This window comes from Strongylocentrotus purpuratus, unplaced genomic scaffold, assembly GCF_000002235.5.
Source record: "Strongylocentrotus purpuratus isolate Spur 01 unplaced genomic scaffold, Spur_5.0 spur5_contig_815, whole genome shotgun sequence".
Taxonomy (NCBI): domain Eukaryota; kingdom Metazoa; phylum Echinodermata; class Echinoidea; order Camarodonta; family Strongylocentrotidae; genus Strongylocentrotus; species Strongylocentrotus purpuratus.
The window spans coordinates 58,029-160,951 of NW_022145519.1; the positions used below are offsets into that span (position 1 = coordinate 58,029).

At 37.2% G+C, this 102,923-nt stretch overlaps 1 protein-coding gene across 1 annotated transcript; it reads left to right on the top strand.

Annotated features, from left to right (window-relative positions):
- Nucleotides 1–16,220: 16,220 nt before the first annotated feature.
- LOC753954 (protein sidekick-2) lies at nucleotides 16,221–97,014 on the top strand. Its single transcript, XM_030978966.1, has 37 exons — nucleotides 16,221–16,509; nucleotides 28,673–28,753; nucleotides 30,643–30,843; nucleotides 32,803–32,914; nucleotides 34,938–35,116; nucleotides 60,495–60,652; nucleotides 61,281–61,401; nucleotides 61,910–62,026; nucleotides 64,476–64,646; nucleotides 65,081–65,356; nucleotides 66,520–66,654; nucleotides 67,276–67,443; nucleotides 67,935–68,005; nucleotides 68,250–68,481; nucleotides 68,998–69,113; nucleotides 70,061–70,256; nucleotides 70,937–71,035; nucleotides 71,763–71,954; nucleotides 72,369–72,674; nucleotides 73,631–73,701; nucleotides 74,457–74,688; nucleotides 75,232–75,347; nucleotides 75,899–76,079; nucleotides 76,742–77,032; nucleotides 77,759–77,951; nucleotides 79,119–79,222; nucleotides 79,910–80,209; nucleotides 81,898–82,013; nucleotides 82,336–82,534; nucleotides 84,011–84,148; nucleotides 85,150–85,311; nucleotides 86,007–86,135; nucleotides 86,924–87,091; nucleotides 90,108–90,245; nucleotides 91,456–91,618; nucleotides 95,374–95,530; nucleotides 96,072–97,014. The coding sequence occupies exons 1-37, from the start codon at nucleotides 16,335–16,337 to the stop codon at nucleotides 96,342–96,344; spliced, it is 6,237 nt and encodes a 2,078-aa protein (XP_030834826.1). The 5' UTR covers nucleotides 16,221–16,334; the 3' UTR covers nucleotides 96,345–97,014.
- The last annotated feature ends 5,909 nt before the right edge of the window (nucleotides 97,015–102,923 follow it).

The window sequence follows — 102,923 nt, forward strand, 5'->3', positions numbered from 1 at the left end:
TACATAATCATTATGATACAATGTATGTTCTCTTTTATATTGATATAAAAAGTCTATAATATTTTAGAGCTGACCTTTCAGATATATAATTATAATATAATCATAATTAGTTATGATTGAAATATTTCTTGTTAGTCAAAATAATATATTCAATTCATATTTATGAATTTAAAAGAAATTATCCTTGCCCAATTCCTACACTTTTTGTCTTTTAGAGATAATTTCGGGAATGCCCCTAAAAAATAATATGCTAATCCTTGGTCTGTCAATAAAGTGACATTGTACCTTTAAAAAGAATTACACTGCATGTAAACTTGTCAAAGTAATGATGGTATAAAGAGTCCCACCCAACTTATATTTTTTTTCTATTTTTGAGTAGGGTGGATCTATTCAGTGAGACAAAATGAATTAAAAAGTTGGCCTGTTATACGAGTGAGCCCTACAAGAGATTAATTTAAACGCACCCAGATATGTCAAACAATTAATACTCTTCAAGGAATTGTTTACCTGAAACTGAGTAAGGATTAGGGTGTTGTGTTTTGGGGACAAGATTGAATGCACTTGTAAGTGGCATGGATATTGTTACTTTGGATCGCAAGTTAGGACAAGTTGGGAAGAACTCTTCAGTACATTATGTGTCTCCGTTCCAATACTACATTGTTGTACTTCTAGCATTGGGCATAATACATGTAGCTTTACTTTGTGTCTTATCTATTATGTCACTGAAATTTTGATATTTTGAGAATGGAAATTTGAATCTATTTTGACTCTTAATAAAATATATCGGTCGTTCAATACTTCTTCATGGGGAAAATTATGTGACTGAATTGCAGCATGATTTCTAACGGGTAAATTTAGGTACAAGATGCTTTTATTAACATTTTGAAGTGACAGATTACTGTAGTCCTTCGGAAAATTGAATTCAGAAAATCATCCTTGAGAGATTATCTGGAAAAGCACGCTGTCGTCAACGGTTAACTTATTTTACTTACAAGATCGAGCATATGATCTCTATTTACTGGGTGCAAGCCAATTTTTTTTTTACAAATTGGTAACAGCTTGTTTTGAAACTTTATTTTTAATTCATTAGAGTACACTCATACCCTTTTGTTAAATCATAGAAGCAGAAGAAGCCCCTCCCCCCTACCCATGGTACAGTACATGGCAGGGAAAAAAATAATATTCATTTTTCAGGGGGCTACTTTTCAAGCTTGCCTGCATAAAAATAACTCTAAAATTTGTTTTGCGTTGGACTCTATGCAAATTTACGGGGGCTCTTTTCTGATTTTCGGAGGCAAATTTGCCCTGAGCCCCCGTGTATTTTTTTCAATGGTACATGGACATGTCTGCTTAGGGAGACAACATCAATGAATTCAAATCATAACAATTAATTATTGCCCCAATTACCCTCTCATGATTTTACCCTTTGTTTCACAAGACAGTGAGAGATCTACTGTAGGGCGAATCTAATCTGGGTAATTGCAACCAATCTAGAAACAAGACACCTTATCATTGACCTGAGTACCTCCGAGCTGGGGGGATTTCAACAAACTATTTCATTTCCTAAGGCCATGTTCATGTGGGACCACTTGTGATTAAAAAATTTGAAGTTTGCAAAACCTGGAAGATATACACAACAGGCCAATGATGAGGGTTCACACGACACTGAAATAACGAGTGTTTAATGTTTTAAACTACAATCTGGGCAAGCAGTCATTTTAACTTCAAGCTGGCGTAACCTACATGTACAAGTTAATTGCGTTTGTACATAAATTCAAAAGACGACCCCCTCTGCTTGTACATGTAGTTGTTGTGCTAACTTTAAGATCGCTCTTTGTTTACAACTTTGAGTCAAGTTTGATTTTTGTAATCACAAGTGCATTCACACTCTCTCCAACCTAAAGATATTTTCAAAGTTTAAAACCACGACCCGAAGTTAAAATTAACAGACTGTCGCGTGAACATAACATATTTCATTTTTCTGGGCTTGTCTTTAATAGGAGCAGGGGGATTTGGATACCATATTAATTTAATCCCTTGCAAAGCCCCTTGGGAGACGGCTGAATTAGTTCCAAAGCTTCTCTTTCCATGCACTTGCAATCTGTGATATTTCCCTTCTTTGGATTGAAATTAATATGACTTTGGGGGATTTGAGATGTATGATTCATACCCCAAGAATGTGCATCATAGTCTAATTTCTGGAGAATGTTCCGAAAGTGACAATTTTTTTTAACAGAAGAGGAGGGGGGGGGGGGGGGCGGTTCTCATTCATGTAGATACCGGTATCTTGTTTTTATTTTGTACTTTTTACTTTTGTGTGTGTACATTTTATTTGGCTGAATTTATAGACCTTTATACCCTAAAGTATGTACATTATTATTAAAGCCCCTCAGAGAGTACTTAAGCAGTAGGTCCTCTGGTTGCTTACTTTATTAGCATACACATGCCTTCTTCAATCTAGTTAGGTAAAAACAAACCATCAAACATTTAATATTTAGCTATTACAATGAGAATGACAAATTTAAAGAGGATAATATAGTTACATTGTATACCAGCACAATTTACATGTACACTGTACATATATGAAGCTTATGCTTTTGCCCTGCCACAATAAAAAAGATTTCTGTTTTTCCATTGATATAGACTTTAAAAAATGTGTAACTGTTAACAACTTCAAAATCAGTCCTCACACTAAACAAAACTTATGGATGGTGACAAATGTTTACACTGAATGTCAGAAGTTTTAATCTCTTCCTGTAGATGTGTAACTGTAAACCAGTTGGTGGAAGTAATAGTTTCCTGTATTGCTCTAACCATGGACCTACTACGTTCTCCTCTTTTAGTTTGGTTTCATTTTTGCTGATAGATTCCGGCTCAATCAGTGGCCGCCCACGTCAAATAGAATTTTTTACAAAAGAAATATACTGTATGCTGCCAATCAGAAATTGTTTATCATGTATTTGAGCTGAATAGAAGTTTACATTTTTAACAGTAAGGTCTAGATGGTAATGTTTGTAACATGTATCTTTGGCAAAGTTGTATTACCAGTATCCTTTCGTAAATTACAAGCATTGTAATGTAGGGCTATAAGTATAATAGTATAGAGTATATGTCCTATCTTTTTAGTACACAATTCATTATCTTTCACTAATAACTTAAAAATGATCTCAACCCTCTTTTCCAGATATTTTGGCTTTTTTTTTTTTTGTATAGTGAAATAAATGGTTTCCCCCACCATGGTTATGATAATCTGTGTGGGTTGTGCATGTCAATCATGTAAAAAAAAACAATTTGGGATCTTGCTCAATCTTAGCTGCAGATGTCTGTTTCTCTTTTGTTCTCAGCAATCAAGATACAATGTAGGTAACATGAGTGCAAACAATAGTTGCGAAGAACTCTCTTATAGTTCGACAACATCAGTTTGTTCCTTTAATTAATTTTGCTCCAACACAATTGTTATGATATCAAACAACTTATTAAAGAGTGTCTTAAAGTGTGATCATCGGATGTGCTATTCAAGTTTACTAGCTTTCCTGTCCATCTGCTAGTCAGAAGGACATTAGATTGTATTCTTTTACACAGAGTTTAATGCCCTTCTAGCTCCAAGCAGTCTCAGCAAGCGGTTTGATTTATTTTCCATGAGAATTGGGTAGTTCTTATATAAAGTTGTTATTATCGAGTGAAAGCACACTTTCAAGCGTAGACTAGACAATGACCCAGCGGCGACCTCCCTTCTCGTCTCCATTCAATCTTACTTTAGTAAATGTCAAAATATTTGGATGATCAAATTGGAAGAAATATGAGAGTGGGCCCAACGGTGGCTGTCGATCGATGTTCCCATAGCAACAAGACCTCATAAACCTCGACGCAATCCCTTTGTACTATCCACCATCATACTTTTAGGCGGATTTGGCAGGATTTGGTAAAGAATTTCTTTGTTGGGTCTCCATGGGAAGCTGCGTCGTCCCCATGGAGACGATGATGGCACCAGAAAAATATGGCATTGGTTCATCTTTTTTGGTCAGTGCTGGATCGAGTTCCAGAGGAGCCAGACCTTTGTCGCAGCTAGCTTCGGCAGACAAATCCGACACAGATTTGTCAACCTTGTTCCGTAAAGAAGAAAGGACATTGTTGCTTACAATCATAAATTCCTGAGTGTTGTTCAGTGCAAAAGGAAAAGGTTAAATATCAAAGATTTATTTGTCTGGATTCAGCCAACTGGATATAATAAACAGATTTTATTGCTGTACTTATTTCATTTGCATGATAGGGATCTGCGGCGGCGCATTGCTGCATACAATGCAGTCTTACTTACAGAATCAACACAAAGGCAATACTCAATACAGTCACAAAACAGAACATGTTTGCATATTTCCAATGCCATTCATCTTTTATTTAGACAGTTGTCACCCACACAATTTTGACTCAACCCACCCATTCTCTTCTGTTCTCATTTGTTCTCAATTTTCCATATTCTGAGGATTGATTTATAAAGTGTGGTATACACACAACAATTGTTATCACACTTACATGTAATTCATAATGTCCAAAATTTGAACAGGGAGATCTTTACTTCTGCAAAATTAATGTCCTTTGACCAGAAAGAAAATATAATTTGGCTTTACATAGATTACATGTAGGATCTAAATTCTATGTTTCGTACAAAGAATATCAGGGAGTACATCATCATCATCATCATCATCTATGGTGAACCGTGAAAAATGACATTTAAATACCATATGTGAATTGGTTTCCCAAATTCTATGAAATCAACAACAATAATTGAAAAAATTATCAACAAGGATGCCTAAAAAAAGATTGTGGGCCAAGGCTGTCAGTTATGTCCGGAAGTAGTGGTTTGTTTAATTTTATGATTATGTTTATGTCATGTATGCAAACAAGAAACAGGAAGATAATTTCCTCCTAACTGTTTAATGAATTAGACATTAATCAATATTTTGACTCTAAAATAAATTGGCATCACTCTGCACTTTTTCTATCAATTTGGGTCCTGAGTACCATTTTTTTTTTTTTTTTTTTTTTTTTTTTTTTTGGGGGGGGGGGGGGGTAACACAGGTGATATTAAATATTTTAAAAAAATTGGTGTTCAAAGTAAAGAAATTTAGGAGCTCCAAATCCTTGTGGAGAGATTTGTGAAATATTGAAGGAGAAGAAACGTCCTTTCTACAATTTGAAAGTATGGGCCTATACATGTACAGTATATACTGAACTGTTGTCATTTTTCATGAAGAATCAGGGAAATTAAAAATAGAATAAATGGCATCAAAGAGAGGAGCCCTGCTTGAGACCATTGTGTAGTCCTATATGTCATGTATAATTTAGTGTTAAACACATTTTTTATGACTGATCTTATGTGACCGAACCAGCTTCAATCCTGTGGTAGGCCTAACATTTACCTTTGTTGGCTAACAGGAACATGCAGGTCTGTTGGCCTGAGACTGAGTCATGTTGGATATCTGTCCAGTGAAGGTCGTAATACTAAAAGTATGACACCTTCACTTAACAATTTATACTTCATACAGTAGATTAGCCTTTTTAAATGTAGGGTCGCTTAATAGAGGAGGGGAAGTATTGAAAATCTCATAGAGCTCAATGCCAAAGCCAGGCTATATAGAACATGCAGCATGTCCTAAAGTTTCCCAAATGATACACAATTTGCTGCTTGTAAGTATTGGCTTGCATGATGATGATGTATATACAATAGAGCTACTCCCGCCACTCATCCTCTCCAAGCGCTATAGTTCTCCTTAGAACTATAAGCTAAGAAAGAAAGATAATTCCAACAGTCTTTTTAAAGACTACACCAGCAGTCCTTTTCAGGACTACAAACCCTCAAGAAAGATTACCGAGACTTCTTTTTCAGGACTCCTCAATCCTCCCTCTCTCTCACATGGTGCACCCGCAAGCCTACTGTATAACACACAGTTTGGTTATGACTATGGGCGCGTTCATGCTTGATTTTGACGGCCAGAATCAGGCATCTGTTACGCGTTTAGTTTAAAACACGGTTGCGTCTTAGCTCACTTTTGTAGAATCACCGAAAAAACGGCGATCACGATCGCCGATCGTAAACTCACAAAAAGATGCGTTTACAATTTGTAAACGCGTTTAAATGGGGTCAACGCACTGACCTCTAGTGGGTCTACGTAGCATGCACAGTGAAGGTTTGCGAATCCAGCTGGAAGACCAATTAAGGCCACACACTGAGAATTGCCTGGGGGAGCCAGAGAAGTAAGCATGAACACTACATCGTGGAACTGCGATCACGATGAGCGTTTACGATGAGCGTTTCAGATCGCTCATTCTGCCTTCAAAATTTAAGCATGAACGCAGCCTATGAGAGATAATGAGATGGTACAAAGAGAATCCTTTGTATATGAAGCTTTGTATCATATTCTAAATGATCACCAAATGACAAACACGTACACCCAGGCACCGCTGATGAGATCAGTGTCCCAGTGAAGTTCCTTGATACCCCCTCTTATCAATAGAGCATTAGGCCTAATGGTTTCAATTGATACCCCTTGAATGTCAATGGTACTTTTGTTGCATCAGTACAGACCATTGTTTGGATTTATCCTGGGTAGTATACATGTACCTGACACTAATCATCTGCTTTATATTATGAAACATGATATCTGTCTAGTCTGCGTGCTCCATGTACTATGTGAGATTGTCTATTGAGTTTGAGTCTTGGTAAAAGTGAAAAAAATACATGGGGGCTCGGGGCGAAATAGCCCCCGAAATGCCCCAAAGAGCCCCTGTAAATTTGCATAGAGTTCAATGCAAAACAAATTTTAGAGTGTTATTTTCATGCAGGCAAGCTTTAAAAGTAGCCCCCCCCCCCCCCCCAATTTTTTTTTTTCTTTTTTTTTTCTTTTTTTTTTCCTGAGCTCTCAATATTTAAAGTTAATAATAAAACAAACGATTCATGCTTTGTTAAAACCTAAAACATTTGTAAAATAGTTATTTCATAGTTACTGTTTGGAAGGTGTCTTGGCAACAGGACTTGAGAGTAGTGCTTAAAATAGACTTGCTACATGTATCTGCCAGGTTTCCTCAAGGCAATCGAGCACCGAAGTGAGACAACTTGGCCAGTATGACGTCACTGTCAAGGCTGTCAAGGTTACTGGTCCCAAACAATTTTGTGCTAAACAATAGCGTGGGGACACAAGCGTTTAACACTGAATTCGCCCTGCTCCGGCCCGATGCTTGAATGATTTTGCGGTGAACCTCGTGCGCAGGCTCTGTTGTTTGAAACCATGCAGTAACCCGGACGACAAGCGAATATGACGTTAGCACTTTGGAGATTGTTGATGTCTGAATTTCGAGGATGGCTACATGTAGGTTGGTTTTGGAGTCTCCTGTGTGTCCTCTGATGGCTAAAATGTCAAAGTTTGGACATGCAGAGACATCCACAAGTCAGGCAGGCAAAGTTTTGAGTCTGTGCTAGTGCTACTGATGTACGTGCCTCTTGGCTTTCTTACTGCTCAATTGACATCTTTAGCTTGGCGCATCTTGGATTCGAAGCTTGCTGCTCCCTTTCTTTAACTTTTAAGGCTTGTCTCCATGTTCCCAAGACTGGGAATTGATGCTGCCTGAAGTCACTCAGACTTCTTTTCAGAGTGTGCTCTATAGGTACTGGTAGGAAGCCTGTGCGTGTCCAACCATGACATTGTCTAACTACATAATTAACAAGTTTGGCTCCATACATGGTATCGCCTTGGAGATAGATGTATTCATACAATTTATGTCTTCAATAATTTTGTCTATTAAATTCTACTGCCTACGATATTGTTCTACTTTTCTTTACTAACTTCACTTATGCACTTTGAATATTTTATGTCACCCTCTCTCAAATTCAAACTAAAGTCATGAACAAAAAAACTCTAAAATTATGTATACTCTATAACCCTACCCTTTGTACAAAGTGAAAATTGCCTTTGAAAAATAATTCTGTCCGTTAAATTCTACTGCTTATGATAGTGTGTTGCTTTGTCTTTCTATTAGCTTCATTTATGCACCATTAATGATATTTTATATCTGTCTTCCTTCTCAAGATCAATTTAATATCTTCAACAACAAATCTATAAACTCTAGCATACAGTATACCCTCTTCTTTCTTTGAACACAGCATAAAAGTTATGTTCTGCTTAAAAGTGCTTTTTCTCATTTTGCTGTTGTGAAAGGCACAATTTCTCGCAGCCATTTTAATGAACTTTTGTGGTTTATAACAGAGCTTTTTTCTTTGGTTTTCTTGAGCTACATACACGTAGCTTAATTTGGTGCAACTCAATTATCAAACTCATTGTAACATCGTTATCCAAAGGAACCTTAATGTAATTATGGTCGTGAGCCTAAAATCCAGCTTATTAAGGAAATACAAAGGCCCATAGAGCATGTACATGTACATGTATACAGTATTAAAACTGTGAACAGTTTAGTCAGAAACTTATACACCCTGTGGAAGATATTGTTCTGTTGAGGCGCAGAAGGGTGTTAACTTCTATGTAAAAAGATTCGACAATAATGCCCTTCTGGCTCTCAGCACACAATAAAGGCCTGGATATGGGGGCCTACTGTATTGATTAATATTTTGTGTCACGTACAAATATAGCAACATGCACATGTACGTGCATGTAGCTGTCTTTAACACCTTCCCTACATTTATCTATCGATACGATCTTACGCAATGTGCGTCATAAATCCATAAAGCCTCACACCTTCATTCAAGTTTTATCTGCATGATATGGAACTAAATGCATGCGACCAAACTGATTGATTTTTCATGAGTATGTTAAAAGCATACCTACATTCACATACTAATCATTGGTAATATATGCAGAGAGGTTATTTGCCTGATGTCTGATTTCATTTGTACATTACATTCATTTGAATTGGAAAGTAAATACACAGTACAGCAAATACTTCAGTACCTCTATGGGCAATTCGTGCTCCTCTAGACATCGGAGCAAAGGGCACCAAAGCCCGAACATGATCCCCAAGACGACGGCTTGAAACGTCTTAGGGGGTCAAATTTCAATTGCGTGTTGTGAAATCGGGTTCGTAAGACCTCCTGATCCACAACATTGGGCCAGGTGCATGAAATATTTGCATAGCCCGTCGTGATTTCTTCTAAATCTATCTCATTTGATTCCATTTGAAGGCAATCACGTTTTGGGGCAATTGTAGCAATCATTCAAATTATACAATAAAACACAATATATAACTAAATGATTTTAAGTGGTCTAGGTTTAAGTTATACCTTTATTCTTGATGAACATGTTAGTGCCATTTTTCAAGTAGTTGTCTATCAAGCGTAAGATCACTGTAGGGATGATGGTAAGTTGCTTATTTTTTTATATTTTGTCTGTAAAATGAATTTATTGATAAATATATGCATATACATGTAAGATGCTCATTGATGTTCCCTTATTAGTTCTCTTCTTAACATCTTCTTTACGCAATCCTCATCATCACCACAGTATATTCACATGATATTTCAAATTAGGATTACAAATATCATTTCAAATTCCCATCCTCCCCTACCATCCCATCATCATTAGGAATACGCACGGTTCCTCTTCATTATCCTCACTTGCCTCCAGCCAGTCTCCTGTGAATACACCTGCAGGTGTCAAGTAAAGAAGATTATCTCAGGGTTCGATGTAGTGTACCTAACCTATACCACTCCCACATGTAGGTGAGAGGATAGATGTGACACCGGTGTGTGATGTTATCCCACTTTTTACACCAGACGTTGAACTGAACATGTTGGATAAATCGAGACTTATTGGATATCTCGTTCTGGTTTTAGAAACTGAGATTTTGCTTGATATGTAGAGGTTTTAATGAAATCTCTCTCTGTGTGTCTAACTCAATGAGTACCAGTAGTTCTTAACAGCTACGTGTACATGTCACAATAGAAACTTCTTTCTCATGTCAGTCTAGATTTGGTGGGGTTTTTTAGGGGGGGGGGGTGGAGGAGAGTTGCTAGAGGGCTTTTGGATTTACTTTATTAGAAAGATTTTGTCTCTTTCATATTTGATTGAAATTGTAGACAAGAGCTCTTAAAAACAAAAATATTACTTAGAGTTTTTCAAAGAGCTATCAAGAGCTAGATCTCTAAACTCTCGTTATAATTTTCCACTGATTTTCTTAGACATTTTCTCACCCGTCCATCCCTTTCTTTACAGAGTTCTACATGTAGAATCCCTCATTTTCTTCATCTTCTTTTATATTCCACCCTCCTGATCACCATCTTCTCCATCTTCTCTCTACACCCCATTCTCATCATCCTGCCTTTCTACATTATCCTACCTTCTTGAACCACGTAGACTCCTAATTGCAAACCTAGAAAAGAACCTGTCACTCTGTGTTTGCAGTGAATAAATGCACTTGTCAGGAAAAGGAAGTTCCAAATTGGCTGTTTTACCCCCTTGTCCAAAGTAGTCCAATGCCGAGGAGCTTGAGATGCTCTTTTCCATCACCTTCCTCCCTTATTCTCACCTCATCCTTCCTCATCCTTCTTCGTCTGTCCTTCTCCTTTCTCATTATCACCATCTTCTTTCCTTTCTTCTCCCCTCTCCTGCTCCCCTGCTCCCCTTCCTCTATCTTCACACTTTCCATTAGTCTCTGATATTCACACCTGGAGGGGTAAAAGAAAGCAGGTCATTTTGGGGCTGGGTGTAGGTAGTTCGGCTACCAGGGGGTGGGAGGGAGGGCATCACACATGCGGTGTCATCCCCTCGCCCAGGAAGAGGGGTGCGCGGGGGTATCGTTGGCACTATCATCTTGCCGATATTACACCCGGTTGTGGGTTTGTTTAGGGAGAGCTTGATGAAAGTGCAAACTGCAGCCCACTATGGCTTGTAATTACAGAGAGCAGTCGATACCTCTCCTCGGGCATGTTTCCAATATCGGCCGGCTGTCTAATCAAAGCCTCTCGTTCTGTCAATCAATTCATCCCTCAGCTTGCCAAATGTACATATACAGTGAACATCCAAGTTGCAGAGTTAATTAGTAATCAGGGACATGATTTAATTACATTATGCTTGTTTCTATCTCTTTTGATTGAATGTTATGTTAATCAAAAATGTACAGAAGATCCAAAAAGTTCTTCATTTACCGGTACATTGTGATAATCTATTTATCACAATTGTTTTGTCTCACTGATGAAGTGAAGCTCAAGGGTGATACAGGAAGAGATTTTTGTTTTGTTTTTTTATGAAGATTCCGTTGTCATTATATCAAGAAAGATTTCTAATTAAAATTGAAAAAACTTTTATTCAAACTAATACATTATGACGAAGTGAATCACAAAGGAAACTAAATAAAAAGCTTTCTCCGGTAAAAAAGACCCGCTAACTCTTTTAGTCTTTATGAACAAAAGTTTGTTGAATCAATGTGTGAAACACATGTGATTTTGTATACATGTATGCAATCCTCATGTTGTATCATGTAATATTTCTACATATTTTAGTTGATAGCAAATTCTTTTTTTTTTAAACAAACCTGATTGGTCATGAAATGAATGGGTAACTAATTAATGCCTTCTTGTGAATTACATAAATGTACATTTGTACCAAAGCATATCATATAAGGTCCCAGTACATCAGCCAATTAGCCAAGTTACATGTAATCGACATTCCAATTAATTAATCAAAAGTGCACTGACTACATTTGTACGTAGGTACATAACTTTGGAAACATCATTACATCCCCCACAATGATATATCAAAAGTATCTGGGATTATACAGCCATGCAGCTAGTGCCGTGCTGGTTTAATTGACGATCAGATCAAACGAGCTGGGAAAGAGAGACGTGGTCTGATCTCTGGCCTGGCGGACCTCTTAAAGCCGCTACGGTGATGGTGATTGAGCGAGGCATGATGGCTCATTATTAAGACTGATGTGGGATCGATGGCTTGAACAGATCTGGCGTGCGAGAAAAAGAAATCTGATTCATGCCACAGTCAGTCGGACAACTCGATACAACACAACTACAAATGCAGAATTTATTTTTATTTTTGCATCCAGTGGCGCCCCAAAGTACATTTGAATACTTTCTAATCATGAAAATAAAATCTAGTAAATTCTAGCAAATCTCATAATGTCCATTTGGTCCAACTAGGACTTTATGGGTTAAAGTGGAGCCCAAAGTACATTTTAATACTTTCTAAATTCTAATCATCAAAACAAAATTTAGTAAATTTTAGCTAATCTCATATGTACATTTAGTCCAACTACAGTAGGACTTTATGGGTTAAAAATGAATGGTAGATCCTAACCAATCTCGATTGCATCCAGGATATCTGTCAATTTGACTGATGAAATGGGTCAAATAATTGGTAAACATGTTCAGTGAAAATTTTAACTTGATCCATCATTTAGACTAAAACCCTGGCACCGGAACGGCAATCTTTGGTTTTGATCAATTAATGCTTTCCTTGTAGTCTGTTTGGAGCCAGAAGAGCATCAACTCATACCATTTTACACATAATTAACACCCCCTTTTGGTTCAAAATAGATAGTATGATGTGATTGACTTCCATCACCAAAAGTACAATGTACTCCAAATTTGATTTCCTTACATGTCCACTTCCTGAAACGTTGAAGTGAAGATAATTGACAAATTTTGCATCACATCGGCTGACATTTCGATTCATTTCAAATCAGTGACCTACATGTAGGCCTATATTACAGCCTTTCCATGTTATATAAATTCTATGAAATTGAAAGCAATAAGTGGATATTTTTAAACGACGCATCAGTACGATGACGGAGTGGCTTGCCAGCTTAGGGATAGGATGAACGAGAAGGAAGAGAGAGAGACAGAGAGAAAGAGAAAGAGAAAGAGAAAGAGAAAGAGAAAGAGAAAGAGAGAGAGAGAGAAAGAGAAAGAGAAAGAGAAAAAGAAAGAGAAAAATAAAGAGAAAGAGAGAGAGAGAGAGAGAGAGAGAGAGGGGGGGGGGGAGGGGAAGGGGGGCGAGAAAGGGGGAGGCAGGGGGCGAGAAAGGGAATGCAAGATGTGATATCTCTGGTCCAATGATGTTGAAAGATGGCAGTGCAGAGGAGCTTGTTTTGATATGTGGAAATATGATTGATGACTTGACCGTGGATGTGAGAGGTCTGGATTTGTGTGATGCAAGTTCACGGCAGCTTTAATTCAGCTGGTACAAAATTGTACAGAGGAGCATGTATATGCATATATGTGCAAGGCTTGGTGGATTGATGTATACCAGCATCTGTGTGACAGGGGAGATGATAGGGGCAATACTTTGCACCATGCCCTCAAAATAGGATTAAAGGGAAAAGGGGGAAAGTAGGTCAAAGCCCCTTCCCCCCCCCAAAAAAAAACACAAAAAAAAACAACCAATCAATTACCTGAAATCAAAATAAGAATACAAAATTAAATGAATAAATAAATAAATTAATAGATAACAGTAGGAAAAAAGTCTTTATAAGGGACCCTCCCCCTCCCCTTAATTTTCAATTCACAACTATAATAAGCAAGGTGAGTGATGAAAGAAAGACTTTTAAGGAGAGCTTTGTTTAAGTCATTTTGGGGTGAAGCTGGTCTTCCTCAAACAAATCTTTCTTAGCCGTTTCCATCTCGATAAGTATTGCAGAATGTATTATTCAGTCCAATATTTGTATCGAAAATGAACTAACATTGATCAGAATGAGGAATACTCTGTGAGGATGATAATCAGAAGTGTCAGCACTCGATCAGCAGGTGAAATGTGTAACACTTCCCAGGTCTTCCCATCGCACGAGAGGTTATTGATTCTGCTGAGACAATGATCAATAGGGGAAAACGAATTAAGTACGCCTATTTGGCTATTAGTACCCTAGCCCAAAGACAACCAAATAAAAGAAAGAAAACCCAAAGTAATTTGATCCCAGGTTGCCGACGGTCTTATTGTTTCAGTTGATTAACCAATGGCCAGTTAATGCTATTGCTAACCGTTTCGAAATCATTGTGATGGATCAAATTGTCTGTGAAAGGACGCGAGGTGCGTTTAATTACGCATCTTAGTTTATTGGCCACTACAGGGAAGCGTCGTAAGCACGTGTCACGGCGGCTTCACTCCAATTAGCTGGAGGTTGTCGAGGGGAGCAGAGCGTCACGGTTTGTTAAAAAACAGAAGATATCCCCCGAAGTGTTCCCTTCACACACGTACTAAGTAGCCTGTACCGCATGCTGTAATGAGTGAAGATTGAATTTTATTTGAAGCGCCACGGTCAGATTTCTAGCTGTGTAAAGCAATTACACAGGAGATAAAATGGTGCACAAATTGACTCTGGTTGAGTTTGATAAGTGAAGGCTTATTGCTTGCCCATCGGGAGATGCATGCATGCGGTGAACAGTTGAACATCGGTTAGATGGAATGTACTGTATATGAAATACAGTAACTAGCAAGGGGATGCAAGTACAAGATGGGAGGGGGGAGGGGAGTGGGAGGGGAGGGGCAGAGAGCTAACAATCTTGATTTATCACAATTGTTGTTGTTGTTGTCATTTGGTTTGAGAATCTTTCCATCTCTCCTACATTCACATTGTAGATTATTTAAGCCACTCTTCGGAGGCTGTTAAGCTGAAGACACGAGGTTGTGCTTCAAGTGGCCTCTTTGGTGTTTTTCACCTGCAAACTTAACTAATTTAAATTATTTACCAATATTTACTCCCCTGAAATAAACAAACAAAACAAACAAAATAAACCAATTGATTCTTGTAGATGATGAAAATGCACAGTCTAAAAATTTGTTTGGTTCAAAGATTATTTATGCCGCTCTTCGGAGGCTGTTATTAAAGCTGAAGACAAAAAGGTGTTTACCGTATACGTTATAGTGACATCTTCAGTATTTTTTACCTGCAAAATTAATTGATTTAAGTTATTTACTCCCCTAGAATAAACAAACAAAAACAATTGATTCTTTTAGATGATGACAATTAACAGTTTTAAACTTTGTTTGGTTTAATTGACATAAGTACAATGTATAGCTAGTATCATGAAGTACCAGCTTCTTTAAGTGATACACTTAGAGACTTCGGTTGAAAGCACTTTACATGTATAAACACTGTTTTATTATTGCTTTTATTATTATTACCCATTGGTGACTTATATAATATTGGTCACGAAAGGGCAGTACCTGAACTTGTGAAATATGATATACTCATCAATCAATTAATCAGTCATAATTAATCATCATGCCTAATTGTACATGTACATGTACATGTGATAATGCAGTTGATACGTGTGTGCAGAATCAATTCCTCACACATGTGCATTTGGAAACAAAAATAAAAAATGAATGATATCTGTTTAGAGCCTTAAGGGCATTATCAGTGTGAAGAAGAAAAAAAATCTGTTGATACCATTCTACTTCTGTCTCTGAATAAACATTGTTATGTGCAACTGTAAAGTGGCTCTAGATGAATAATCTCTCTTCTATTATACAATAAAGAAATCAATCATATCATCTCATCTGTTTGGAGCTGTACATGTTCATGTAGGAGAGTGTTAACCTTATCATATTACACACACTTAACACCATTCTGGCTCCAGACATATGATAGTGACATGTTTTTTACACAATTCATGGACACGTTTAGTTCATCCATGCTCGGAATGAATGGATTCACTGTTTTCCGCCAGATGTTCCCATGTTATCTGCATATGTGGGTCGATGATTTTTGTGTGGTTTCAGTTTAAATGCCAAAACACTCAATTTGATGCGAAGCGAGAGTTAAAGGCACGGTAGGATTTTGGATAATCATTAATTAGAATAGGATTATTCACATTGTCATTTGGTGAATTAATGCTCTTGAAGTTCAGGTTCATATTCCAAATTCTGAAAATGAGCTAATACGAGTCATGTTGATACATTGTCAGTTTGGAACAACAAGGGTGTTTGTGATCCATAAATACTTTAACACAGAATTAACGGCCTTGTACCTCCAGAGACTCAATATGTTTGAAATGCTGAATATTGTTGTTAGTTCAACAGCTCATGTCTTTGTTGCCTGTCTGCTTTATTTTACTCTAGACTGGTAGAACTGTAGAAATAATCTCTAGTGAATATATGAACATGTGTGTATTTTTGTTCATAATTTTTTTCTATGAAGTACCAATACTTTATGAAGTGATATGTATATCCGTGAAGTTTGGTTTGAAATTTAACCATACCCCTCTTATCCTCTCTTCATCTTCAGATGCCTTAGAGCAGCCATTCTTCACCACCAATCCAATCGGCACCACAGTCATCAACTCCAACCGGCACACCATCTCATGCCGGGCCACGGGGACCATGCCCATCGACTACGGCTGGGAGATCAACGACACCGCGATCTACGCACCGGAGTGGTCGTCGAACTCCTACACCTTCACAACGATTGGGAAGAGCAACATCGGGGTGTACAGATGTGTGGCAAGCAATGTTGTGGGTACTGTTATCAGTAGAGGGGCAGAGATTCATGTTGCTTGTAAGTTTGCTCTCTTCAAATGTTTTTTCATAATTTTTTAAAAAGCAGTATGAAAAGAATAAGTATTGTATTTGTATTTATTAACATTTATTTCCTTCTCAACAGTACAATATGAAACACAATGTACAGTATGAGTCAAAATAAACTATACGATTTAACGCGTTTAACGTTAACGGTATAAATAACGCGTTACTAACGGGTCGGTTCTGTAGTTGCCGTTAAATGTCCCCTTGCCGTTAAATGTCTCCTTGCCGTTAAATGTCCCCTTGCCGTTAAATGTCCCCTTGCCGTTAAATGTCCCATACCCGTTAGGAAGTTCATTAACGGGTATGGAATTTTTCGAGTGCGCCAGGAATGTCCCAAACATTACAGTTGAAAGCAAACAGGGTCTGGTAAATTTCGCAGAGACGTACGTCTCTTTACAAGAAGCTACAACAAGTCGGCAATATCAAAGAATATTTAGAGAGCAGTGTATAGCAGCGTGGGAAACTTGCTCACAACGTGGTCGAATACAATCACGAAGAACGATCTTTTTAACTCAGCGATTTTCCTGTGAATTCACTATTTTTAAACACAAAAATTCAGAAATGTCCATCCAAATGATATATGTCAATTTTAATGACTTACAATTGCTTCATTCCCGAGATATATCCCTCAAAACCTGGTTAATTTTTCAGCGGAAATGCCTCCAATATCTGTCTTTTTACGTCACACTTTTTTACCCGCACAGTATACAGTAGCTAGTGGGACGCTATTTCCGCATAGCGACTGCTTTAGAGAAGGGGAGGAGCTAGCCGAGCGTAATAGGCAAATTGACGTGGGCGGTGTAGACCGTCAGCGCTAGGGCCTCGCTGTTGTTGGTGTTGTTATAATTGTTGTTGTTGCATTTTGCAGTTATAGTTTGACATGTTTTTTTTTTTGTTGCCCTGCATGCTTTTCAGTCGCATTTCGAGCATCGCTCGTGTTTTCAATTTAGCTTGCTGGTGTTCATTTTATCTTGTTTCTTTGACACTCGATTATTATGATGATATTCAGTCTCAAAAATAATTAATGCTATTTCGAGTTCTTTCCTTGTTTTTCACAACGGATTTTCTGAAAAATGACTGGTGTTTGTAGGCTCTACTACTTTTTTAAGCATGCTTTGTTCTGATTTAAAATCCCGTTTTGTTTTTAACTAATAAAACTATGCATACATGAGGTATGAATTGATACTAGTACCGGTAGTCTACTTCCACAATGATCTATGGCCCTTTATAAGCCACATGTTTGTGTTTCGTTTTTAATTTCTCTTATCTGTAAAATATGTATATATATATATATATATATACGAGGGTGTTTATGGCTTTATTGTCTTGCAATCAATACGTAAGTTTTTTTCACAAGCTACCGGTAGCATATAATTAATCATTATCCTGAGACACTACTGCTACCCCAATCCCCCCGCCCGTCCAATCATACGTAAGTTTTTCCACAAGTTACCTCTTGCAGACAATTAATCATTATCCTCCCCCTGCACCAAGACACTACCTGCCACTCCAACCAAGAAACGTCAAGCCACGATTCCTAGGGGTGTGATAACCAAGGCTAAGACCCCTCACTGACTCAATCAAGCCAATATTTACGACTACGATTAGTAGTGAATGTATTTTTATGACAAATACTTCGAGAACAATATCAATTACCTACCTGTTTCCACCAAGTTCTGTATTAATTTTACAGTCTATGCCCTCTTCACCTTTGGTTCCTCACCAGAATCGCACACCATCCTCGTCATCCTTTAGTCTTCATTTGGATGTACAGTTTGTACATTATATCCCATATACAATACCAATATAATGATATGCATGCAATTATGAATACTTTGCTATCAATGTAGCAATATCCAATACAAACTATTAGTCCTGAAAAGCAGTTGTATGTTACGGAGATCAATATTTTTTCTAGCTCATGAATATGTGATAGTTGGCATATTGGCCGCGATGATGATAAAGAAAAGCGATGGTGATGATAATAGAGCTGGGCCAAGTAGCACAAATAGTTGCAATCGATTGTAAGTAAAGACGCTTTATTTTAATATCTTTTTTGTAAGCGTTTCATTCAACAAATCAGATTTGCGCATTTAAAAATAATGATGATGTTGATACTAACATGATGATGAAGTGATGGCAGATGATGATGTGATGGGCTGATGATGAAGTGACGCAGTATACATTTATTCAGGTAAGTGAATCATTTCTTCAAAGACAATGTGGATTCAAGCGACATCATTAGAAGGAACATGCATAACAATTCAACCACTTCCTTGCCCTGGTCAGGGCATGGGTCAGGTAGGTGGGCAGTAATTTGGGTACTACACCTTTAATCTCTCGATAATCTATCTCGAATCACCAATGTCTCCTTTCTTATCTTCCTCTCTCTCTCTATGGATGTTTGTCCCCCCCCCCATTTTTTTTTTGTTATCTCTCTCTCTCTCTCTAATCGTGGACCTACACTGATCTACAAATATGTTTCATTTATTAAATGTTAATTGTGATCAAGTTATGATAAAACATTGGCAATTCTCGGTTTCGTGTTTTCTGGGACGCACTGTATAGGCTGATTGTCTATCTAAAATGAGGCGTCATGTCAATCAACACCAAAGTTCCAAAACACCGCGTATATTCATGTATTTAACTTTGTTACGCGCCTTTGTTCTGAGAGCGCCACTCGGGACATACTTGTGGGGGGGGGGGGGGGAATGTCATAATAAATCTGTGATTATTTTATGTCGTTGTTAAAGAGCTATGCCATGTGTATTGGAACATACGGACCATTTAAATTGGAATTAAGAAATATTTTAACTTCTCATATATATTTACAAAAGGATAACATTATAATTTCACCACCTCATCTTTCAACATCCATCATCTCTTGCATCCTTTTTCTCTCCAATTCCTCTCTCCCACTCTCTAATGATCTATGACCTTCTCTCTTTTGTTTTAGATGCACACTCGCCCCAATTTCAATGAAATTCCGAAAAATAGATATTATAAAAGTTAGGTTTTATTATTTATAAATTATTGAGAATTTTTTAATAAAAAATAAAAAATAAAAAAAAATAAAAAATCATTTATAAGAGATGCAATAACAAAATTAGTTGGTGCAGATGAAGTAGGTGATGGAAAAGAGAGAAGAAAAAAAAAATCGATTTCAAGAAAAAAAGAAATCGGGCGACGTAAAGATGGAAGGTAATTTATAGGAAATGGGAAAAAATAATTACAATGATGTATTGAATAAAAATAAATCAACAAAAGGGAAAAGTAAAAATAAAAAAAAACACTAGGTAAGCAAACTTACATCCCTATCTTCACTTTAAGGTACATGCAATGTAAATTCCAATTTTAATTTCTATATTAATTTTGTCACAACACCGATTTTTGTGCTGTAAATTTACAGACTACGATCGTCATCCCAGCTGACCGTAAACCAAGGACCTTTCGTAAACCTAGCTAGATGTATATATATATATATGTATCTACTTGGCCCCGAGCCCTGCAAAAAAAAAAAAAAAAAAAAAAAAAAAAAAAAAAAATCAAAAATAAGGAGGTAACCACAAATGTTGCCTATTTTCTTTTTTTGCTTCCCCCCCCCTATCCCGGCGACACTGCTTTCCTCTATTTTCATCATCTCTCATACTGTATATCCTCTCTCCCTTTCTATCTAAATGTATCATTTCATCAGTCCCCTCTATTTTCCCTATGAAATGAAAATGTAAAGACAAGCAGTTGTACGCATATGGGTCATTCCATCGGGTTGGGTCTTTTCAGCATTTTCACGTGTTTGAATGTTTAGAAGCTATTTACTCAAATTTGAATGTATTTTTAGAAAAATAAAAGTATGTTATATTGAAGAGTAATGTAGTACAGAATAAATAAACATGAAAACAGAAACTTCTTCATCATATTTTTTTTTTTGTGAGAGTTTTACTACCGATGTCTCAGCGATTTTGAGGGTGAAAGTTGTGACATGAAAACATGTCATTTTCATGAACTAATTTCTGGAAAAAAGTTCATCATAAAAAGTGGAGTACAGACTGTGACAAAGTTTCAGATCAGAAAATAAATGAGCAAGTAAAAAAAGATGTCCTTGTAACGTTGGTTTTTTGGTGTGTCTGTTTTTTCATTTTAAATGAAAGTGTGAGAAGGAATACACACAATTCCAGTGGAATCTATTGAAGAATGGGTGTTAAAAACAGGATATAACAATAAACAAATTATTCAACAACTCTGAATTTTGAACCTTCATGTCACAATTTATGACCCAACCCGATGGAATGACCCATATACAATTTCAAATTATGTTCCTGTATGTATATTCGTATCGATAGCCGTCGGAATATATTCCAACACTATTAATGCTTGAATGGAGAGCTACGGTCAAGGCTTAATAGCAAACTTCCTGTCACATACAAAAGAAGCTTACTCTGAATGTGGCCTGCTATTGACACTCGGCGGGGGCAAAGGGCGTTGTCCTAGCTACAAGGCCTAATGTCTATTGTTCAGGGGGATCCTATGTTCAAGGGGATCCCCCTTGAACAATAGGTATTACGTAAGGATCTAAGCCACTGGCTATAGGGAGCAGTAGCAGGCCGAGAATGAATAGAATAAGTGAAAGGCCAACTGTATTTGTGTTACTTTTAGCATAGACGTAATTACGTCTATGCTTTTAGATAGCGGTACAGTGCCCCCCCCCCCACATTTTCAAGTACCTCAAAAGGGCCCCCTTTTCCATAGAAAAGTGCCCCTTCCCCTTTAATAACTACCCCTTTTTAACTCGGATAAGCGCTCCTTGTATTTTCACAAATGCTCCTTTTTCTATTGATAACTATACCTCCATTAAAAAAAAGAGAAAGAGTAGCAAGCTGAGAATGAATAGAATGAATGGCAAACTGTTTTTGTGTTACGTTTAGCTAGCGGTACAGTGCCCCCCCCCCCGTTTTTCAAGTACCCACAAAGTGCCCCTTTTACTTTGACAAGTACCCTCTTTCCTTTGTTGTAGAAGTGACCCTTCCCCTTTTAATAACTACCCCCTTTTAACTCGGACAAGCGCACCTTATAATTTCATAAATGCTACCTCAATTTAAAAAAAAAAAAAACACTTCCCTTCTCGTAAATGCCCCTTTTCATCTCTGGTAAATGCCCCTTTTCAGGTACGAGAAGTTACTCATTTTTACTTCAGATAAGGGCCCCCTTCACCTCCGGAAAATGCCCCCATCAAAATCTGATTGGTGCCCCTTTTCTTTCAACTAATGCCCATTTCCCATTATCGTAAGTGCTTTTTCATTCCTGATGAGTGCCGCCTTTTGTAGTTTTAAGAGCCCAATTTTCACCTCTTTAATTATAACATTTATCGCAAAACTTCTTAAAAAGATGATTTCAAAGTTGTATCACATCTTATTTGGGTTATGAACTTGTATTAATATGGACAAATATGGCTGTTGTGTCAGAGAAAATGACGCGCATGCTGTGAGATTTTCAGGAAAGGAATGAATATGAGAAAAGTTGAAAGGACGGGAGAGAGAGGGAGAGGAAGAGATGAGGGGAGACGGGGTATATAGAGAGAAAGAAGAGAGAGAGAGAGATGGGGAGGGAGAGAGATGGGGAGGGAGAGTGAAAGAAGGAGGGAAGATAGTGAAGAAATAAAGGGGGCGGAGTAGAGAGAGACTGGAAGAAAAACAAAAGATCGCTACTATATTCACCCCTAAACTTGATTTACTAGTATGTGCTCGCGCTCGCGTGGCCCTATAGCTGTCACATTCCACCAGCCTTCAACCACCAAGTCCCCAGAGAAACAAATTTATCTCTTATCTTGCTGACATACGTATATCTGTCAACGACTAGATTCTAATCTCAATTTCTTGCTGAGAGACTTGATGCATGGACCTACTACAAACCATGCTTGATGACAGAGAAAGTGCATTTTACGCAATGTAAGAGTACACAGGCAGGGAGGAAGTTTCCATTGATTTAGGTTTCCACCCTAGGACCAGGGACTTGGAAGACTGCTAGGACCATAGAGATATATACTTAATATATATCTCTATGGCTAGGACCTACTTCTTGGAGCCTTGGTAACTTTTATGTACTTTAATATACCATGTAGGGACTTCCATGCTAAAAATAGCTATGCTAAGCTGAAAGCATGTTTTTTTTAATCACCGTATTTAAATAAATAAACAAACAAACAAAACTGGCTCACTGCTATGCAATATCAAGAGCACGTTCGAAGCTCCCGGTAATTCAGATTGTATTGCACAGAGATGGTTCTCCAGCCACGTAATGATTTAATTAGAAGATAAAAAGGCATTCTCCTCGTGGCCATCTTTTTCCCTTTATTATTTCATATATCATGTCTTCCTCTTTCCAACATTTACTACCTAGTCTCACGGATCAATCTACGATACAGGTTGGTAGAAAGTGATGAGGCACTTTATACACAAAATGATGTGCCTGATGTTGGCAAGTGCATAAAGTAAGTACTTGGTCATCCTACTAAACAATTTTATCAATCAAGTAATTCAAGTATGTCAATTGTCGGATCGCGTTATTACCAAATGACGAATTGAAGAATCGGAAGGAATTAAATTGAATTCCAAGAACCGAAAATACGTCTCTTCTGAGGACTCGATGAGGTCAGGTGCATTTACTGTAAGGGGTGGGGGGGGGGGGTGTAATACAAAGTAGTCATTTCTTTAGGAAATCAATAGTGAAAAACAAAATATCTTAAATATTAAAATAATGTTGGAAAGACTGAATTAGTAACGAGTTGCAAAGAAAAACTAGACACCAAGTCCTGAGAACAGTCCAAATCCTTTCCCATACACCCCAAAACTGAACTACCGCTTTAAGATATGTTAATGGGGAACGAAACATGATTTTATAAGAATGAAAATGTAGAAAGCGAGTAATACAAATTAGTTATTTCTTAAGAAAATCAATAATGAAAAACAACAAAAGATTTTAAAATAAAGTCGGAAAGACTAGATAGTAAAGAGTTTCAAAGAAAAAATTAAACGCCAACAAGTCATAGTGAAACATAAGTGGTGTTCAAAATATTACTCTAATGCAGGGCAAGAAAAAAAAACGCTGTCAAACTAAAACGTGGAATGTTTGAAAACTGTTAAATTAGTATTATAAACGACGTTGTTAGTACCAAAAATAGCAACCAATAACAAAATAATAAACATAAATCAACAACATGCATATTTCTGTAAAAATAAATTCATGCAACCGTTCCTGAAGGCATGTTTTCTGTGCCATGTCCTGGATGCAAAAGATAAAAAAGACACACTACAAATTAAATATTTAAAGGCATGGAGAAAATAGAGGTGTTTCTCGTCATTGGCAGCAGGGGGCTACTAATTATTATGTACTGCAAAAGTGAACAAAAGAGCTAGGCCATTGTTCATGATTGACATGCGATGGTAGCAGAGACGCTGCTCAGATACATGCGTTGCATTGTTCTCCTATATGGGATTATAAATGTGTGGCAAGGGGAACAAATTTATAAAGCAGTAGCTATCCGGATAAATTGGATCCCTATCTTTTATACTTTTCATCGCGTTTTTCTTCCTCTTTGTCCTGCTATGAAATTGGCAGAAAATGAGATTTTGCTTCTGATGTTCACCTTGCGAGACCGAAGACCTGTAAAAACTCAACAATTTTGAGCTAACAGTGGGCATAATTGGCATCGAATAAAATGGCTTTGATTTAGGGCGAGCAACCGTTCAATGATGAATCGGGATGAGTACAATGCTTTTTCACGTGTCTTACGTTTGCAAAATCTCGCGCTCATGATGACATAATTGCTTCATTATTTTGACCTTATTGATGGAATAGTACCTGGATTTGAAGTCAGTTATCGTCCGTCTATATGAATTATCAGCTTAATTTAAGATAAGTTTGACATTATTTTGTCGAATTTTTTTTTTTAAATTCCATGCTCGTATTTTGAGTTGATAAGTATTTCAAATACTATAGGCATCATTTTCTTGAAGCGCATATCCAGACTTCGGTAAATTTTAGAAGATAATTACAATGTTTCAGAAATTCAGATTGATATGGCATTCTATCGTAAATCACTTTGAATATAATTTTATGCGTGCTTGTTTTTTTAGATGATAATTACGATGCATGACTCAAACCCCCTTAGAAAGTAGGGACATCACATTTACAGGGTTGTTCGTAATCCCTTATAAGGGATTACCTGCTAATCGCCTTAATCCTATCATAGCCCCTATTCAGGATCTGACAGTTATATTCATGAGCCAAGGGCCAGGGAGTGATCTTCACAGTGTAGTGCACGTGTAGTTCTGTGATATTGGCATTCATTTTTTTCAATCATTTTTGTCATTGCGTAGGCTTACTTTATGTCATAAAAGTCTGTAAAATCAGCAATATTTATTTGTTTTCACTTATTTCTCTCCCGCGATCTATATCTTTTTTTTTCCTTCTCAAGCGCCGATGAGATTGGCATTCATTTTCTTCAAACATTTCTGTCGTTGCGTAGGCTTACTCTTTGTCATGAAAGCCTGGAAGATCAGCGATATTTATTTGTTTTCGCTTACCGTTATTTCTCTCCCGCGATCTATATCTTTTTGTTTTCCTTCTCAAGCGCCGATGAGATTGGCATTCATTTTCTTCAAACATTTTCTGTCACTGCGTAGGCTTACTCTTTGCCATGAAAGCCTGTATACATCGGCGATATATAATTGATTCGCTTCTCTCCCCTTCGATCTATCTCTCTTTTATTTTTCTCAAGCGCCTGGTGATAACCTTGATATTGGTATTCATTATCTTCAATCAATTTTTTTATTTTCCGTCGACTTACTTTTTGTCGTAAAAGCCTGTAACATCAGCGATATATAATTGATTTCGCTTCTCTCTTCTCTGCGATCTATTTTGTCAAGCGCCTGGTGATATTGGCATTCATTTTCTTCAATCATTGTTTTCGTTCCGTCGACTTACTTTTTGTCGTAAAAGCCTGTAACATCAGCGATGTATAATTGATTTAGCTTCTCCCTCCCCTTCGAGCTATCTCTCTTGTATTTTGTCAATGTCCTGGTGATATTGGAATTAATTTTCTTCATTCATTTCTTTCGTCCCGTCGACTTACTTTTTGTCATAAAAGCCAGTAACATCAGCGATATTTAGTATAATTGAATTCACTTCTCTCTTCCCTGCGATCTATCTCTCTTTTATTTTGCCAAGCGCCTGGTGATATTGGAATTCATTTTCTTCATTCATTTCTTTCATTCCGTAGGCTTTCTCTTTGTCATGCAAGCCTGTAAGATTAGCGATATTTATATGTTTTCGCTTATTTCTCTCCTGCGATCTATATCTTTCTTTTTCCTTCTCAAGCGCCGATGATATTGGCATTCATTTTCTTCATACATTTCTTTCGTTCCGTCGACTTACTCTTTGCCATAAAAGCCTGTAACATCGGCGATATATAATTGATTCGCTTCTCTCCCCTTCGATCTATCTCTCTTTTATTTTCTCAAGCGCCTGGTGTTAACCGTGATATTGGTATTCATTTTCTTCAATCATTTTTTTTCGTTCCGTCGACTTACTTTTTGTCGTAAAAGCCTGTAACATCAGCGATATATAATTGATTTCGCTTCTCTCTTCTCTGCGATCTATTTTGTCAAGCGCCTGGTGATATTGGCATTCATTTTCTTCAATCATTTTGGTCGTTCCGTCGAAAGCCTGTAACATCAGCGATGTATAATTGATTTAGCTTCTCCCTCCCCTGCGATCTATCTCTCTTTTACTTTGTCAAGCGCCGGGGTGATATTGGCATTCATTTGCTTCAATAATTTGTTTCGTTCCGTTTACTAACTTGTCATAAAAGCCTGTAACATCAGCGATATTTAATTGAATTCGCTTCTGTCTCCCGCAACCCATTTATTGTTTTATTTTCTCAAGCGTCGATGATATTGGCATTCATTTTCTTCAATCATTTCTGTCGGTGCGTAGGCTTACTTTTTGTCATGAAAGCCTGTAACATCATCAATATTTGATTGTTTTCGCTTCTTTCTCTCCCGCGATTTAATGTCTCTTTCATTTTTTCAAGTGCCAGTGATATTGGTTTTCATTTTCTTCATTCATTTCTTTCGGTCTGTCGGCTTACTTTTTGTTATAAAAGCCTGTAACATCAGCGATATTCTATTGTTTCCGCTTCTCTCCCGCGATCTATATCTCTTTCAATTTATAGTACAAGTTCTAGTACACACACTGAGACAAACGCAGTTAATCTGGCACACTCGTGATTAAAGGTATTCTAGTCAAGGTGATTACGTAATAGATAATTGTCCCTCGCTAGTTAAGAGGATTAGAGATAATTAGATTTACTTGGAGAAGAGGTAAAGGAATGACATGTGAAAGTGATGTCCTGAAGCCCGAGTAAGCAGGGACTTAATAGGATAAAGGTAGACTCGACGTTTGGGGCATGGTTTCAGACATTTTAGGCATCAATTTCTCGAAGCGCATATCGTTAATTCGTTCGCTACTAAATTTTGAGAAGATAATTAGGATGTTTCAGATTAGTTTGGCTTTGTTTTATCGTAAATACTTTTGAATATACTCGTATCTTGAGATGATAATTAGGTTGTTTCAGATATTTTAGGCATCATTTTCTTGAAGTGCATATTGTTCCTTCGTTCAGTCAATTCGTCGCTGTTTTCACGAAGTGACGGTAGTGAAAAAAAATTGCTTTCACTTTGCGTTACGATTTTCCTCACTACCGTCACTTCGTGAAAACAAGGACTAATTTTAGAAGATAATTACGATGTTACAGATATTTTAGGCATCATTTTCTCGAAGCACATATCGTAACTTCATTCCCTAATTTTGAGACGATAATAAGGATGTTTCAAATTAGTTTGGCATTGTTTTATCGTATTTAATTTTGTATATACTCGTGCTCGTATTTTGAGATGATAAGTACGATGTTTCAGATATTTTAGGCATCATTTTCTTGAAGCGCATATATCGTTCCTTCTTTCGGTCAATTTTAGAAGATAATTACGATGTTTCAGATAGTTTAGGCATCATTTTCTCGAAGCACATATCGTAACTTCATTCGCTAATTTTGAGACGATAATAAGGATGTTTCAGATTAGTTTGGCATTGTTTTATCGTAAATAATTTTGAACATACTCGTGCTCGTATTTTGAGATGATAATTACGATGTTTCAGATATTTTAGGCATTATTTTCGTGAAGCGCATATATCGTTCCTTCGTTCGGTCAATTTTAGAACATCATCTAACAAAACTAACAAAACTAACAAAACTAACAAAACTAACGGGTAACGCTAACGTCTAACGGGTAACGCCTACAAACGTTAAATATATAATTAACGTATTGCAAACGTTACACGCGTTAGGGGGGGTAGTTTATTTTGACTCATACTGTATGTAACAATTATTTCAACATAGAGTATACAGTAAATAATTCAGATACGGAAGGAGGCGAAAACCCGGAAAGCATCGCTTGAGTTGGGAATGCCCATAATAAATTAACACAGTTACCGAAAGAACATTATAAATATTATTATGAAAATTACATTTTATATTAACAGAAAGTTGATACTAAGTACTAAGTAGTAATACATTTAATGGGAGTTGGGGGGGGGGGGGGAGGGCACATGTACATGTAAATTAGGTATGGGCAAATTTTGGTTTGGTGGACAGATGCCCTCTGATTATACCATAGCAATCTCATATTCATGAATCTTTATGCTCATCTGTAAATGTGCATAAATATAATCCTACCCGTATTGGTATGCTATTAAAACATTCTCACAGCACAGTAGCCTAACAGGTTTTAACTTTGAATTTGGCTTGTTTGTTAATTTATGCACATGAGACATGACAATCAACATATGTATATGCTTAGCTTTCTTTGAAAACACAACACACAATAATCTTTCACTCATAACCACACAACGATGATATGGTTTTGCACATATCTAGCGTGTCGTTTACTTGTAAATAGCTATACAAATGAATTCTTTGTAATCACCAATGCGTTATAAGCAATTAACTTTTATGTGTGGTATTTCCATGTATATTATGGACATTTTTCACCATCAGTATGTTCTCTTTTCATCTATTCTTCCAGATTTTGAAGCATACGGCGGTGCCCCACAGACGACAATGGTCAGTGCGGGCGATGCAAAGATACTGACCTGCCCTCCCTATGGTAAGATTCCATTTCAAAGAGTGTCTAGCTCATACATGTATGTTGAGAGGTTCCCTGAAAAATGAAAAAACCCCACTACATTCACCAATACAACAAGGCTTATTCTTCAAAGACAATTTCTCCCCCCCCCCCCCCCCCCCCCCCCAGCAAACCCATTTCCATCAAACCACTGTTACCACTCCTTCTGTTTATGATTTTGATCTTTTTTGTGAGCAAGAGATGAAATTATTCTTGAAAGCATAACCCCTTATCATTGTAATTGAACAATCCAGTCTGTGGATTATGTCATTCTTTTTAGACAAGCAGAGCACATATCCCCTGGCTATTCATTATAAAAAAGAAACGACCTTCAACAAACGCATCGTTTCAATATTCAATATTGGATAATGAATCTGCTTTGTGCAAACAATAAAACTGATGGTTTTCCACATCCTCTTCTAATTAAACTCTATCTAAATATTGTGAGTAGATAATTCCTCTTCATTTTCCGGTTCCCCGAGTATCTCTTTAAATGTCACCATTGTGTAAATACGTTGTGGGTAAACAGTGAGCGTCTGCATCTATTGAGCGTGAATCATTCCCGAACCGTAGAATGCCTGCGTTTGTTCTTTCGGTCTCGTCCGGACTTTGAACCCTGTCTTTGCTTACTTGTTTACAAGATTTTGTTCGAGACTAGCCTAAGCCCAAAACATATTTTGATAATATGACCATGAGCTCAGTGAAGGATTGCAATAAAATGAGATATCATAGCAAAAATTTAAGAAAATATGCAACTTTGCTATTTCACAATGGGTGTTTTGATCTAAAATTGAACACAATAGGAATTTTAATGTATTTTGTATTTTGGAAGCTCTTATCATCACCATTGTTTGAAGTCATAAACATTTGATGTAGACTAGTCTGTCTCTATTCAAATATGTATTCATTTGTTCTCTGCTATGTATCCTTGGGCGGGCATTGCAATAGAATGCAAATGAAGAGAAAGAACTTTTCACAGGTTTGTGTGGGGAATAATCTCTAAATGGAAGACAAATACTCAATTTCTGTCTCGTCTGAGTCAGCGGGGTGGGTCATTGTTTGAGTTTGTTTGGCAGAATAACGGATGATTCCAAGTGGAATTCATGGAATTATAGTTGAATCGTGATAAAGCACAGCGGATGTAGGATGTGTCTTACAGACGTTAAACATTGTAGAAATGATATCAAGTAACTCACAATATTGATGTCCTTCTGAGTATAAATCATTTCAAATTAATAATCATTATACACTGTACATTTAGTCTATTGAATAGAATTTGCTTCATATATATTTCTTGATAATTCCAAGTTATAATGAATATAAATGATGATGCTTTCCAGCTTTTGGTGTGTCAGATAAAAGTAGCCCCAATTATTTTACATTTTTTTCCTCTCCTGTTTCATACTCTTGTTCATATTCATGCTTTGTAATGATCTTCACTTCAAATGCTTCATTCTCATTTTTCTTGTAGCTGTCATACTGTATATTCTCCTATCACTGTTTCCTATTCTCCTTCCCATTTTCTCATTACTCACCGGGTTAGTTATGCTTATATGAAAATATATAAATCTATCCCTCTCTGGTATATTATTGCCACTTTTCCCAATTGAGCACACAACATAGATATTGACACACTTTTATATTTGAAGAAAGAGAGATACTGTTTGATTTCACTTTGTACAAATATGGTTCAATGAAATTAGGGATCTTTTACTTTTGGGTCTTTTGAGTACATCACCATCCAAAAGAGTCAATTAAGGATGAAACACACTTTTTTTGTGGTAATGTAAGCAGGCCCAACAGTCGACTTTCATGCATGTCGAAGAAGAGAACTAATAGCTTTTTGTTGCTTTTAAATTTCAACATTGCAGACAGTTACCCAATCCCGACCGTAACCTGGCAGTTTAACGGGACCGACATCATATTGGGTCCAGACCAGCTGGTGACCGCAGACCAGCGACTGGTACTACTCCAAGCCACCAGCCAGCGCCAGGGCTCGTACACCTGTAACGCCAACAACAACGTCTATGGATACACGCAGACCAGCCCTAGTGTGATGCTAACTGTTCAAGGTGGGTACATGTTATCAGTTGACAACAAGAAGGCTGTTCACTTGTATAGTTTTACTTTAAATACATATATATCTATATATATCTGTAAAGCGCTTTGAGAGGGCCTTCGGTCCTGAAAAGCACTATATAAGAACTAGCTATTATTGTTGTTATTATCATGTAGACAAATGTCCTTTTGGCTCTTAACCTTAAGGAAGCCAGAGCATTTGTCATGGAATTTGCCATGAGGAAAATTGGACCGTTAAAAAGATGTTCCCATTACAAACAGCAACTCCAGAAAACCCTGTAACACATTATTTCAAAACTTGCCTTACAGCTAGAATTCAATGCTGCCTTAATTTGAACTACACGTGCTTAGTAATACAAAGACCAGGGGGGGGTGTTTCACAAAGATCCTAAGTTGAATTTATCTCTAAGTTGGACTTAACAATTATGGAAAGCCGTTAGCATCTTTGAAAATATTTTGGAAAAGTTATTTTAAAAAGGCATAAAATGTTGATTCAAATCATTCATATTTTCTATTATCAAGGAGATTTCATGTTCTGGAAGTGGAATTAATGAAAAGTCTAACAAATTTGAATTTTTGTTTTTTTAAATATATTTCATTTGATGGCTACAAATGGCTCTCCATAATCTTTAAGTTCATTGAGAGTTAATTTCAACTGAGCATCTTTGTGAAACACCCCCCAGGTCTCTAAATAGTATCTGAATAGCATAAATGTGTCATCATATAACTGCTTACATTACATTATCATTCTTTGATATTGTCATGCATCTCTCCAAGAGGGAGAGTGACCATTTTGAGAGGATATCGTTGCCAGGAACCATGTTTCTCCCAGGATATCCTTAGAAAGAAACCAAATCAGTTCCACATGGCGTAGGAGTATCTATCATGTTCAGAGATTATGTGTAGATCGAGTGCAGCGATTAGTAAGAGTGCAAAGCCCTACGTATGCTCTGAGATGAAATCCCGGGGTTTGGAGCTACAAGGGCGTTGGATCATATATATTTTTTACACAAAGTTAATACCTTTCTGTAGAGTGCAGCGATTAGTAAGAATGCAAAGCCCTACGTATGCTCTGAGATGATATCCTGGGGTTCGGAGCCAGAAGGACGTTGGATCATATATATATCTCTAACACAGAGTTAAATGCCTTTCTGTGGTTCAACATGTGATATTGCAGTGATTAGTAAGAGTGCAAAGCCCTATACGTATGCTCTGAGATGAAATCCTCTGTTTGGAGCCAGAAGGGTGCTGGATCATGTATATTGTTAATACAGAGTTTAATGTCTTTCTGTTGCTCAACATGTGATATTGGGGTGACACTGTCTGCCTGTCTATCAAACTTATTGGCACTTGTGAGGCTTCTCTCCTCGCGCAACAATTAATCCTCCTCTTCGCAGACCGGATTATTGCAATGTATCTGCCCCCATGGTTGAACTATTTCCCAGTCATCGTAAATGGAACATGTACCTTGCATGCTCGCATACATTTAAAACTAGAATTTCATAAAGTCCTAATCATCAAAGTGGTATAAGGTTTAAAGAAAGTCAAAGATGGGAAATAAAATGAGTGATGCTACTGGATATGCTAGATAAAAGTGGTACTTTGTGGCAAAACCCAAGCTATAATGCTTCCAGTTTGATAAACACAATTTTATGTCATGTGTTTTTCTCTATCCTATTTTATACAAAAAACAATTGATGCTAACATATAAGCAAACAAGAATTGGTACTTATGAGCAAAACAAACCTGAACATAACCTTTTAAATTTGTTAAACACTTTCATACTTTTTCATTCATTCTCTCTTTCATTCTAAGAAAATTGACATCGATATATGTACCAACAAACAAATTCAAAGTAATTATTGGCACAGCAAAGCAGAACAAAATTGTTCAAATTAAATTTTGTAAACATGCTTCTACTGTTTTTCATCCATTCTCTATATCATTCTCAGGTACCTTCACGCCCCCTGCATTCATCGCACCCACTCTCGTCCTCCCACCCAGCAGTACAGTCGTCAGGCCGGGACAGTCCTTTGTACAGATGGAATGCATCATCAGTGCCCAGTAAGTGTGTGAATGCATGTTACTCTTAAAGGGGAGATATTACTCTTAAAGGGGAGATATTACTCTTAAAGGGGAGATGTTACTCTTAAAGTGGGGGTATTGCTCTCAAAGGGGAAATATTACTCTTAAAGGGGAGATATTACTCTTAAAGGTAAAGACCAGTATTGGAAACTCCCCAATTTCAAAAAATGAAATGGAAGCTCTTATTACCAATCATGTGAAAGAATATGTTTTGAATATAACATGATGATAAAAATTTTGATGGGAAACCGCCTTCTAATTGATATATTTGGTAAATTAGTGTATCTCTCGCCTGTTGAGAGATAGGAAATGCATGTGTCGCGCACGTGTGTGTAGTCCCGTATACATCTTTCTGTGTACAGTGCTTCTAACTGTATGAAGACTTGGCCAAATTTCTTATCATTTTGATGATTCCAGAACCTTGCAGTACATCTATGCTAGATGATCCACCTTTTCTGATCGATTTCACAACGTTTCTTTCACAATGCAATCGCATGACCATAACTGGTCTTTAGCTTTAAAGGGGAGATATATTACTCTTAAAGGGGAGATATTACTCTTAATATATGTTAAATCAATTACAACTTAAAAATGTGTAACTTTTCCTATCATGTATCAGAAATTTATCCAACTATCAGTGATCTATACTTAAGCATCATTGGATTCGTTCTAACGTTGGGATGGACTTTCCCTTTAAGCTTTCCACATCAGTACTGTAGCGTGGGAGATGATTGATTCTTGCATAAAGAATTGAAAATTGAAATTGAGGCAATTTCCATTATATACAGTAGTCAATAGTCATGGTGATTTGGAGGAGGAGCGGCATTTAAATTGGGTGTTCCTTGCAGTGAGCATCGCACTGCATCCATCATAGATTCATTGTATTAAATTGGAAGCACTTTTCTCAAGGAATTCATTCAGGGATGATGGCCAGGCCGGCATATCAATATGAAATTTGAAATTATTTCCATTAGCATATCGTCTCTTTTAGTTTACTGATGTGTTTACCAATCCCCTAGAAATCTCTTATTAGGCCTGTCATCATCAGACTGAAGTTACAAAATAAATTGGTCAAGAAAATATCCCAAGAAATCTTTGTGTTTTTTCCAAAATAGCCCGCTATATGGGAAATAGTAGGCTAATTTGCACCCGTCCCGAGCTATATGTAGTTTATGATGAGCGTATCGGACTGGTGAAAATGCAATTTTGAGCTTCGGGAAAATATCACGAATCTGAAAGTGCCGGGATCTTTTGCAACTTTGGTCTGATGAAGACAGGCCTATTGAGTTGAGAGCCAGAAGGGCATTGACTCTGTATTAAATGAAATGAGTTAGTGCCCATCTGTCTCTGAACAGATCAAATCTTCTTTGACTTTCCCTTCATTATACGTGTACTTGTTTTCTGTCAGGTCCTGTTACAAATGACATCATTAAAATAGTTGATTTTTTTTCACATTATTGGCTGTACCAGGCCTAATAATTACCCAATTTAAAATTGGTATTGCGTCTGTATTAAATGAAATGATTTAGCGCCCACCTGGCTCTGAGAAGATAAAATCTTTTTTGACTTTCCCTGTCAGTATACATGTGCTTGTTTTCTGTCAGGGCTGGTTACTCTGTCTGCTATTTCTGGCTGTATACTCTGTACAATTCCAATATTTCATTTTTTTTTTAATTTAAATTTTTTAATTTCCAACAAAATACAATGCATTTTAACGAATACAATGTAAAATGCATACAAAACATAGTTACATTTGTAATTTGTAAACAAATCTTAACAGTAATTTATACATTTGAGGAAGACAAAACTTAAATTATAAATTCAACTGCATTCATATTTTGAGGAAATGGAGAGGTCCACTAAAAAGCAGAGCTTGTAAATTGTGGACCCCTCGGATAATAATGAGTGTGAAAAGAGTATAGAGAACATAAACAACCAATCTTTTGATGTAATTTGTGATCCTAAAAAACACTTTCCCCATTTGTCCCATCTTTCTTCACAGTCCTTTGAGCTCTCTCCAGATCTCCTGGCAGAAGGACGGAGAGGGGTTGGACGCCACGGGGGCCATCTTGAAGATCTTTAACCCCACCGAGGCCAACGCGGGTACCTACAGGTGCATCGGTGACCTGGCGGGCTCGGGGATGCCAGCCGTTGAGGCATCAGCAAACCTCACCATGTACAGTAAGTCACAAAATGCATTTTTATTATCAAAAGGAATCACATATTTCAGAGATTGCCTGCAGAAGTTTTTAGAATTTATTATATGTTTTCTCCTTTTTGTTTTGTGTTTGTCCGTTTTCTCAGTTATTGTATCGTACATTTCACCCTCTTCTGCTAGGAGTGAAAGAGTTTTGTGTGTGTATTTTTGTTTGTTTGTCTGTATGTATCTAATTGGCATGTATGAGTGCTAGTAATTACAGTTGTAATTGATATCCGAGAAAAGCAAATTAGTCCAAACGTGCCATCTCTTAAGCCGAATGAGGTCATCACACTACATTATTCGGGATCACTTATGTTCTGCAACGGTAGAAATAGAAATCAAATTTATATCTTTAACTTATGATATTTCCGGAGAGACTTACAATATATCCAGGGATAGACTAGATTGATGAAGATAACGACCTATAGCGTAGCGACACTGTTGGTTTTTCTTCATGCTAGACAAACAAATCATATTCCTCTCCGTGAGGAACATCCCTCTCAGGGTGTAAACAAATCCATTTGCGTAGCAGTCCTGTCCCCATAGCTCAAAATGTTTCGTCTGGCGATGTACGTCCCCACCCTAGGCACTCGAAAGGTTCTATTGCTTGAAAGAAGAGAATACGGTAAGTTAGGTCAGCATGATAATGATGAGGGGAAGTTTGCAGAAACTATTCAGAAAGATATTTCTCCTTTCCTCATTTTATCTACATCTTTCAAGGTGAAATGTACATTGTAGGTCTCATAGTTTTGTAGGGAGATGATTCCTTTGGGAGATTTTCAGTACAATTTTAACAATTGCAATGGTAGGAATATGAAGTCACAAATATTCCTTCTAACATTTTTCTCTAATTTAATACCCCCAACGAATTGAATTTATTCCTTTAAATTAAAAGCAAATGCAGAAATGATCTAAATTAGTTTTCAATAATTTCGTCCCTGATCCTAATGTACGTTGAATAGTCTTAAATGGCAGTGGGAACGAGCCATAAACATTGAGACAGGAATCTGGCAGACCTTGTCGAGCAAGACATGTGTGCAGAGACTGTTGACATGTTTTAGCCTGCACAGATTACACCGCGCTAATGATGGCTGTCACAGTACCTGAACGGGATACTTGGTCACCAGTCCACCACTGAATGTGAGTGGAGGAGGCATTGGTAGGAAGAATGTTGGATGAGGAAGAGAGGAAGGGAAGGGTAATGGAAATTGGAGGGTTGACTGGAATAGAGGAAAGTGGGATGGATGGGTGGAGGGAGGGAAGGAGGGAGAAAGAAAGAAAGAAATATAGAGAGCTGGACAGAATGAAATACATATAAGGCTTAGACTAGCCATGGGTATGCCAAAAGATACAGAGAGAGACAGAGAGATGGAGAGAAGGGCAAATGGGGGAGGGGGGGGAGAATACAAAGGAGGGATATAATTGAGAAGGTGCCAAAGCAGGGGATGGGAGTGGTTGCCAGAAACAGATTCAAGAAAATAAAAAAAAATGAAAAATACAACACTGGTCCATAAAACAAACAAAATGTTCATGTTTAAAAAGTGTGATATGTACAATTTTAAATCACTTCTGATACAAATACATTTCTACATTTCCTTTGCAGGATACAATCTCATTCAGGTACTCAAGAATTTACTAGCAATTAGTGAAACGTAAAACTTATAGGTTAACCATAAATACCAAGCTGATTCTTGTCAGGGCAGTCCCCTTTGATATCAAATTTAATATAAAAGGATTTCACTCAATTAAATGAGATTTTCGATATGGCTCTCTCGAAACAGCTGTTGGAGCAGTGATTTACACCTTACTTAGTCCAAACTGGTGACTCACGCTTCAAAAAGTAGCATTCGGGGTAAAACCCTGGCAGTTTGTATATTTTCACGATTAGTCAGATTTGTACCACACCGCCACTGCTAAAAGCAGGACAGTCTGTTTATGTAACATAATCCCGATGTATACGCAGGTCCATTTGTCAGATTGAATCGGAATCTCTTTAAAAGGCCATGCGTGAAATTGAGTAGGTAGAGCAGGAGAAATTGTCTTGGGCTTGAACTTCAATCAAGTGGGTGTTTCCAATTACTTGAAATTAGACCGGAAAAGTTATTTTTATCAAAGTTTTGTAAATAGAAGCGGCTCTTGTTTCTAGAGATATGATCTTTTAAAAACTTGTGATAAATAGTACAATGCCTGCGATTATACCATACTTGTGTAGACAAATTTATTGAAAATTGAACAAATAATATTTAATTGTAGAGAATGAAAAACAAACCTCATTTTAAGATGGGAGAGGGAGAGGTTTATGAGTTTCTCCATTCACCTAAAAATAGCCCTTCACTTCAAATTATGCTATTTCCTAGTCTTGTGCCTTTTACAATAAAGCTGATGAAATATTTTACAATTATTCTAAAGAGTATTAAAGTATTATTGAGTCATACATGCAGATAAAAAAAAATCATAGAATATATGATGCCAAACAAGCGAATAAATTTCACTTTTTGTATCCAAATTCATACTAGGGTCATAAAGAAATTTTGTTCCTGAAGAAATATAATTTGATGCTGTATAGACATAATTAAATAATAAATGTAGGTAAAGGAATTTACAACAGAGAATTGTAAATTGTAAGGTTAGTGTCTCTTTGAATGATACTCTGAAGGAAACAATAAGGTAGCAAAGAAAAATACCTAAGATTGTTCTGAATTACAAAGTTAAACTAAATTGTTCATGTTTACTGGAAATGTACTCTGCTGTTTAAGAAACAAGAAATTTTGCCCTGGGTAATAGCTGTTTGATTAATTTGGTAAAAAAATGGTTTAAAAAACATGAAACCATCCGATAAGCTGTTTAAATCTAATTTGAGTTTACAGAATACTGATAGTATGAGAGTATAGGTCAAAGGTCAGCAATAAGATTGCATGACATCCTGTTCATGTGCACAGCATCGATAAACTCTAGCCCCCAGAGCGACACGCGGAAGATTTTCATCGGCAAAAACATCCCTCTTTATGTTATATCCCTATGGAGACAGGTGTAGTCCCACAAACATACTTTGGGGTTAGGAAAACACAGTTCCGCGAGTGTGATGGCGTGCCGACCAACGCTCTTGTCCACACCCTGGCGATAACAGGTCTGTTTGGGAGGGGCTGTTCGAAATGGGAGCCTAATACGAGGTGGTTGCCAGAGTATTAGGTTCTGTTTTCATTCGGGGGAGAAGGGTAGTTTTTAATCATGTCCCCTCGAAAAGAAAGAAAGAAGTTGAGAAGAGAAAGAAACTCATGAAAAAGAGGAAGCAATTTGTAAGGAAGGGGGCGGGAGAGGGAAGGAGTGGGCAGATAGAAGGAAAGTTTTAATTATCATGGAAGAGTACAAGAAGATATTTGATACCTTCAGAGTTGTGACGATATCGATTTTGTTTGGACAGTGCACTGCCATCGGGAAGCAAACGTTGTGGAAGATATTGCCTTTGGATTTAGGAAAGAGCTAGTAATTCTCTATCATTACAGAGACGAAGACTTGCCAATGAATTGTCTAATACAATTTGATAGGTCATGTGAAGTTGGGTAGAGAACTTGAGTTCTATCCACAAGCGCTTGTCAAGCTTTGTTCTTAGGAGCTCCAAGGAGAAGTTGAAACTGTGAAATGCACTTTTTGAAAAAATCATACAGAGTATTTGAATTAAGGGTAAGGAAAGAAAAACGACTAATGATAATTATGAAGAATGAAGCTCGTTTATCATGAGATAGTAAAGGAAGAACATTATTCATGGATGCACAGTGATTATGATTGATTAAAATGATGATAATTAGGTCTACCATGACACCTCCCCATAACAGATTTGTTTCCATAGGACAAGGATCATTTTCCTACCTGAATGTCTGTCGTTTTTAATTAAAAACTTATCATCTTGCTATTTCCAATAAAAAAAAATGTAATTATGTTCATTTTTTATTCAAATTTACATCTGTACAAAGTGCCAAGGTTAATATTTCATCTGCCCATGCAGGACATGACAGGATTAAAGTTTTAGGTGTGCATTTTATGATACCACTTTATCAAACCCAAACAACGAAACACACTCTTGTGTCTATGGGCGATTGTTTATATCTTTGAATTACCCCAAAGGCATTTCACTTTCGCTTCTGTTCATCTTCAACGGCTCGCTGATTCCAGAGTACATCACTCTGGAGAGCAGAAACCTGCTGTTTACGGCATTAAAATATCAACGCACAGGCCCACATTCACGGCTCAGGGCATATGCATCCATATCTGCAAGCACATACCCGACCTGGCAAATGATTACTAAACCGTATGTGTACCCAAATGGAATGTCCCGCTGGTGAAATTGACTTTTGCCACTTAATCGCTCTTTCAGGCTTTTCGCGGGGGTAATTTTAGTTGTGGGGGTCTCCTTTTGCGCAAGTGCTTTTACAAGATTTTGCACAACAAATTTGTAAGGGTATGCATGATACGGACCAATAATGTATCGCTCTTCGTCATGTTAATTGTGTAGGCTTATGAATGGTGCGTCTGTGTGACCAGCATGTGTTTAAGTCATTTTCTTGTATTTTCTTGTTATTGTCATTTGTCACTGATATATATGTTTTTAATGATATTGTTGCTTTGCATGTTAGTCTCTCCTATAGTCCTCATTTTCTTTGTCAGTTTGTGTATTCAAACTTCACACGAGCTGTGATATCTTTTTCTTTCTCCATTTCCGAGTATTGTTCAGCGTCTCTTCAGAAGAAAACAAAAATTAAACATATATTCCCAATTGCACAGCACTATGGCATTTTCACTTTATAATACCCATTAATTTTCTTATGCCAAACCTTATATGTATTTCTTGCCAATGTATGAAATAATGTTTTGTCACCTTTTTTATTTAGAATTTAGATCTTATAGTGCTATGTGTATCAAATCCATTTTTATAGTTGCTTGTTATTAATTATCATGCTTATCATTAGGATAGATATATTATGCATTTCTAGATGAGTACAACCTTCCCATTTTAACCAGGCAAAATCTCCCAACTCCTTTACCCCATCCTTCCCAGTTTATGCATCTTGCCCTTTTCTTCTGCTACAAACAAGTACACCTTATCATCCGATAGCAAATTGTTCCTTACCTAGCTTTGAAATATATAGGCTTCCTAGATTAGTATGCATACAATTTTGTAATAGAATATATTACAAATGTATACGTTATGACATAAATTATTCATGATTTTTGCATGTTTATTATATATTCACCCATGTATTCCCTTTTCTTTTTGCATATATATTCCCTTCCTTGCTTGTACCATTTAGACCCAGGTTGGTGACTGTTGTTTGGAATTCTAGCTTGATGTGATGGCTGTTTTTATTTGTGTTTTCAATGTTTTATTTTTGTTATTGTCGTTTTTGAGAAGATGCTTGGATATCTGTCATCAATGTTTTCTTTTTGTGGAAAATAGAGCTGTAGAAGTTGTAGAGTGCTGTGTTTGCTGTGACCTTTTTTTAAAATTGTTATTTTATTCAGAGAGAATTGTTAGCAATATGTATTTGTATTATTTAGGGGAATAAGCTTGGGATTCTTGGTTGGACTATTGAGATAAATGAATATTTTGTTCCAACTTTGAAGCAAATTGAATGTAAATGATCAAGCAACTACATTCGGTCGCTCTTAACATCGTGATCGAAAGAATGCTGTAGATGAAAACAGTAATTTATTTCTAGAATATAAACTCCTAAATGTATGACCATTTCATGCTCTAGCGACATCTCATAATAGAAATCATTATGGAAATTGTACCTTCTTGATGATGTAATTTCCTTGTAGATTCCCACAAGATAAAGTGGCTCCTCCCAAACATGTATCTTCTCTCGGAAGCTGCTACATGATTGCTTCTGTAAAGAAATGAAGTGATATTTATAGGCAGTTGTGGTTTCTCTTCACAATCTCTTCTTGATAGGTAACTGCATTATTTTAGATTTTAATAACTTCCGAGAGGACCGAGAGAGAAACCATTATAACTTCATTTCCTTTTGTCTCGGTGTGGAGTTTCCTTTATCGGTTTACCATCATATTCTAAAGATTTCTAAGTGTAATTGAAGTGGGTTTTTAATTGGAGTTTGGATGAGGTGTATTTGCAGTGATAGTCGTAAGGGGTTGGAATTTGTTTTCTTTTTGTTTTTTCACAGATTGATGTTGTGGATTGAAAACACTTTTTGTTGTTGTTGTTAGAATTATAGATAAAAATCTTCACTGGTCGGGAGAGAACTTATAATTTGTTTGACGATATGATCATCAATAATAAGCGAGTTCACGGTTGCAGTCTGAGCATGAGCAGATCAAGGTCATTGCAGAACAAATTGTGAAATACACGGAGACGAAATACTGGATACGTGCTCATGAAAGTTATGTAATCGTTATTCATTCTTGCACATTCAGTGCAATCCATGATACACAGGTGGAAGTATTCTTTCAAAGGGGAAAACAAAGGCTATGTTATATAGCACCTTCATCGCTGTAGGAATATTTATTTCACAATGTACAAAGTGGGACCTCTTCATGTTTTGAAGATCTGTGGATATTCGGGGTCATTGCAGTAATGTGCTAACCGTGAACTGGTCTATTAGTTGAACACTTTAAAAGCTTTTGTTAATGAAGAGAGAAAAAAAAAAGGAATATTGTTTTTATCTTCACTCTTCAGAAGATTTGATTAATGATTTTTATTTCACTCGAAAAATTGGTAGGCAGCTGTTATTTCAAAATTTTCAAAATTCATCCTATTTGCCTACATGAATAATAGCTTGCATGATTTTTCATTGACTATCCTGCTGTAGATTCTGCTCTCTGTTTCAGTATTGTAGGAGTACATTTGCTCTTTAGAAGAAAGATAATTTAATCTCTAAAGATGCTTAATTAAATCTATGAGCAGTTGGTGATTACTTTTTATCTGCTTTTAAGTGTAACAGATTTTCTCAATTTACCTTTTATTTTCCTTCATTTCCAGTGCAGTGTGTAGGCGTAATTGAATCAGTTTATCGCTTGTAATAGCGATACTTTTTCCCCACCCAACTTTCAATTTCTAATCTTATTTTTACTGCTCCAAGTGGTTTGAGGAAGTTGATGACTCATAAACTGCTTAATGGTGTTTTTGATATGTTTATATGAAATGAATCTTCTTTCCTTTTCACTTTTTAATATTTTATATAGATTATATGTGATATATATTTCATTTATTTCCATATTTCTCATGTTACATATATATATATACATTTCAAATAAAGTACAAGTTTTTTTTTCAATGATACATACTAAATAACATAAAGATGAGTGGTCAATATAGAGTACTGATTTAACTGAGAGAAATATGATGGGACCTACAGTACATAAAAGCAAGCTGGTAAAGCTGTAGGCCCCAGTGAAATAGTTTGTGGTAATGAATGGAGGACGGATATAAATAGTGACCAGTCTAAATGAATCAAAAAATAAAAAGGCTTACACGGATTAAATTTAGTATACCAGTAATTTTTTGTTTCAAAACAGTTAACATAGCTACTCCCAGTTTGATTGAACTAAAAACGTCACTTATAAAAGACAGGTCTCAAGTGTGCTTGGTTTTCTATTTCTGAAGATCGGGAAGTGATGATGACGTAGTTTTCATTCACGTGTCATTACCTTGTTGAATGTGATCTCATGACGCCCATGGTTTTTACTACATCACTACTGACGCAAATTCACGGATGATCCCAAATGTGGGATCAGATTGCGGTCTGGGCCTACATGTACCGTGCAAGTTGCATGAAACTTTGATGACAGTTTTCTTGTAACATCCATGTCTGTTGATGCCTGCATCATCGTAACCGTTGAAAAACTGTTTCATCGATGAGGGGGGGGGGGTCTCTATTTGCGTTACACAGATAAACAGTTTTGTATCTGGCTGAAATGAATATACTTCTGTAATGTGAATATGTGATGATGCATACCGGTAATTATAGATACAGTGAAATCATAAACCAACAGGAATTTATCAGAATGCTTTCTTTTTCGTGTTGGCATTTCAAAACTTTGTTATCTGTGATGATGTGAGGATCCCGTTTTCATTGATTTCATCTAGATTGAAGATAAATTCTAAATAAAGAAACAAAACATAATCTTCTGTCTAAAAACATGGATTTTCTTCTTTATTACAATCGTCACTAAATCATTCACCTGAACATCATGCACAGCCCAATTCCAGATGCTATTTTCCAATACCATGGTGATAGTCATGTCTTGGAAGAAAGGAAGTTAGAATTACGTACAATATGTACGCATCGTTTGCATAAAGAGGCAGTCTGCCAAACCAACAGGCAGGCAGACAGTAAGGCCATGTGTTGAACACATAATAGGATGACATTTTGGCAGACATACAGGCAAAGTCAGACAGAAAGATTGTCATGGACCTGCAGATAAAGAGCAAGAGAGAGAGAGAGAGGGAGAGAAGGAAAGAGAAAGATGCAGACATTTCGAGACACTATGTATTTCACTAGCAATCAAAACAAAATGCTAGTACTTAATAATTACTTTTGTTGTTCTTTAATGTTTTTTTTTCTTTGTTGATCATGTTCTTTTAGTGCAGGAATTGTAAAAGGAACATTCCTAAATTTTCAACAACAAAAAGACAAGCATGTTAAGGCCTTGCTCGTGTTTTATTGTGATCGGTTTACTTTAAATTCTTAACCCTTTGGGAGGATTAGCCAAAATGCGTTACGTCTAAAAAGATTACAAGTAATTGTATTACTTTATATCATACTTAATTTCTATTTAGTAAAATGAAGGGGTGTATTCCTTGTGTCACAGCTCAAATGACGGAATTCAAAACTATTCACGCCCTATTTAGCGACAGTTTGGTTACCCAGGCTGGTACATGAAATTGGCTTCATGTGAAAGTTCACAGGGTATGAAAGGTTGGGCATTTTATGGCAAATGTTAAAAAAAATGAAGTGTTTGTTATCGGATGACTCGTAATAAATCATTCCTAAGCATATGTGACAGAGAAACACGAGATAAAACAAGGTATTTCATGACTTGCCCCAATATATTGAAATTCAAACTTTCCCTAAAGACTACTCCCTGTGTAAATTTTTTAAAATTGAAAGTTCATGGATATATATCACTGATGGTGATGAATTTTGAAATGTTTCTGTATCACATTACAAAATCTTTGGTAGGTCACTATTGTGTGATGAAAATAGTAAATTAGATATCAGTGCAATACTGGCATGGCCGGAGGTTATGGGGTAGGTGCCCCCATTCCAAAACAAAAAGGGGGGTTGCCAGAAAAACAAACTCAGAACTGCCCTTCCCAATTGAAAATAAAAGATGTTTTATTCATTGGAGCTATTTAGAGATTCTCCTCTTACAAATTATATTTCCATGTTCGGGTATTATTTTGTTTCTACTCAAACTCTGTTGGACCTTCCCTGACTTAAATCACACATTATTCCCTTGTACCTTTTCCTCACTTGTGCCTCAGCCTCTCCCCCATTTTCAAATCTCATCTACTTGGCTGCACACCTATTTTCTGTCAATTTGTTTTCTTCCAGACAGACTGACCCTAAAGCAGGATGAAAATATGCTTTCCTAAAGATATGTTATGCTCTACCTGTCTGTGGAGTTAGGAAGGTCAGAAAGTCAAGTGCTGCAATAGCTTTTGCAGCCAGCTAGGTGGGATCGAGAACGATATTGTTCATCCCATGGAAGATTAAAGTTGACAACATCTGGTAGGACCTAAGAAGGTGAAAGGCAGGTTAATCTTAAAGGGAAAGTCCACCCTGATATTAATTTGGTTTTGATAGAAGCAACAAATGAGAGGAACCTGTTTGGGAATGTTTGCATGAAATCTGATTTAAAAAAAGAAGCTTTTTGCAGCCAGCTAGGTGGGATTGAGAACGATATTGTTTATCCCATGGAACTTGGAAGATTAAAGTTGACAACATCTGGTGGTAGGACCTAAGAAGGTGAAAGGCAGGTTAATCTTAAAGGGGAAGTCAGCCCTGGTATTATAAAGTGGGTTTTAATAGAAGCACAAAATGAGAGGAACCAGTCAGTGAAGTTTTTAGTAAATTCTGTTAAACATAAAAAAAAGTTAGGAATGTTTAAAGTTGCGATCAATCATACTCAAATTGGCAACACTGACATATCTTATGTAAGGCAGGTTAATTTTTTCCAAGTAGCTCCTGTCATGTAAAGTAATATAGAGGTCTATTCCATTATATATATATATAGAGACATAATTATATTCAGATGTACAGTGCATGAAATTTCCCATTGTTGACAAAAACATAGCTTTCACATAAGACCTTTTTGCAGGCAGCTAACAAAATCATATTACCTTACATACATAAATCAGCAGAATCATTTCATCTCTGGTTTTACAAATGGAAGTTTTTGAATATTTGTTTTTGGCATTATATATACTTCTCTACTTGCAGAAACCAGCAATTTTGATTCCTTTTTAAGTCGGAATGGTACTTCCTGAATTATTCATATTTTCTCCAGGCCTAGGTTTTTACGCTAATCAATTATGCTGCAAAGATAAAGTGAATATAATAGCAGACTGCAGTCATTACAATGTCTCAGTACTTCCAAGGCACCATGCTTACAAGACTTTGTTTTAATTACTAGTCTCAAAAATCAAATCATAGTGCGATGTCTTCAGGCTGCACTTCAGTCCATTTAGAAACATCTGTTCATGCCGGAAGGCCACAAAATATCTTCTCTCTTCCCTGCAAGTTCTTAAACAGCAAATTTTCCTTAATAATGGGATTAAACAATCCTTTAGGCTAGTCTGATTAACTAATCCATAATGCAAAATAAATCTTTTTACTACTGCAGGGTAAACAACTATGCACAAATGAAAGAAATGACTATCACTGACCAGTGTTATATAAAAGAAATATGCATCTTTTGATCTAGAAATCGGCCTTATAATTTGATAATTAGTATCTATTCTTAGATTGTCTTTTCTGTCCTGCAGACCATGCAGAGTCAAATTACCAGATTTGGTTTTATTGAAGACCTGTATTCTTGGGACCAGAGACTAATATGTTCATTTTTTTTCGCAAATGAAGTCATCAGGCAGATATCCTTTACTATGTAGCTTTTTAAAATTTGATTGTTAACCAAATGACAATGAAAAGGCCAAAGACCTAATACAAAAATGAGTAGCTTCACTTTAAAGAGAAAGTTGAGTTCTGGGAAGAGGTATATTGCAAGTATGGAAGAACATCAGATAACAAAAGTTCCCTGAAAAGCATGGCTCTTCAAATGCTTTCATATTCTAAATATGGCATATAACAACATACTAATCGGGACAGATTTTTATCCCACATGTTCGTGTAGCCCCATATACATCTTTCTGTGTACAGCTTGCTTGTAACTATACTAAGACTGGGCCAAATTTCTTATCAGTTTGATGATTTCAGAACCTTGCAGTACACACCAATACTTATATGCTAGATGATCAACCTTTTTCTCATTGATTCCACACCGTTTCTTTCACAATGCAATTGCATGACCAGAACTCAACTTCATCTTTAAACTGGAAAGGAATATAGAGAAAAACTTGTGGAATCTGCATTTAGTTTGAATTATTTCCATAAGCTTATTGAGGAATTCTGATTAGGTGTACCACCTTGAACTTGATGATCTGATCACACTTTCACCTTTGACCTTAAATCATGTCATGTTCAGGTGTGGGGGTTATAGAGTCTTTCTTGTGTTCAGTGCTAGCGGAGGATTCGGTTGCTGCTGTTGCTATAGGGATAGTATATTTTAGTATAATGTCTGTCACAAATACTGTTGCTATCCTACTGCTGCTACGATTTGTAGTACGATGAGACTGCAGCTTCTGCTGCTCGAAGGGTTGTTTCACAAAGATCCTAAATCAAACTTAACACTAAGTCGGACTTAAAAATTATGGAGAGCCATCTGTAGCCTTAAAATATAAAAAAGTGAAAAGTTAAGTATTTCAGACTTTTATAAATTCCACATCAAGACGGAAAATAAAATCTCCTTGATAATAGAAAATAAAATGATTTGAATCAACATTTAATGCCGTTTCATGACTTTTACAAAATATTTACAAAGAATTCAATGGCTTTCCATAATTTTAAAGTCCAACTTAGAGATAAGTTCAACTTAGGATCTTTTTGAAACACCCCCAGCTACACTAATTATTTTGCTACTACGTACTACTGCTTTTGTTGCTATTATTAATACATGTACTAATGCCATCTATGTTTACTGTTGCTACTGTGTTGCTATAGTTGCTTCCACTTTATTGCTCTACTCCTGACACTTGATTATTTCCTTCCTTTTCTGTATATTCCGGTTTCATATATATAGCTGCTAGTAAGATATACATTGTGCATTAAGTTGTAGAAGTAGCGATAGTAGTAGTGGTAGTAGAAAATATAGTAGTAGTAGTAGTAGTAGTAGTAGTAGTAGCAACAGTTTGCCTTAGAATTGTAAGTTTGACCAGTTTTTGCTTCAAAGAATAATGGCATCTCCATAAATCAAACCACTTTTACAGTTTTTTGTTGACCTAAGGTCCCCAAATACCTATCAACAGACTTGTAGTATGAGGCATATTGCATATCTGGAGGCCTCAGAAGTGTCATAAAATGTCTTCATGCAGTCCCATCATATCGGACCTACCTACGTACATGCCTGCTGGGAGGAATGCAGGATGGTGCTCATAATATACATGTACCCTGAGCATTCATCATCCTGTGCACTGCCAAAGAAATAGAACCAAAAGAAAGTTTTTATCTCTGAGCTAAAGTATAAGAATTAATTGCCGTGTGGCTCTTCACAGACTTCAGGCAATCATTTCAAACACTAGTCTTTGACATTTTCTTGCTGATTGATTATCAAAAATCGTTTGCAAAGTTTGCGTAGGGTTTATGAAAGTTTCATGTCACTGTTGGTAATTTACAAAACTGAATTTTGCTACAAGGACGATCATATTTGTAATTTACGGAGGATTCACGTCACAAAAGTTCCTGGTTTTGCAATGAGTAATATTGTTTGTTGACTTTACCAGATTGATTGTCAACAACATTGATTGAGTTTTGGAAACAATGAATGTACACATAACAAAAGCAGGCAGCATGGCTAAATCAATTTCCTGATTTGCATTTGTATGGTTTAATCGCTATAAAGTTTAAGGAATCACTCAAATCTGTAATCGTCATTGGGAATTCTCGTTTGAAAAAATCTGTACCCTACCTACATCTAGTTATCCCCCTCCCCAATAAATATAACAATACAAAATAGGGGCATTCCTCATGCATTCACTAACAATGCACACTAACTCATATTATATTTAATATTTAAGGTAAAACAAATAGTTGTAATTTATTCATCCCTCTATCCGTCAGTTGCTTTTAACATAAGTCAAAATGATGTGCTATTCATAGATTAAGCATCAAAATCAAGGATACACATAATTTAGCGATGGAATTTCAATTCTATCATCGTTATCTTTTATTACCTTTGTGTTCCTTTAAAGATGTTCTGTACCTGATGTGAAGAGGCCTGGTCATTATATACCAAGAATTTTTCCCCTGAGTTATTGACAAGAATGTTTTCTGCAAATACTCCTCACTACCCATGAATCAACAGTGACAATCGCGACCCAGGTTTGACCCTTTATAATTCTCACCCTCGAGGGCAGTAAACTAGGGTCAGTCCAGATAGTACCCGTTTCACACCCATTGCCGCAGACAGCTGGTGTTGTACTTCGGATCCGCTGCAATCGGAGAAATAACTTTGAAAGTATACAGATTGTTACCTTTGTTAATTGCGACTTCTGCAAGTGGTAGTATATTTACTTCATTACCAGCAAACTTTATTGTTGAGGCATATATATGCTCGCAGTGTGCGCATCATCTCCACACACAAGTAGATCGGTGCTTTGATGCTGCCATCCAGTGCCCAGGACAACTTATCCTGAAAAGCGCTATATAAGAACGAGCTATTATTATTATTATTATTATCTCAAACCTGTGGAAAACGCTCAGAATTTTGAAAAAATAGTCATATCATTTTGACTTCTGTGCAATTTGCCCCAAGTTTCTGTTCGCACTGACAGAAAACCTGGCATTTTCTGATTCATGTTTATCTACCCCAGTCAGAAATCCACCAGCACATTTGCCCGATTAGTGGGATCACAATTTCATAGTGCCATCCAAGTCCAGTAAAAGTGTACAGTGTGAAAAGGGTATATGCCTGGAAGAGAGGGATTCGCAAATCATAATGCAAGAAATATTGCCACTTCTCCCTCACTTTTATGGACTATCAGCCAAGTTTATGGCATTATTTTGTCACGAATGCTTGAGAAATATGAGACTTTTGTTTCATATCAGGTTTATTTGGAATTCATACAAAGATCTTTTTTGCCTTTGGATACTGCAAACAAAGAAGAGTGGGTGCTTGCTAGTCTTTGGTTGGAAGCAGAAATAGACAGTAATGAAGAAAAGACAAGCAGACCCTTACTTTTAATGGCCTGAAATTTAAGAGAAAATGGCTATCCAATAATGTTTCTATGCCTTTTGGGTGCAGGAAAAGACAAAAGCAAAGAAAAGACAATGCCCCTGATTGTATATATGATATGGCATCATGAATAGGCTATTAGAGCTCCAAACAAAGTGTATAGTGAAGCTATAATATGAAACTGTGTCACTCAGAAGAAAGACATAGAAAATATATTATCTACAAACTGAAAGCATCATGAAAGAAAATACATGTACAAGTGCTATCTTTTAATAGCATCAAAGGAAAGAAAGGGATATTATTTTAATGAAAATTGTGGCATTTAAGTTCAGCAGCATTTCCCTAAACTGAAACAAAAATGAGGTTACAAGTGTGTGATGTATAGACAAGAAGGAAAAAAGAAATACATTGTGGCCTCTCTTCATATTCTTACAGTGGCTGAAAGGTGTGTTATTTTAGATTTAATGAAGATATTAACCATTAAAGAAAATGCATGTACAAGTACTATCTTTTAATACATGTAGCATCAAAAGGAAAGATAAGTGTATTATTTTAATGGAAATTGTTTCATTTAACTTTAACGGCATTCCCTAAACAGAAACTAAAAAAGTTACAAGTGTGTGATGTAGACAAGAATGAAAAAGGAAATGCATTGTGGCCTCTGTTTATATTCTTACAGTAGCTCAAGATGTGTTATATTTGATTTAATGATCATTTTAATGAGATAAGTTGGATCATTTCATATATTTGAATGACATTCCAAGTCAAATTAGCCTAGTTAGCCTGCAGAAATATATGGAGCAAGAGCTTTGGCCTATATGCCAAGAATACCTTAATGTTGCATCCCTCTATCTCATCTAGTAAATTGTAACAACTGTCTTCATGAATGAACTGAAGATGATGCTTGACGATCCTTCACGTATCTCTTGCCTACCACTGATGTTCCCTAATGGTTGCCACGTGTGTCCACCCGCTGGGCTAGTTATGCTACCCCTGCAGTGAGCTGGGGCAGGTCCAGGGTCCAAGACTACCCCAGACTGCTTGCTGGCGAGTGTTGGCTATATCTTCTAGAGAGAGAGAGAGAGAGAGAGAGAGGGGAGGCTTAGAAGATGCACCACCACCCCCCCCCCCCCACACTTCTATATTTTGATTAATATCAATCAAGCAGCAAACATTGTTTTTGAAAGCTAGAATGGTATCCAACAATGGGCTAAAACCATATGAGTTAATGGAGACGTGCCATCCCCCCCCCCCCCTCCTCACTCGTCCATGACACCTCTTTAAAGCTAGAAGGACAATAAAGATGTGCTAAAAATATGTGTTAATAATACCCCTCTGGTTCTCACCACCCACTTTGGTATCAACCCCCCCCCCCCCCCCGTCCCTTTTTCTACCAACTTTCAAAAGCATACACATACACAAATGTTAGTAGATGGGGGCATTTGATCCCCCTTTATCGGAGAGCCCAGGGTTTGCCATTGTGGCTGGCCCCTTGCTGATAATGGTTGGTATTCTCATAAGTTAAGCCGGGACTAAGTCCAGACTAAACAAGAATTTTAGTTCGCACTTCTATGGAATGCTAGGTTTCATCTTCCTCCTTCAATATTCATGACAAAGATAATCTACCAAGGACTTTGTTGAAATTTAGTGTATATTCATATTATCTTTTTCTTCCTATTTCAGTGCAAAATTAATTTTTTGGACACTTTTCACTGAAGGATTAAAATAATCTGTTCAGGGTAAATTAGTTCACAACAGGCACTCCATAAAAGTGTGAACTAACTAAGCACGCGCTAACTTAGTACGCGCTACCGGAATACCACCCAATAAGGTTAGCTGTGCAGCTCCTCTCTTTTGTGTAAACCTAAATTTTATAGGCATAAACTGATATAGGATGGAGAATCTAAGTTTTTGAGGAACATCACTACCTAGTACCTTCCATCTCAGTCAAATTTGAGGTCATGGTGAAGTATAAAATATGAAGATATAGGGGTCACAGCATCCTTCCTCTGGAGCCAAGTGATATGAGATAGGAAAATTGTCACCCTGCTGGGCCAGTTGTCTTATCCAAGGGTTGTAGGTGAGGTAAGGTATAAACTAGCTAGTAGTCCTGTGGAGTGAAGTATACTACTACAAATTCAAAAGAGTACAATGAACCTAAGGAACTATTAAACAGAGCATGTGTTGCTCTGCGGGTCGGGATGACATAATTCCTTCCTACTTGACGTGAATTTACATTAGACTTTGTAATCTCAAGTGATAAATGGCATGATCTTATTTCCAAACATTTTATTAGAAAGAGGGTCTATACCCACTCACACAAATTGATTTTGAAATGAAAGATGAAAGCCCAATTTTTAGATATTGTACTGAATGTACACCTGTACTTTGTACATATAAATACATTTTGGGGGAAAGTTAGGGGTTTTTTTTTTTGGGGGGGGGGGACTTAAGGGTATTTTGTCTACTCTATCAACAATGAGTTTATTTTTATTTTTGTATTTGCTCTCACATATGCTTGGCTGTTGACAAATAAAGTGCCTTATGTAGGTCACTTTGTGACCTTAGTTGAGTGAAGGTCACTGCAGGGCTAGAGGCTTGGACAATCAGAGACATGTTGGATGACCTTTGACCCAGACGAAGCCTACAGTAAGACAACTTACAAGAGTGATATTCTTTATCACCTTTCTGAACCTTTTAAGGTGACAGATAGTAGGCCTACAGCAAACGAACTTCCCCCCTAAAGTTAAAGGTAATACAAGTTTTGGGAAATTTTGAAAATTGGGTGGATAGTGATTCTTTACAATTTTGATATATTTGGATGCCCCTGTGGATGTATTAAAAGCACTAGAAAATTTAAACCCTACTTTTGATGAATTTCAAATATCGCCTACGGCCGTACAAAGGTAGCTGCGACTATGAAAATCTCAGAATCGAGGGAGCTTATCAACATAAAGAGTTTATCATTTACAATTTTATAACTTTAGACTCGATTTCAACCGCGATAACGATCACTGAATATTGTAGGATCGCATATACTTCCAATATGTTCATTTGAACCAAATTCATGACCCCATACCAAAACTTTGTGTTACCTTTAAGCATTTTGAGTAGTTTTTGTTCTACTGTGCGCAAAGTAGACAGAGTAGAAGGAAGACCATGATGACTTTGATGTGAATTATAAATGAGATACTGACTTGTTCAAACTGTTCATTCCTCATTGACATTGACCACAAATCTCAGTTCATTTTCATCACATTTGCCTACTGCGCTTTCAAAAAGTATAGGAATGCTTTACCAGCTTCTTATATATGACGTGTTAACAGAACTGTGTTTGCAGAAGTGCAGTTGTCGAATTTGAAGTGTGAAAAACCCTCCCATTGTTAAATATCGTATTGGCACAACCTTTATTTGGGGCCTGCCAAGCAGGCTCGTTTTCATGTGCCAACCATAAGCAAACTTTGAGGATAAAAGCCTGAAACCTCACCCCACCAATTCCTTTATTGCAGATTTATTTTCAAACAAAGCTACTTATACGAAGGATAACACTTAGAAAAACCAAGTCAACCCTGCAACCAAAACAGTTGAATGTTTATCCCCGATGTGGCTACAAAGAAAAGGAATATCACATCTTCAATGAACATGTCTCCCAACACCTAGTCAGGCCTGAAAGCATATGTTGTGGGGAATAATTCAATTTTAGACCCGACTGACCCCGCAGCACGGGGACTTGATTTTGATAATGACTGCCATGCGTGCGATATTGGCTTCACGCTTAGGTGAAGCCCATCCTATAACCTACCTCCACTTTAGATGTATCATCAAGATTTACATGCGTAGACCAGACCTGTATGAGTTGGAAAATATGAATCGTGGTTTTAATCTCTGGCAGGGCGACCTTCCACTTAGCCCTGAAATTAGTTTCTTATTTGAGAGACACCAAGGTGGGTTGTTGTTGAAGCAAAAGGGACCAAAATTGGCAATCATGTCTTCGTCCTTTGGAAGAATACCGATGCTTACAGTAGGATGGTGATGATTTCTGTCATTTTTTAGATTTAAATTGGATATTGATTGCCATAGAGCAAGGGGCATGTCGATAATTACTACCAGTGTTGGGCACCTTATGGCAGCACAGCTATTTGATTGCTTGACAGCTAGTTGACATGTGTATAAGTTAAAGTTTTTATTCTTATCTTTTATAAGCCAAGTCCAAGTTTAGATTGTTTTATTTGGTTTAAATGAGTTTGACATGGACAGACAAATCTTTGTTTTTATATGAAATATTTCGAGGGGCTGGTGTGGGGGAGAGGGGAGGGACTTGCAGGGCTAGTGGGAAATGGGATTTCTTGACCCAGTCCATACTTGTAGGTTTCATTGGCATAGTGTGTAGACAATGCACTTCCATTCAAATCGCATATCTATGATACTTTTCCAATTAAATGAAGGCTAATTAATGCTGCTTTTATGATACCTACCTTATCCTGTTCAGTGCAATACCACCCAAAATATTCCTTTGTTTTTACTAAGAAAAAAAAATATGGCCTTTTGGGGGTTAAAGTTTGAAATTGATCAATGAATTGTGAATATATAGGCAAATCAATAATTATCATATACTGTCTGTATCAAGGGATTATCAATGGAAGCATGAACCAAACCATGGCACAAGTGTTTCCAAATATTGCATATGCTATTTGTATGGAGACTCCATATGGCAATTACATCCATCATACTAAAAGTGTTCCCAATTATGATTCTGTCTGTCCGTCCGTGTGTATTTGTGCCCTATACCATCCTACCGGGCCTACACGTTTCAATATTTGCCTGTATACCCATGGGTGGGCCAGCCTTTATGGCACTTTGTATAGAGCTGAACTTGAGAAGGGATCTGCTTTCAGCTTGGTATGTTGCATGACTGAAAACAAATCATCTTCCCTCTGTCTTCGCCATCAACCCATCGCAGGCCAGGCCAGACGAGGGAGCCTGCCTGCGAGACTGACCTGGACGGAATTTTGATGCAAAAATAATTCTCTGTTTATGCAGCGATATTGCTGCTGTATGCATCTTCGCCAAAAGAAGAAATGTTTGTCCTGTTGATATTATCTCATGTATTACCCCATTGTCATATACATCTTTGTGACTTGATTTGATTTTGTTCCCTCCTTTTTTCCTGATATTTTTTGCCTCTGTCTCCTCTCAAATGAATTACCTTTTTGGTTTGCTTTTTCAATTATCCATTGATTTAAGTTTTTGCATTTCTCTCTCAGATTTCGAGTTAATTTTTTCATCTCTCCATTCTTACAAATCTATATTCTTTATTATTTTCAGTTTCTTTTTGTTTCTTTCTTTGTGTTAAAAACTTATTTAATTTCTTTTCACTCAATTGTTGTTTCTTCTTACCGGTAGTTATGTTAATCCATTGTATCTGTCCATATGCCACCCTTGGCTGCTATTGGTTCTGTGTACAGAACTCTAACAATGAAGATATCACTCATGTTCCTTGTCATTTGAGTGTATATTGAATTAGAAAGTATACTTGATGGGTATTATTTTCCATATTTCAATCTAGTGAAATGAGATCATGTTGAAAAGAATGGTTCACTATATCATTCCCTGTCACATTCGAATACAGCACTCGAATGGAGATGGGATAGTATACCAGTCTCTGTTTCGTTCTGTCATCTGTTCCAAATCTCCACTTTGATACCCTATGTGCCGAGATACCTTATATTGTGTTATCTCGCTAATGCATATCACATGATATGATTAAAACCACCCTTTTTCATTCAGAAATGGGTTCTCTCCCCATATATGGGTTTACCCGACTCTACCATCCTTTGCAAGGCATCCTCCATCGTTGCCACTACGTCCTCCGTGATTATAGAAGGAGGAGGCATAATAGGCCTGTCCTCATCAGCTTGAGATTGCCAAATATCCCGCTATTTCAACTATCCCCATCGTAAATTATCCGATTAATTTGCGGCTTCTTCAGCCTGAAGTTGCAATTAGCGGGATTTTGGTCGAGATAATCATCCCAAGATATCTTGGGCTAGTTTGCAAAATATCCTGCTGTTTGTTCGGTGCATCCTCACCAGCCCGAAGACTCGCACTATGCACGAACGCTGAGCAAAATATCTCGAGCTTGAGTTTGGAGGTCAAGTCTCGAGCTGATGAGGACGCGATTTGTAACTTCGGGATTATTTCCCAAATCAGAAATAGCGGGCTATTTGGGAATCTCAAGCTGATGAAGACGGGCCTAATGTGTCTCCCTCTCCTCCTTGTACCGTGTTGCTCGACAACCGTCCCCTAACGGGACACCGGGGATGATGATCTGTGCCATCGTCTTAGCCCCCGTGCCATTCTATAGTGCCATTCTAGTATTACGGGAGCAATTTCACTCGTACATTTGTCTGAGTATGAAGCTTCGTTCCCATTGTCAAAGCTCCTAACCAAGTGGGATGTTAAAGATAAAGTTGAGTTCTGGTCTTGAAAGAAACTCTTCTAAAGCAATTAAGAAAGGTTTATTATTTACCACATATGAATTGGTGTTAATTCAGTTTGAGGTTTTAGAATCATCAAAATAGAAAATTGATTCAATCATGCTGAAAGTCACAATTAAGTACTGCATAGAGAAATTTCTTAAAATGCTACTACACATTGTATGCAGTTTGAAAGTTTGGTCCAAACATTACTATTTCTATTCATGTGAAAAAATACGAGGGTATTATTAGCAGAGCAATCATTTTCAGGGAATATGTCTTCTTTGATATTCTACAAAACAACCCGACATGAAGGAGAATGAGAAAGCTGACAACTTATATTTTCTCCTTTACCAGAACTCTCAAAGTTCACTTCAAGAGTATTCATGTAGCTCCTATTCTGAAATATATTGAGGGATATGGTTTCCCGCTGACATTAATGTTTGAGTTGGATACGTTTCAACTAATTCATGTATAAAGTCCACAATTCTTCAATTCATGTTCCTTTGTAAAAGTATTAATGCAGCTTCAGTACACAAATTCAAAAGCCCTGGAAAAAATTGTATTCAACTATAAACCTTCACAAAAGAATGATACGTCTTTTGAAAAATGCAGTAGGTGAAAAGGAGTAAGAAGAACCAATGATAATTTCGGGGAGTTTAAAATATACAATGAATAGAATCTATATGCTATATATTTGGAAATGAGAGAGGTCAGAATGAAACATTAACAGTATGAATATTACTTTATTATATTATGAAAGGTACACACAGGGATCGAGTATCAGGTCATTACAAGTGACGGATAATTATAGTAGGACTGCGAGTGTGACCTAGGTAAAGAATATTTGTTTAAAGAAGTCAAAGCAGAAATGGAAGAATATATTGGAAAAGAAAGAAGGAGAATTAAATGAAAGAGAGAAGGGAAGGGTGACAGAAAAGAGGTGGAAGGAACCGGCTTGGCTGTGGGAAAGAGCCTCTCGTAAAGTATTCCATGGCTTAATGACATTTGAAAGATAGTGTGTATGCACGCTTATTGTGGAGCCATCACTGGTAATGGCCTCTTGTAATGCAATCGTGATATGAAATGGGGCAGGACCGTAGGAGAATACCAAACAGGAAAAATATTCCAGAATTCAAATGATAGATGTAGATACACTTCTTTTTACTACCACTCATCAAAGTGGAAAAATTGAATTTGGATTAAGTTTAGGTCTACTCTGTAATTATGTATGTTGCAAAATTGAATTTTACTTCTCTCTGTCATAAAACAAAAGGACAAATTAAGCATATGAAAGATTATAATTTTCTGCAAAACTCTTCCTCGATTTTGTAGTACAGGTATTGTTCATATATCTAGTTATCTTACTCTTGTTTGCGAAACATGCTAAAAAGATGGTAAAATGGCTCTGAATACAATGTTACTCGCCTTACTCGGTAGCAATGAATATTGTAGCTCAAAGGCTTATCTGCTTGACTTACGTTACATGAGCTTATCTGATTGTGGATAGCAAAGAGAATCACAGCCTCTTTGTATTTAGCAATTTGATGCTTGTTGGTGCATATGATACTACGAGGACATTATCTGAGGTAAAAGCATTTTTTGAGCAAAAGAGAATCGATCAGACTCTTATTTTGCACTAAGGAAAAAGTCTATCATGCCTTTTAATTAGCTCAGTGAGTTTTGTTATCTGTTTTACTATGTCAACTTGTAAAAGACATCTAACTTATAATGACATTATAGTCAAAGATAATATCAGTTTACTTTCTGAAGCAAAACTCATTTGATATCTTTTGATGCCGACTGTAAGCAGACTGATGTTATCAAACATTGCTTGATTGTACGTGATCCCGTTAATTGATACATGAATTGAGCTTATATCCCCAATGAACATGATTGCAGGATTGAAAATTCACCCTAGGTTCTGTATTTTCATCATCGTGGTGCAAGAAAGATATAATTTAGAAGTAATGTTGAAGTATTGGAATTCATAAAGCACTACAGATCACTTGAGAATACCAAACCTTCTTTATGTAGCAAATTGTCCCATGTATGAACGGAATACATATACCTCTGCCCAAAGTCAAACTCACCTGATATATAATAGGAAATGATGAATTACATTATTAATTACTTTATCTTGAATAGCAAGAAAAATAAAGCCTGTTCTTCCTGTAGTTTTAATAACATTTCATGATGCAGTATCAACATTGTATTGATGAGGCAGTTTTTCTCCCTGCATGTGTTTCTCCTTTGATGTCTCTTTGGATTTTACTCTCTCCATCCCTGTCTCTTTTTTTTCTCACTCTGTCTCTCTTTATGTTGTCACTCCATTTCTCTTTGAGTTCTCCGTTTCTCTTTTATCTCTATGATATTCTTTTGATATTTGTCCCCTTTTCTTTGTCTTTGTTTTGATCTCTCTACTCCCCCCCCCCCCTTATATATTTTCCTCTCTCTCTCTCTCTCCCTCTAGATATATATCCCCTATTCTCCTCTCTCTCTCTCTCTCTCTCTCTCTCTCTATATATATATATATATATCTATTATAACCCTATGTCCCCTCTCTTTCAGTCTTGCATATTTCCCTGCATTTGCTTTTATTTTCTCTCCTTTTCTCTTTCTCCCCTTACCCCTTTCTCCCTCCTTGGTCTCCCTCCCTTTCTCTTTCCTCCCTTTTTTGTATCTATTCTTCTCTCCCTTTCCCTTCCCCTTCTTCTTCGTCTACCTTTCCATTCTCTCTCTCTCTCTCTCTCTCTCTCTCTCTCTCTCTCTCTCTCTCTCTCTCCCCTCCCCCTTTCTTCCTCTCCACCTCTCTGAGATGAACTTCAAAAGTATTTGAGGACACATGAGCACCAAGTGATTAATCATGTTAAATTGCGCATTGACAGATTTACAGATCGGCTTTCTTCTAGGAATCTTACTATTTCCCCCTCTCTCTCGCCTTGTCTAGGGCCAGGGTGCAGTTTGGTGTACGCCTTGTCTAGGGCCAGGGTGCAGTTTGGTGTACGTCACGATTGCTCTATCCCTTCCCTTCATACATCCCCTTCCCCTCATATGATCAACAATGTTGTTTTGGATGCCGCAATGACGACAAATATCCATATCTCCAGCGACCAATAATAGTTTTAGCTCTGGGGCGTGCTTGTCATGCAACATCAGGCCTTGTTTCCAAGCTGATAAAAGATATTTTTTTCCCTCTCATGTCAGAGACTCTAGTCTACATTTTGATTAGAAGCTTGCGTTTTTAATTCTTTATCTTACAAAAAGAAATTAAAAAATATGTACCAACAATTTGTTGTACTCATGGAACTCATGAAAATGATAGAATTGGTGATTATGATTCAGAAACTAATAATAGCTGTAGAAAGTATATGTTTTTATTAATAGTAGTAGTGATATTTTTAAAAAAAGAACATAGTAATAGATTGATTTGTAGAACTCATCTTGAAGTCATTATAGATTTGAGCAGTGTTGATGAGTATGTTCTCATTAAGATCTCTGTCTTTAAACAAAAACAATCTTTGGGCCATTCCATGAGAAGAAGGACATGACATCAAAAAAAGAAATGTACCTCTTATGTTAATTCTTTGATTTATCACTAACCTTATGCCATGGATGTTCATAAAACATTAGGGCCTTTCAAATTCAATACAATTTTTTTTTCATTTTTGTTGATTCCCTAAGATCTCAAACTATCATCAAAAACGTACATGTGGGACTGTAGCTGAAAAAAACCCAATTTATTGCAGATTACACAGGATTCTTGTAATATTTTTTCCTGAAAATTTCGCTAAATGGAAAAAGATGAATATATTTCCATATTCTAAGGGGTCCTGTGATATTTAATCTATTACATAGGGGTGACAATGGCCTCCGGACAAAATGTAACGCGAGTTACCGTAACGTGAGTTACCGACATATTTGCTTCCTGCATTTTACTAGTCCATTGTTTCTTATCTTTAATATTGTGATCTTATACTAGTAAGTCACAACCTACTATCAAATTAAAATAGGAAAGATTTTGTCAAGATTGTCTAGTATGAGGAGAAAAGAGGGTCTCGTAGAATTGACCATGTCCTTTTTTTGTAACGCGAGTTACCGAAATTCAATAATCCAAGAATCTAAAAATGTTTGTTCTTCAATTTTCTTTTTTGTTTCATTCAGTTGTTCTATATCTACCCTGTCCATGTTTGAAAAAAGTATCTTGTAGATCCTAGCAGTTCTAAAGATATAGGCACATTATCGTGTCAATGTACCCATTAAGTGTAACGCGAGTTACCATGGAATGGCCCCTTTACTATTTGTTCCTAACATACTGCTTTTTTCTCTCTTCCCCCTCCCTATCTTTAATCTTCAGTTGCCCCAACAATTACTAGCCCGTTGGAGAGGATAATCCAGGAGGCTGCAGGCAGCTCCATCACTCTCCCTTGCATGGCCACAGGAGTACCCGCCCCTCAGATCAAGTGGTATCGTAACGCTGCTGACATCACAACCATGGGTAACAGCCGCTTCAGAGTAAGTCTGTTTATGCAAATCATTTATATTATGATTTCGTTTAATCGAACAAGACATATGGAAACATTGTAGATAGTATATTGGTTCCTTGGACACTCAACTGTCAATTGAAAAGTTGACAGCTTGAATTCTTTGATAGTGCAATTGTCCCTAAGACAAGGTATGTTTTACAGTTGTCTCTCTCAGCCCAAATATGGGAAATTGATGCTTGATAGGATCCCTGCTTTGAAATATGACACACAAATAAAGGTTTTACCAGACAAAAAAGATTGAATGGAACATGATATGTTTACTTCTATATGTGTGTTTAGCAAGACATAATTTTTGGCCAGTATAAAGATAGAACATAAGCTTAAAACCATGAGAGTGGTATTTTTTCTTTGTGATGTATGCTTTAAATATCACATTTTCTGTTCGAATTTATATTTTTGTTAAAATAGACTTAGATTTTCTTTCATTAGACTTCAATCGGGTATGTCAACTTGTCCACATTTAATGATTTCATGTTTTAGCATCAGGTTCATGAGGCATTAATTGGCACGTTTCCCTTATTTTGTGATGAAAACTAGTCTTCTGTTTGTGTCTGGCCCTGAATCATGTGTCATGCAAAATTTAATGTTGTTTTCAGATGGAGGATGACGGTAGCTTGAAACTGAGCAACATTGAGAAGGCCGACAGCGGTATGTTCCAGTGCCAGGCCATCAATGATGTGGGAGAACAGATAGTGGACACTTGGCTACAAGTGCAAGGTAAGAACTTTGATTTTCCATCCTTGCACGGGAGAGTGCTGACATGTGTCAAATATGGCTTATTAATTTTCCATAGTAGAGATAGTAATGATGATGGTGATAATGATGATAGAAAAATGTGGAGGAAGAGCAGGAAGTGGGGATCATTATGATGATGGTCAGGCACCCGTTTCACAAAGCCTTTTTTCGCTGACAAATGACAAAAATCAGTGACAAATCTTTTGATAACCGATCAGAAGCAAGGATTTCAGTAACTTATACCAAAAACTGTCATTTGTCACTGATGACAAGTTTTGTGAAACACCACCCCCCCCCCCCCCCCCCCCCCCCCCGAGAAGAAGGAGGATGATGGTGAGAAAAGAAGGAGGAACAGAAGGGGAGGAGTGAGAGGGAAGGAAGGAGGAGTATGGTTTTGGTGATGAAAATGATGATGATATTGTTAAGCATAGTGACAATGGTTGAAATGTGGTTTATATTATGATATCATCTCTAATTTTTGCCTTTTTAGAAATTGCTCCTGAGATCACCCTGTCTCCCAATGACACCACCATCTTGGAAGGAGAGACGACCTACCTAGAGTGTGCAGCAGAGGGCGCTCCACATCCCACAATACATTGGGAGAAAGGTATGCATGTAGATACGAGAAGATCACAACACGCGTGCAGTCGTAGGGCTACTGTATTAAGGGGGGATCATATTAGATATAAGAGATATTACAATTAGTTATTGGTCATTTCTAGAAATTCTAATATAAGAGAAAATAATGTCAAATGGGGCATACCATATGGGGACACATTGTCATATGTACCAGAGAAAAAGAACTTTACAGAAACCATCATACAAAAAGTATACATTTGTACACAGTTCAATGCACGTGTATTGATGGAAGGGATGTTTATGGAGACGTTTTGCTCCCAATTGTGACAGATCTTGATAAAAGGGAAGCGATGGATAGTAACTGTGCTATAAAAACCAATTGAATAACTTTCAGATAAAATATCTGGTTCTTTCCATTCCAAATAGTTGTCTGTGTTGAGTTGAGGAGTGATTGCTACTCTGTCCTGAGTTTTGTCTTACTTTTTCTCATTCCTACTAATATAAACTATTATAAATCCAATGTCATACCTTCGATTTAAATATTATTACATACACGTATATAAATTGTTCTGCAGTTCACCCATGCAGTATAGTATTCTTTGTCGACCAAAGCTTCCCAGTACTTTGATCATAGTATGGTACCTGCACTGAGAGATAGTATTACATGTGTGAGTACTTTTATAGACAACGAGTTCTTTTTTAGATAACGGTTGACAAGTATGCCCAACATGATAGCTTAAAGGGTAAATATTGTCCAGAACAGGATATATTTTGATGCTATATTCTATACTTTAGATTGATAGTCAGTGAATGATGGGATTTTAAATGGATTTTATTCTTCCCGAAAAATATTGCAAAAGAATGGCTACGATTACAGTACTACTATATCAAGTATCATGTAGGTGAAATATGTGCAAAATATGGTAGAAAATATTAAAGAGGGCTTTGTTTTTAGAAACTTTAACACAAATGAAAACAAGAGCATAAACAGAAGCAAAACAAAAAACAAAACAATGATGTGTATGTTCATGTACATGTTCTAGAAATTCAATGTGAGGAAATCTCTCTCTCTTTTTTTTGTACATGAGCAAATCCAAACAGATATTCAATGAACCAAAACGTATTTCTTTACTATGAGCTATCATGAATGATTTGCATCTTAAACTTTTACAACAATGCCAACACTTCATGACCAACATTGTACATCATATAGTATAGTCTGCATATCCCATCTAACGGACTATCTTGAGTGTGTAACGAATGTACCTTCAAAGCAGCACAGTTATGTATCACCATGTCACGTGTTGTGATGCATGGTTCGGACGAAAGATGATACGCTCTTTGCCTATAAACATTGACCTTATTAGCACTTTAACTACTCTTGTTACTAAAAAAAGGTAATGAGGCTGAATCAGCTGACAGCTACATGTTTGTCATTGAAAGTGGGAAAAATATAGATATTTTTTTCATGGATTTATTCTTAATCAGCAATCAACATTTATCCAATCATATGTACGTGTACAATGAGGAATTTTGTGTTTAAATGGTCGCTGCAAGAAAAAAATGCTTGATGCCCTACTTTTACACACAAACAAGACGTACGATTTTATGGAAATTTAGGAAATTTGTATTACTTTTCACAACAATTCCTAATAAAGCACCAAGGTACATTTATATGTATCTTCAATTATTTGAGGATAGTACAGCCATTATACTATATTTATTCATGAAGGAGTTGATCTTCAAAATAATGTAACTTTTAAGATGTAAATCAGTAATAATCAGTCAAATATAATAGGAACAAAGGATGTAGAAAACCACAAATATTGTAATGTCCTTGATTCTGCGTTACTTTTTTTTGGTTTTTTTTTTGAAGAAACAAAAACCTTCATGTACATTGACATGTACAATGCACAATAACAAACAAACATGTAGTGGTTTTATATAGGTATATTTAGGAGTTGCATGTGCATAGAATTTTACAATGCTTTTTAGAAGATTTACATGTACCAGCATGAAGAAGGAAAACAAATTGTTCAGTGACTCCAGTTCCCTCTGACCATATATTCTCCTTCCTTCCTGCTTCAGATGTTCATGTAGAGAGATTGATTCAAATTATTATTTAGAAAAAAAAGTTCAGTCAATACCAAAAGGGAGATGTGGCATATGGAATTCATTTACAATTGCTGTTCCTATATCTGTAACACAACTTTTATAAAGGGGCAAATCCTACACAATGTCACATTCAAACAATTATAAATCATACCAAAGATTGAAGTTTACTTGCTAGTCATTTTTAGTTGATAGGACAAATGAAGGAAATACACACGTCTGATCTGCCACAAGGCTCTGTTCAGTTAAAATTACATTCAAAAGAAAATGCAGAAAGATTTATTTGAAAGCTTAGATGATGCACTCATTATTATATGACTAGCCCTCAAAATGTTATTTTGTTTGTTCTTGTTTGAATTCTGTAGATGGCCAACTGGTCCTGAGCGCAAGCTTCCGTCTCAACGATCGCTATGTCCTCCAGACCTTTGGAAACCTCCTCCTGCAGCAGGCGGTCAAGGAGGATTCCGGCGAGTACACCTGCATCGCCACCAACACCTTGAATACAGCCAACTCTTCCGCCTCCCTCATTGTTTACCGTAAGTGCCCCTCCCCCCTTGTTTATTTAGCATTGAAACATTTCAGAATTCTGCAAACAATTTATACAAGTTACATGTATCACTACCCTCCGCAAATGATAATAATAATAATAGTAGGTTCTTGTATAGCGCTCATGTCTGTCAGACTTGACACTCCTAGCGCTCTTGATTATTACCCTAGCTTTAGCGCGGCTGCCATTACGGCGCTTGAGCATTTCAAGGAATTAATTCCTGCCAGGTACCCATTTACCTCACCTGGGTTGAGTGTGGCAAATGTAGATCAGCTAGGCTAAAGCTGGGGTAATAAATAATTAATGCGCCTCGGAATAGAATTTCTAGATAGATGGCGCTATAGAAATGCCTATGATTATTATTAATTAACCTGAAAACTTTTTAGTTCATTTAATTATGCGCTCCTTTTTTTTTATCAACAGAAAGAACCGTAATCTCCCAGAAGCCGACCAGCGTCCAGACCATCCTGGGCGAGACCACCACCCTGAACTGCGTGGTCCAGCACGACTCTAGGGTCACTCCGACGGTCACCTGGATGCAGGACGGTGGCGTGATCATACCCAACGGAAGGTTCATCATTCAGGAGTCCGGCTCCCTGGTCATTCTCTCGACCGATGCAAACGACATGGGGCTGTACGTCTGCAAGGTTACGTCCATCGCTGGGGATGACCTCGGTAGCGCCAACCTGACAGTCTTACGTGAGTATGATGATGTGAAGATTCAATTTTTAATGCCAGTTTAAAACTTTGTATCCGTGAATGTCTATATTGCGTATGTTGCTTGTATATGTATGTCACACGCCAGTGGAGGACAAATTTCTGTATTTTTTAAATCAGACAATAAATTATCTTGAATCTTGAATTTTGATCTTGATGATGGGTAGAGAAGAATTTGAAGGACTTGACGAGGAAATGGAAATAAAAAGAGATGCAGCGATGTGAAGATGGAAAGGATAACTGCATGTAGATGGAGACATACTAGAACAGTATGATGGAAAATGTAAGAAACGACAAATAAAAAGAACAGAAATGAAAGAATGAATGTAAACGAGAATATTAGACCAGTTTACAGGAAATTGAAAGAAATAAGATAAGAAAGTAAATAAGAGCAACAAAAAGGAAGTACCCGGTAAAGAGATCAGATTCAAAGACATGTGATAATAATGGAAAGAAAATTGAAGACAAATTCCTTCTTTTTTTTGAAAAAAAGGAGATATAAATGTACAAGATAGGAAGATTAAAGGTAATACAAAGTTTTGGGAAATTTTGAAATTGGGTGGGTAGTGATTCTTTACAATTTTGATATATTTGGATGCCCGTGTGGATGTATTATAAGCACTAGAAAATTTAGCCCCTAAAACACTTCTGCTTTCGAGAAAAATTGAATATAAAAATTTACCGGTGCTCCTGGTAAATTTTGATAAATTTCAAATAGCACCTACGGCCGTACAATGGTAGCTGGGACCATGAAAATCTCAGAATATGTAGATGTGATATATAATTTCCAAACGAGATTAGCTAATCACTCGATTTTAGTAAAGAAACCTTGTTTTATAGCTTAATTAATATACTGACCTTGAGAGGGAGCTATACAACATAAAGAGTGTATTATTTACAATTTCATCATTTGAGACTCGATTTCAACCGCGACAACGATCACTGAATATTGTAGGATTGCATATGCTTCCAATATGTTCATTTGAACCAAAATCATGACCCAATACCAAAACTTTGTATTACCTTTAATATTCCCCAAACTTTGAGGTCAATAATTATGTGAAGAAGAAGGAAATTTTATATTAATGGAAGGAAGGAAGGAAGGAATCTTACACTTACTTTGAATCTGTGATTTTGTTTGACAGAGGTACCATATCAGCCCCAGGGAGTGACCGCAACCAAGAGCCAAGACCAGGACAGGACCATCATCGTTTCTTGGTTACCCGTCTTTGATGGTAACTCAGCCCTCATCAGGTACATCTTGGAACAGAAGGAGGATGGTAAGTACCTCTTTGTGATGATGGTGTTGGTGGTGGGGTGGTGGTGGTGGTGGTGGTGGTGATGGTGATGGTGATGGTGATGGTGATGGTGATGGTGATGGTGATGGTGATGGTGATGGTGATGGTGATGGTGATGGTGATGGTGATGGTGATGGTGATGGTGATGGTGATGGTGATGGTGATGATGATGATGATGATGATGATGATGATGATGATGATGATGATGATGATGATGATGATGATGATGATGATGATGATGATGATGATGATAGTGGTGATGATGATGCTGATGTTTATGTCGGTTATTATATTGGTCACCATCTTTGAATATCTTTAAATCAGAACTGAAAGCACATCTTTTCAATTAACTGTAACTCTAAGCATATCAGGAGCTCTTGTAGCGCAGTAGAATATATACTTTATGTTGGATACTTTCTGCGCTCTATAAATGTATTATTATTATTATAAATATCAATATATTTCTTCTGTCTGTTTGTCAATCTGTCATTCTCTCTGTCTTTGTCTCCCCCTCCCCCTCCTCCTCCTCCCTCCTCTCCTCCTCTCCACCCTCATCCCTCTATCTGAATCTAATCATTCTCACCCATCGATTCATCTCTCTAGATTCCGCTTTTACCGAGGTGGAAGCAACCATCAACCCTCTGCTGACACAGTTCCTTGTGACTGGTGTCAGACCGTCAAGGAGATACCAGTACAGGCTCAGGGCACAGAATGCCATCGGGATGAGCGAAAAGAGCGAAGCTAGCAATGTAGTTCATCTTCCAGAGGAACGTAAGTCCCCCAAAACACTGATAAAATTCTCACCTATCATCTTCTCTATCATAACCTTTCAATTATTGGTTTTAGCATCTTTTCTGTGATGTCATCATCATTTTATTTTCTAAAATCTCTTCAAAAGAAAAGTGTTTAGGCAAGTGCAGAATACCCATGAATACTTTTTGAAAATCACCTTCTCTGAACAACAAGAAAAAATGTTGGGAACATCTGTTGTTGTATTATCTTTGCTGTACTGAAAAGTTCACAATGCGTGACATAAGACTTTAAATTTGATATTTTCAAAGACACGTGAATTACGAGATACAATGTAATTTAAAACCAAGCATGAACTGGTGAAGCTGCATTTTTGTATATATTAAAAAAAAAGAAGATATTACTATTTTTACTGTGTTTAGAGAAAGGTACATGTACACCTGTTTGATGCATACTGGACACATTTTCATTGTACTCTCCTGCTTATCTTATCCTCTCCTTCCATCTGACAGCACCTGATCTACCTCCCCAGTCCCTGAGGGCCAGTGCTACGTCCACTTCCAGTATCATGGTGGAGTTTGGGGTAAGATAGACAGACATCTATGAAATGAATACCAATTGTGAAAATTATTGTCGATTTATTGCTTCTGTAATAATGCAATCGAGGAGATGTGATGGTTCAGTGGTAGAGCAATGGTTATGTTACCGAGAGGTCCTGAGTTTGAAACCTTCCATGTACAGTATATTGTATTCTTGAACTTTACATGAACTATACTTTGAAAATACCTACAATAAATTGCCCTCTTCTATCCCCCCCCCCCCCCCAGGAGCCTCCCTATGACAGTTGGAATGGTCCCCTCCTCGGCTACATCGTGCAGTGGCGCATGGACGGCTACAACACCGCTTTCCAGTTCAACAACATCACCAACTACCGGCAGACGTCGTACGAGATCACCGGCCTCATCACTTGGAAGATCTACGAGATCCAGGTCGCTGCCTACAACGGGGCTGGAGTTGGAGCATTCACGAATACCATCGATGTCAGGACCAACGAGGGAGGTGGGTGAAATACTTTTCGTTCTGTACATTTAGAAGTTTTCCTTTCAATAAGCCAGCTCGTAAAATACTATCTGTGCATGGGCAGACATAGATCATTTGGCAATCCAAGCTTATTTGGTCCAACATGTCACTGACCACTTCTAAGATTTAGGTTTTTCATTTTATCTTTTGAATTTAATAAACCCTTCACCCCCCCCCCCCCCCCCTAAAAAAAAGGGTGAAATATGAGGTGATTTGATGTGATCTTATGTTCAGACCTTAGCAGTATGTGATAATGTATTGAAAAAATCACCAACTACCTTAAACTTGTCAAAATCATTTTTGAAACTAGAGATTCTTAGCTCTCCATTTTTATTTAATACTTGTACATACCAATTACTATGATAACGATACAGGATTATCTGTATCAACACCTTTACCGTTAATAACTTGTGTATTTCTAACGAAAATGCATAAGTTATATTTAAAAATGCTTTTCATATTTATTACTACTTATTTTCATATCTTTGTATCCAGTTCCAACTGCACCTCCCCAGGAGGTCGATATAGTAGTGACCAGCTCGACATCTTTCATGTATATATTCAGCTCACCACCCGTCCAGTTTATCAACGGCATCAATCAGGGTTACAAGGTCAGTTGAATATGTAGTCCCATTAGTGCACATCGATGTTTGACCATGTGCATGACTTTTGGCACGCTGATATTGGAAGTCTTTAGTCGGAAACCACTTATTTACTGTAAGATAAACGATTCAAGACACTATTGGACAGTGTCTTGCAGAACATATTGATGTTTGGCCATGTGTGTTACTTTTGGTAAGCTGATATTGGAAGTTTGTGGTCGGAACCACTTACTTACCGTATGAAAACAATTGAAGAGACTATTAGACAGTGTCTTTCAGAACGAGAATGTTGCCAAACATTGGACCACATTCAAAGGATTTCAGGACAACCTTCTTCAGACTAATACTCCCCGGAAAACTGCTTGCAGTCCTTCCCCTGATATTAGGGACTTTTAGATTTGCGTGGACTGATACGTGTGAAGTCCATTCAAGGCAGTGCATTAAAAGGACGTCGACCGTAGCAATCCCCATTGTCTTCATGCAAATCTAAAAGTCCCTAATTAGCCCTCTAGGACAACTTAAAGATAAACTTGAGTTCTGGTAAAAAAAAAAGAAAATGAATTCTCACAGATTCAAACGAAACGTACACTGAATGTTCAAGATTACAAATAAATGTCATTTGCCAAACAATTTTGGTAGAAAATGTATACTGGCTGAGTAATGAGCACAGAAAGTCCCATATACATCTTTCTGTATACAGTGCTTGTAACTTTACCAAGACTAGGTCAAATTTCTTATCATTTTGATGATTCCAGAACCTTGCAGTACACACCAATACTTACATGTATATGCTAGATGATTAACCTTTTCTGATCGATTCCACAATGTTTCTTTCACAATGCAATAGCATGACCAGAACTCAACTATTAACTCTGTAAATGTTGAAGTCGTACATTACCAACATTCTGGATTGATCCTATTCATTGAAACTCTTCTCATGTTAAATCCTCTCTCAGCTGCTTGCCTGGGAGCCCGGGATGGAGAGCAACCCCATCACCGAGCTGGTCCCTCCGAACGTTGCCCAGAGTCGCTTCATCGGTAACATCACGACCCTGAAGAAGTTCACCGAGTACCAGGCTTCTGTCCTGTGCTACACCAACCCTGGCGACGGTGTCCCAAGTACACCTGTGACCTTGATGACACATGAAGATGGTGAGGCTTGATTCTATAGCTCTAAGTATTTTGTCCTCTGTTGGGATTTGATCTGTTTGTGTATTATTATAACTACAGTCAAACCTACTTTAGTGACCACCTGTCTACAAAGACCACATTTTTTGTTTCCCTTGAAAATAGTTTCTCATTGAGACATGTACTAAAAGAACCTGTACATAAAGACCACCTGCCTTTAAAGACCACTTTTCTTGTCTCCCTTGGATGGTCTTTATAGACAGGTTTCACTGTACTTTGGATATCCATTTAATGAAAATCACAGAATTGAACATGCTAACTACCTGAGATACATTTTGTTATGCAAGAGAGTAGGGCATCAAAGTCCCATATATTGCAGTCTCTTTGGGATGAGATGTTGTTTTTGTTGTTGCTGCTATTGTTGTTGCTGTTGGTGTTGCCATTGTTGTTGTTGTATCAATAATGATACTGATGGTTATTAGTGCATTTGTGATGAAATAAAGGGAGCCATATACATGCATGTGCATGAAATTAAAATTGCTCATGGCATATGACATTGACAATTTTATGCATTTACTCTGAGCTATCCGAGTTTCATAGTCATGTCTTTGAAGAGCTGTGGACCATATTCTAAATTTGTGAAATCCTAGCTTCACAAACTCTGCAAAAAATAAAATATGGCTCTTTGTTTGTTTTCTCCATAGTTCCTGGCCCTGTGAGCAACCTTGGTCTAAACAATGTGTATGATACATCCGTGCAAGTATCATGGGAGCAACCACAGGAGGTCAATGGAGCACTCAGTGGTAAGAATGGTGGATGATTCATTTCAATATGATTGTTCATGAATCTTATCAAACATTTTTATTATACTAAATACAGTTGAAACATAAAAATTACCTTGTTAGATAAGGAGGGATGGATTGTTGATTAAACATGAGTGTTCTTGAATATTTGTTAACCTTTTGTAAATATTAACATTGATTACTCAATGAGGTTACATATTTTTCTTTTAATATTTTTAACTGATTAAAAATGTTCTTGTATTTCAATTGATTTTTGTTGTTGTTATTTTTCATCATAATTACTTTGAGATGCTTAACGTGTCTTGCTCTGATCTATCAATGGAAGTATTGTGATGTGAGCAGGGTCCTGTTTCATAACAATTGTTATCAATAACAGCTGCCACAGATCTATGACAAATCTGCTCACAGCCAACCGAATGCAAGGATTTCAGTAGCTAACAACAATTATCCTCACATTTTATTGATTACAAGTTTTATGAAACAAGGTCAAGATTAATAATGTGTCTACCACCATCTTACTTTCTCCCTATTATTTGGCTGTAGGACACACAACAATGTTGATGATCAACAAATTAATTACAGTGGAATATGTTGAAAAAATATCCCCAGAAAGAGAAACAGTCAAGTAATGTAGTCACATGCACCAAGAATGCCTAGTTTGATTGGATAATTATGACAAAGTTGCAAACTAACATTACATCTATGTGTACTTATTGAATGAACCCAGGTTACAGTATAAGCTGGCAGGAGCATAACCGGACCTCCAATATCTACAACGCCAACCGAAAACCCAATGAAACAAGTTACACCATTACAGCGCTCACGCCAGATACCACCTATCTGATCCAGGTCTGGGCTAAGACCAGTGTAGGTCCAGGACCCACCACAGACATCATCATCAGTTCTGGAATTCCACCAGGTGAGCTAGTCAGGACTTAAACTTTGTTTCTTCCTGTATCTCATTTGAAAATTAAGTAGGGCTTACATAAATTATGAGAAATATGCATGCCTTTGATACTTAGGGGACGGTTTAGTTCAAGATCTTGTCTATCTGACAAATTTGAATGAAACTCTCTTGAAATTGATTGCACAAAGGTGAAATTGATCAATACATTCTGCAGGGGACCGTCAGGTGAGACAAATTGAATGGACAGGTATTAAAATTGATTGACGATAACTCGAATGACAAATGGCTGAATTAACTATGACATCTGCACGTAGATGGATTATTAAGACAAAATTTGAGTGGACATTGATGAAATTAAATGAAAAAGGTGTTAAAATGGATAGGAAGTCCTATGTTACATTTACATTCTTTATTTGCCTTCATCAGAGCGCCCCCAACCACCTACCAACCTGAACGTCCCCGGCTCCACCATCCAGTCACGCTCCGTCCAGCTCCACTTCACCCCCGGGTTAGACGGCAACGCTGGCATTACCCTCTGGACCGTCCAGGGCCTTATTGGTCAGTCTGACCGATGGGAGACGGTCTTCGAGCTCTCTGACTCCAGCGCCAGGTCTGTCAAGGTCACGGGACTGGATCCGTTCACATACTATCAGTTCAGGATGATCGCTACCAACGTGGCTGGTTCTAGCAATGTCAGTGAACCCTCGGAGCAGATCCAGACTGATCAAGATGGTAAGTTTAAAAATACCCTAGGCGTGAGACAAAGTCTTTTATTTTTATGAAGGATTCCAAACAATAATTATTACCATTTACGACATTCATAAGAAAAATGTATGAGACTGTATCCCTGAATTGTGATTTGCATTTTCAATATGAAGTATGTCTACATCTACTATAGATTGCATGACAGAACGTGATACAGTCAAACCTGTCTATAGCAACCGCCCAAGGGAAACACAAAAAGTGGTCTTTGAAGACATGTTCCTTTAGTACATGTTACAATGAGAAACCATTTTCAAGGAAAACAAAAAATGTGGTTGTTGTAGACAGGTGGTCACTAAAGCAGGTTTGACTGTATAATCAAAGAGAAAACTGACATAGTAAACAGCCAATATGTTACTTTTTTATATTTTTGATACTTAATTTATCTAGTTTGCTATGATGTACATATAAATGAAATTGTATCATTTTTCACAAATAAGTATTGACATGTTGGGAGATACCTGTTACAATGGATATGTGAATATATTTCAACAGCTCGTTAGTACCACTTCTATTGTTGCTGCTTGTTTGAAATGCTGAACTGTTAAGAACAAGAATTAAAAAAAAGGAGAAGTGAAGTTTATTCATCAGGTTTTATAGCTTTGGGAGAGGTTTGCATAGAGCAACTTACTTCTCATTTCTTCTAATCTCAAAAGAAAATCCATATTTTGCCAAAATGTTCAGAAAAAATGTGGGCTTTCCAGGAAACACAAAAACTTAACTCCACACAACACCCCATTGAAGTCAACGGCTAGTGAACCATAGACTTAACTCCTAAAGGCCCAAGTGCTCAGTGACACATAAACCATTTTTTCTCAAAATGGCAAAAAATGGTCACTTTTTGTCACTGACCCCTCAATAAAATCTCTGCTCATTTCATTTACAAATCTAACTTTAACCACCTGTCGTACAATTTGAATCCACAGTGCCAGCCATCGCACCCAGAGATGTCAGAGTACGAGCGTTCAATGCCACTGCTTTGAGAGTCACATGGATGGTAAGTTGCTATATCGATTGTATAATGTGCTCAGGCAAACAACAATTCTATAGTGAATTCTTTTTCTAATTCCTAACTGAAACCCTGTACCCAAACTCTACACCTAACCCTTAATCTACCTTGCAGTTAATTGTAACTAAGCCGTAATCATGTTTTCTTCACCAAATATAGATTGGCCAAACAGTTGGCAGGGCTAATGTGAGATTACCACTGAACCAGCTAATTACATGCACTATGATACAGTTTGTTGGTACTTTGATTGTGTTCATACCTTCATTGGTTCAAGTTCGGGCAGAAAGTACATGTAAGTTTATGTCAAGGTAATGAAACCTTTTGAGGATACTGCCAAAGTCTATTTGAAAGGTGTGTTGTATCATCATAATGCGACAGCCACCTTTTGACACGCTCTCTTTCCATCGTCATCTTTAGTAATGTCTTTTATCTCAAGATAAAAGAGTACTTGCAACTGTATCCATGAAGTTCTGGGGGCGATGGTCCTTATTCAGAGCAGCCTCCAACAGAATTGTGTATCAATCAGATACAATTTTTTATGTCTTTTGACCGACCTTTAACATCACCATGCGAAAGACGTGACTCAGTTTCAAACCTGCGTCCTCGGCTGAATCAGTTTGTAACTTCCATTGTTAGCTTGATTACAGGCGCACGCCACAACACCTTGTTTAATGAAAGATGACGTCTTTCACAGCTAATATACAGCTAGGCATTTAATCTCTGATTCCATCCCCTTTTCATAGCCCCTTGATGACACGGAATGGAACGGCGTACCAGGGGGGTACCGCATCTACTGGAAGCCGTATGGTACCAACATGCAGGAGATGATCTTTGACCTCGCTAGTCCGTACATCAACAACCACGTCATCGGTGGTTTGGAGGAGTGGATGCCGTACGATGTGAGGATAGAGGCCTACAACGAGCAGCATAGCGGACCGACCAGTGGAATGGTTGCTGGCTGGACAAATGAAGCAGGTAGGTGAATGATGATGGTGGAAGTGATGATGATTATGAGGAGGAGGAGGAGGATGGTGGTGTAGATGATGATGATTGTGGTGAAGATAATGATGATGATGATATTGATGATGAGGATGAGGATGATGACAACGACGATGACGACGACGATGATGATTGATGGTGGTGTTGGTGGAAATGAAGATGATGATGATGATGATGATGATGGTATTGACTATAACGGTAGTGAGGGTGGCGAGCCGCGGGTATGATGTTTATGAAGCTGATGATGCTGTTGGTGATGATGTTGTTTGTATTGATACTTGTGTTAGAGGTTGTGGTGGCGACGATGGCAATATCATTTGAACATATGCATGATTTGTGTAAAACAATCACCCTGTGAAGCAACTTACATATTTTGTATATTGCTCATTTGATTTAAAGCCTATAAGTGCTTCCAAAAGAATTTTAGAAATAGAATTCATGATCAATTTTTGGAAAGATATGCCATCATATTTGTGGTATGCTAAATATAGTATCCATGGTTACTTCTCTATTTATTAGTCCCCTCTGCTGGACCATCCAATATCCAAGCCTTGCCCATCTACTACTCGGAGATCATGGCAACATGGGGTGATGTACCTGCAATTCATCAAAATGGAGAAATACTGGGCTTCAAGGTAAGTGGAGGTGCTGCACGACGGTTCTAAATCTTCAATCAGGTTCTTAAATAAATAGTATTTGTTCAGGTTGAATTGTCAGTACAAAAGTTTGTTAAGTGTGTATTATTTGCAAAGTAATAAAAACTAGAATTTGACAGCAGCAGAATGATCGGGGGGGGGGGGGGGGGGTAGAGAGAGAGAGAGAGAAAGAAAGATAGAGAGAAAAAGAAAAAAGAGTAGAATGAAAAAGAAGAGGGACATATATATATATATATATATGTATACCCCATCCATGTATATAAAACATTATACTATTCCCAGTACATGAAGACAGTGCATATTTTCACAATATGCTATTTTGTCACCTTTTAAAAGATATTTCTAAATAGACAAACATTTTTAGTTGGATACTATGTATTTTTCCTAGGTTCTCATTTTTTTTAAGGGGGGGGGGGGATATATATTTTATTTTAAATACAAATCTCCCTGGTAGGGTCACCATTGAGCCTCATCGCAAAGATAAGGAAAGAAAAGATGCCAGTTTCCTCTTGACACTAAATTCATTCCAGGTAATATTCCGAGAGAATGGAGGCATTCTGATGTACCTGGATGTACCAGGCAACACTACTCGAGAGGCAACTATAACTCACCTCAAGGGGTACACTGTCTACACCATCACGGTGCTGGCGTACACCGTCGTCGGTGATGGTGTTATCGGTAACGAGGTACCCGTCAGGACGCATGAGTGGTGTAAGTGTTCCAGCAAACTTTGCTGTGCTTTATATCTTACCTTGTCATCCTTGCATCAAAAATTACTCTCTGATATGTGAAAGTTATAATCAATCTGTCTAATAAAAAATGGTTATATAGTTGTGTTACAACATTTTTTTCTCCCTATGTCTGATTGGTAAGTGCATGTCAAGAGACACTGAGATTGCATTCTCTCACACAATTGATTTTCAATTAATTTTCTTGGTCATGTTTGTGCTTTTAAAATCGAAGATTGATTTTTGTTCCATGAACAAGACAACAACCAACAAAAAAATGTAAGAGGTAAATAAGTGCACTTTCTTTATTTTGATAACGTTTGCCCAACTGTTTCAATCAATGAAATAGTTCATGATATATTTTCCATCTTTGTCTTCTGGTTTAAAGATTACATCATTATTATTATAAACATAAATTGAAAAATGAAATTGTTTTGTATTAGATATGTTGGAACATACCTATATGTGAACCATTAGCAAGTGAAAAGAACCTCTTTAATAAGTACTGGTTTCCTTCTTGCTATCCTGGGTCACTAGTTGGTGGCATTTCGTACTTCCTTTGTTTAATATGATCTGTCTCTTTGTCTTGTAATCGAATGAACAGACAAAAATGAAACCTAAAACTTTAATATTACTTCACGACAGATCCTGGTCCTCCTGGTGGCATCACGTTCCCCACCGTCCAGGAGTCATCTGTGACCATCGCATGGAATGAACCCCTCCTTCCAAACGGTGTCGATCTAACCTACAAGGTCGGCTACCGTCTCCAGGCCGCACCAGCCAATACTCTCGTTGAAGAGAATGTAGGGGGCAGCAGAGAGCATACCGTGGCGGGACTAATGCCTGAAGAGACGTACTATTTTGAAGTGACGGCGAGTACGTTGACGGGATTTGGCCAGCCGGCTTCAGCCCTGGTTATAACTACTACAGATAGAAGTAAGTTCTGAACAGGTTGTAAATTGTTTTCTTCTTCAAAGGTCTTATCTTATGTACAAAATACAGTTTACAGAATTTGCCCCAAGATAGCTAATATCTCTTTCTCTTTTTCTGTTCTTCTAGGTTGTAGTGCTGTCCGTAACAGTTTGCAATGATTTACTTTTCATACCCTAAGAATGTTAACATCTTAATGTGCATCAAAATATAATTATATATATCTAATACTCTTTTGTGTTTTCCTTTTGAAATTTACATTATATACTCAACTTATATAATTCACTGTTAAATGTAACTTTGTTGATAAATGTTCTTTGTTACACTTACTGTACCAATAGAAGAAGAATATTTCTGTTATAATGACAGATGAGTCATTGAATTAATTAAATTCATTTCAATTCAAAGATATGTACGCAAATTCTTTCCTCCCATTTAAAGTTCATGTAACTGAGTTCGTTCATGATATGAGGAAACAAACATATCACAAAATTACATCATTTTAACTTCAATATGCTGGTATGAATATTTCTAAACTGCAGCTGCGTTTGTTCATGATATGAAGAAAAAACGTATGAAAAATATATATTTTACCTACGACGTGCTTGTATGAATATTTCTAAATTGCACCTGAGTTTGTTCATAATATGATGAACAAACTTGAAAAATGTATATGTATATATATATATATCCACCTTTAATATGCTTTTATCAATGTTCTCCTCCCTGCAGCCGCACCCGAAGCCCCCTCCAAACCCACGGTGGACCACATCAAGAGCAGGCAGGTGCGGCTATCATGGACGCCTGGTAACAATGGGAATTCCCCTCTTCGTTATTACATCATCGATGTACGTGTGGATTCGGGACCATGGGCTCAGCACAGCACCACAGTGGACGCCTCCCAGGTCTCCTATATAGTCACAGGGTAAGATCGCGACCATCTGTGATCTCCCTCTCTCTCTTTAAGTGCCATATTGATTGACTTTGGCGATCATGCTGTTCCACAGTTCTTTCACTCCTCTCTCTTCTTTCAACAATTTCTGCTGACTGTCCATCCAAAGTATCCTCCTTCCTCCCCTACTCCTTCTTCCCACAATATTCCCTGTCCAAGCAAGATTCTCTAGGCTTTCTTTACGTGTAATGTGACCCATAAACCTCAACTGCCTAATCAACATCTTATGTATCATTTTCCTTTGCACTCCATCTCGTCTAAAAACTTCCTCATTACATAAGTACTGGGTAGATGTAACAATTCAGTACTCTTATTCTAGTCTTCATTTAACCATTGTGTGATTTGTTAGAATTTTTGCCTAACTTTGAAAATGCAGATTTAGTGAGAGCTTTCCTTCTCTTAATCTCTGTCTCACATCGTGACAAATGGATAGAATGTACATCTGCTGCTATCTTCATCTGTCGCTCTCTTCAAAGTTGGATTTTTTTCAGGAGCTTTTGAATAGTTGTATTTTATTTGTGTGTCTGTAAAGTAGCACTGTTTAATAAGAGTTTTCACCACAGCGCAGTAGAGTATATTTATATACTGGTAGTAGCTGCACTATATCAATTGATCTAATCATTATTATTACCTGATCTAGAAGAGCGAATACGTGTACTATGTGAATACATTGCATACAGAGATTTTGTGTTTCTCTTGCAATTACTGCTGTTGTATTTTAGTAGTCTACCCTATTTTGGAACCTGTTTATTTCAGAGAGGGAATATAAAGACCAGTTTGCCACTGGTAATAGCGCACAATCATATACATGTTTGTGTAATTCACTGTGTGTGCTTGTATATATGTGTGAGTTCAAAAATTATCCATTAACAAAGAAGGTATTGACCTGTGGTGGTATTCTGAAAATTATGATATCTTTATGTTAAGTTAATTGTCAAAACAAATCAAAATTGGGACTAGACATTATGTATTTGCATAGGGATGAGTATGAGTAGAAAAACATGAGAGTCAACATTAGTTTTTACCAAAAATATTTGCAAACAATCCCAAAACTTTTAAACACATAAGTTTTATAGATTATCAGATGCTTGAATTTTTTATTTGTTCATTCCTGTTACTATTGTCTCTTATTTTTTTCAGGTTAAATCCACACACTTTGTACTATTTCCGTCTGAAAGTGTACAACGATATTGGAGCCAGTCCAGAAAGTCCTACATCAGATCAGACCACAACTGAGCAAGACAGTAAGTTTGATCTTGTCATATCCAGCAGAATCCAGTCCAATCCAGTTCTGGACCCTGTTCCATAAAACTTGTTAGCCCCTCAAGAACAAGATACGATAATTGTTTTAAACTACTGAAAGCCTTACATTTGATTGGCTACGAGCTGATTTGTCATGGATTCCATTATATCCAGCAGAATCCAGTTTTGGTCCACTTTGTTTTGTGACATTGCAATGTGATCTTCAAGATAGTGAAAGATCAGTTGCCGCAAAGAGGAAATATTGTAGTGAATCTTGTGTATTAAGTCTAATGTTTTTTTTTCCTTCTCATGATTGTTATCAGTCGTGGAGATTTTACTGTTTTATTACACATCCATTGATATATGCAGGCTCTTATTTTTGTCAAATGACAAAGATATGAATCGTCATTCATTCAGTGAGTCAAAATTAGTTTACTAAGCAATTATCAATCCAGTGTTATACAATCTTATCAAAGCTCTTCATTATTCATTCTCTGCAATGAAAGGTATTGGCTTTAGTTTAAAGCATTGTCTAAATGCTTTGGATTTCCATTTCAAATATTTGCATGTGAATAATATGATTGCAGGGCCCTCAGGGAGAACGGTATGAATACTGATGAAGCTACCCTGGGTAAACCAAGACATATTATTATTATTATTATTAATTTATATTTTGTGTTCCTGCATAGTTCCTGAGGGTGTACCCACCATCACAGGGGCGACGCCCATCACAGTCACGTCCCTCCTGGTGACGTGGCAGCCACCCCTCCAGGCCCAGACCAACGGCCCACTCACCGGCTACAGCTTCCAGTTCAGGCAGTTACCCGGCGGCAGCTTCATGGAAGAGACCATTAACGATGCGGAACTTACCGAGCACGAGCTCCTCAACCTGGTGAGGTATCAGAACTACGAGGTGAAGCTGGCCGCCACCAACAGCATAGGGCTGGGACCATACAGCGCTCCTGTCTATGTGTACATCGGAGAAGCAGGTAAAGACGGATAACTTTTTATGCCTCCGCCACCGAAGGTGGTGCCGGAGGCATCATGTTTTCGGGTTGTCCGTCCGTACGTCCGTACGTCCGTACGTCCGTCCGTACGTCCGTCCGTCCGTACGTCCGTCCGTCCGTCCCGTTTGACCGTTATCACAATATCTCAAGAACCATTTAAGATTTAAACTTAAGACTCGGGAATAGTATTTATCACCATAGGAAGACGATCTGATTAGATTTTGGAGTACGTAGGTCAAAGGTCACAGGTCACAGAGGTCAACTTATGAAATTCCTTGTATTGAGTTTGTTAGCGTGATATCTCAAGAACCATTTGAGATTTAAACTTCAAACTTAAGGATAGTATGTATCACCATAGGAAGACGATCTGATTAGATTTTGGAGCATGTATGTCGAAGGTCAAGGGTCACAGAGGTCAACTTATGAAATTCCATACATTGAGATTGTTATCATGATATCTCAAGAACCACCGGAGATTTAAACTTCAAACTTAGTGATAGTGTGTATCACTATAGGAAAACAATCTGATTAGATTTTGGAGCACGTATGTCAAAGGTCAAGGGTCACAGAGGTCAACTTATGAAATTCCATACATTGAGATTGTTATCATGATATCTCAAGAACCACTGGAGATTTAAACTTCAAACTTAGTGATAGTGTGTATCACCATAGGAAGACGATCTGATTAGATTTTGGAGCACGTAGGTCAAAGGTCAAAGGCCACAGCGCACATTATGAATGCAAAAACAGCTTGTGATCGCGTTATCTCAAGAACCGATTGATGGATTCATGCCAAAATTAGGTCATGTTTGTTACTTGCAGAGCCAATGAACTGAGTAGATTCTTGGTTCATAAGGTCAAAGGTCAAAGGTCATGGGCCCATTATGTATGCAAAAATAGCTTGTGAACGCATTCTCATTAGAACTGACAGATGGATTACTATTTAACTCAGAACATCTTGCAGAGCCAATGAACTGAGTAGATTTTATGGTCATGAGGTCAAAGATCAAAGGGTCATATATGTATATGAGAAATTGCTTGTAATCACAATATTCTGAGAACCTGTCAATGGATTACCATTGAACGTGAATTCAATTTTTTTTTTCTGTTTTGGTTTGTAAAATTGCTCTTTAACGGAGGCATCATTTTCGACTGCGCGCAGTCGAATTCCATCTAGTTTTTATCTTAACCCGTTGACTACTGAGTTCTCTTGTTCTCATAGGCTTTGTATATAAACCACCTGGGGGTGTTTCACAAAGAATAAGATCGACTTTAAGTTGGACTTAACCATGGCAGGCCGTTCATGCCACCAATTTCTCTCACCAATATGATCTTTAGTTAGTAGTCTTATAAAAAACTATCAAAAAATGTAAATTCTGTAGATTTGTGACCACAATTTATACGTCCCTTTTTTGCTATGAAAAATGTTTACTCCTACTTTGTACTCAACAAGTCAATCTGTATGTAAGTACAATAGAAATATGATTTCATTCATGTCAATGAAATAAATATATATATCATTCAAGAATGGAAGATGAACAGATTTGTATTTATATGTTGGATTAAAAAAATAAAATTTATTTTCAGCAGATATGTAGATCATACTTGTTTATTATGTTAATCTTGCAAGACACTGACCTATTTCCCTTTTTTTTTCCTTCTCATCTTAGTTCCCTCTGAGCCTCCTTCAGCCGTCACCGTAGCAACCACCGGTTCGTCGGCATTCCAGATCTCATGGGTACCGCCTTCTACCGAGTCACAGAACGGTGGTCTCCAAGGTTACAAGGTAAACAGTTTATCCAAGTCTCTATTTTGGGAACCAGACCTGTCAAGTTTGAAAACAATCATTAAACTTGCTCTCAAATACATTGCTAGATTGAAACCAAAATGTAATAATAATAATATAGTTAGGAGAATTAGGGAATTGATTAGATCAGTTTTTCCCAATTGTTATCAATTTAAATAATGTCTTTTTTTCACTCAAACTTTCAGATTATCTATAATTGTACATCTAGCATTGAATTCACCATCTTAGCACCAATTTTCTCTCATCTGAACAATGTTACCAAGTCCCTTTAAATACTCTTGCCCAACATGTATATCCCTAGGTGCTGTATTGGGAGAATCACTCCCGCCAGGCACGGGCTACCATAGTGCAGCAAACCAAGACCTTCCCTGCCTCTGCCACGGTGGCGACCCTCGATGACCTGGACTGCTTCACAGAGTATGGGATCTCTGTCAAGGGTTTCAACGCAGCGGGTGATGGCCCCGGGTCTCCTACATCGTACAGCACTACCGGTGAAGATGGTCAGTACTCTACTTGGCTTCATTATCAAATTTATATTGTTTTCCCACTCCCTCACCCCCCCCCCCTCCCCCACACAGCCTTAGAAATAGAGAGCATTTACGCTTGACTGGAGATGCGAAGGTCGAGGGTTCGAATCCCGACACGGCACTTATATCCTTTGGCAAGATATTAACCTGCACTTGCTACTCTCCACCCAGGTGTTAAATGGGTACCCGGTAGGATGCGACAGTCATTGTTGGTCAAACAGCTTGTGAGCGTCAAGTAACGCCTGGCTGGAATGCTCCCCAGGGAGTGGAGATTGTGCACACTGTGTGTGCGGGCAAGCACTGAATCCAATGACCAGGGTAATAGTATATATTTGTAAAGCGCTTAGAGACATTTGTATTAAGCGCTATATAAAAATTAAATATTATATTATTATTATTTAAAGTAAGGCCTAATAAAAAAGATGTTGTATTGCTCTTTGCGACCGACCCAAAAATCTTGAAATCTACGGTCGGCTCTTTAATTATTTTTTTTTTAGAGAAAAAATATTAAAGCTTCCAAACTGAGAAATATCAGCCCAAAGAGGGGGAAGAAAAAAAAGTTTTAAAAAAAATAAAGATTTCTGACCAACCGACATATGTTTTGGCACCTAAAGGGCAATACAACATCTTTTTTTAAGGTCTAATCCAAATGTTCTTGTCAGAGAAAAGTTTGATAAACAAGAATGTTTAGTATGCAAAGATTTTTTGGGAAAATCTGATTTGGTCTCATTCAACTCATTCAACACTGCCGGTTATGCGTGTTGTATAATAGGAAAGAAAAGTGTTGAATGTATGCTCCATATTCATGGACATATATATGTGTTTAATTTTGTGATATGAATCGTTCTTTGTCATGCTCCCCTCAAGGCATCATGCTGAACCATCCATCTCCCAAGATGCTACCCACACTTGGTGACAGAGCATTCACAACTGCTGCTCCCAAACTGTGGAATACCCTACTCCAGATTTGTTTGCAACCAGCAACCTCTCAATACCTTCAAAACTATCTTGAAACTCGCCTCTTCTGTTAACAACATAATTGTAAAGCGCATTTGAACATGTATATGGAAATGTGCTATAAAAATACATTATTATTATTATTATTTGTGAGTCCAGTAGCAAATGTTTAAAATAAGATTTTAAATTCTGATACATTGATATAACTGGAATAGTGAGGCATTGTCTATCACCTCCATCCACTCATTTTCCGCTGTGTATTTTCTCTCAGTGCAACAGCACAAATTCAGAGAGTTCCCTTCATGATCGGGGCCCTGTTTCATGAAACTTGTTATCACTGACAAGTTACAATAACTGTTATAAGCTACTGAAATCCTGGCATTTCATTGGCTAAGAGCAGATTTGTCAAAGAAATTTAGCACTTGTTATTGATAACACGTGTTATGAAACAGGGCCCAGATAAATTTTCATCTATGTATTTTCTTCCACCAGTTCCAAGCGAGGTGAGCAGTCTTCAGTTCAGCCAAGTAAGGATGAGCTCTCTCAAGGTATCATGGGGACCTCCGACCTCGCCCTGTGGGACCGTCATCCAGTACAAGCTCTTCTACCAACCTCATGAGCCAATCAATGGTAATACATGGGACAGTGGATTTTTTAAGAAAAACTCCTGTAAAGTTAATTTGTAAAGATCTTGGTATTGAAGAGTTCTCTCTTTTTTAGTCCAATTTTTTTTGTTAAATGGAAAAAATGTATTTTGACATTTTGTTTTAAAGGCTGTCTGTACTAGTTCGGCCAGAAGGGATTAGACCACCCAGCGAGGTCACTGACAGGTGGCTATTTCATCAACTCAGCTCTCAATTAATTGAGAAAAGGAGGATCATGGGGGACCAATAGGCATCGATTGGGGAAATTTTCTATACAGAGGGAGCAAGTAGCTGCAAGTAGTTCAGTGGGGCTTTAGAGACATAACACAGACTTTTTTGTGACATGTTTTTCATGGATGGCTAGACTTCACCTTTTAGTTATTATCATTCATAGACTTCTCTAACCCTGCTCAAACCTCACTAATAGTTTTACAAAATAGAGTTCACAGTTTATACATCTGTGCTTGTTTATTTTTTCCCACATTTCAGAGCTTTTAAATGCTACTTAACTTATGATGTATGTTCAGTCATTGAATATTGAAATATAGTCCCTGATTTAAAAAAAAAAAAACATTTTGAATAGAAGTAGATGTGTTTTTGTTTTGTAAAATTGAAAGTACAAGGTGTGAAGAACATGGGGGCTATACAAGAAACTACCATTATTATTGTTATTGTTATTATTATCATATTATTGCTGATGTGAAATTGTGTTTTTCCCCTGTTTAAATACTGTATTTTACCATAAAAATGACCAAAATATGAAACTATACATCACCTATACAGTAGGCTTGCGGGTGCACCATGTGAGAGAGAGGGAGGATTGAGGAGTCCTGAAAAGGACTCTCGGCAATCTTTCTTGAGGTGATTTTTTTAAAAGGAATAACACAGACTGTTTTGTGAAATGTCTTTCATAGATGACCAGACTTCACTTTTTAGTTATTGTCATTCATAGACTTCTCAAACCCTCACCTGTCTATTTATTTATAGGTGAAAGGACATCTGTGGTAGTCACACTGCCCAGTGATCAATACTCCTACGTTGCTAAGAGGCTTGGGGAGAGGGAACGATACCTTTTTGAAGTCCATGCGGAGACCGCTAGCTTTGAGGGACCACGGAGGGGCCAAAACATCACAACTGGACCACAAGAAGGTAGGAAATCTTGCTCAAATTCCATTATTTGTAGGAAATGGACAGAGCAGTCTTTGCCTCTAGAATATGTATCACCACACTTTGTTCCATTGTTACCTGCATGCACTCCACCTGAATTGTCCAATTGGTCAGTAGTTTCATTGTTCAGGCCTGTGTGTATAACTGTATTTCATATAAAGATTTTAAGATTTTAAGGATTTTAAGGATTCTAGGACACCTACATGTACCCCCTGGACATCCACCCCCCAGTCAACTACCCTCTAGGGCAACCACTCTCTAGGATGACTACCCCCAGGGACAACTACCCCTGGACAACTACCCCCTAGAACCACTATCCCCCGGACAACTACCCCCTAGGACAACTACCCCCGGCCAACTACCACCCGGACAACTACCCCCCAGACAACTATCTTAGGGGGTAGTTGTGTGAGGGTAATCGTCTGGGGGGGGGGGGGAGGGAGAGAGTGATCCAGGGGGTAGTTGTCCTAGGGGGTAGTTGTCCTTGGGGGTAGTTGTCCTTGGGGTTACTTGACTGTGGGTGGTTATCCAGGGCCGGGTGGATATTCAGGGGGTAGGTGTCCGGAAACAGATTTTAAGACATGTGGGGCATATTTTATTTTTGTTTCATTTCTGACTGTTCTACCTCTCTCTCTCTCTCTCTCTCCTTCCCTCCTCCCCTTCCCTCATACATACAGGTGCTCCTGACTCACCAACGAATGTTGAATTGTCTCCCGGGTCATCCTTCTTGACCGTTTCATGGGAAGAGCCTGTGTTCCACGGCGACAAACCTCTCATTGGATACATCATACAATCACAAGTAAAGGGTCAGTAGAATGGGTGCCGAGTTCCTGAAGTGAAGACATTTACTGTATAAACTTTGTAAATGAATAAATTTCCTTTATGAATAAGTTATTCATGTATTTATGCATAAGTTGTATTTATATCATATATTTATATCGTAGTTATATTGTTGTTTATTAATCATGTTATTACATTTTATTTTACTTTAGTGACAGATTAAATTATTCAAAAACATATTCATATGGACACTTGGCATTCCATGGATTAAACCATGGATTAAACCATGGACTAAAGTTAGTTCGCTTTCGAGAATACCACCCAAAGTGTTGGGTCCGGGGTTGTTCAATTATGTGCTATTGAACAAACCTGTGACTAGCCTCTTGTCGATGGCCCTCGCGTTGTTGGAGTCCGTAAATTATGGCAAGCGAAGCGCTTGCATTGAGAGCCTCTTAACAAGTGATCTGAATTATATATTCATGAGACCCGATTTCCTACTGAATTATGCATATATAGACTACGTGAATAATGTAACCACCACAGCTTTTGTGTGCGTTTGTGTGTATACAAATTGCCCAACTAGGCGGCCAGTCTTGCTCTCACGGAGGAAATTCGCACAGAGCGGTAGATATTATGTTATAGTAGCTCTCTCTGATTGGATGATTCTCACCGACTTCTGTTGGGTCGGTATATTCGCCAAATAATGTAAAACACAAGATATTCAGATCACTTGTTGAGAGGCCCTCAGTGCAAGCGCTTCGGTTTCTCGGCAAGAGGCAAACCTGTGACATATTTTCTCTTCTAACCCCCACAGGTCAAGACACCTGGGAGAACGTCAACGACACCATCGGCGCCAACCAATCACAGTTCTCCATTCCATACAGCAGCCTTGACCCCGTCACGGTGTATACCTTCCGGGTCATGGCCGAGAGCGAGATCAGTGTCAGCGAACCGGCCCCAAGTGAAGAGCTTATGGTTCCAGGTACGTACAGTCATACCTGCTTTAGCAACTACCTCGGAGTCTATAGAAAGCCCACATTTTTTCTTCTTCTCTAGAACAGGGTTCTCGTTGAAAACCTGCACAGTCGACCTGCCTCTGTGACCACCTGTCTGTAAAATCAGTGTTATATTATGACAGTGGAAGAGAATAAGAAGGCTGTTACAGTCAAACCTGCTTTAGTGACCACCTGTCTACAAAGACCACCTGTCTACAAAGGCCGCATTTGGTGTTTCCCTTGAAAATGGTTTCTCATTGAATCATGTACTAAAGGAACCTGTCTACAAAGACCACCTGTCTACAAAGGCCACTTTTTGTGTTTCCCTTGGGCGGTCGCTATAGACAGGTTTGACTGTATTTAGCTCTGGGCTATACTTCGACTGTGTGGAGATCATTGCATGAAGTCATAAAATGTGCTAAGATTAGAAATGATTCTGCTATGTTACTTTAAAAAGTAACAACCTAGTTTTTCAATACCTGCCTCTGCAAGAGATTCTTTTACATTCTTTTTCCTTACAATTCTTGTTCTTGTTCTTTTTTTTTGTGCTATCCTGTCTGCTTCTTGTGCATTTTGTTTTTCATTTTCATCATTCACAATCGCTTTCTTGATTTTTCCTCCTTTCTTGTCTTCTGTTCCCTTTTTGCTTTTCATCTTAATTTCCTGAAAACATTGGACAATGATTCCATCTGCCTCAAAAAAAAATCTGAAGCTTGATCAGACCTTGTATATGAAAACATAAATTGAACATTTGTCAAATTCCTGTTTATTTCATATTTCATGCTAATCTATCATTAGAATTATCATGCTTAATCTAACCTATTCCTGTAATTTTCAGCCCTAGCTACTGCTACGGCAGCTACTTCACCTCATTTAACTTCTTTTGAAGCCACAACTGAAGGTATTTTCATCACATCTGTAGATTTCTCTCTTTTTTTTGGTCACTTATTCCTATATGCTCTTTATGAATAGAAATACTGTAATATAGCCATATATTTGGATTGAACTGTGCATGATATATGTATGTGTACTATATATTCTGCCAGTGAGATTTTAATAATAGTTGATTTACAGAAACAAAATATTGCTTGATGGCCCAAATTATTTCTGAACCCCTCAATGGTTTGAGTCGGGCTCCACTCTAAATTTTTAGAAAAGGGGTCCAGATTTTTTCAAATCTATATTCACGAGCTCTGTGCAAAAATGTTGATATTTCAGGGGTCCAGGCTTCCATTTAGGGCACCCATTTGTCCCGGTTTCCTGTTAGTGACGAGCACTGTTTTAATTTCAGTCATGATTGTCAACAGTCATACACTTCAGTTTTTATTCTTTCAGTGTTTTTGGTGTGAAATTGAGTGTGTAATAACATATACACTCAAAAGCTTGGAGAAGAGTCACTACCTTCGCACGTTAAGAACCCACTGCACTATTCATATAAGAGTAGGGGGAAACCCCGGTGTAGTGGTCCACCTGCACACACCCCAGTATAGTACCATAATACTCTGTAAAGAGGTCTGTACTCCAAAGGAAGAAGAAAGCTTCACATTATATTATATTATTTGTACATGTGCCTTCTTTAGAAAGAAAAAAAATAATCAACGCCCTTGGTCAAAAGATATACCTTGACACTCTAATTTTACTCATTTATACACGTAAGTGTTCTGTTAGAGCAGTTAAGCATGTTTGTGGTTGCCTCGAGTTACCCCTACCTGTCCCCAAATTACTATGTACATTGGTTTGTTTCTGTGAAACATCTTGAAGTGTTTTGCTTGTGAGTTTGGGCAATTCCTAGAAATGTACTTGTTCGTGTATCTGCACTTCTACAAATGTGTTATACAATATACAGCAATAGTGTAACATATATAAAAGTTGATTTTTATAATTGAACTTGTTATATGTGGTACTATAATCCTGCTTTGTGATATACATCTAATAATTTGCATTCTGAGTTGTTTTTTCATAACCCTCATCCATTCTTCTTTTAGGCCTTCTAGCTATTGTTTGAACCCTAGATTTTCTTCTTTTTTCTGAAATATTCTGTGTGAAAATTATACAAAACGCAAATCTTTGCTGTGAAAGAACTTTGGGAGGTATGCTTTTAGGCAAATTAATTGTTGGATCCATTAGATTTAATGCGTAGATGTACTTTAATATGCATTTTTTAGACACATAGTACAATGAGAAATGGATTTATTCCCCCCAAATCTTTTCTTAATGCATCTCTTTACACATTTATTTATAATAGATGACACATATTTGAAAGGAAATCACTCCTGGAAATGCCTCAGGATTTGTGTTTTTTCATAGTCTCCTCAACTCACACTAGCACATTTTTATCGAACACTCACAAACCAGTGCATGGGTAGTATTATCTAAATAATTAATGCACTGCATTGTATATCCTTAAGTACTATAGATATTTAAAAAGATGTTTATATGAAGTTGTGTTTGCATCTATACACAATTTCGTATAATTCTCATGGCAGACACATGAAAATGTATGCGCAAAATCTTTACGATTAAGGCTAGATGTAAACCAAACTCAAGATGACGTCAGACTGATAAAACACCATTGTTAGCTGCTTTAATGTTTTTCTGTCCTAACGTAGAGCATTTATGAACGCAAGTTGAATATCTCACTAAAAGTACTAAATTTTAAAGGGTCCCTTGATGAAATTGCACCTTCTTTCTTTTCTTTCTATTTTTTGGTATTAACAATAAATGTAAGGAGAGTCCCAAAAAGGCCAATCAAATTGGTTGGCTCCATCTCAGATGATGTTATGTTTCATATATCTATTCAAGAAGAAAAGTAACAAAACATTTCAAAAACATGTCAATCTGTTTATCGTAATGTAAAAACCCCGCTTTACAGTTCATCTGCATGTAAGTCTTAGAATAAGCATGAACCCGAAATGAAGCAAAACCAGATTATGTCTTATTATAGTTTCACTCTTTGTCTAAAGAAAATGTTCCAAATTTTCTGATTTTCCCACATTTCTTCAGCTGGAGGAACGAACGCAGCTCAGAAGAACTTTTACGAGGAGTGGTGGTTCTTGGTGATTGTCGCCCTTGTCGGCACCATCGTCATCATCCTGGTCGGAGCCACGCTATGCATGCTGGGAAGAAGCCGTTTATATGTCGGTACGTATCGTTTGGCGCGTTGAGTTGCTTCCCCAGGTGGTCATCTCTTTGAAAGGATTCATTTGAATAAATACAGTCAAACCTGCTTTAGTGACCACCTGTCTACAAAGACCACCTGTCTACAAGGACCACATTCCTCGTTTCCCCTGAAAATGGTTTCTCATTGACACATGTACAGTACTAAAGGAACCTGTCTACAAAGACCACTTTTTGTGTTTCCCTTGGGCAGTCACTATAGACAGGTTTGACTGTATATATTATTATGTAAATGCACTGCTCTCAGTGCGAATAAACTTTCAATATGGCTACTTCAGATTTCATCGAAATGAAGTCTTGGGGCCTGTTGCATGAAACTAATACCACTTATTGTAAAACTTACACAATCAATATTAATTACCATGGCAACGTCACTCAATAACCCATCAAATAAAGGTTTCCATGGAAGTTACCCTTGGTGGCAAAGTTAGCATCAATGCCAAGTCTTAGGCAACAGGGCCTTGGTGGTTTTATACAGCCTCATGAGTCCAGATGTCTTCAAAACTTTATGTGATTAAATCTAAATGGGTGAAAGACGTCTCCTAATTGTCTTTAAATATTACTAAATGGTCATACAGTATATTTTGCTTTAAAGCCACACTGCACTACTTATAGCTACTTGCTCCATCTACATGTTTATAACAAACAATGCATAATCGGTGACCATTGGTCCCCCATGATCCTCTTTTTGATTTGATAAAAATAACCACCTGTCCAGTGACCTTGCAGGGTAGTCTAATCCCTCCTGTTTACTGGGTATTGATGGGCTTTAAATCCTTTTAACGACCCCTGACTTTGAACTGATAAAAATCCAGCTGTACTACTGCAGAAAGTAGTAGAAGAACACAAGACAGATAGAGATCAATAATAGTGAAGGAATAAGACTAGGTAGAAACTAAAGTGTTATCCAAGGGTCTATCTATCAAGACATAGAAAAGCCTGCTTTATTTTTGGAAATATGAAAAAGATGAGCACAAGCAAAAAGAAAGGAATCCATATCCGTGGAACATGAAGGTAGAGATTTTCTTTTACAAATATATAATTTACAGTAGTCTTACGGTTGCACCATGTGAGAGGGGAGGTTCGGGGAGTCCTGAAAATACATAATCGCAATGGTATGGGTGTAGGCATCCTCTTTATAATCTAAGTTGTTCTTAATTGCTTGTATATACAGATAGGAAAGTTCATAAAAGGATGACACCCGATGAGAGAGTGAACGGGACGGAAGACGGTGGATTCACGTCGTTTGAGATGGATCCAGCGGACAGACGACCACCGAGGAATGGAAGATCAAATGGTCGAAGCGCAGCATATGCCAGGACAAATTCATATACAAGGTATGCTCAGTGAAAAGGGTTTTCAGAAATATACTAATGTGTCTATTAAAGATGATTAGGAGGTAGATATTTATATGCTGATAACCTTGAATTCATTTAAAGAGAGAGAAAGAGAGAGAGAAAAGGAAAAAGTGGGAGAGAAAAGGAGAAAGAGAGAGAGAGAGAAAAAGGAGAAAGAGAGAGAGAGAGAGAAAAAGGAGAAAGAGAGAGAGAGAGAAAAAGGAGAAAGAGACAGAGAGAGAAAAAGGAGAAAGAGAGAGAGAGAGAAAAGGAGAAAGAGAGAGAGAGAGAGAGATGGGAAGAGAGACAGACTGAGAAAGAAAGAAAGTGCAGGAGAGAATGCTGAATAGTTAAACTGTAAACAAATCTTTCTAAATGCTTGCGGTGTTGCATTCACAGTTTATCTACTGTAATATACAATATCATTTTGCACAAAGTGGACTTTTAGTAAAGGAATGTTTACAATTTCTTGGAAAACAATTTCATTATTTCAAGAAAAGAGATAAAAAAGACTACCCGGTAGATAATATAACTTGTCAGCAAGTACATGCATATTTTCAGAACGCGATATCTCTTGTGTAGTTGTCTCTGAACAAATTTACAATGTTATGATTTCATTTAACAAATACCGACTCGAAAACAACCACTTGGTTTTGCTTTGTGAGTATTATGAAGCGACAACTGTATGTCAAAGTATTAGTGGATAGAATTTAGATGTGTATCAGAAGCATAGATTTTTATTTTTATTAAAGGGATCGTTTAACAATGTTAAATCTGAGATACACGGTCCTACATGTTATCAGTGTCTGTGATATGGTGTAACGTTGAAGCCCTAAAAAAATCGCGCTTCAAAATGATCAAGAAGTGCCTCAAAAAAGTAAAAATCTTTGAGTGACCGGTTATACCATACTCGTTTTCCCCAATAGACTGTAGTGTTATGAAAACCGTCAGGCGAACGGTTTTCAAAATTTGTAATTCCAATCATAAATATCTTGATAATCAGACAGGCGATCGGCTTGTAAAAGTCATGGGGTTCCTGACTGACCTAAAGGTTTATAATTATCATTGCATCATGAACTAAATCCAGAATTTTGTTTCAGAATCTGAGACAAAGTTACCGGATCCCTTTAATATTGACTAAGAAATGGTACATTTTTTTATATTTGCCCGACTTTCCTTTATTATACATTTATTTTATGATTAACATTTGTTCCGCAGCAGTAACGAGGAGCTTCCACAATTGCTGACATTCCTCGGACCTTCAGCAGCGTATGTCCTCCAATCAGAGCACCCCAAAATTTAAACTGACCAATCAGTGGTTGTTCCCCATTTTGGAGTGCTGTGGCTTTCATTCCCATGTAGTATCCCATGTATTTCCCCGTTATATGCCCTGCATGAGGAGTTTGAATGAGACTAAAGTTAAATGTGAACAAGGCATGCCCAATGATTGACAGTGTTCACTGTTTATGCTAGCCCTGTTCAAACTTCTACATTAGCAGAATGCTTTGGAAAGTTCCTGATACATATACATAACATTGGATAATGAAAACGACTAAACCCCGATTTACATTCACACGTAAAAAGACCCTTTGAGATGTGTTGTTGTTAGAAAAATGTGTTGTTTCGATTGGGTTTAAACGTTCATATTTTTAACGTGTGTTGATGTGTTTGGAGATGGAAAACAGTCTATGTGAATCACTTTGCGATGTTTTAGCACACTGATGTATAGTGTAATATGTTTTCACAAGTTGATATGTTTAGAGTCATCGTTTTGCTGAAGCTTTACTAAAAAAAAATGTGTTACACAAATATGAGTGATAATTCATTTTTCTTGTCACGTGTATACATTTTTAGTGTGCTGTTTGTCAAATAGGTTCAGAAATGGGAAAGTAGTATTTGAATGCATACATTCTGTTTTGTGTACAGTTTTGCATTGGCTATTTGAACAGTGTGTAGAATAATGTTCCTGTACTAATTCTATCTGAATCATTTTCAGGCATTTTCAGTTTCCAGTTGTGATGAAGAACATGTATTTGATTGTGAAGTGAAGTGAACAAAAGAATAAGGGTCTTGACATTTACACAAATTTTGTGATTATTGTCTGCTGAAAGCCATAGGAATGCTAATGCTTATATGTAGACATAGAGTTTATAAAGCCCTTCTGGTGCTAAACAGCAAGCTAGACAAAAGAAAGAAAGAAAGAAAAGAAAAGGTCTATGACAATCATTTGGTATGGAAAAATTCTCGAGATTTAAGAACCAGCAACATTTGGCTTTAACCCTTACTGTACTGGGCTATTTTGAGCACCCACTGACTGGGGGGGGGGGCCTGGGAGGCCCCCCCCCCCCCTATGATCTCGGCCGTCGATTGTCCGATGAACACGAAAATTTGCATGTTTGTAGATATTTACATAAGGAACAAGATGGTATAATTAGTTTTTTCCGAATATGCAAATTTTTGTCGTTAGCCTAATTAATTATGCAAAATGCGCTAATTTTATGCATTTTACCGAAAACGTGTCAAACTCCACTTTTTGAATGTTGAAACTCATTATTCATATGATACTTCTTTTCTAACACAAAAAGTTGTTTTAATGTAATTAATAATGATAATTTATGCAAATTTTGATGCGATTTTCATTTTTTTTTATTTTTTTTATGACATGCGCATACTAATTGTTATGTAACGCCTTACAGGTGTATCCGATTTCAACGAAAGTGGTATCAAAATGTGCGTAAGACTTGAGGGAAAAAAGTCATGAAACGACAATTCAAAATTCCAAGCGGTTGCGGCGCAATCTCCGAAAATGTCGAGGGGGGGCCTCCCAGGCCCCCCCCCCCCCCCCAGTACAGTAAGGGTTAATAATACATGTATCAACATGTATATGTTCATCCAGGATGAATTTCCTAGTATTTTCTTGAGTTGTTGGGAATCAGCGTTGTTTGGGGTACATACATGTTTATTAAGTGTGTCTAGCTTTTCTCCATGGCATGTACCCTGGTTAGTACATGCTACATGCTACGATCTGCAAGACTTGATGCATGCGAACTCGAGTAGTTGGTTTTAGTTAGCATGCAATTCAAGTACTAGCAGTTTGTATGATAAACAAATGTCTGTTAGTGACTGAAGCACATCCACTGTACATTTGCAGTCCTGTTTTTATCTCTACTCAGTATGGTGATTTACTTGAGAGCTAGCTCTTGCCTTATTATGTAAAGCTAATTATCCATAAGACTGGTGTGAATTTGACTAGAAATTGACTTTTTACTTGCTCAATCAAGTTTTAATATCAAGTAAAGGGTTGTGTTTGCCAAAACAATTAGAAAGAGGGAGAAACCCATTATTTGTAAAACCAGAAATTCTTGTAACACAATACTTTTGCAAATTGTTGTTGACAGCAATTTTTGTGGCATGCAATATCAACACATGTTGCAAACAAAATCCTTTGTTGCAAGATATTGAAGTTCAGTCATTTTGTAATATGAAACACTTGCAAGACTGGACCAATCACAAAATTTGCCAGAGTATAATGCATGGGAGGGTATCTGGTTTGACAATAGCTCTGGAAATTTGTCAAATATATCTTTACTACCGGTATGTTAGAAATGGTTTTAGTAAAAGCAGTGGAGGTAAAAGACATGAGAGGCCATTTTTTTTATTGTGGAAATACTATTGTTCCTATGGAAAAAACCCAAAGAGCTGCCACGAACAAAAATCTAATTCCTGCTCTACTTTCTCCCCTCTTGACCTACCAGGCCCCCTCCAAGGCCCAGTCCAGGTAGCATACAATACTCTGAGGAGGAGGAGAGTAAACACTATGAAGACGTCAGGAGAAGGATGGCTGGCGAGGAGCCGGGAGAGAGCAGCAGTCTCACGGAGAAAAACGATTTACAGTCACTCTCAGAGTCATTAGTAAGTGAAGTTTTTTTCCCTTCTATATCATGCTTATGATATAGCTGCCAACCATGTTTATCTTGGCTCTAAAGCTATTGTTTTGAACCCTATATTCCTCTCTTTTTCTGTGTGAAAAATATTTTTTAAACAATCGACTTTATTCTTAATTTTACCTTGAGGGGTTCCTACTTTTTTGCTGTGAAAAGTTGGCAGGTATGTTATGATTGGATCACGGATGATAACTATGAGAAGCAATCTGAATAATTATAGACTCCTTTGATTTGTTAATTTTCATTTCTTTTCAAAATTTGAAGATAGTTTTATTGCATTAGAAATCAGATGATTTGCCATGAATAATATTGACCAATATAGGACAGATTTGATGAAAGTGAGATGAGGCAAAATACAAGGCTCCGTATGAGCTGGTGATGGGAGAAAATAACAAATCAGACTCTTGTTTGATAATCAGTCGAGGATAAAAATTGATCGAGCACTGTTTCTTTCAAACTTTGCACGCTTGTTATTTACTCTTCTCATATCCTTCTTCCTTACTTTCCAGGCTAGTGAGAGTGACGTTGAAGTAGATGGCGGGGGAGCCTATGGGGGCGATCCTCCCTCCTTCGTCAATCACTATGCCAGTCTTCCAGGCTCGCAATCATGGCGACGCCAGAATCCACCGAGCGGTCCAAACAGTAATGCATACAGCTACACGGATAGTGAACCGGATCCCGTGCCCACCGTGGACGGAAGAACTGTATACCTACAGAACAATCTAGCCAAAATGCAGCCCGGCTCACGGGCACCCGTACACGGCTTCTCGTCGTTCGTATAACGCAAGCTGAGCCGTCACCGATCGCCGTTTGCCTAGTTAGCGAGAACTAAGAGATGATTATATGAATATTTTCTTGACATTGGTTTGTCATCATACGTCTTCTTGAAATCGTGGGGTGTGATGGAGCAACATCTACACAATGAAACTTCTAATATAGTTATCATCGAGGATAAGCCGTGTGGAAAATATTGTCTTTTAAATTTTAATTGTGTCGTACTGACTAAACTTTTGTGTTTGAAACTGGAGTGCTTTAATGATAGAACAGATGTGAAATATTCTTTCCATCAAGGACTTTCTGTTTATATTCAACTGTCATGTGGAATTGAACTACTTGCGTAGCATATATGAATGAAAGAGAAATATATTACCAATACTTGATTCTTATACTGTACAAATTGGAAATGCCATTCTTTGGTAGCAGGACCTCCGTGGATAGCAATACTACAAGAAAGGTGCTTCACCCTCGGTCAACAAATCACATCTAACAGAGTAACCGTAAAATGGTTTGCATCCCATGTGATTGTAGGGAGCTCAGGATAGCATCGACAGAAGGACTACCCCAGTGGCGAGGACAATACCGGTACCGAAGACCCAGAGGTGAAAATGCGGAGTGAATGTGATTTCTAACATGGAATGGTTATTACATCGTGTTCTTCTTCTTCTTCTTCTTCTTCTTCTTCTTCATCTTGAAAGGCCTATGAAGCCTATCACGGAGATGAACTAAAGATTGCAAGCGGTGGGAGGAAGATTTATGAGATTTGAAAGGATGAGAGCACTAGATGTCTCAGGAGTGGTCCCTGTAAGTCCTCTGGATCGTCAGCGTGCACTGCATTTGCCAGTAGGCTATGGAAACCAAGACAAGATAGATCTGCATTAAAAACCAAAACACGTCAGCATGGAAACCAAAGATTGCAAGAGCTTAACATGGCCAAGTGACTTAAGAGGAAGACAACTGTGGAGAAGAGACATGAACATGTATTATTAAAAATATTTCCTGGGCACCACGAGGATAAAGTGTTTCATTTTTTCAATGAGTAGGCTTGATGAAGAAGGTTCTGTTTGCAAGAAATGTATTACACGTAAGCCAAAGATAGATTCACTCCTTGGGGGATTCTGTACAATGTGTCCAGAAAGACGAATGACCTTTATCTGTTTATTTGAATCTAAGAATGAAAAAATTCTTAACGTGACCGTTAGAAACCGTTCTTTTGATATCACTACAATTAGCAATGGCCAGATCAGGAGATTTTTCACTTTTTGATGAAATAACTGGACAACTGACATACATGTACATCTGTATCTTTTTTGATATATTGCGCAGAATCACCATTTCATACAGTTGTGTTAATGGGGTGTGGAACTTAGTGGAGAAATAAGAAGAAGACTAGATATATACGATATGCAAATAATTGATGTTCATTCAAGTAAAACAAAAATACAAGTCTTTTGATCCAAAGAGTTGTGAACAGATATGTATTCAAGAAAATATGTGGTTGTGAAACGTGTGGTTTCGTACACCAGCTTGATATGTGGGGCAATTGAAGTCTAAGGATAGGTGAATTGAAAGAGCGGTGAGGATGTTTTCGTTATTCATATAAACTCTTGATTCGTCTTTTCATAGATTTTTATCAAATCTTTCTAGATCTTTACACTGCCTTTAATTCTGTTCTCTAAACAGATACAATAACTTTGAATAGGTCTGGCTTTTATTATCCATTTGTAATTAATATGTTATTGGTACTTTTGAACATGTTAGGGTCTCTAATGATGATGTTAATAAAGATCTTTTCAAAGATGGCTAATGGCCCCCCCCCCCCCTAAAAAGAAAAAAAAAATTATGGGTCAATTTGAACTTTTTGCAAGGATTGTGTTGTAACAATTCACTTGGAAAGACGGAAATACAGAACAGGAATTTTTCTCTTTTACTTATTTTACTTATTTTACTTACTTATTTTAATTATCATCTTTTCTTAAGGAATTTTCAAAATGTCATCGTTCAAGCAGATTCATATAAACTTAAGCATCATGAACTCCTTTCATTTGCCCCAAATGTCAAACATTACCTTTCGATTACACCTGATAACTCTTAAATACTTTGACACTTGTTATGACCGTCTATCTTCTATTCTTGGTGATGTTACAAACTTCACAAATGAATTTTAATCTGTGGTCTCTTTAGAGAGAGCAATTCTATTTATGAAATTGATGATTTGTTGATTCAAGAATAAAAATTAACAGTATCCCATCTATTCCGTATTTTAATGTGCCTTTTTGAAGACAATAAGATTAGGTGCTGAATTTTGTATGAGTCATAGACTATTGTCGTTAGATGTAGATATCTTTAAAGCTATTGTAATTTATTGAAATTTGCCGATGAATTTTAAATTTCAACTCAATTGAACTTTTAACTCCTCCTGTGTCTGCAATATTTGAAATTGGCTTTCTAATAAAATGTTGATTACCGTATACAATATTGATTACGAAAGACCTATTTTTGCATAAGTCATTGCTATTAAAGTTAATGTATTTCTTTTGTTTGCTATTGTTTGCTATTTTTATTTGCGTATTCATGTTATATAAACCTGTTTTTTTTAATCTCAAGTATTGCACTAGATACTGCATTTATGTATTAAACTTTCATGTAGGGGCCTGCATGTGCATCAATAAGTGGGTTTTCAAAGTGCTTAAGCAACTTTAGACAGATATATGTCAAATGTTTCTTGATAACTCTTCACTATTGTTTTAGGATATTTTGTGTTCTTTTAAAGATGTTGTTAGGTCCGTTGGTTAAGTCACTTGTGAATGCATTTTCAAGGGACATTTAGCTAAGAATCTTCTCTCACAGCTTAACAGATGTTTAAGTAATCTACATTGATGTTCCTTGTTGTTCTTCTTTATTATAGAAATATTTTCTTATGTGCAATTCGAGTAGGAGATTATGTTATGTTGTCATTCTTAGAGCAAGTTCTGTTCATAATCTTGTCTATAAGATCGGGGTTATCTATACAAATGCTTTTTTATTTACAGTGGTGCTGATTTCAAATGTTTTGTTTGATTTTATAGAGGATTTTTATATCGCATATGGGATGGACAGAAAATTCATTATATACTTTCTTCTCATTGCAATAACCAGTAAGTTGATATCGGTAAATGGTGCAAAAGCATATGGGAAATGTATCTTTCTCACCCACAGATAGAAGGGTTGTGGTCCAGTGGATAAGTCTCCCGACTGTGAACCACACGGTACAGGGTTCAAATCCCCGCCACAGCACTAACGTCCTTTGGCAAGACGTTAATCTACATTTGCCACACTCCATCCAGGTGAGGTAAATGGGTACCTGGTAGGATTGTACCTTGAAAATTCACTGTGTACTGATAAGGGCTGCTGGAGCTAAAGCTAGCCTAAAGGGTAATAAGTTCCAAAGCCCTTTCGAGGAGCAGAGGGGACGTTGTAATGTGATATGCACCATATAAGAACAACCACGCTAAATACCAAGTGGTGGATGTTGATGAAGTTCCTTCGTGGTGTCAATGGGATGTGAAAAAAGTTAGATGTATTTTGACGCTTGTTTAATCCTTGATTTGTAAGAGTCATAAAGTTCCATTATGCATAGACATTTCATGAAGTCAACTCCACCCATGACAGATTTGTAATTTCTCTCTTTGCGTTGTTTTATTTGCTTTAAAAAAAAAGAAGATATTTTCACGTTAGTTTTGTTATCCTTGTTTTAAAGTGATGCTTCAAATACCGAAGTAAGCTACATGTACATAAGCGGTTTTATAATATTATGTTATTAGCCTGACTCCCTAAAAGAAGAATTTTGATACTTTTTTTTTTAATTCTCTCATTCTTTTATTACATTGCAATTTTTTAAATCTTTCTTATATTTCTATATTAATCAAGAACATCACATGTCAATTTAATCGTGTATTGAGGTTTGTTTGTGGTTTCCTCATACTTTTTTTTCTGTTCAGTGTAATTAACCTTCTTTAAAATATTTTCTTAAATATTTTACATGCCTTTGTCATATTTGTATATTTTGGAAGAATGCTTGTTCTAAAATGTTCATTGCTGGAATGAGGGATGTGAAATTCTTCCTTAAAGAAGTAGGTTTTCAGAACAATTTATTTTTCACTCTTAAGCTGAACCATTGAAAAATATTTGGTGATATAATGGGATGATGAAAACATCTTTAATTTCATTATTGTGACATTGAACTATTATATTATAGCCTGAAATGATAGGTATATATTTCATATCTCTTTTCAAGTAATAATCCAATCATTTGAATTTAAGCGTGTAACTTGCCTGCTTGCTTCAGTTTGCTCAAATAAATAAAACTGTTACTTTATTGTCCATGATGATATGATCCTGATTCATACAACTTGTTATAAACAACTACAGCTAAAATTAAAACCGCACTCAATGTGATGATTTTAGTAGCTTGTGATATAATTATCAGTTATTGTAACTTTTAGTTGATAACAAGATTTACGAAATAGAGCCCCGATGTCAAAAAGCTATTACATGTATTGTACTTTTATTTTGTATGTAATGTTGCAAAGCTAGTTTTCTTAGCACATTAAAATTTGAGGAGAGCCTGATTGGCATTAAATCCTTGTTATGGTAAATAGTAAGAGTAAATCTTTTGAGCTAGAAGGCCGTTAACTCATAAACATACTTAAACATGCAGTTAATGCCTTTCTAGCTCCAAGAATCATAATGTCCTTATAACGTATTCGGATCTGGACTGCTTCTGGTTTGAAAGCCATTTTTTATTTTAAAAAAAAAATTGTTTTCATTGCTAAGAATGTGGAGTTTTTTAAAATCATTGGCTATAGCTTGATATGTTGGTAAATGGTAATACTCGGTTGAAATTGCCACATTTCAAATGTGTTTTTAAATTTTGGATTGTACATGAAATATGAGAGACATTGTAAGTATGTTTTATAACAATGAAATAAATGCTTTTAAAGTATAAAATATCTTTAAAGAAAGTTGATTTAGTGTGATTCATTGAAGTACTCGTCCATTTTGAAGCAATGCACAGCAATGGAAGGTCAGTGTAATAATTATGGGACTGTCTGATAAAGAAAGGGGGATAGAGAGAGGAGCAGGGGAGGAAACAGGAGAAATGGAACAGTGTAAATAAATCAGATGAGAGAAAGAGAGAGGGGAAGATAGAGAAACAGAGAGAAGTGGAGAGAGAGAGAGAGAGAGAGAGAGGGAGAGGGGGGGTAGAGAAACAGAGAGAGGTGGAGAGAGAGACCGAGAGAGAAAGAGAGAGATAATATGTTCTGTATTTCATGGGTAGTTTTAAAATAACCACGCTTCTCAATGTTTTCTGAAATGCGGAGAAAGTTGAGAAGCGTTTATTTCTGTAAATTATTCAACAGTCGCCGAGTTGCGTTATTGAAATTTTGTTGAAAAATGAAAACGGGGAAAGGCGTGATGGTTGCTATGTCAAAGTATGGAAATGTGACTCTTCTCAGCATGGACAAGGATGAGTAGACCTGTTTATTGCAGAGAAAGAAGTGTGATTGATTTTCAACAAGTTTGTTTTGATTTCGTTAAGAATATAAATCAAGGAAAAATCCAGTTTATGATTGTCAAACGGGAAAGGGACTGGAATTTTCCCCCGTTTTGATGATCTCTGGGAATCTCGCTGGCCTGTTCCTGAGTTGACTCTTTCAGTGCGACATGAAACTAAGGGGGACTTCATATTACAGCGAACTGTCCCAACGTTAGACAGCGTACGTGAAAAGTTAGCTCAAGTTCGTTTGGACATCGTTTTGAATTCGTTGTTATTCAAGTTCCGGTACGTCGCTCACTTCGTGCGATGCACAACATTCGGTGTGCGTCAACGAACGTACGTAGCTATTGTAATCTAAAAAGTGTTTAGTTCGACCGCAGTAAGGTATCGGTCGATTAATTTTAGTTAAATAATTTTATTTAAACTGACTCATTATATAAACACACGCGCACACACACACACGCACGCATACACACCCACACACACCACAGGCATGCGTTCCCCTACACGCACACTCTCAACTACCCTGGCTGGGGACATTCTGCTTCATTCGAATTTCACGAATGTTTCCACAAACATTGTGGGGCACTTATCGTTGAGTTGTAGTTCCTAAGGTAAGTATAAATTTCGTTAGATTTACATGACAATGAATTAACACGTGTATACAAATCAAAATAAAACGAAAATCGAAAGTACAAATTAAAAACAATGAAATATTGATTGGGAAACAAAAGCATGACCTACCCTTAAAGGTATAAACCAGTTTTGGAAACGCCCCCTTTTAAAAAATGAAATAGAAGTTCTTGTTTCAACTAATAGGTGATAAATTTTGCCGGGAAACCGCCTTCTAGTAATTGATATATTTGGTAAATTATCATAACGATCCGGCCTGGATAGATGTCGCGAATGCACTTCAACATAGAACATTTAGGCATATATTTCTGCTTTTTTTTGGGGGGGGGGGGGGTTTAGGTTGAAGCATTGCCATCTAAACCTCTGAAGGCAATATTTCAACAATATTGAATGGATATTTTGCACCCAAAAC

Coding starts and splice junctions, on each gene's coding strand:
- LOC753954 (XM_030978966.1), top strand. CDS start 16,335: ATGCCCATCGACTACGGCTGGGAGATCAACGACACCGCGATCTACGCA. Junction 30,844..32,802: donor TGTGATGCTAACTGTTCAAG/GTGGGTACATGT, acceptor TATCATTCTCAG/GTACCTTCACGCCCCCTGCA. Junction 35,117..60,494: donor AGCAAACCTCACCATGTACA/GTAAGTCACAAA, acceptor TTTAATCTTCAG/TTGCCCCAACAATTACTAGC.